Consider the following 141,357-nt stretch of genomic DNA (forward strand, 5'->3'; position numbering starts at 1 on the left):
TTTGGCGCACATATTTGTGGTCCTACAATACCTCTAGATTTCCAATTTCAGGTAAATTGAATAAAAACTGCGGTTTCTATAAGCCCAAGAAGTAAAATCGGGAGATCGGTCTATATGGGGGCTATACCAAAATATGGACCGATACTCACAATTTTTGGCACACGTATTTGTGGTCCTACAATACCTCTAGATTTCCAATTTCAGGTAAATTGAATAAAAACTGCGTTTTCTATAAGCCCAAGAAATAAAATCGGGAGATCGGTCTATATGGGGGCTATACCAAAATATGGACCGATACTCACAATTTTTGGCACACGTATTTGTGGTCCTACAATACCTCTAGATTTCAAATTTCAGGTAAATTGAATTAAAACTGCGCTTTCTATAAGCCCAAGAAATAAAATCGGGAGATCGGTCTATATGGGGGCTATACCAAAATATGGACCGATACTCACAATTTTTGGCACACGTATTTGTGGTCCTACAATACCTCTAGATTTCAAATTTCAGGTAAATTGAATTAAAACTGCGCTTTCTATAAGCCCAAGAAGTAAAATCGGGAGATCGGTCTATATGGGGGCTATACTAAAACGTGGACCGATACTCACCATTTTTGGCACATCTCTTTATGGTCATAAAATACCTCCAGATTTCAAATTTCAGGCAAATTGGATAAAAACTACGATTTCTATAAGCCCAAGACCCCAAATCGGGAGGTCGGTTTATATGGGGACTATATCAAAACCTGGACCGATATAGCCCATCTTCGAACTTGACCTGCCTGCAGACAAAAGACGAGCTTGTGCAAAATTTCAGCACGATTGCTTCATTATTGAAGTCTGTAGCGTGATTACAACAGACAGACAGAAAGACAGACAGACAGACAGACAGACAGACGGACAGACGGACATCGTTATATCGTCTTAGAATTTCTCCCTGATCAAGAATATATATACTTTATATAGTCGGAAATCGATATTTCGATGCGTTACAAACGGAATGACAAACTTATTATACCCCCGTCACCATTCTATGGTGGTGGGTATAAAAAATATATCATTACATGAAAAACACAGATAATTACATTTAAATTTAAGCATCGGAGATGTCTCGAAATATTGGAAAATTTCAAATATAAAAATACAACTCAAAAAACAACAACATCTGTTTTTATTCACATGACCTCAAGCCGAACTAAGCAAATATAATTAGAAATAAAATTTTGACAAAAGTTTCTATAGAAATAAAATGTTGACTAAATTTTCCATATAAATAAAATTTTGACAAAATTTTCCATAGAAATAAAATTTTGACAAAATTTTCCATAGAAATAAAATTTTGACAAAATTTTCCATAGAAATAAAATTTTGACAAAATTTTCCATAGAGATACAATTTTGACAAAATTTTCCATAGAAATAAAATTTTGACATATTTTGTTGTAGAAATAAAATTTTGACAAATTCTTCTATAGAAATAAAATTTTGACAAAATTTTGTATAGAAATAAAATTAAAAAAAATCTATAAAAAGAAAATTTTGACATAAGTTTCTATAGAAATAAAATGTTGACTAAATTTTCCATATAAATAAAATTTTGACAAAATTTTCCATAGAAATAAAATTTTGACAAAATTTCCCATAGAAATAAAATTTTGACAAAATTTTCCATAGAAATAAAATTTTGACAAAATTTTCCATAGAAATAAAATTTTGACAAAATTATACATAGAAATAAAATTTTGACAAAATTTTCTATAGAAATAAAATTGTGACAAAATCTATAAAAATAAAATTTTAACAAAAGTTTTTTGTAGAAATAAAATGTTGACTAAATTTTCCATAAAAATAAAATGTTGACTAAATTTTCCATAGAAATAAAATGTTGACTAAATTTTCCATAGAAATAAAATTTTGACAAAATTTTCCATAGAGATACAATTTTGACAAAATTTTCCATAGAAATAAAATTTTGACATATTTTGTTGTAGAAATAAAATTTTGACAAATTCTTCTATAGAAATAAAATTTTGACAAAATTTTCTATAGAAATAAAATTAAAAAAAAAAATTATTAAAATAAAATTTTGACAAAGGTTTCTATAGAAATAAAATGTTGACTAAATTTTCGATAGAAATAAAATTTTGACAAAATTTTCCATAGAAATAAAATTTTGAAAAAAAAAAAATTTTTATTGAAATAAAATTCTGACAAAATTTTCAAAAGAAATAAAATTTTCCATAGAAATAATATTTTGATAAAATTTTCCATAGAAATAAAAGTTTGATAAATTTTTCCATAGAAATTAAAGTTTGACAAAATTTTCTATAGAAATACAATTTTTAACAAAATTTTTTATAGAAATGAAATTTTGATAACATTTTTTATAGAAATAAAATGGTGACAAAATTTCCAATAGTAATAAAATGTTGACAAAATATTCTATAGAAGATTTGTTTTAGCGGTAGATTATTTTTGGCTCGATTGGTAACTGGAATTTGGAAGAAATCGGCTCAGATTTAGATATAACTCCCATATATTTTTCGATATGTACTTATATGGCTCCAGAAGCCAGAGGTTTACCCTGATTTGCTTTAAATTTTGCGCAAGGAGTATAACTGATTGTGTCATAAATGGTGTTAAATTTGGTTATAATCATGTTTGACATACTTTGACTAAAGAAAATTCCTTTAGTCAAAGTAAAAAATCTTAAAAAAAAAACAATTGTTTTGTTAAGTTTAGCTACAGTTTAACAATGGAATATTTTCACTTCGCCTAAAAATGTATCAGTTTTAATGATTAATTTTCTGACATTTCACTTTCATGTAAGCGAAACAAGTCCATGACTCTGATTTTGTTTGTGCATCGATGAGCTCTTGCACTTTTTTTCAATAGTTTTAGTCCAAGCTCAGCTTCTAATATGAGTAGCATTCGTTCTCACGAGCTCAGCTCACGAGCAAGTTTTCTATCACCACGGCGTGAATATTGATCAAATGGCGTCTTCACTTTTCATATAGCACGATTTCATTCAGGCTCACTTAGACTATTCACCATGCAGCGAAATTCCAAGTCATCCACTGGGTTGCTAACTTCAGGGCCCAGTGGACGGGTATCGACTGGAGTTATAAATCTGGGCAATGACCAAGAGTTAGGCCCAATTAGTCGACCTGTAGACGGGTCGACAGGTGGCGACACTCTGACAAGTCGAACTTTTTCTAAGGTAACGGCATCAAAAGGAGGTAATCCCTCACGAAAGAGATTCAAGGAACGCAGAAATGCTTTGTTTATCCTAAAGAAGTTAGGATCAGTCGACCCAAGCACGCTGTCGGCTAAACAAAGCGATTCCTTAAAATGGGCTCAAGGAATTCTTGAGACTGGAAAAAGGGAACGATCGCCGGATGAGCTGCCATCCTCCAAAAGGGATCAAAGATCGTTTGCCTCAGTTGCTAAAGATAGCCTTGTGATGGCTATCATTAATAAAGGAGCATTGGACGGTATGGTTCCAAAGCAAAAATGGGGGGAAATTGAGAATGCTCTTTCTGTCGTCTACTCACAGGTGCTGGAAAAGTTTCCCGGCCCAGATCCTCGACACCAAGAGGCTGGTTGGTATCAAGGACGATTTAAGCTAGTCGCATTTGAGGACCAGAGGTCTATAGAATGTTTTAAAGCTGCTCTGATACTAATTGGTGAAGTTTGGGAAGGAGCTGCTCTAGAGTTAGTCGAGAAGAAAGACATACCGGCTAGACCTAGAGCACATGCCTGGATACCTGCAAACCCTTCTGACCCTGAATCTATTTTAAATAGACTGAAACGATGCAATCCAGATCTTCCAACAGCTGATTGGAAGGTTGGCCGTTTGGATGAAGTGGATGGACCAAGACGGCATGCAGTGTTTATATTGAACACTCAGTCTTTGCCACACCTGGCAAAGTCCCAGGGCCGTGTATGTTATGGCTTTCATTATATCCAAATGAAGGTGTATAAAAACGATCAGCTAAAGGATTCAGAAATGGACAAGCCTCTGTCTGAATCAGAAGTAAGCGGATCCTCTTGCGAAGTCGAAGGAGATACCAAAGTTGAAGACATGGATAGATACCGTATGCGTGAGGAGGCTTCTATTGCCTCAGAACTCACCAAAGTCGAACCTATGGTTATTGCGAGAGTCACCGATATCTCTGAAGAGGACATTCTTGATGACTCGATTGAAGCGGCTGATGTGACGGTTGTTGAAAATCTCGATGGTCCTACGGATCCTCCAGATAAATCTTCATCATTGTAAGGCTGCATGTGCTGCCTTAAAAGTTCTCCTGATGAAAGGGGACATAGACATAGTTCTTATTCAAGAACCATATGTTTATAGAAACAAAATATGTGAATTAAGTACTCCGGGGTTCAAACTATTGCAGTATACTGGTAATGATGTAATTCGAGCCTGTATAATTGCTAAAAACGAGCTTAACTTGTTTCTGCTTCCTTCAATGTGCAATGCAGACACTGTCGTTGCCAATTTAGAAATAGCCAAATGCAAATATTGGGTATCTTCGGTCTATATGGGACATGACAGGGAGATGCCTCCATGTGCCGTTAAGACCTTAGTTGAGGAGTCACTGAAAACAAAGACGAAACTCATTATGGGATGCGATGCGAATGCGCATCATAGTATATGGGGAAGCAGTGATACTAATGCAAGGGGAGAGTCGCTAATAGAGTTTATTTTGCGTACTAATCTGGTAGTTTGCAACAAGGGAGATGCCCCAACCTTTGTCACTAAAAACAGGCAAGAGGTTTTGGACATCACCTTGGCCTCGCAAGAACTGAATGAAATGATATCTGAATGGCATGTTTTAAGTGAACACAGCTTCTCAGATCATCGCTACATCAGTTTCAAATTTGATGTTCATATCACCAAGACCATATTTTCGCCAAATGTTAGGAAAGCTGACTGGAATAGGTATAGGGAATCGTTCAATATGATGATACCGGAAATAACAGAGACAAATATGAGAAATGTGCAAGATATCGAACACGCAGTGGAGCGGATTACGAAGGCCTTCAACATCTCACTGAAAGCTGCATGCCCTAGAGAAAAGCCAAGGGGGAAACATCGACCACCATGGTGGTCTACGGAATTAAGTAATATGAGGAAATCCTGCAGGAAGCTCTTTAACAAGGCAAAGTCCACCAGAGCCCCTGAGGACTGGGACGCTTACAAGAGGAATCTGAGAGGATACAAGCGAGAACTGAGAAAGGCTCAGCATAACTCTTGGAATGACTACTGCAGCAGTATTGAGAATACGTCCGAGGCTTCCAGACTACGGAAGGTTCTAGCATCCACCAACTCCGCTCCAGGTTTCATTAAAACATCGGAGGGAAATTGGACAACGTCCAGTGAGGAGACGCTGGAGGTGCTATTGGACACACATTTTCCTGGGAATCAGACGGTTGAACCATGTACTGGCGGTGCCACAGTTGCTCAGCGGTCGTTTCCTGTCGAGGAAATTGTATCGGAAACTAGAATAAGATGGGCGCTAAATAGCTTTGGACCATTCAAATCCCCCGGACCTGATGGAATTACTCCGGCGGAGTTACAAGCTGTAACTGACAAAATTATCCCCTGGTTGTCAGTGATATATAAAGGATGTATCAACTTATCATATATCCCAGGAAAGTGGAGGGAAACAAAAGTCGTTTTCATACCTAAAGCGGGAAAAGCCTCTCACTCGAGGGCGAAGGATTTCCGACCAATCAGCTTATCCTCATTCCTACTTAAGACTCTGGAGAGGATGATAGATATTTATCTTAGAACTAGAATCGATTCAAGGTTGTTCTCGAAAGGACAGCATGCATACTCGAAGGGCAGGTCTACTGAGACCGCACTACATGAACTAGTCAGCTTTATTGAAAGCTCACTATCTGTCAAAGAATACACAATCGTGGCGTTTCTAGACATCGAAGGGGCGTTCAATAATGTCCATCCGAGCTCGATATTAAATGGACTGACAACTCTGAATGTTGATCCATGTATACTCAGGCTGTTAGACGAACTGCTAATGAAGAGACGTATTTCAGCCACACTAGGACAAGCAAACATACAAAGGTATGTGAACAGAGGCACTCCCCAAGGAGGAGTTCTATCACCTCTTCTTTGGAATGTTGCTATAAATAGCCTTCTGGTTACTCTAGAAAAAGAAAGGATAAAAGTGGTGGCATACGCAGATGATGTGGCTCTGGCAGTCAGGGGAAAATTCCCATCCACAATCAGAGATATTATTCAGAGGGCCCTCCGGATGACTGAGAAATGGGCGAAAGACAATGGTCTTGGGGTAAATCCTGCAAAGACAGAATTAGTCATGTACTGCAACGATCGCAAAACTCCCACGGTTAGGCCTATTTCCTTAGGGGGTATTGAAATTCCCTTTGGTGAATGTGCAAAATACCTTGGCGTTATTTTGGACAGGAAGCTGAACTTTAAGCTTAATATTGAAGAAAGGGCGAGAAAGGCAACTGTAGCTTTGTACTCGTGCAAAAAGGCAATAGGAAAAAAGTGGGGACTGAAACCAAAAATTGTGCATTGGCTATACACGGCAGTGGTTAGACCTATAATGCTATATGGTGTTGTAGTCTGGTGGCCGGCACTTCAGAAACCGACTTGTTTAGATAAAGTTCAGCGTATGGCGTGTTTGTGTATTTCAGGCGCATTCAGCAAGACAGGAACAAATTCCCTTAATGTCGTGCTGCATCTATTGCCTTTAGACATTTTGGCCAAACAGTCAGCTGCAACAACGGCTGTGCGGTTGCGCGAACTATCGCTGTGGTCGGAAAAAGGTTACGGTCACAGTTCTGTCCTCAAAATAATGCCAGATGTGCCTAACGTAGTGGATTACACTTTGGCGAGTCCACTTTTCGACAAAAAGTTTGAGACTCTAATCCCCAACAGTGAGGCGTGGTGCACACAGACCCCGGGGAATAAAGAATATATAGATTTCTACACTGATGGCTCCAAATTGGATGGACAAGTGGGGTTCGGAGTATATTCTAATGATCTGGAACTTCGAATGGCGAAAAGATTACCTAATCACTGTAGTGTTTTTCAGGCTGAAATATTAGCAATAAGAGAGGTGGCGAATTGGCTGAGAAGTAATGTTCCAAAAAATGTGGGCATTAATATATACTCAGACAGTCAACCTGCAATAAAATCCTTGGACTCTGTGTTCCTCAACTCGAAAACGGCCATCGACTGCCGCAAATCTCTCAATGAGATGGCTGAGCAGTACAATATTCACCTAATATGGGTGCCTGGCCATAGGAACATACCGGGGAACTGCGAAGCGGATGAGTTGGCAAGGCTAGGGACTACCTTACATATTCCAGGGGAACTAGAATTTGTTGGTATGCCCCTAGCTACCTGTAAGCTCATGCTGCGTGAGAAGGCTGTTATGATGGCAAATGTTCGATGGGAGAATTGCAAGGGTTGTAACGACACCAAGCAAATATGGCCCCATTTCAACTTAAACCGCACACTAGATATGCTAATGTTCTCGAGACGTCAGATATCACTCCTGATATCTGCTATAACGGGTCGCTGCCTGATAGGCGATTTTGCAAAAACTATTGGCGCGAAGTATAATGACTATTGTATGAGCTGTCATGATGCGGAGGAAAAAGAGTCAATTAAACACCTCTTATGTGAGTGTCCTGCATTTTGTGTAAAGCGCAAGCAACTTTTAGGAGCATATAGCTTCAGATTACTGGCGGATCTGGAAAACGTTAACTTAAGCAGTCTGCTAATATTTTTGGAACAATCTGGTTGGTTCAACAAAGAAAAATAATCAAGAAGGTTCAGCGGTTAAAACTAGAAGTGCCCATATGTAATAGGTACTTTTAGTTAATGTGGTATCACAATGGACTGAATAGTCTAAGTGAGCCTGAATCTTAATCGGGCTGCCACCTTAACCTAACCTAACCTAACCTAGACTATTCACTTTGAATGCTTTGGCTTTCTATGCCTTGACCTATTGCTGAGTCATTTCACACATTTCGTTATCTCGCGGACCTCCGCCTAAAGGATGGTGTGCTATACCACAGTTGTCCACACTGATCGCAGACCAACGATGTCGATGAGAAAACTTTCGTTTCGTTTTCATTCTCAGCATGAGTGTGACAGTAACAGGCTGTGGCAAGAGAATGGAAAATTCTTTGGATTTTCCCGAGTAGATTAGTGTTGAACGTTTAACGTGGCGGACGTGTTTTCTATAGGGAAAATCACAACCTATCGTCTGTTTATGCAGAAGCAACGCGGTGCGGTGCGGAGTGGATCGATCAATCATCATCGTTCGTATGGACTTCGAAGATTTCGTTCTGCTATCACAAGAAATCCAAAAGGAAAGCACATTAATAACTGGCAACAGTGACGGTTATGTCTCTGGAGTAATAAATTGTGAGATATCGTTTCAAAACCTTGGCTATTCATTCGTTTTTTTTTTCTTTGATCATAAATAGTCAAAATATTTTGTGTATATATATAGTAGGTGTGCTATATATGTCTAGTGTCTTAAAAAAAAAAAACAAAAAGTTATATAAAAAAATAAAAATCCTCTCACCCCTTTGCTCTAGCAAAAGAGAAATAAAAATGAAAATTCAATACAAAATAAATTGTAAAAATTGGAAAATTTTCTTCTTCACTTCATACAAAGAATGAAACAAAAAAATTGTGAAAAAAAGTGGCGATCATTAAAATTAAAAAAAATGTATATACATCTATGGGAACATTAGCAAGTGGCTTCATAGGAGAAAAAATTCTAAGTTTAAACAAAAAGAAAATATGTTATGGACTCACCCATTTAATAAAAGCTAAATTTTTTTTTGGTATAATACAAAAATTCGCACAAAAAAAAAAGAGTGAAAGTGTTTTCTCTTGTGAGAATTTAGGCTTTTACCCATCATTTCCCTGTCTGCCCCTCTCTATTGTATTCTAAACAGAACAATAAAAAAAAAATAATATATACCACGAATTGTTTGGTATTGTTGTTGTTCTTCATTGTATCTCTCTGATTCAGAATTTGTGTTAATTATAAAAATTTCGAATAAGTTTTTCTTTTCTTTTGTTTTGTATGGTTGTTTGGATTTGTGGAAATAACAATGCGTATCGATTGAAGGAGCATCTTTAATTTATTTAAACATAAAAAAATCAGTTTTTAGTGCAAATAAACAAACGCAAGAAAAAAGGCGGAAAATTGTGTGAAACAATCCTAATAAATCTTATGTTCGGTTTTTTTTCTAAATTTTATTGTGAGTATGTATTTGTTTTTTTTTAAGAAACATCAATGGTTTTTGATTAAAAAAAAATTGTTGACATTAAAAATGGAGCCATGTAAACCATGTTCAATTTATATTGTGGAATCGAGAAAATAATTCTCGATTCCAATTTCAAGAAAAAGTATAAAGAATAATGATACTGAAGCAACACACAAAAAAAATCATGGAAATAGAAAATTGTTCATTTATATAATGAAATTATTTCATTACGACTATGAAGATGTTCGCAAATAAACGGAAAGAGTTCTCTCCTTCATTAAATTAAATTTAAATTCTAATAAATACCGAAAATTTTTCATAAAAACTATGATAAATGTATAGAAAAGAATTTGACCCTTTCACTACCGAATTAAACCTAAAGATACCCAGCAAAAAAAGCGTCGCCAAAAAAAATGATGAAAATGTTCTTTTTGGATCCGGAAGTGGTGCAAAATTGACGCAGAAGCGATGAATTTCACATGGGCTTGTTATAGGAAGGAAGTCCTCCATTTCAACAGTCGTTGCACTGAATTTGCATCACTTCTTTAGGTGTGAACCGAATTCAATGTTTTGGATGTAAATAAAAAAATTCTGTGATATTTTGACAAATAAATAATTTTTATAATTTTTTATAATTTTTAATGGATTCTAACGCTTGTCGGAAACGTTTGACCACAAATATTTCCAATAATTCACAATTTTTCCAGATTGGATTTAGCATTTTTGTCAACAAAATTTAAATGATTTGTACCATTTTAAGAATTCTTACTCTGTTTTTAACCTATTTGAAACAAAAAAAGTTAAAATTATCCATTAAAAGTATTAAAAAACCAAGTTATAAAAAATTGAATTAAAAGAACTTCCTGGGTAGTTAAAATAAAGAACATCATTGGGAGTTCATCTTCTGGAAGTGCTTTTAAAGTTGTGCCTTTGGAAGAACTTCCAAATTTTTTTGCTGGGTAGGTATTAAGTTCGAGTTTAGCCGCTAAAATCACAAATTTTTCACGATTACTTTTCTTTAATAATTCATTTTATGGAATGCAAACTTTTAGAAAATTTGCTTTAGACTATTCGCCATCAAGTTATAATAAAATTTGCAACAAAGATGTAAAGGGTGGTTAAAATTTCAAGGGCCGATGTTGATTTTGAATAAAACACAAACTATTTAGTAAATTATTGTAATTTTATTTTATTATGATATATTGGTATTACTCAATTATGTATGGAACAAAATATCGACCAAATGGGCCTTCATCCGATGGTCCAAATTTTAGATGACGCTGAGGCATAATGGAGGTTCTATGCCGTTAATGTGCCGAATTATCTCATCCTTTAGCTCTTGAATTGTTGCTGGCTTATCGACGTACACCTTTTCTTTCAAATAAACCCAAAGAAAAAAGTCCAACGGTGTCAAATCACATGATCTTGACATCGCCATTACTTGAGATAACACGGCCGTTGAATTTGTTGCGCAAAAGAGCCATTGTTTCGTTAGCTGTGTTGCAAGTGGCACCGTCCTGCTGAAACCACATATCGTCCACATTCATATCTTCCAATTCGGCCCATAAAAAGTTCGTTATCATCTCACGATAGCGAACACCATTCACAGTAACTGCCTGACCGGCCTCATTTTGGAAAAAATACGGCCCGATGATGCCGCCAGCCCATAAACCGCACCAAACAGTCACTCTTTGTGGGTGCATTGGTTTTTCGACAATCACTCTTGGATTCTCATTCGCCCAAATGCGGCAATTCTGTTTATTGACGAATCCACTGAGGTGAAAATGTGCCTCATCACTAAAGATGATTTTCTTCGAAAATTGATCATCCACTGTTGCCATTTCTTGGAACCATTTATCACGTTGTTGGATTGTGTATCTCTCCATGGTTCAAATTGAGTAAGTCTGAAATAGAGAAATGTCAAATAAAATTCGGAAAAAAACTTGGCATTTAGGTGTGGTTCACATTCAACATCGGCCCTTACAATTTAACCACCCTTTATAATTTGATGCCTTCCTTAACTGATTTAGTTTTCACTTTAGCAGCTAAACTCGAACCTAATACTCACCTTAATGTGAAAAACTTCAATTTTTTTCTTTTATACTTTTAATAACAACATTTAGAAAAAATTGTAAATTTAAAAAGCTATATGAATTTGTTCTGAAAACTTGATTCTTGAATTGTGATCAAATGGTCTTGCGAAACTAATGGTGATTTCGTTTGGGAAAAAAGTGTTGCATAGAAATGGTACAACATTTAATGGTGTTACCGAAACCCCTTGCAATGAAAACACCGTTTGCGTGTGAAAACGAACAAAAAAGGTGCAACACTGATATAAAAAAAAAAAACAAGTATATACGGCCGTAATTTCGGCCAGGCCGAATCTTATGTACCCTCCACCATGGATTGCGTAGAAACTTCTACGAAAGACTGTCATCCACAATCGAATTAATTGGGTTTATATATGGGCTATATATGATTATGGACTGATATGGATCACTTTTGGCATGTTTGTTAAATATAATATACTACCACCACGTACCAAATTTCACCCAGATCGGATGAATTTTGCTTCTCCAAAAGGCACCGGAGGTCAAATCTGGGGATCGGTTTATATGGGGGCTATATATAATTATGGACTGATGTGGACCACTTTTTGCATGGTTGTTAGAGATCATATCCTGACACCATGTACAAAATTTCAACCGGATCGGATGAAATTTGCTTCTCTTAGAGACTCCGCAAGCCAAATCGGGGGATCGGTTTATATGGGGGCTATATATAATTATGGACTGATGTGGACCACTTTTTGCATGGTTGTTAGAGATCATATCCAGACACCATGTACCAAATTTCAACCGGTTCGGATGAAATTTGCTTCTCTTAGAGGCTGCGCAAGCCAAATCTGGGGATCGGTTTATATGGGGGCTATATATAATTATGGACCGATGTGGACCAATTTTTGTATAGTTGTTAGAGATCATATACCAACACCATGTACCAAATTTCAGCCGGATCGGATGAAATTTGCTTCTCTTAGAGACTCCGCAAGCCAAATCGGGGGATCGGTTACATGGGGGTATATATAATTATTGACCGATGTGGACCACTTTTTGCATGGTTGTTAGAGATCGTATCCTGACACCATGTACCAAATTTCAGCCGGATAGGATGAAATTTGCTTCTTAGAGATCGTATCCTGACACCATGTACCAAATTTCAGCCGGATCGGATGAAATTTGCTTCTCTTAGACGCTCCGCAAGCCAAATCGGGGGATCGGTCTATATGGGGACTATATATAATTATTGACCGATATGGACCAATTTTTGCCTAGTTGTTAGAGACCATATACCAACACCATGTACCAAATTTCAGCCGGATCGGATGAAATTTGCTTCTCGTAGACGCTCCGCAAGCCAAATCGGTGGATCGGTCTATATGGGGACTATATATAATTATTGACCGATATGGACCAATTTTTGCATAGTTGTTAGAGACCATATACCAACACCATGTACCAAATTTCAGCCGGATCGGATGAAATTTGCTTCTTTTAGAAGCTCTGCAAGCCAAATTTGGGGGTCCATTTATATGGGGGCTATACGAAAAAGAGGACCGATATGGCCCATTTGCAATACCATCCGACCAACATCAATAACAACTACTTATGCCAAGTTTCAAGTCGATAGCTTATTTCGTTCGATAGTTAGCGTGATTTCAACAGACGGACGGACGGGCGGACATGCTCAGATCGACTCAGAATTTCACCACGACCCAGAATATATATACTTTATGGGGTCTTAGAGCAATATTTCGATGTGTTACAAACGGAATGACAAAGTTAATATACCCCCATTCTATGGTGGAGGGTATAAAAACAGTTGGCGGAAATATTTTGATTATTATTAGCAACTATTATTGGAATCTCGACTAACACGCAAATTTTTCTTGAACTAAGGGAAATTGTTAAAACTTTTGATTTTATATAGTTTTAATTATCTTACCTCTACTTCAGAGTACAAATTAATTACATCCTCAACAAAGTTTTTAACTCGCCGTTGGTCATTACACTTATGCTCTTGGATTACACTTATGCTCTTGCGATGGGTAACACCCCGTCAATCGAACGTGCACATTTTGGGTATGCTGCACTGAATTTTCCAATCGAAATTTCGATTTATGGGGGTAAGGTGTAAAATATGCAACATATTTTTTTACCAATCGAAATCACCATAAGTTTTGTTGCCTATAATATCTGACGAAAGAATCTGAAATAATTTCTGCTATAGTTTTTTATGAATGTTCATTTGCAAAAAACGTACCGTACACTAAAAAAAGTTTACTTGGATCCAAAAATGTTGACCTTAATTTAAGGATTTTGGTATTGATTCCGAGCCAAAGATGTGGCTTCTTTAAAATAAAGAAATTTTTAGCGACCTGAATGCGTGGCATAAAAGTAGAAAAGAAATAAAAAGGCACTGGTTTAGAATTTGAACCAAAATGTATGGGCTTTATTTAATAAATTATTGTTCGTCAAACAATATTTACCTTCGTAGAAGCGAGAGAGTCTCAAAAGAGAATGACAAAAAGCTTGGATGCCGAAAGGCGGGGGTTGATGACATTTGACGTTAGAAAATGTCCTTATTTTCGTACCGAAAGGCAGAAAAAGGCATAGACAAATCCTAACGGAGGGATTACACTTGAAAATGATTATATGACTGAACAAAGCTAAAAAAACGGCATTTGAACTTAAACATTGCCGCCCGCCTTGCAACATCCAGCCATGTTGCAAAATTTAAAAATAAGTTAAATAATATTTACATGTTACATAATGAAAGTATACAGGATGTACATTTCAGTTTACAAAAAAGAGCATTTTATTTTAGTTCAATTCTTTTTTTTTCTCTTGTTATGGTGTCCAATTCATGTTTCATTTTTTCCAAAACATATTATTTACAAATGTGCTCGTTAAGCACGCGATCGTAAATGGACTCGTCAAGCCCGATCGTTGTTATTAAAATTTTTTTTAAAAAATTTGACTCGGAAGAGCCGGGTGTCGAGGACTCGTAAAGTCAGAAGGCAGTTGAAGACTACCTTACACCCAAGTGTGATATGGGGTGGCGAAGCCACAAACAATTCTCCTGGAGGAACCCCAGAAGCCGTCGTGAACGGTTTTTTATTGGTTGCTGTTGCAACATTGTCGGCCAGAATGGCAGAATCAGTAGTCGTACTGATGGTATGTTCATCGGCAAGGGGTGCGATGCTAGAATTAATCTCCCGTTCCTCATCCAACATGGGGACGTCGTCCTCAGACTCTGGAAGGGTAGCAGCCATCTTTGCTATGTTTTCTATCTATGAAAATATAGAAAGATTTCGGAACGGAAAACCAAATTAACATAATGGTCAGGGTGACCAGAAACCGTAGGTCGCCTTACAACTTGTAGTCCGATCTATTGCGATTCGAACGCGGCCATCAACCCAAAGATTTTTCACGTAACAAAAACTAGGGAGGACGCGAGCATAACGCGACAGATAGACCTATGTTAACTCCCTAAAAGACAAGGATGTAATCCATTTGAACAAACGACGACCGTTAGTACCCGGATGAACATCGCGAATACGACATAATTTCCACGTAGTGGGGAGTAATAGTTCTCGTCGAGAATGTCGTGGACAAATCAAAAGTAGCATGTAAAGTTACCGCTTTCGTAGAAAAGCAGACAGTTTTGTAAATATAACCGTGATAAATAGCGTACTATAGGACAAGCTCAAACTCATGGCGTGTATTGCCCCTTGACCCAGGCGCATTACCCAAATTATGGTACCCCGTCAATACGTCGTCAACGTACATGCACCTCCGTAGGACGTATGCATAAAGAGGAAACTCATTCTCCGTGCCGTCAGCCAATGGTAAAATATGTCAAAGTCACTGTTTAATTAAATAAAAAGTCCTGGATAGTATTTGCAGAGAATATCGTAGTTGTATTCAATGATGAAAAATCTAGAACGGGTCAACATATATATGTCTGTATACATCTGTGTGATATCGCAATTGTATACGAATTTATACAACCTCCACCTCAAAACGAGGAGAAACAAGTCTGATTGTTGAGTCGGACCGACGTGTAAAAATGTCATTCAAGGCAGTGAAAACCAATCGAAGTTAAATTGTCTTCTCCTCATTCGTAGGCGTAACCTAAACTGGCCCCATATGGTATAACCATATATACCCCCGGACAAAGTCGTGGTGAATCGTCTTAATTCATGGTTTTCACAAGAAGAATGCCTCATTTCGAAGAAAGTGTGTCAGGCAACCCGTCCTTGATTTCTGATTTGTCCGGAGAAATAAGTTTTGAGATGAAGAGTATCTTCACTCAGAATCCCGTCGGTTTGTCTTTTCATAATTTTACCCGCAAAGCTTATCTGAATCAGATAAGAGAGGACGTCGGGGAAGCTCTTCTAGTTCCCAAAGTGCGGAGACGTGTCTCGTCAAGACTAGTTCCCTCGGAGAGGTCCACAGTAGTCGTGTAGACTGAAATATTCGAAGAAGGGATAGGACCCGTGACAACCCAGCCGCAGACTGTGTTTTGCGCTAGTAATGATCCCAAAATATTCGTTCTCGTACCGTCCAACAAAATTTTCGGATAAAGATCCGCGCCTAACAGAAGGTCAACAGGACGACAAACAAATAAATTGGGGTCAGCCAAACGTAGATTTGGCATGCTAGACACAATGTCACGATTTAGAGAAAAAGATGGCAGGTTGCCGGAAATGTTCGGGAGAACGTACGCTGTAGTCTCCAGTAGGAGCGACTCGTCTAGTGGGGTACCAATGCAAAGTGAACAAAGTTCTCTCGACGTGATCGAAACACTTTGATTCACACCAGAAATTGTAGCCGAAGTCGAAGACGTACTCAGTCCAAGTCGGTTCCGCAATCCTTCCGTAATAAAGGATGATTCCGAAGCGGGATCTATTAAGGCCCTAGCAGAATACGTGATACCCTGGTGAACGATATTCACCATTGCAGTCCCTAATAATACATTTCCAGTACGTGAAGTATGGAATACCTGTCTACTCGACGACCCAGAAACAATGCCAGTCGACGTAGAAGGTTGATCGGCATCCGGTGATGCCACTTCGGTATTTCGCGTAGCCGGTGCGGAAACGACCGGAGTAGTCCTAGGGCTATTCGACATATCACTATGCAAAAGAGTGTGGTGTCTTCTACCACATCTACCGCAATCATATGCGCTGGGACAATCATTTGTCACATGTCTGCGTGACAGACAATTCATACAACACTGATGGCGCTTAATCACATTCATCCTCTCAGGAACTGAAAGATTATGAAACCTAGAGCATGTTCTGAGGTGATGCTGTCGTCGACAGAGAACGCATAATCTGTCAGGAGAGGACTGGGAGGAACGAGGCGTACTTGTTGGGGGACGAGGTGCTTTCGCATTCGTGAAATGCGAACGAACTCTTTTGTTGGCCGGAGGCCTGGCGTCAATGCCGCGGATATCCCGAAGACATGTCAATGTCTGGATTCTTTCCGTGAGAAAGAAGTCCAAATCTGACCAAGAAGACAAAGCAGACTTTTCCTTAATACTCTGTTCCCAAAGTGTGACAGTACATTTCGGCAATCTTTGAAGGCATAAAAAGACGAGGATGGGATCCCAATCGTCAGTAGCCACATCGTAGATGGACATTGTCGAAATGCATGTCGAGATACCACGTTGTAACTTCTTCAGTCCTGAACTGGTCTCAGACTCCAAGACTGGCAAATCAAATAATAATTTGAGTTGGTGGTTCACCAGGAGGCGGGTATTATCATAAGTACCCTTTAGCGCCTTCCACGCAAGAGCGAAGCTTCTATGCGTGAGCGGAAATTTCGAAACCACATCGCGAGCTTCACCACTGGTTTTCTTGAGTAAATGACACAATTTTTCAATATCGCTAAGTCGGCTATTGTTAATATATACCGCTGTGAAGAAATCTCTAAATGTTGGCCAATTGAGAAAATCGCCGTCAAAAACATCTATATCACAAGGCGGTAGATTGAGACTATGGGAGGAACTATTGTCTCCCCTAGAGCTAACGGAAGAACTGTGTGAGTCATCGGACCTATGAGAAACATTCAAAAGAGATGTTTGGTCCTCCAACCGAGGCGATTTAGCAGAATGCTTAGATGGTGCACGTAGTGCATCCAATTTACCTTGAATTGACTCCATGACATTCAAGTAACAATTATAAGCCACATCATATTTGCCGTCAGCAGCAGCGGCTGCCTCGGTGGCGTTGCTCTGTGTGGAAACAAAGTCAAGACATTCGTCGAATAAGCCCTTAACCTTTTCCCACAATGACTTAGCCTCGGAACCATGACATTCTAGTCTATAGGCGGTGAGATCATTGTCTCGCAAACTGTGAAACTTCGCTTCAAATCGGACTATTGCGTCAGTTGCTCTTGTGAAGGCGGTAAGTGGTGTAGTAGTCATTATGAAAAAGTACTGGAAAATTTAAAGGGCGAAAAAATTGACACGTGATGTCCAAAACTCTCGAAAAGAGTATAAATCGATCCAAACGCTACTTCGATTTGTCGTCGAACAAATGAAAATGCAGTTTTTTCTCCAGTGTATGCGAAATGTGTATCGTCAACACACAATATTTTTCGCAGTGTACCGAAAGTACCACAAATGTGAACAAGGTAACGTAATTACCACAAAAACACAAAAAATGAGATAAGAAAATTTCTCACAGTGTACGGAGTACAACCAATTTTTTACAGTGTATCGTCGATACACCAATTTCCTCACAGTGTATTGGAAATACCAGCTAAAATTAGCTCTGTAAGGTAAATTATAAGTATTTCAACTTTTTGTAAAAATTGGCGAAAAATTTCTCCAAGTGTATGAAAACACGTAAAGTTTCTTCCAGTGTATCGTAAATACAAGAAACCCTTTTTCGCGTGGCGAAATATATGCAAAATCTTTATTTGGAAAATATTACAATATTTTCCCAGTGTACCCTGTGTTCCAAAAGATTTTTGCAAGTGTATCGTGAATACAAAAAATATTTTCAGTGTATCGTAGAATACAAAGAATAATGTTTGCGTGGCGAATTATCGAAAAAATTGAAAACTTTATATATTACGAGAGAGTTTCTCTCAGTGTATATATTATCCAAAATTTCTCCCAGTGTACGTAGATACACCAAATTTGTGCAAGTGTATCGTGAATATCACTTGCCAAATGGAAAAATTACAAGACAATGAAAAGTCGTGAACTTTAAATTGTAAAATGTCAACTTGACCGATTGTAGGGTGCACGGACTGTAAGATGCACACTACGAAACAGTAAGGTCCAACAACAACAATAATATAAAAATAAAAAAGTTTCGTGGAAACTCAAATATGTCAGTATTACGATAATATAATATATAATAAATACTGTTATTTTATTGTTTGTATCGACCGACCGTAGGGTACACTACCACGTAACACGAACGATAATAGTAAACGACCGATATCCGTAGGAATCAACAATAAATACTTTTCTCAATTGAACCTGCAAAAAATTATTTTTATAATTTCGCGCCGTAAGCGACCCACGCTAATAAACCAACGTGTATGCAGTTCGAACGTATGTTGGATGTAACACCTGTGTGCGTACGTGTGTATAGCAAGTTGAACGGCAACTGTATAACACTTTACTATTGATGCCTATTGGCAAACCAATGCTTACAACCAATGCAATTGTTTTTGTTTTTTCTATGCAGATCGAAGATCAAAAAACCAAAAGAAAAACACAACAATGTATACGCAAACAAATGACAAAATACAGCGAAAATTAAATGCAACTTTGACGTTGAATATTTGGATGAAAACAAAGTGGAATTAAACGCACTTTTCAACACTTTAATTAGAATGTAACCGGGTATTAAAGACCGACGGATAATTTAATTTTTTCTCGTAGAGATTTAATGTACAACCGATATAAAATACGAGTTGTAAAGCGACCGTAGGCGAGTGTTTATTTCTGTTTTTATTTATATTCACACCGAAGGATATGCTCACTTTTTAATTATCACTGAAAGTACATACCTTGGTTGTTGATAATATAATTATATTTATGTGCAATAAATTGAAAATGCCTCGTAGAGGATGGTGATCGTCGATCGTTTGTTGTTGTTGTTGATTGGCGTAGCCTTTGCCTTCGAAGAAGAAATAAAAAACACCGAATTAATACTTTCCAATAATTATTCGGCTCGAATGGACCAATGAATGCGTGGCATAAAAGTAGAAAAGAAATAAAAAGGCACTGGTTTAGAATTTGAACCAAAATGTATGGGCTTTATTTAATAAATTATTGTTCGTCAAACAATATTTACCTTCGTAGAAGCGAGAGAGTCTCAAAAGAGAATGACAAAAAGCTTGGATGCCGAAAGGCGGGGGTTGATGACATTTGACGTTAGAAAATGTCCTTATTTTCGTACCGAAAGGCAGAAAAAGGCATAGACAAATCCTAACGGAGGGATTACACTTGAAAATGATTATATGACTGAACAAAGCTAAAAAAACGGCATTTGAACTTAAACACGACCTATCTGGCTTTAAATCTAGAACCAAGAAAATTAAAATTAGGATACAGATCTTATTTACGAAATTTTCGTTCTATTTTTGCGGTTTATTAATAAAGGTACTCATGTACAAACAAATGCCAGTTCAAAAATCCAAATTATAACGGATACTTCAAAATAAAATTTTTTTCTTAATTCAAAAAAAAAAAAAAAAGAACTTTAAACCAAATCCTTAAAATAAGTTTTAGCCTATATTTGAAGCTTTTTTATCTTAAATCTAAAGTTTCAATATTTCAGTTAATTTAAGGACAATTTCTTTAAATCAAAAATATGTTTCTTTATTTTAAGGAAAATTAGCATTAGCTCAAAAACATGCGACTTTTAAGAAGGGAGGCAAATTTACAAAATTTGTATCCTACATTTAATGAAAAAAATGTTTGAAGCAAAGATTATAAACTTTATTTTAATTAATATTTCATAATTTTAATGGAATTTGTCCTTAATATTTTGTAAATTTCCTTTCCTAAAATGTAGGTTGCGTAATCTTTAATATCACGTAAATAGTTTTTTCAGTGTAAAAAAATGGTCTCATATACTAAAAACAAATAATATGTAATTATAATATGTATAGCTTCTTAAGGATATACCTATGAGGAAAATAATGTCAAAAAAGTAAATTTTGTGAATAAGCTGTTTTATAACCTCCATCTAATATTGTCATCGTAAGATTGGTCTCAGATTCCATAAACTACGTATGTATTCTTGGTCGCGGTGAAATTCTGAGTCGATCTAGCGATGTCCGTCTGCCTGCTGAAGTAACGATAAATGGGTCATATCGGACCACATTTAGGTATAGCGCCCATATAAACCGAATCACAGATTTGACTAATTAAGTTATCAAAGAACTAGGACGTATGTTTAGAGAGAATGAGGAAAAAGATTTTAGGTTAAGTTAGGTATGGTGGCATGCCGTTATTTTTAGGCCCACTTATGGCGTTTTCTTTTCTTGAAAAATATGTTAATTTCTTTTTTGGCTTTTTCGGGAATATTACCTTTTAGGTTCTTTTGCAAAAAAAAACCGGCAGCACTTCGAAAAAATAATGCCTCGCACAGTTGCAAATTAAGGGCATTTTTATTACTGCCGACAAGCAAGAGTGTTGCGATTGAATTAATGAAAATTGAATATTTTTCAATGTTTCCAGATATAACCTTGTCAACATTTTTTGATATTGACGGGACTTCTGAGAATCCCCACCACGTCAAAAACAATCGTATACGATATCCAAAACCGCCGTTTTAGATAAAGTTAGAACGATATATATATATATATATATATATATATATATATATATATATATATATATATATATATATATATATATATATATATATATATATATATATATATATATATATATATATATATATATATATATATATATATATATATATATATATATATATATATATATATATATATATATATATATATATATATATATATATATATATATATATATATATATATATATTCTGGGTCGTGGTGAAATTCTGAGTCGATCTAGCTATGACCGTCCGTCCACAAGTAGTTGTTATTGATGTAGGTCGGATAGTATTGCAAATGGGCCATATCGGTCCGCTTTTACGTATAGCCCCCACATATACGGACCCCCAGATTTAGCTTGCTGATCCTCTTGGAGGAGTAAATTTCATCCGATGCTGTTGAAATTTGGTGTGTGGTCTTAGTTTATGACCTCTAATACCCATGCAAAAATTGGTCCATATCGGTCCATAATTATATATAGCCTCCTTATAAACCGATCCCCAGATTTTGATTGCGGATCCTCTTGGAAGAGCAAATTTCATCCGATGCTTTTGAAATTTGGTACTTGTTGTTAGTATATGGTCTCTAACATTCATGCTACAATTGATCCAAATAGGTCCATAATTATAAATAGACCCCTTATAAACTGATCCCCAGATTTGACGTCCGGAGCCTCTTGGAGGAACAAATTTGGTCAGATTCGGTTAAAATTTCGTACGTTGTATTAGTATATGGTCCGTAACAACCATGCAGAAATGTATCCATATCGGTCCATAATTATAGATATCTCCCATATAAGCCAATTCCCAGATTTGAACCCTGGAGCGTCATGGAAGAGCAAAATTCAACCGATCCGGTTGAAATTTGGTACGTGGTGTTAGTATATACCATAAAAAATTAGTCCATATCGGTTCATAATTATATATAGCCCCCATATAAACCGATCCCCAGATTTGACCTCCGCAGCCTCTTGGAGGAGCAAAATTCATCCGATCCGGTTAAAATGCTAGTATATGGTATATAATAACTATGCAAAAATTGGCCCATATCGGTCCATAATTATACATAGCCACCATATAAACCGATCCCCTGATTTGACTTCGAGAGCCTCTTAGAAGAGCAAATTTCTTGGAGGCGCAAATTTCATCCGAATCGGTTGAAGTTTGGTACGTTGTGTTAGTTTATGGTCGCTAACAACTATTCCAAACGTGGTCCATAGTTATGTATAGCGCCCAGATAAACCGATCCCCAGATTTTACTTCTTCCTAGATAAGCAAATTTCATTTGATCTTGCTAAAATCTGGTACATCAATCACACAAAAATTGGACCATATAGGTTCGTAATTGTATATAGCCCCCATATAAACTGATATTTCACTTCAGCCTCTCTCGACTGTGGATGACAGTCTTTAGTAGAAGTACCTACGCAATCCATGGGGGAGGGTACATACACTGTTAGAAAAATATGTTTTTCATATGTTCCGATATAAACAAAATGTGTTTCGGGCACAATTTTTAAACACAATATATTTAAGTGCAAACATGTAATGTTCCTAAACTAACACTAAATGTTTGGGACACATATGTTAATATGTTAGAATATATTATGTTTGGGGCATGAATGTTTCATAAAAATAATATGTGTGAATGTAAACATATATAAATTTACAAATTTCGAGTAAACATATATATGTTGTGATATTTTATTCAGAGAGCGACAGAGAGAGAGAGAGAGAGAGAGAGAGAGAGAGAGAGTATAGAGAAAGAAATAGAGATGGAAACCGGGAGGGTTGACGAAAGATATCAACATAACACAGCGAGAGAATCAAAAGAGAGCAATTTCTGTGAAACTGCTTGTATGTTGTTTCGGAAAGTCTAAATATTATTTAATTTGAATACACGTGTAAAGAGAATAGACATTCGGAAGCGGGCATTAAGTTCGAGTTTTGCTAAAAAATTGAAAAAGGTTATTTTCTTTAAAATGAATTATTAAAGAAAAGTAAAAGGCAAAACAGGGTCATTTTAGAACGATAATGTCAACTTAATACCGGCCTTAAGGGTAAAAATGAAATTAAGTACAAAACACGATAAGTTTTAAATGCATTTAAAATGGTGTTAAATGCTAGTAAAAAACTGTTCACGGCTAACTAAATTTATGTGTATATTATAAAATTATTTATGTATGTTTTTATCTTCTTTTTATGTATCTTCTTTTGCTAGAGTTTTTGAATTCCTTCCAACATTTCAAGCTTTTATACCAAAAACAGTTTTTTGCTACAAAATTGTTATTTTTGCAATAAAAAAAAATTATCCAAAAGCTCAGTCCATTTCGTTTATATCAAGCACAGTTCTTTTCTGACTGTAAATCTTTAATAACACACATTTCGAAGTTTCATTGTAAAAATTTCATTTAATAATATAAAAATATAAATACAAAAATTAAAAAAAAAACAAGTATACACAGCAGTAAGTTCGGCCGGGCCGAATCTTAAATACCCACCACCATGAAGCAAATATTAGGGTTTCCTTTGAAATTTCAGGAGGGCTTGAGGACTTGAGGACACTTCCCGAAGATAAATTTACAGATTTCACCTATGAGGACTATATCAGATGCTGAATTTATAAGAACAATTTTTGTTTGAGTTTTAGAGGAATCATTAACATCTCTTGTAAGTGTGCAAGAAAATAATAAAATAACGTCTTGATTTGAAATCTTAAATCTGTAGATTTTCACCCGGGAAGTAAAATCTGGAAATTTTACATTGAGTTTCAAGCAATTTTCATGATCAGTGCGCCTTCTACACCCTCAAGAAGTGAAGTTGGTCTATATGGAGGCATTAGCAAATGGACCGATAAAAACTTAATCCGATACACGTTTTTGTGAGCCTAAAATACCAGAATATTTACAATTTCAGGCAAATCAGATAAAAACTACGGTTTCTAGAAATCCAAGGAGTCAAATCGGGAGATCGTTCCTATGGGGGCTATACTAAAATATGGACCGATACTCACCATTTTCGGCACACCTTTTTATGGTCCTAAAATACCTCTAGATTTCCAATTTCAGACAAATTGGATAAAAACTACGGTTTCTATAAGCCCAAGACCCCAAATCGGGAGGCCGTTTTATATGGGGGCTATACCAAAACATGGACCGATACTCACAATTTTTGGCACGCGTATTTGTGGTCCTACAATACCTCTAGATTTCCAATTTCAGGTAAATTGAATAAAAACTGCGGTTTCTATATGCCCAAGAAGTAAAATCGGGAGATCGGTCTATATGGGGGCTATACCAAAATATGGACCGATACTCACTATTTTTGGCACATGTATTTGTGGTCCTACAATACCTCTAGATTTCCATTTTCAGGTAAATTTAATAAAAACTGCGGTTTCTATAAGCCCAAGAAGTAAAATCGGGAGATCGGTCTATATGGGGGCTATACCAAAACATGGACCGATACTCACCATTTTCGGCACACCTCTTTATGGTCCTAAAATACCTCAAGATTTCCAATTTCAGACAAATTGGATAAAAACTACGGTTTCTATAAGCCCAAGACCCCAAATCGGGAGGCCGTTTTATATGGGGGCTATACCAAAACATGGACCGATACTCACAATTTTTGGCACGCGTATTTGTGGTACTACAATACCTCTAGATTTCCAATTTCAGGCAAATTGGATAAAAACTACGATTTCTATAAGCCCAAGACCCCAAATCGGGAGGTCGGTTTATATGGGGACTATATCAAAACCTGGACCGATATAGCCCATCTTCGAACTTGACCTGCCTGCAGACAAAAGATGAGTTTGTGCAAAATTTCAGCACCATTGCTTCATTATTGAAGACTGTAGCGTGATTACAACAGACAGACAGACAGACGGACAGACGGACATCGTTATATCGTCTTAGAATTTCTCCCTGATCAAGAATATATATACTTTATATAGTCGGAAATCGATATTTCGATGTGTTACAAACGGAATGACAAACTTATTATACCCCCGTCACCATTCTATGGTGGTGGGTATAAAAATTGGTGTTCGGTCGGAGTAGGGATTGAACCCAGGACCTTTTGCATGCAAGGCGGACATTCTAACCACTGCTCCACGTGGCCAACAAATATATGTTTTTGTTGAATAATGTTTTGTTTGCATCGGCTCGTGGGCGCTGCAAACTATGCTATATAAATGTAACTTATAACGATATTTGTCTATTGGTAACTATAACAGCTACGTAGCCCAGTGGTAGTGTGTTGGCTTACAAATTGCATGGTTCCCGGTTCGATTCTCAGTCCAGGCGAAAGGTAAAATTATAAAATTGAATAATTTCTTCAACATTATTTGTATTACAGAAAAAGGTGCCAAGAACTAAAAAAAATCGTGGAAGTGAAAATTATGTGAGGGAATGAGCACAATCTTCTTTGGGGAAAATTCTTCCAAGCATATAATATTTTTGGGCTCAAAATGCTTCACAACATATATGTTCACATAAAACAAACATATTAATGTTTCGGCAGTATCCACAGGAAGCACATCTCCTGCAAAATATGTTTGGAACATATGTTAGAGAAGCGATTTTTTCTGAGGGTGTAAGATTCGGCCTGGCCGAACTTACAGCCGTATATTCCTCGTTCCTATTAGTGTAGTGAGTTTCAAATTACGACGGAGCAAACACCTACCTATGCCTCTGAAATATAGTGAACACTTTTTTACTTAATGTAATGACGTCAATTTTGACATTGTTTTGTTTATGTTAGATGGGTGTTACAATTCTATTAGACAATGGTATTATTCCGTTCTCACCGATTCTAAATGGATGGAAATATTTATATTATTGACTGTAATTTTTGACCATTTGGTCAGAGTTCTGCCTCATTTTTAATGTTTCCCTTAGCACATAGCACATGTATTTGAGAATTTTCCATTTTGGGAAATTGCTTCATATATTTTTCATTGGACGTAAAAAAACGCTAACATATAATATTTTGTAAGTTTACACATTCTTCAAAGTAAATATTTAAGTTTGAGGTGTCAATCTGAAGGTTGTTTATTTTTTGAGTTCAGAAAAAACAAGTACACATTGAGAATAGACATGATTGCGATGATTAAATATATCGGAGGGCATATTTACGAGTAGCATGAATGAAACGAAGATCCAAGTTTGCCAGGCCTTGATCTCACATTTCCAAATCAGAAAAGGATTAATCGGAAAGGAAGCCGTGAAATATATGTTTTTTTTTAACATTCCCAGCAAAACAGAGCTTCCAAAAGTCAAAAGTAGTGGAAACTTGGATCATCTCCAATAAATTTTACATGGTCCTGTCATAGGACGGAAGTACCCCATTTTTAGATCTTTAGCATTCTTTTAGAAGTTGTGCCTTGGTAGTTCATTTGGATGAAGAAATTAACAAAAAAAAAAACTAAAAAAAAAAACAATTTCCCTTTTTTTCGTTACACTTTTATTTTCTTATTATTTAATTTTTACAAATTGAAAAACTTCATTTGGATGAAGAAATTAAAAAAAAAAAACTAAAAAAATCCAATTTCCCTTTTTTTCGTTACACTTTTATTTTCTTATTATTTAATTTTTACAAATTGAAAAACTTCTTGGCTTCCACAGGGGGTTGAACCTGGGTCTGTTGGCACCATAACAGAACGCCTTAGCACACTCTGCCACAAACGCCATTGAACACGATGCATCAAAACGTCTATTCAAATGTTTGTGATATTAACCTAATATGACACCATGGCATGGTATTCTAACTACTTCCTGAGATGTTCTTTATTATTATGAATGAACAAATAAAGAACGCTGGTTCAAATCTCATCAGCGGCAATTTGTTTATTAAAAAATATAAAAAATATTTGTTAATGTTGTACATCGTTTTTATTTTATATTTTTTCGGCATATATTTTTGTAGAAATATATTTTTTCCATTAAAAATCAACAAACAATTAAAAATTATCGTAATTTACAAAACCTCAAATCCAAGCGTAGTTTTTATTGTTTTTTTATTGATTTCTTTTTTTGCGAAATTTAATTGTCCAAAACTTCAAATTTTCACTTAAAACTGTCTAATTCCATACTATCTAAGACTTGTCCAAAAGGACTGCATCGGAAGTGAAAAAAATCGATAGGGGATCCCGGTATGAGCTTTAAAACAAATGTTTTTGGACTTGTCCAAAAAAAAGAAATGTTTGTGTAACCACTTTCAATATTTTTTGCTGGGAATTATTTCTCCACCCATGGCCAGGGTTGCCAGCAATGGATATATTCTCCAAATTGTGGATTTTTCGTGTATAAGGAGTACAGGTGTGCATGTGGCTAACATTATATTCACGCACACTCATGAAATGAAAATTTTACTCATGCACGTAAATTTTTTAATTACTCATACTCAAGAGTCATACTCACGATCAGAAGAAGGTACTAACACATAGTAATGTTATGACTCATAAAAATCTGAAGACTCACATACATTCTCGTGAGCCACGAAATATATCGTGACTCAACATTGAGTCGTATCTTATATTTTGCGAGTGCGTAGATGCGAATAACAATTGGAAAACATTCCCAATTAAATGCAGTGAAACAACTTAAATTTGGAAACTTTGTCCGTGGGACGTTTGCTATATTATCACATTAAAATTAACATCTCATATGTGGACACCTTCTAAACTTGGATAACCGTGTGAGTCCACTGTTTCACTGTATATGATTAGTGAACCTGGTTGAAAAAGTGAAATTAATTAAATCGACGGCTATGCAATGGTTTGCATGGCCACCTTGTATAAAAAGGGTCATGGGTTCAATCCCAGTTTGGACCCAAAATCGAAAATTATTTTTCTTAATAAAAGTACACGCAAAAAGTTTGGAAAACGTGTACCGAAAACGTTTTTCTTTTGTTAGAGTTTTTAGAATCTCTTCGAAAAATTTGAACTTTTATCACCAAAAATTTCATTTGTTACAACAAATTTTATTTTTTCAATAAAAAAATAATTTTTGAACCAAAAATGCAGTCCATTTCGTTTATATCAAGCACTATTCTTTTGTGACTTTAAGTCTTTAATAAGACACGTCTTACAGTTTCATACTAAAAATTTTATATAATACAAAAATTTTATATAATATTGTTTGTATTGTTTAAACATATTATGTTTCACCTTAGGGCATACGCTGGTAGGAACAAATTTTAATGAAATTTTCTTTGTGTAGATACATTTTTAAGGCGCCAGGTTACTTCCATTATTTTACTTCCAGCATACCCTCTAGGTCTTTCTTTCTAAACACATATATGTTTATAGGTTATTTCTAAATTAATATATGTTTTCATCTAAGCATATTATACTTACAAACATTTTATGTCCCAAACATAATATGTTATAACATATTAACATATATGTCCCAAACATGTTATGGTACTCTAAAAATATTGTGTTAAACATTTCAGTTCCAAACATATAATTTTTACACCCAAACATATGAAAAACAGCATTTTTCGTCCGTGTAGTATGTAATGTTGAACATCTTTTCGGAATCTTCCGAACATATCTGGAATATATGTAAAACAAGTATATACGGCCATAAGTTCGGCCAGGCCGAATCTTATGTACCCTCCACCATGGATTGCGTAGAAACTTCTACGAAAGACTGTCATCCACATTCGAAATACTTGGGTTGTGGTATCTTAAAACTTTTTAACATCGTTTTCTAAATTGTGAGTTAGTCCATACGTGGTATATATTAGACAAAAAAATTATGTATAGTTAAGTCTACAAAAAATTACGAATCGATATGGACTTTTTGCACGGTACGTACACCCTCAAAAAAAATCGCTTCTCTAACATATGTTCCAAACATATTTTGCAGGAAGCACATATATTATTGGATACTGCCGAAACATTAATATGTTTGTTTTATGTGAGCATATTATATGTTTGGAAGCATTTTGAATCCACAAATAGTATATGCTTGGAAGAATTCCTCAAAGAAGATTGTGCCCATTTCCTCAGATAATTTTCACTTCCACGAAATTTTTGAGTTCTTCACATCTTTTTCTGTAATACAAATATGCTGTTTTTTTCAAATGTCTATTCTCTTGGTTCCGAATGTCTATTCTCTCTATTCCGAATACTCATTCTAATATTCAAATTAAATAATATTCAGACTTAAGCATATCAAAGTTTTATATTGATATCTTTTTATTCAACCCTCCCGGTTTCCATCTCTATTTCTTTCTCTATACTAATTCTCTCTCTCTGTCGCTCTCTGAATAAAGTATCACAACATATATATGTTTACTCGAAATTTGTAAATTTATATATGTATACATTCACACATATTATTTTTATGAAACATTCATGCCCCAAACATAATATATTCTAACATATTAACATATGTGTCCCAAACATTTTGTGTTAGTTTAGGAACATTACATGTTTGCACTTAAATATATTGTGTTTAAAAATTGTGCCGGAAACACATTTTGTTTATATCGGAACATATGAAAAACATATTTTTCTAACAGTGTAGAGATCCAGAATTGAAATATGGGTCTTATATGGGGGCTATATACAATTATGAACTGGATATGGACCAATTTTTGTGTGATTGGAAATCGATTTATCTGAGGGATATATATAACTATAGACCGATATGAACCTAGTTAGGCATGGTTGTTAATGACCATATACTAGCACAATGTACCAAATTTCAACTCACTCGGTGAAATTTGCTCCTCCAAGAGGCTCCAAAACCAAATCTCGGGATCGGTTTATATGGGGCTATATATGATTATGGACTGATATGGACCAATTTCAAGCAGATCGGATGAATTTTGCTTCTCCAAAAGGAGGTCAAATCTGGGGATCGGTTTATATGGGAGCTATATATAATTATGGGCTGATAAGAACCAATTCCTGCATGGTTGTTGGATACCATATACATCACGTACCAAATTTCAACCGAATGGGAAGAATTTTGCTCTTCCAAGGGGCTCTGGAGGTCATATATAATTATGGACCGATTTAAACCAATTTTTGCATGGGAGTTTGAGGCCATATATTAACACCACGTACAAAATTTCAACTGAATCAGATGAATTTTGGTCTTCCAAGAGGCTCCGGAGGTCAAATCTGGTGATCGGTTTATATGGGGGCTATATATAACTATGGGCCGATGTGGACCAATTTTTGCATGGTTGTTAGAGCCCATATACTATCACCATGTACCAAATTTCAGCCGGATCGGATGAAATTTGCTTCTCTTAGAGGCCTCGCAAGCCAAATTTGGGGGTCCGTTTATATGGGGGCTATACGTAAAAGTGGACCGATAAGGCCCATTAGCAATACCATCCGACCTACATCAATAACAACTACTTGTGCCAAGTTTCAAGTCGATAGCTTGTTTCGTTCGGAAGTTAGCGTGATTTCAACAGACAGACTGACGGACGGACGGACATGCTCAGATCGACTCAGAATTTCACCGCGACCCAGAATATATATACTTTATGGGGTCTTAGAGCAATATTTCGATGTGTTACAAACGGAATGACAAAGTTAATATACCCCCCAGCCTATGGTGGAGGGTATAAAAAACACTTTTTGGTATTAGCTCGAAGCAGGGATCGAACTCGCGACCCTTGGTATGCAAGGCGGACGTACGAAATCAACTTACTTTCTAAAAATTTTATTTCTATTGAAAATTTTCTCAAAATTTTATTTCTATAGAAAACATTCTCAAAATTTTATTTCTATCGAAAACATTCTCAAAATTTTATTTCTATAAAAAATTTTCGCAAAATTTTATTTTTATAGAAATTTTTCTCAAAATTGTAATTCTATTGGAAATTTTCTCAATATGTTATTTCTATAGAAAATTTTGTCGATTTTCTATAAAAATGAAATACTGAGAAAATTTTCTATAAAAATAAAACTTTTTTTAAATTTGGTAGATTTTTTGTAAAATTTCTTTTCATACCCACGGCCATAGAATGGTGACGGGAGTATAATAAGTTTGTCATTCCGTTTGTAACACATCAAAATATCGATTTCCGACTATATAAAGTATATATATTCTTGATCAGGGAGAAATTCTAAGACAATATAAGCATGTCCGTCTGTCTGTCTGTCTGTCTGTTGTAATCACGCTACAGTCTTCAATAATGAAGCAATCGTGCTGAAATTTTGCACAAACTCGTTTTTTGTCTGCAGGCAGGTCAAGTTCGAAGATGGGATATATCGGTCGAGGTTTTGATATAGTCCCCATATAAACGGACCTCCCGATTTGGGGTCTTGGGCTTATAGAAACCGTAGTTTTCATTCAATTTGCCTGAAATTTGAAATCTAAGAAGTGAATAATAAAGAGGTGTGCCAAAAATGGTGAGTATCGGCCCATGTTTTGGTATAGCCCTCATATAGACCGATCTCCCAATTTTAATTCTTGGGCTTGTAGAAACCGTAGTTTTTATCCAATTTGCCAGAAATTGGAAATCTATAGGTATTTTAATGTTTGTTCATGTCAATGTTTTAGTATAGCCCCCATATAGACCGATCTCCCGATTTTACTTTTTTGGCTTGTAGAAACCATAGTTGTTGTCCAATTTGCCTGAAATTAAAAATTAGGACTTTTTTAGGACTATAAATAGGTGTGCAAGAGATGGTTTTAATGCTTGACATACTAAAAACCGTATTTATTATCCAATTTGTCTGAAATATGAAATCTAGAAGTATTTTAGGACCATAAAGAGGTGTGACGAAAATGGTGAGTGTCGATCCAGGTTTTAGTATAGCCCCCTTAAGACCGATCGCCCGATTTAACTTCTGGGGTTTATAGAAGTTTTTATCCGATTTGCCTGAAATTGTAAATATACTGGTATTTTAGACTCACAAAACGTGTACAAGATTTAGTTTTTATCGGTCCATTTGATAAGGCCTCCATATAGACCGATTTCACTTTTTGGGGGTATAGAAGGCGAACTGATCTTCAAAATTACTTGAAACTGAATGTAAAATTTGCAGATTTTACTTCTCGCAATCATTTAAATAATGGTGTTGAAAATCAACAGATTTAAGATTTCAAATCAAGGCGTTATTTCATCATTTTCTTGAACACTTACAAGAGATGTTAATGATTCCCCTAGAACTCAAACAAAAATTGTTCTTATAAATCCAGAATCTGATATAGTCGTCATAGGTAAAATCTTTAAATTTATCTTGGGGAAGTGTAAAGATTGAACTGCTCTGCTTGGGAGAATATCTGTCATCAAACCCACCTGAAATTTTAAAAGAAACTATAACATTTGATTCATGGTGGTGGGTATTTAAGATTCGGCCCGGTCGAACTTACTGCTGTATATACTTGTTCTTTCTAAAATATTTCTATAGAAGAGTTTTCTCAAAATTTTATTTATATAGAAAATTTTCTCAAGAAATCTATAAAGAATTTTCTCAAATTTTTACTTCTATAGAAAATTGATAAAATGTTCAAAAATAAATAAAATTTTAAGAAATTAGAAATAAAATATTTCTATAGAATATTTTTTCAAAATTTTATTTATATAGAACATTTTCTCAAAATTTTACTTATATAGAAAAATTTTCTCAAAATTTTACTTATATAGAAAATATTTTGAAAATTTTATTTCTATAGAACATTTTCTCAAAACTTTACTTATATAGAACATTTTCTCAAAATTTTACTTATATGGAAAATTTTCTGAAAATTTTATTTCTATAGAAAATTTTCTCAAAATTTTATTTCTATATTTATTTCTATAAATTTAAGTACTTCTTAGTTTGAAAGGAATATTTTGCAAAATCTATAAAAACATCAAAAATTATACTAATCTACCAAACAGTAAAAAATCTACAATTTTTGGTAGAATTCCGCCAACTGTGGCAACCGTGGTTAGTTAGAATGCATTACAAATCATAAACAATTATAAAAATTATTTATCACATAATTTTTTAATTCACATGCAAAACACTGAATTCGAATCACACCTTAAGAAGTGATGCAAATTCAATGCAACATCTGTTGATATGGTGGACATCCGTCGTATGACAAGTCCATGTTAAATTCATCGTTTCCGCGTCAATTTGGCACCACTTCCGGATTCAAGAAAGAACATTTTCACCACTTTTTTTGGCGGAGCTTTTTTGCTGGAAAAAATAATAAAAGCGTTTTATAACATAAACAAGTAAGGAAAGGCGGGGCCGACTATATTATACCATGCACCACCTTGTAGATCTATATTTTCGATACCATATCACATCCGTCAAATGTGTTGGGTGCTATATATAAAGGTTTGTCCCAAATACATACATTTAAATATCACTCGATCTGGACAGAATTTGATAGACTTCTACAAAATCTATAGACTCAAAATTTAAGTCGGCTAATGCACTAGGGTGGAACACAATGTTAGTAAAAACAAGTGTATACGGCCGCAAGTTCGGCCAGGCCGAATCTTATGTACCCACCACCATGGAATGCGTAGAAACTTCTACGAAAGACTGTCATCCACAATCGAATTACTTGGGTTGTGGTATCTTAAAACTTCTTAACATCGTTTTCTAAATTGTGATTTAGTCCATACATGGTATATATTAGAAAAAAAAGTTATGTATAGTTAAGTCTACAAATAATTACGAATCGATATGGACTTTTTGTACGTACACTGTTAGAAAAATATGTTTTTCATATGTTCCGATATAAACAAAAAGTGTTTCGGGCACAATTTTTAAACACAATATATTTAAGTGCAAACATGTAATGTTCCTTAACTAACTCTAAATGTTTGGGACACATATGTTGTATGTTAGAACATATTATGTTTGGGGCATGAATGTTTCATAAAAATAATATGTGTGAATGTAAACATATATACATTTACAAATTTCGAGTAAACATATATATGTTGTGATATTTTATTCAGAGAGCGACAGAGAGAGAGAGAGAGAGAGAGTATAGAGAAAGAAATAGAGATGGAAACCGGGAGGGTTGACGAAAGATATCAACATAACACAGCGAGAGACTCAAAAGAGAGCAACTTCTGTGAAACCGCTTGTATGTTGTTTCGGAAAACTGTTTTATGATAAGGCAAAATATTTGATATGCTTAGGTCTAAATATTATTTAATTTGAATATTAGTTGATTAGAGTAAAGAGAATAAACATTCGGAACCAAGGGAATAGACATTTGGAAAAAAAACAACACGTGTTTTCGCCTTGAGAACAGCATTTTATGTATGTGTGGACATGTGTTTTGTTTATCATTTTGGCATTATGGGCAAAATTTTTTTCTTGGTTCCAAGAACTAAAAATTTCATGGAAATGCAAATTATGTGAGGGAATGAGCACAATCTTCTTTGAGGAAAATTCTTCCAATCATATACTATATTTGGGCTCAAAATGCTTCCAAACATACAATATGTTCACATAACACAAACATATTAATTTTTCGGCAGTATCCAATAATATATATGCTTCCTGCAAAATATGTTTGGGACATATGTTAGAGAAGCGATTTTTTTTGAGGGTGTAGAGAGCCAGAACTGAAATATGGGGGTCGCTTATATGGGGGCTATATACAATTATGAACTTGAAATGGACCAATTTTTGTGTGATTGGGGATCGATTTATCTTAGAGCCATATATAACTATAGACCGATATGGACCTAGTTAGGCATGGTTGTTAACGACCATATACTAGCACAATGTACCAAATTTCAACTCACTCGGATGAAATATACCATATACTAACATCACGTACCAGATACCATATACTAACATCACGTACCAAATTCCAACCGAATGGGAAGAATTTTGCTCTTCCAAGGGGCTCTGGAGGTCAAGTCTGGGGATCGGTTTATATGGGGCCTATATATAATTATGGACCGATATCGACCAATTTTTGCATGGGAGTTTGAGGTCATATATTAACACCACGTACCAAATTTCAACTGAATCAGATGAATTTTGGTCTTCCAAGAGGTTCCGGAGGTCAAATCTGGTGATCAGTTTATATGGGGGCTATATATAATTATGAACCGATGTGGACCAATTTTTGCATGGTTGTTAGAGACCATATACTAACATCACGTACCAAATTTCAGCCGGATCGGATGAAATTTGCTTCTCTTAGAGGCCTCGCAAGCCAAATCGGGGGATCGGTTTATATGGGGGCTATATATAATTATGGACCGATGTGGACCAATTTTTGCATGGTTGGTAGAGACCATATACTAACACCATGTACCAAATTTCAGCCGGATCGGATGAAATTTGCTTCTCTTAGAGGCCTCGCATGCCAAATCGGGGGATCGGTTTATGTGGGGGCTATATATAATTATGGACCGATGTCGACCAATTTTTGCATGGTTGTTAAAGACCATATACTAACACCATGTACCAAATTTCAGCCGGATCGGATGAAATTTGCTTCTCTTAGAGGCCTCGCACCAAATCGGGGGATCGGTTTATATGGGGGCTATATATAATTATGGACCGATGTGGACCACTTTTTGCATGGTTGTTAGAGACCATATACTGACACCATGTACCAAATTTCAGCCGGATCGGATGAAATTTTCTTCTCTTAGGGGCCTCGCAAGCCAAATCGGGGGATCGGTTTATATGGGGGCTATATATAATTATGGACCGATGTGGACCAATTTTTGCATGGTTGTTAGAGACCATACGCCAACACCATGTACCAAATTTCAGCCGGATCGGATGAAATTTGCTTCTCTTAGAGGCCTCGCAAGCCAAATTTTGGGGTCCATTATATGGGGGCTATACGTAAAAGTGGACCGATATGGCCCATTTGCAATACCATCCGACCTACATCAATAACAACTACTTGTGCCAAGTTTCAAGTCGATAGCTGGTTTCGTTCGGAAGTTAGCGTGATTTCAACAGACGGACGGACGGACGGACGGACATGCTCAGATCGACTCAGAATATCACCACGACCCAGAATATATATACTTTATGGAGTCTTAGAGCAATATTTCGATGTGTTACAAACGGAATGACAAAGTTAATATACCCCCCATCCATGGGTATAAAAATATGGGAAACATTTAAATCTGAAGCAATTTTAAGGAAACTTCGCAAAAGTTTATTTATGGTTTATCGCTCGATATATATGTATTAGAAGTTTAGGAAAATTAGAGTCATTTTTACAACTTTTCGACTAAGCAGTGGCGATTTTACAAGGAAAATGTTGGTATTTTGACAATTTTTGTCGAAATCAGAAAAACATATATATGGGAGCTATATCTAAATCTGAACCGATTTCAACCAAATTTGGAACGCATAGCTACAATGCTAATTCTACTCCCTGTTCAAACTTTCAACTAAATCGGAGTTAAAAATTGGCCTCTGTGGTCATATGAGTATAAATCGGGCGAAAGTTATATATGGGAGCTATATTTAAATCTGAACCGATTTCAATAAAATTTGGCACACTTGACTACACTACTAACTGTACTCCTAGTGCAAAATTTCAAACATATTGGGGTAAAACTCTGGCTTCTGGGACCGTATTAGTCCATATCGGGCGAGAGATATATATGGGAGCTATATCTAAATCTGAACCGATTTCAATAAAATTTGGCACACTTAACTATAGTACTAATTGTTCTTCCTGTGCAAAATTTTAAGCAAATTGGGGTAAAACTATTGCTTCTGGGGCCATATATCGGGCGAAATATATGTATGGAAGCTATATCTAAATCTGAACCGATTTCTTCCAAAATCAGTAGGTAAGGTTCTATTTTGATCCAAAACATATACTTGTGCCAAATTTGAAGTTGATTGGACTAAAACTGCGACCTAGACTTTGATTACAAAAATGTGTTCACGGACAGACGGACATGGCTATATCGACTCAGGAGCCCACCCTGAGCACTTTTGCCAAAGACACCACGTGTCTATCTCGTCTCCTTCTGGGTGTTGCAGGGTATAAAAATATTTTATAAAAATAAAAAATAGCCGTTTGTTAGATTTTTAATTCCGTTCTTTTTTTTTTGTTTATTCGCAATAATATAGAACGTCGCGAAAAGAAGATAGCATGTTATTTTAAATTTTTTCAAAAAATTTTCTCCCCAAACATGAGAAGTATGGACATGGAAAAGTTTTGTCGCAAAAACATTGTTTGTTTTTTAGAGACATGATTTCCCATAAAAATAATATGGCTTTGACAAGCATGTTACATGTTCCCCGTGAAAAAGTAAGACTGTGCTTTTGAGACAGGTTTTGTATTGTTATAAAAATTGGTATCGCTACCTCCATACGCATAAAACGGCAATGTTTAGCAATAAACAAAGAATAATTTGCCTTTAAAGAATCATCGTGGAACAACAACAAACTTTCGTTACAGAGGAAAGAATTATTTTTGTGTGTGTTTTTTTTTTATAAATATACCCCTTATTGGAGATTTCCGACAGCTTCGTCTTGACGTGGCATTCTTTTTTTTCGCCCCATTTTAATGATGCGTCAAGTTTTTCAAATTTGGAATGTTTTCACATTGGCCGGAAAATTATGACTATTTTCTCCTAAATTTGGATTTGTGTGTGCGTGTGTATGTGTGTTGGTTCGTGTGTGGGAAAACGTGCTTTTTCCATGAATTTTTGATAATTGTATGGATGTCGTCTGCATGTGTTTCAGTCCATGGTGGATGTACTGAGTTTTGGTGGTGCTGGTGCTGGTGCTTTTGATTCGCTCTATTGGCCTAAGTTGGACGTAATATTTATTTACGTTAGTTTTGCGAGGAGCCGTGAGCCATTTTATATGGACCATATTGTTTTTTTGTTTTTCCCGCGGAACGATCACATTCTTCAGTTAAGTGTTCTTCTCACTATAGTGTGTATGCCATGGAACATGTATGTAGAACATTCAGATGGGTCATCGAGTTGTATTCGAAAAAAAAGAAAAAATAATTACATTCAGATTTTTAGTTTTTTCTTTTGGTAAGAAATATGTTAATGTAGAAAATTTTGAAAGTTTCGAAGACAAAACTGATGGATTTACATTTATAAATAATTCGATGCTTTCATAATTCAGAATTAGTTTTTTTCCAATTTCCGCAAATATGACCATATTACTCTGTACTAATAGTCCATCTTATTAATATGTTCATCCCAACAAAAAAAAATTTGGAAGTTGGCAGTGCCAACTTGGCACAATATTCAAAGCACTTCCAAAATTTTTCTCCCAAAGATGTTCTTAATTTGAGCTACACAGGAAGTTATTTTAATTAAATTTTTTAGGTTAAAACAGTATAAAAATTAATAAAATCGTACAAATTATTTATATTTTGTCGAAAGAAAAATGCTAAATACATTCTAGAAAAATTGCCAATTTTTGAAAATATTTTGAGTCGAACGTTTCAGACAAGCGTTAGAATACATTAAGAGAGAAGTTCACCAATGTGGTATCACAATGGACTGAATAGTCTAAGTGAGCCTGATACATCGGGCTGCCACCTAACCTAACCTAGAATACATTAAAAATTATAAAAATTATTTATTTGGCAAAATATCATAAAATTTTTTAATTCACATCCAAAACACTGAATTCGGATAACACCTTAAGAAGTGATGCAAATTCAGCACAGGAAAAAATATTACCAAAAATTTTCCAATTAAAAATTAAATAAAATTTTAAAAAATATTCAATTAAACATGTAATTGGTGCAATAATTTTTTTTAAATGAAACAGAAATCAATCACAAAAATTGATTGGATCAATTAATTTTTTAATTGATTTTGGTGATTGATACTATCATTTCTGTGATTGAAGACATTTCAATTAAAAATTAATTGGATCAAAACAAAAAATATTTTTTTCTGTGAGTGCTATGACTAGCCCACGTTAAATTCATCGCTTCTGCGGTAATTTTGCACTACTTCCCGATACAAAAAGAACATTTTCGCTACTTTTTTTGCGATGCTTTTTTTTTGACGACTTGAAGACGATTTTGAATTTTTAATTTTACATGGCAGAAAGTATTTTATAAAATCAATACTAAAATTAAGACAAAATCCTTGGAACTGGGTAAGATGTTTTTAATGTAACCCATATACATAAAACAAGTATATACGGCCGTAAGTTCGGCCAGGCCGAATCTTATGTACCCTCCACCATGGATTGTATAGAAACTTGTACTAAAGAACAGGGCTGTGGAGTCGAGCCAATTTTGCTCGACACCGACTCCGACTCCAGCATTTTTCATTAGCTCGACTCCGACTCCGGAGTCGACTCCTGGTAATATAACTAAATCTCATTTTAATACCACTAATTTGTGGTTCTATTGTGGGGGTACCGTAAGTGGATCGATATAAAGTATCGTATTTATTTATGTGTGCAAAAAAAGGTCTTAATTTCACATTAGATGCCAATTGAACTCTATATTTCAAATTTAGGGCAATGTTTAATAAATAAAATAATGATATAAATACCCATCATAATATGAGAAGATACCAACAGTATATGTTATGTATTTGTGGACCAAAATTATTGATACTATCTCAAATCCTTTAAATTTGTTGCGAGCTATATAAAGGTTTATATTCCCATATGCATGAATTTGAATCTGAATCGATTTAGACAAAATTGTATATACATCTACAAAATCTATGTACTTAAAATTTAAATCTAATGTTATGGGACGTAACACAATTTTAACAAAAAATAAAAATGCAAGGAAAGTCTAAAGACGGGCGGGCCGATTATAATATACTCTGCACAACTTTGTATTTAGATCTACATTTTGATAAAATCTCTTCTACAAAATCTCGGGCAATATTTGGGAAATATTTATAATTGTTTGGACAATTTCACAAAAATGCATTTATGATTCATTCATTGAAAAATTTGAAAATTTGAGTAATTTCTACAAGTTTTCGACTTAGCAGTGAGTATCAGTGAGCATACAATTTTGGAAAAATTTTTGTCTAGTAAATAAAATTTTCTACAGAAACAAAATCTTGACTAAATTTTCTATAGAAATAAAATGTTGGCAAAATTTTCTATAGAAATCAAATTTCGTCCAAATATATAGAAATAAAATTTTGAATAAAATTTTTATAGAAATAAAATTTGGCGAAATTATTTACAGAAATTAAAGTTTGAAAAAATTATCAATAGAAATACAATTTAAAAAAATTGTGTAGCAAACAAAATTTGGCAAAATTTTGTATACAAATAAAATTTTGCAAAATATTCTATAGAAACAAAATTTTGACTAAATTTTCTATAGAAATAAAATTTTGACTAAATTTTATATAGAAAAAAAAATTTTTCTATAGTAATAAAATTTTGAATACATTTTTTATAGCAGTGAGTATCAGTGAGCATCAGTAAGAAAAACAATTTTGAGAAAATTTGCTATAGAAATAAAATTTGACAATTTTTTCTTATAGAAATAAAATTTTGAAAAAATTATCAGTAAAAATACAATTTTAGAAAAAATTTTGTGTAGTAAATATAATTCTGCAAAATATTCTACAGAAACAAAATTTTGACTAAATTTTCTATAGGAATAAAATTTTGACAAAATTTTCTATAGAAATAAAATTTTGACCCAATTTTTTAATAAAAAATCTATTACTATAAAATTTTGGCAAAATTTTCTGTAGAAATAAAATTTTGACCAAATTTTCTAATCAAAAAAAAATCTATTACTATAAAATTTTGGCAAAATTTTCTATAGAAATAAAATTTTGGCTTAAATTTTTATAGACATAAAATTATCAATAGAAATAAAATTTTGAAAAAATTTTTGTGTAACAAACAAAATTTTGCAAAATTTTCTATAGAAATAAAATTTTGCAAAATATTCTATAGAAACAAAATTTTGACTCAATTTTCTATAGAAATAAAATTTTGACTAAATTTTCTATAGAAAAAAATATTTCTATAGTAATAAAATGTTGAATAAATTTTTTATAGAAATAAAATTTTGTCAAAATTTGCTATAGAAATAAAATTTTGACAAAACTTTTTATAGATATAACATTTTGACAAATTTTTCTATAAAAAACAACCTTGAAAAAATTTTCTGCCAATATTGCACATATGTATATGGCCTTAAAATAAAATAAAAAAATAAAAATAATTTCGATTGTTCGAAATATTTCAAATAAATTGATATGGGCATTAAAATGGATCGATCCAGCCCATCTGCTAATCTAACATTCTAGGAAACATAAAAAGATTTTCATTTGCAATCATGCTGTACATTGATCGAATGAATAACGCAATGGAAACTAATTTGCGTAAAAACTTGCTTAATTACAAAAATGTGAAGTGTTTTAAAAAATTTGGTTTAGCCGGAGTCGGAGTCGAGCAAAATATTTACGACTCCGACTCCAGCAAAATCTTCAGACTCCGACTCCAAGACTCCGACTAAGACTCCGGCTCCACAGCCCTGCTAAAGACTGTCATCCACAATCGAATTACACTTGCCGATGGCAAGGTATGTTAAAACTTTTTAACACCGTGTTCTCAATTGTAAGTTAGTCCATACGGGGTATATAAATATTAAAAAAAGGCCGTTTAAATACGGAAATAATTCTGTTTGACAAAATTTTCTATAAAAATAAATCTTTGACAGAATTGTCTATAGAAATAAAATCTTGACAAAATTTTGTATAGTAATAAAATTTTGACAAAAATTTTTATAGAAATGAAATTTTGACAAAATTTTCTATAGATATAAAATCTTGACAAAATTTTGTATAGTAATAAAGTTTTGATAAATTTTTGTATAGTAATAAAATTTTGACAAAATTTTCTATAGTAATAAAATTTTGGTAGATTATTTTTGGGCATGGTTTCACCACGTACCAAATTTCAACCGGGTCAGATGAATTTTGCTCCTCCAATAGCTCTGGAGTTCAAATCTGGGGATCGGTTTATATGGGGTCTATATATAATTGGGGCCGGTATGAACAAATTTTTGCATGGTTGTTAGATACCATATACTTACAGCTCGTACCAAATTTCAACCGAATCGGATGAATTTTGCTTCTCTAAGAGGCTCCGCAAATCAAATCTGGGGATCGGTTTATATGGGGGATATATATAATTATGGACCGATTTGGACCAATTTTTTATGGTTTTGAAAGATCATATAAAACACCATGTACCAAATTTCAACCGGATCGGATGAAGTTTGCTTCTGTAAGAGGCTCCGCAAGTCAAATCTGGGGATCGGTTTATATGGGAGTTATACGTATGTTAAAAGTGGTCCGATATGGCCCATTTTCAATAACATTCGACCTACATCAATAACAACTACTTGTGCCAAGTTTCAAGTCGATAGCTTGTTTCGGACATGCTTAGATCGACTCTGAATTTCACAACGACCCAGAATATATACACTTTATTGGGTCTTAGAACAATATTTCGATGTGTTACAAACGGAATGACAAAGTTAATATACCCCCATTCTATGGTGGAGGGTATAGAAAAAAAAAAAAAAAAACAAAACACAATAAAATAGAATAAAATTTGCTTTGCAGATTTGCTTTTTTTACTATTTTCATATTATATATTTTTTCGGAGTCGGTGGTCTTGTGCATTTAAGGTTTAAGTCTATAATAAGGCCCATTTTGAAGTTTCATAGTAAAAAGTTGTATTTTTAAGAAAGTTGCCCATCAAAGGTATGTTTCTCTAAAATAAAGTTTCTTTACAAAGTCATGTAGGCGCCCAAAACTATGCTCCATAAATGTAACTGCTTGACGGTACCAGCTGCGAAGCCCAGTGGATAGTGTGTTGGCTTACAGACTATATGGTCCTACGTTCGATTCTCTGTCCAGGCGAAATTTAAAAGAATTTTTAAAATCAAATAATTTCTTCTACACTGAAAAAAAATATTCTCGTGAAGCTAAAGATTTCATGTCCTTCGGAGGAATCGGTGGTCTTGTGCATTTAAGGTTTAAGTCTATAATAAAACACATTTTGAAGTTTCATAGTAAAGTAGTATTTTTAAGAAAGTGGCCCACTAAAGATAAGTGTGGCCCACTAAAGATAAGTGGCCCAGGAAAGATAAGAGGGAAGATGAAATTATTTGAAATTGTTTTTATATCCTCAAAAAATCAACGTTTATTACGAGTGAAGTATTACGATTTGCCAAATTCCCACAGTATAACTGAGAATTATTTAAAATTTGTACATTTTACCACAAATTTGTAATACAGTTTAGTTGAAACTTTGTAAAATTAACCAAAGTTTTCGTTCCTGGTGTATTGGATTTTTTGGGGTCTAGTATAAAAGAAAAATATTCCTACGATGTAGTGTAAAAATCGTAAAATTTAGGATATTTATTTTTGGTAATTACTTTGGTAAATTTACTCATTTAACATTCCCGTATTATACACATCGAATTTTTAGATCAATTATATATTTTTTTTAGAATTTCAAACATCTATGTCTATTTAAAAAAATTGAATTATTTTTGTCCATTTTCAGTTCTAATGTTTTGACGATCAGCGGCAACACAACTCACACATCACAATGGAAAAACTACAAATTGACAAATCTCAACTAAGTACTCCAACTTCGACAGCAACCACACCCACATCACGTCCATCTTCAAGACGTACCTCAACAATCATTCCGCGCGATTCTCTGCCAACACCACCGCCTGATCCCCGGTGTGGCACTCAAAGCGAAAATTTTTTCATATATCCTCCAACTGAAAAAGATTTACCCGTCGAATTACATGGCCTTTTACGATATGCCGAACGTCAGGAAGAATTCCAACAGATTTTAAATAAAAAGATTATCAATGACTGCCGAAATTTACATCGTACACCAGGAGAGGAATCATCAAATTCTGGACATGATGATAAACATAGCAAATGTAGTTACTGTGAGAAATTGCGCAAAGAGTGTTCAGAATTTATGGAACCATTACAATATCGTCTAAATGGAGCGGTGACAGCAGCATTAGCCGCCTATGGAGCCATCGAGCAATTGAATAGTTTGTACAACATGTGGGAGCAATACATTGCCAAAGAAAGAGAAATGCGTGAACGCAAAGAATGTTTACGTTACGTAAAGCTGTTGGAAAGAAAAGTAAGTTATGTACCATAGATATGCACACCTCGTACATTCATTCGAAAATCGATTTTTACTACTAGATTATTGTTATCGTAATCGTGTTTTTTATATATATATAACATTTTTACGAGGGTGGAGCGATAAGTACATTTTGTCAACATTTTATTTCTATAGAAAATTTTGTCAAAATTTTATTTCTATAGAAAATCTTGCCAAAATGTATTTCTATAGAAAATTTTGTCAAAATTTTATTTTTATAGAACATTTTGTCAAAATTTTATTTCTATGGAAAATTTTGTCAAAATTTTATTTCTATGGAAAAATTTGTCAAAATTTTTTTTGTATAGAAAATTTTGTCAACATTTTTTTCTATAGAAAATTTCGTCAAAATTTTATTACTATAGCAAATTTTGTCAAAATTTTATTACTATAGAAAATTTTGTCATAATTTTATTCCTTTAGAAAATTTCGTCAAAATTTTATTTCTATAAAAAATTTCGTCAAAATTTTATTTCTATAAAAAATTTTGTCAATATTTTATTTCTATAAAAAATTTTGTCAAAATTTTATTTCTATATAAAATTTTGTCAAAATTTTATTTCTATATAAAATTTTGTCAAAATTTTATTTCTATAGAAAATTTTTTCATAATTTTATTTCTATAAAAAATTTTGTCAAAATTTTATTTCTATAGAACATTTTGTCAATATTGGTGCGATAAGTACATTTTGTCAACATTTTATTTCTATAGAAAATTTTGGCAAAATGTATTTCTATAGAAAATTTTGTCAAAATTTTATTTCTATAGAAAATTTTATCAAAATTTTATTTGTATAGAAAATTTTGTCAAAATTTTATTTGTATTGAAAATTTTGTAAACATTTTATTTGTATAGAAAATTTTGTCAAAATTTTATTTCTATAGAAAATTTTGTCAAAATTTTATTTCTATAGAAAATTTTATCAAAATTTTATTTCTATGGAAAATTTTGCCAAAATTTTATTTCTATAGAAAATTTTATCAAAATTTTATTTCTATGGAAAATTTTGTCAAAATTTTATTTCTATAGAAAATTTTGTCATAATTTTATTTCTATAGAAAATTTTGTCATAATTTTATTCCTTTAGAAAATTTCGTCAAAATTTTATTTCTATAGAACATTTGTCAAAATTTTATTTCAATGGAACATTTTGTCAAAATTGCATTTCTTTAGAAAATTTTGTCAAAATTGTATTTCTATGGAAAATTTTGTCAAAATTTTATTTCTATAGAAAATTTTGTAAAAATTTTATTTCTATAGAAAATTTTGTCAAAATTTTATTTCTATAGAACATTTGTCAAAATTTTATTTCAATATAACATTTTGTCAAAATTCTATTTCTATAGGAAATTTTGTCAAAATTTTGTGAAAAATATATTTCTATATAAAATTTTGTCAAAATTTTGTTTCTATAGAAAACTAGCAAAGCCGGTGGACGAAGTTCAACTCTAAAACGAGCGCAACTAGAAAATTCTGTAAAAAAATTATTTCTAAAGAAAATTTCGTCAAAATTTTATTTCTATGGAAAATTTTGTCAACATTTTATTTCTATAGAAAATTTTGTTAAAATTTTATTTCTATAGAAAATTTTGTCAAAATTTTATTTCTATAGGAAATTTTGTCAAAATTGTATTTCTATGGAAAATTTTGTCAAAATTTTATATCTATATAAAATTTTGTCAACATTTTTTTTCTATATAAAATTTTGTCAAAATTTTATTTCTATAGAAAACTAGCAAAGCCGGCGGACAAAGTTCAACTCTAAAACGAGCGCAACTAGAAAATTCTGTAAAAATTGTATTTCTATAGAAAATTTCGTCAAAATTTTATTTATATAGAAAATTTTGTCAAAATTTTATTTTTATAGAACTTTTTGTCAAAATTTTATTTGTATAGAGAATTTTGTCAAAATTTTATTTCTATAGAAAATTTTGTCAACATTTTATTTCTATAGAAAATTTTGTCAAAATTTTATTTCTATAGAAAATTTTATCAAAATTTTATTTCTATGGAAAATTTTGTCAAAATTTTATTTCTATAGAAAATTTTGTCAACATTTTTTTTCTATAGAAAATTTCGTCAAAATTTTATTTCTATGGAACATTTGTCAAAATTTTATTTCAATAGGTCATTTTGTCAAAATTTTATTTCTATAGAAAATTTTGTCAAAATTGTATTTCTATAGAAAATTTGTCAAAATTTTATTTCAATGGAACATTTTGTCAAAATTTTATTTCTATAGAAAATTTTGTCAAAATTTTATTTCTATAGAAAATTTTGTCAAAATTTTATTTCTATAGAACATTTTGTCAAAATTTTATTTCTATAGAACATTTTGTCAAAATTGTATTTCTATGGAAAATTTTGTCAAAATTTTGTGAAAAATTTATTTCTATATAAAATTTTGTCAAAATTTTATTTCTATAGAAAACTAGCAAAGCCGGCGGACGACGTTCAACTCTAAAACGGGCGCTACTAGAAAATTCTGTAAAAATTTTATTTCGAAAGAAAATTTCGTCAAAATTTTATTTCTATGGAAAATTTTGTCAAAATTTTATTTCTATAGAAAATTTTGTCAAAATTTTATTTCTATAGAAAATTTTGTCAAAATTTTATTTCTATAGGAAATTTTGTCAAAATTTTATTTCTATAGAAAACTAACAAAGCCGGCGGACGAAGTTCAACTCTAAAACGAGCGCAACTAGAAAATTCGGTAAAAATTTTATTTCTATAGAAAATTTCGTCAAAATTTTATTTATGTAGAAAATTTTGTCAAAATTTTATTTATATAGAACATTTTGTCAAAATTTTATTTCTATAGACAAATTTGTCAAAATTTTATTTCTATAGAAATTTTTTTTCAATATTTTATTTCCAATTTCGTTGTAGTTTCCAAAATTTCGTTAAAATTTTATTTCTATAGAAAATTTTGTCATAATTTTATGCCTTTAGAAAATTTCGTCAAAATTTTGTCAAAATTTTATTTCTATGGAATATTTTGTCAAAATTTTATTTCTATAGAAAATTTTGTCAAAATTTTATTTCTATAGAAAATTTTGCCAAATTTTTATTTATATGGACATTTTTGTCAAAATTTTATTTGCATAGAAAATTCTGTAAAAAATTTATTTCTATAGAAAATTTTGTCTAAATTTTATTCCTTTAGAAAATTTCGTCAACATTTTATTTCTATAGAAATTTTTTTCACAATTTTATTACTATAGAAAATTCTGTAAAAATTTTATTTCTATAGAAAATTCTGTAAAAATTTTATTTCTATAGAAAATTCTGTAAAAATTTTATTTCTATATAAAATTTTAGCTAAGTCGGCGGACGAAGTTCAACTCTAAAACCTTTCCAGAGTTGTGACGCCATGTAAGCTAAAATAGAGGGGTTTCTGTTGTTGTTTCTTATTGTTCCACGATAGTCGACAAAACATCGGTCGACTGGTCCTAAACAGTAGACCAGAGAATGAAGCCGACGCATTTTTATCGGCAGCGTCGAACATTAAAATTTTTCCGCTGGTGGCGGCAACTTGACGACTAAGCCGATACAATTTTTTCTATTCGGCGGGCGGCAATTATCGACTATAAAATTAAATTGATCGTATCCGAACCGATCTAAGATAAATTGTACAACCATTTAATTGGCGTCTACATTTCAGCCGAGATAGGTCGACATGATCGACAATGGATTCGACTGGCAAAAACGAGTCAGCGGCGCGAACCGTTCTTCATTGTCTGTATTGGACGGCTCCCAGGCGAGCGCGATGCGAAGGGGAAGACTACACCTCTCTGATTAAGAATTGGAGGAAAAGGTCCATGTTTGGCAAAGTCGATACAAATTTTTCTATTCGGCGGGCTGCAATTAACATATAGACTAAAAAAAAACATTTTCACCGTATCCGAACCGATCTAAGATAAATTGTACAACCAAACTTATATACAATTAAATGCTGGATAACATTTCAGTGGAGATAGGTCGACATGATCGACAGTGGCTTCGACTGACCAAACGAGTTTGCGACGCGACCCGATTGTGACATTCTCTGTAGTGGACGGTCCCCGCAAGCACGATGCGAAGAGGAAGACTAGGCCTCCCTGATTAAGAATTGAAGGAAAAAGGCCATATTTGGCATTGAAAAAAGTCGGTCTTACATAATGACAACTCACATCCCATATTGGGGCTAAAAATTTAGTCGAGATGAGCCGACATAATCGGTGGCGGGTAAATTCGGCGGCTTCATTCTCTAAACTCAATTCGTTGTTTAATTAACAATTGTCCGCCACTGAAATTTGTATGTCATTGCCACTGCAGAGGCCTTTATTTAGGCCTCGAGAAACCCTATTCTCCAAATGGGTTAGACAATTTTGAGTATTACTACGTCACGAGTACCGAGTTACTCGAAGACTATATTGGGAATTATGTCATCACTTTTTGAAAATATTTGCTCTTTTTTTGTAGGCTTGGTACTTATCTAACCATCCTCGTACAATTTTCCTTTATAAAATTAACTATATTTTCTTTCTTCAAAAGACAGCTGAAGCTGCCAAAGGATCAGATAAAAGTCAAGAATTGACCAGTACTCCATTAACCGACAATGAAATTGACCATCAGGATATGGAACAATCAATTGCTTTACTCGAAACCATACTCAGTCCCGAACGTTTGGCTCGCTACAAATTGAATGATGCCAAATTGTAAGATATTTCTTTTTCCGAATCTCGTATTTCGATTTGATACTGAAGCTTTAATTTTTTGTTTCTTTATATCAGGCAGCGTGAACGTAGTAAATCTTTCATAATTGAAGATATGCCCAGTTTAAGAGCTGATCGTGAATCGTCGAAAAGTCATGGTGGTATTCCACAGCTATTGCGACGTCAGAGCACATATTGTGATAGCAAATCGAAAGTATCGAAATGGACTAAAGTAAAAGCTGCCTTCAAATGGGAAAAGGCCAATGTCCCAATTATGTATGAACAACACAAAGATGGTAATATCATAGGTCTGCAACCGAATAACACCGAAGTGGCCAGGTAAGTAAGTTGTGTGAGAAAATTCTGTTTCCGATATGCTAAGTAAAGTAGAAAAGTTTTCAAAAAAAATTATTTCTATAGAGAATGTCTCAACATTATGTTTCTATGGATAATATTGTAAAAATTTTATCTCTATAGACAATTAGGTCCAAACTTTATTTCTATAAAAAATTTGGTCAACATTTTATTTCTATAGAAAATTATGTCCAAATTTTATTTCTATAGAAAATTTGGTGAAAAGTTTATTTCTATAGAAAATTTGGTAAAAAATTTATTTCTATAGAAAATTTGGTCTAAATTTTGTTTCTGTAGAGAATTTTGTCAAAATTTTATTTCTATAGAAAATTATGTTGCTAAAATTTTATTTCTATAGAAAATTTTGTCAAAATTTTATTTCTATAAAAAATGTTGTCAAAATTTTGTTTCTATAGAACATTTTGTCAGAATTTTATTTCTATAGAAAATTTTGTCAAAACTTTATTTCTATAGAAAATTTCGTCAAAATTGTATGTCTATAGAAATTTTTTTCAAAATTTTGCTTCTATAGAAAATTTTGTCAAAATATTATTTCTATAGAAAATTTTGTCAAAATTTTATTTCTATAGAAAATTTTGTCAAAATTGTATTTCTATAGAAAATTTTGTCAAAATTGTATTTCTATAGAAAATTTTGTCAAAATTTTATTTCTATAGAAAATTTTGTCAAAATTGTATTTCTATAAAAAATTTTGTCAAAATTTTATTTCTATAGAAAATGTTGGCAAAATTTTGTTTCTATAGAACATTTTGTCAAAATTTTATTTCTATAGAAAATTTTGTCAAAATTTTATTTCTATAGAAAATTTTGTAAAAATTTTATTTCTATAGAGAATTTTGTCAAAATTTTATTTCTATAGAGAATTTTGTCAAAATTTTATTTCTATAGAGAATGTTGTGAAAATTGTATTTCTAAAATTTATTTTTTCAAAATTTTATTTCTAACAATTTTTTTCAAAATATTATTTCTATAGAAAATTTTGTCAAAAGTTTGTAAAAATTTTATTTTTATACAAGTTTTTTTCAAAATTTTATTTCTATAGCAAATTTTGTCAAAATTTTATTCCTATAGCAAATTTTGTCAAAATTTTACTTCTACAGAAAATTTTGTCAAAATTTTATTTATATGGAAAATTTTGTCAAAATTTTATTCCTATAGAAAATTTTGTCAAAATTTTGTTTCTATAGAAAATTTTGTCAAAATTTTATTTCTATGGAAAATTTTGTCAAAATTTTATTTTTATAGAAGATTTTTGACAAAATTTTATTTCTACAGAAATTTTTTTGTCAAAACTTTATTTCTATCGAAAATTTTGGCAAAGTTTTGTTTCTATAGAACATTTTGTCAAAATTTTATTTCTATAGAGAATTTTGTCAAAATTTTATATCTGTAGAAAATTTTGTGAAAATTGTATTTCTAAAATTTATTTTTTCAAAATTTTATTTCTAACAATTTTTTTTTTCAATATTTTATTTCTATAGAAAATTTCGTCAAAATTTTATTTTTACAGAAAATTGTGTCAAAATTATATATCTACAGAAAATTTTGCCAAATTTTATTTCCATAGAAAATTTGGTCAAAACTTTGTTTATATTGAAAATTTTGTCAAATTGTTATTTCCATTGAAAATTTTGTCAAAATTTTATTTCTATAGAAAATTTTGTCAAAATTTTATTTCTATAGAAAATTGTGTCAAAATTTTATTTCTATAGAAAATTTTGTCAAAACTTTGTTTCTATAGAAAATGTTGTCAAAAATTTATTTCTATAGAAAATGTTGTCCAAATTTTATTTCTATTGAAAATTTTGCCAAAATGTTATTTGTATAGAAAATTGTGACAAAATTTTATGTCTATAGAAAATTTTGTTAACATTTTATTTCTATAGAAAATTGTGGCAAAATTTTATTTCTACAGAAAATTTTGTTAAAATTTTCTATAGAAATAACAAAGAAAAAATTTTGTCAAAATTATGTTTTTATATAAACTTTCGTCGACATTTTTGTTTTATAGAAAAATTTTCCAAAATGAAAATGTTTACCATAACATGATTGTAGGTTCCATTCACCTCATATTCAAATGGGATCATATTTGCATCACTAAAGTATGTTTAAACAATTTTAAATTTTAATGAGGCATCGAACAATTTTGAGGTGATGCAGATTACAAAAAAATAATAAAATTATTCTTTGTTTATTCGCCAGACATGCATTTCTTTTATGCGTGGTGTGGTCCTCTATTTATTGATTGTTCGCATTGATTTCATTGCAGATATTTACGAGTACCCTCCGCACCGTGCGGCAACAGTTCCGCCGATAGCATCTTAAGTTCATCGTCCGGTCATTTGCTTAGTGAAACTGGCACTCCCGGTACCATCAGTTCGGCCAGTTCAATAGACGATATTGATAACACTAGTGGTGGTGGTGGTTGTGGTGCAGGAGATGGTGGCAGTCGTGGTCTCAGTAGCATGAGTATTTATTTTGTTTAAATTCCAATACTTCAACACTTAAGCGCATTTGTTAATCGATTGTTGCAGATTTTAATGGGAATTTTATATATTTCAATTTCTTAGGACGCGACTCATCGAAAAGTGAAACATTGGAAACCCAGACGGAAAGGTCGATGTCCCAACCCATGGTGCAAGAATCAAAATCGGCCGATACTCTAATTGTGGATGACATCAAATATACTATGCCGCCGAAATCATCATCCAATAAATCAATAAGGCGTAGCAAATTGGTATCGGATTTTGAGGTGGTACCCGAGGATGTTGAGGCTGTTATCAAGACCCAGACGAAACGTAAAAATCCCCCAAGGCCCTTAGATCTAAATCTTAGACAGGTAAAGGGGCGAAAGTTTTCCGTTACAAAAATTTTGTAATTTTCTGAATTATTTTACTTTAGGATCTAAATGACTCGGATAACTATTATATGTCAACGCATTTGCTAAAGGCTAGCCCCCAAGAAGGAACTCAATCCTTGAATAGAGCTCTGAAAAAAGTTAGTTCTCCGGTTAACTCATCTGTTCCTTCTAGTCCCTCACGGCATTCCGATTTCTTTGCAGAATTTGGTGAGTATCTTCTTCAAGTCACCTTTTATTGATTCATCTTTTAATCAGGAACGTTTTGCTTTCTTAACAGAGAGTGAAGAATTATCCAGTGGGGATTTCTCTGAGCCCAATTCCCCAAATCATTTGACATCAAGGCATAGTTTCGAAATACAGCAAGAAGAAATCAATCGTCGCTATCAAATTCTGAGAGCCAAATTAGATCAAGAATTCGAATCGAAGCGCAAGGAATGGGAAAAATTAAAATCCAAAAGAGGTATGAACTATTGAAATAAAAATATTTTTTATCGCATTTGTGTGTTGGTTGGTTTATTCGGTTTGAAATCACGTGAAAAACACCATCGCAAATGAGTTCCTTTGGGCAAAGGTTCTCCTTGGGTAGTTTAGGTACCGCTTGTTTTAGTACCAATTTTGATGTTCTGTGGTCGTGGTGTAGCATTTTGGGGATGTTTATCTCCTCAGTTAAATTGTTTCTGAGGGAATGATCTAAATTATTTCAGAGGAAATCCATAATTCAAAGTTTATTGTCGCAAATTTCTCCGCTAGACCTGTGTGGCACTTGGTCCACACTTTGACTTTTAAGAATGTTGTGGAGTATTCGGAAAAGGAACGAGAAAGGGGCGATCAATAGAACACCCATTCACGTCGAGATGTTTATATAAGTGGAGGAGAGTGACGAGGAGAGTGGCGATGTTTATCTCCTCAGCTAAACTGTTTCTGAGGGAATGATCTAAATTATTTCAGAGGAAATCCACAATTCAAAGTTTATTGTCGCAGTTTTCTCTGCTAGACCTGTGTGGCACTTGGTCCACACTTTGACTTTTAAGAATGTTGTGGAGTATTCGGAAAAGGAACGAGAAAGGGGCGATCAATAGAACACCGATTAACGTCGAGATGTTTATATAAGTGGAGGAGAGTGAAATATCAGCAGTTTTCATCGTACGAGGATGAGTACTTATACCATCCTCGTAGCCTCCTCATAATAGAAAAGTATCGTGTAGTACATTCTCGTAAATGTCTATTGTTCAAATTTCAGCTAAACCGGGAGTGTCTGCGGGTTAAAAAATAAAATTAAATAATTTTGGGGCACGGTGACCTTTCTTTTTCGTTTGGGTCATAACCTACATGTAATTTTTCTCATGATAGAAATGTCGGCAACACAAAACCGCGACACCATCTTCCTTCTGGACTGAACGGAACGCAGCGCTTGTTTTGCAATATTAATGTCATCACGGCGAAGAATATGACCACTTCACTGCGACGATTGTACAATCATTGCATCCGGGCCCATTGTTGATGACATATGCGATGATGAGATGTTCAATCGAGCGTCTACTTCGCTGATCTTATCAGTTATTTCACTGCAAGAAATTTGAGAATATCTCCCACCAAATCCTCAGCCACACTATTCACTGCATGGTCGGCGGAAGTACGCAGACAGTTGAATGTCAGAGTCGACGGCGAAATAATTCCGATCACAAATTACACCAAGATTCTCGGGGTCACATTCGGCAGCCTTTTTAATTGTCCGCCCATGCCACTGCAATTTGTGATAAACTCCGCGGTAGAAACAAGGTGCCCAAGTCGCTTGCCGGACAAAGAAACCTTGTTGCAATTGGCCGGTCAGTGGTAAACTATGCAGCGCCAGTGTGGACACCTCAAACGAGCGACACGCAGTGGAATAACATACAGACCTGTCAGAACGCTGTCTTTAGAACTGCAACAGAATGTCTCCGCAGTACACCTCTGCATCACCCTTATGCGGGGACCAAGACCATCCCAGTGCGTCTACACAATTACGTGTTGTCAAAGCAGTACCTCTATCGTTGCTATCGTTGTCATCCAAATCACCATATTGTGGATAGACAACCTCCATCCAGGAATGTAAGGGTTGATCTTCACCTTCTAGAGCGCGAGATCCAGCGTTATAAAAGAGAGCATCTAGATCAGGCAGCATACCAGACAGGTCTGAACAGGATTCATGAGGATACTGTAGCTGAAGCGGTGAGAATTAATCCTGTTCTCGTAGTCCGACCACTGCCCATAGCACCGGAGGAGAGAGACCTCCCACGGTAGACCAGGGTAGGTGTGGCCCAACTAAGATCAGGCAAGTGCAGCCGCCTCAACTCCTACTTATCAGTGATTGTTTGCAGCGTAGCGGAAGTGTGTCCCATCTGTACTCAAGGGCCACATGACACTCGTCATCTTTTCGCTTGCCCAGCTAAGCCTACCCGTCTCACCACAAGATCACTCTGGACACACCCCATCCTTGTCTCAGAGTTCCTTGATCTGGCTACTGGTTGAACTACACAAGCATAGAACAAAATGGATGAAACTACATTAAAAACTGTAAAACCGCAATATCATCAGTCACACGTTTCACTACATGGACGGAAGAAGTACACAGGGAGTTGAATATCGGTGTCGATGGCGAAACGATTTCGACCATAAATAAATAACAATATATACTCGAGCACATTCGACAGTCTATTCAAGTCGTCTACCAATGCCACTGCAAATTGTTATAAGCTCCGCCCTAGAAACAAGGTCCTGAAGTCGCTTGCCGGCAGAACTTGGGGTGCGAGCAAGAAACTATTGCCTATTAAAATAGATTCTGGGGATCGTATTCGCCAGCCTTTTCAAGTCGTCTGCCAATGCCACTGCAATTTGTGATAAGCTTCGCCGTAGGTCCTCATGTCGCTTGCCGGCAGCACTTGGAGTGCGGACAAGAAACCAGTGTCGATAGCGAAACGATTCCGACCATAAATTACAATAGATTCTCGGAATCACATTCGACAGTCTTTTCAACTCGCCTGCCACTGCAATTTGCTCCGTCGTAGAAACAAGCCAGCACATGGGGTGCGGGCAAGATACCTTGTTAACTACTTATAAGGCAATTGGCCGTCCAGTGATAAACTATGCAACGCCAGTGTGGACACCTCAGACCAGTGATGCGCAATGGAATAACATCCAGACGCTACCCTTAAAAAAAAACAATGTCTCCGCAGCACTCCCCTGGATCACCTTTATGTTGTCAAAGCAGTACTTCCTGGGTAGTTATCGCAGTATTCATCTGAACCACCATCTTATGGATAAACAACCACCTCCCAGTAATATAAGGGCTGATCTACATCGTCTAGAGCGAGAGATCCAGCTCTACAAAAGAGAGCCTCTAGATCGGCAGCACCAGGCAGGTCTGAATAGAATACATGAGGATAGTAGCCGAAGCGGTGAGAAGCCGCAGGGTCAATCCTTTTCTCGGAGTCCCACCACTGCACATAGCGCCGGAGGAAAAAGACCTCCCACGGGTTGGTTTGGCCTAACTAAGATTAGGCAAGTACATCCTACCTATTAGTACATAGCTGACGCGTGTCCCATCTGCAAACAATAGCCACATGGCAGGCGTCACCTTTTCGCTTAACCAGCTAAACCTACCCGGGTCACCACCAGATCAATCTGGACACATCCCATCTTAGTCGCAGATTTCCTTGATATGGATACAAGCTGAAGTACCAAAGCTCATAACAAAACAATAGATGAAATCACAATAAACTGTTACAACAACAACAAATCCATTTTCGCTTTCGGATTTCAAAACCAACATCCATCTAGTTTGCTTGGTATAGGAGTTATGCGTTCGTTATTACGCGTGACTAAAAAAAATACGTAGAATTCAACGGAGAAAGCGATTAATGAAATATTCCAATCGTTTCCCGACGCCGCTGGTAACTTTCCACATCGTACCCGCATCTAGAAGGACAGATTTCCTCCTAGGTATCCCATAAATTTTGAAACGATGAAGAGAAGTAACTTTAAGATTCGGAAAGATCTCCATTTTCTTCCAAATATCTCTTTCAGAGTACGGAATATCTGTTGCGTGTCACACTTTCTGGAATTTTCCAATAAGTCGAGATTAAATTGTTTATTCAAATCTAAGGCAACGGCGAGGTTCCACTTTCCGACCTGATATTGTATATTAATTTTTCGCCAAACATAACATGCTTGCCGACACCCGAGAAATATATTTGTTTCGATATTATGGCGTTGTGGCGGCTTCAATCGCTTGATTTTATATTAAAGCTTCTCTGGTTGGCTACCGTGCCCCCAAACATTTGTCAAGAGCAGTTATTTATTTCCTAAATAAATTATGATTTTCGAACTTTGGTAATATACTGCCTGGTCTAGAGGTTCTCTGGCTTTCCTCTATATACAAGATGATGATTGGTACTACCTTATCCACGCGTAAGCGGATATAAACAAGAGGCTTTCGATGTGACGCCAGGGCATGCCCGCCTTGCATACACAAGGTCGTGGGTTCGATTCCTGCCTCGACCGAGCACAAAAAAAAAGTTTTTCAGCGGTGGATTATCCCACCTCAGTAATGCTGGTGACATTTCTGAAGGTTTCAAAGCTTCTCTAAGTGGTTTCACTGCAATGTGGAACGCCGTTCGGACTCGGCTATAAAAAGGAGGTTCCTTGTCATTGAACTTAACATGGAATCGGGCACCACTCAGTGATAAGAGAGAAGTTCACCAATGTGGTATCACAATGGACTGAATAGTCTAAATGAGCCTGAAACAACGGGCTGCCACCTAACCTATCCTAACCTTGTTGGAGTTTTGACGCGATCGATACATAGAGTTGTTGGTTCTGTCTTCGAGGAGAGTGGCATGACTAGCCGTATCAGAATTTTGTGATAGGATAGATTTTTTGCGGAATGGAAAATAATCGAAAATGTCCATGTTTACACTGTCTTATGCGCTTTACAGACTATTAGTTATTCCGGACGGAATGTCGGTGTTTGTAAAGAACAGTGTGTAGGATCGATACGACTTGTCGGCGATGACTAAATAATCGGTAAATGTGTTATCGATCCCATAAACATGCAGCAGTATCGATTATGCCTTCGGACTTAACCTATAATGTGCACAATATATGGGATATGTTCGACACGAGCACTGTCGTCCGGAATAACTGATAGTCTGTAAAGCGCATTAGCACCAGGTATGAACCTTTGTCCGGCTTCAGCGCCGGAGTATAGCTTCCGCTGGCACATAGCAAATCTATCACTGCCTGATCCGTGATTTCGTGGACCTATTCTAAATCCATTATCTCTTATATTATTGTCACTAATCTCTCACATATCTTACATGTATCCTTCTTTTGATGTCATTCAGCTTTAGCATTAGTTTCGGCACCGAAACCTCCAGAGCCTTTGTCACCCAGTCATTCTGCCGGTATGGCTAGTAATTTTTCAGCCAAACTTTTAGAGGAAAATCTTACACCAGATTTTAAGAAAAAACTACAGAAATGGCGTGTGAAGAAACAAGCATCTATAGGGGGAATACATGGAGCACCGGTATCACCACTCTCACCAAAGGATACAAATGTCTCATGTTCGAATGTACCTAAAGATGCGAAAATCGATTGGAATTTGTGGAAGACAGGGCAATTGAAATTAGAAGGTCAAGGATTGAAACCATTGCCAGATCAAAAGGATTTACCAGAGGAATTTCAAAAGAAATTGGGTAAGCCGATAATAATGTTTTCATAGTAGTTGGTTTCGGGACTTTCTTTTTTTATCGTCTAATGCAGAGGAATGGAATAAAATTAAAAAGGGAGGTTCAGCTACCAATTGTACAGATTCTTTGAAACGTCACAAGCATGGTGGTTCCGGTAGAAAAGGTGAATCGGATGATGATCGTGGAGGTGGTGGCGGAGGCAGTAGTGATAAAGATAAACGTTTGGATAAGCATAAACATCATGACAAAGAGAAATCGGAAAGGTAACAGTTGTGGCTAGATGTTTTATTTTGAAGAACTATGAACTTTATTTTCATCTTCATTAGATTGGCCAAATTGAAAGCCATAGTCAGTGATCATCCAGCCAAAGAAATCGAAGTGAAAACATCAGCGGGTGTCATGAAGTTTGAGGGTATTTCCCGCAAGTTTACACGTAAACTTTATGAATGGGAAAAAGCCCGTGGCATAGGACCTGAATCATCAACATTTGCTCTTTTACATCCTGGCTATTGCCCCATAGATGTGAAACGTATATCCAAAGAGACCCATAATCGTAAGTGGGCCAAAAATTTCTTTCTAGAGGATCTTTGCGATGACCTTCTGTTTCTTTAGATGAAAATTCTCCCACCCTTAGCCGATCTCTGTCCTTGGATAGTATATCCCCAAGCATTGCCTTGCCAGTGATTTCACAACAAGCTTCCAGTCTCTCATTGAATGATGTCAATGATCTGAAGGAAATGGAAGGTGTCGTCAGCAGCACAGATGCTTTGGCCATGGATAGTGATTATAAGAGATGTGATGAACCCGAAGCGGTTATGGTCGAAGTTGAAGATCACATAGTGGAAACTGCCTCGCCCCTAGTAATGTCCAATGCCTTGGTAAAGAAACAAACACCAGTTTATAAATATGAGGAGAAAGCTTGTAAAGATTTTTGGTAAGTTTTAAGATTTCATCGAACTTAGATTTATTTTAATGATTACTCTTTCGATCGTTTCCAGCAATACAAGGAGAATACAAAGTTTTGAATCCCATACAAATTTGGCTCCACTCTTAAATGTTTTGAAAAATTCCGAAGAACTTTTGAAATTATTGAAGAGGAAATCTCCCGATATTGGCGAAAATACAGCTTTGCGTTTCTGTGAAAGTACTTTGGCCTTAATACGTAGCAGTTATTCGTATTATTCAGCGAATTTAATGAAACCGAATGTTTTGAATGCCATATCCGATGTTCAGAATGAATTAAGCCGTTTGAGAAGTTTGGTGAGTACAGCTGCGTTGACACTTTATGTTGGGTTTGGGAATTCTTTATAAGAATTTGAAGACATCATGGTACAATGGTTAAGCTGTTCGCTTTACAAACATGAGATAATAGGTTCTATCATTGTACTGTGCTATCCGTCCAATGTAGTTTAACGCGATAAGGGCATTAATACATTGAAATATCGAAGAGCCACTGGACAACGTCGTGTGACCAGGCATTGGAGATATTGTTTAACACAGTCTTTTCTAGAACAACAGTTGTCGAATTCCAGGGAAGACTTAATCCATTTAAATCTGCCGGTCTTAATTCAAGAACCCCCGCGGAATTGTAGGAAAAGCAAAGGATGTGCCAACTTATTGTATGTCTGAGAAAATTGGAGATGAAATGTTGCTAAAGCGGGAAGATTTTTACCCGTGGGCGAAAGATTTCTTACGTTTATCCCTTCTGTCCGTTATATATCTTAGAATTAGTATTGATTTAAAGACAACATCCTTACTAGAAGGGAAGATCTATTGCGACCGCTTCCAACTCCTATCGAAGAGAAGAGCTCTCTCTCTCTTTCTCTAGCTCCCTCGTACAATGATGATATCATAAAGAGAGCTCACCGAATGACTGACCGAGGAAAAATATTCTAGAGGCCAATCCTACAAAGCCAATTTGGGAGCCACCGTGGTGCAATGGTTAGCATGCCCGCCTTGCATACACAAGGTCGTGGGTTCGATTCCTGCTACGACCGAACACCAAAAAGTTTTTCAGCGGTGGATTATCCCACCTCAGTAATGCTGGTGACATTTCTGAGGGTTTCAAAGCTTCTCTAAGTGGTTTCATTGGAATGTGGAACGCCGTTCGGACTCGGCTATAAAAAGGAGGTCCCTTGTCATTGAGCTTAACATGGAATCGGGCAGCACTCAGTGATAAGAGAGAAGTTCACCAGTGTGGTATCACAATGGACTGAATAGTCTAAGTGAGCCTGATACATCGGGCTGCCACATAACCTAACCTAACCTACAAAGCCAATATCCTCCTCAGGGAGACACTTTGGTGAAATGGTTCGCATGCCCGCCTTGCACACAAAGGGTCATGGGTTCAATCCCAATTTCGACCAAACAGTTTTTCAGCGTTGGATTATTCCCTGTCAGTAATGCTGGTGATATTTTTGGTATATCGGCAAAAAAGGAGGTCCCTTGTCATTGAGCTAAACATAGAAACGGACAGCACTCATTGATAACAGAGAAGTTCGCCACTTGTGGTATCACAATCCAAAATAATGGGCTGCCAGAATACCTAACCTCAGTTGGCATTGGTGGTTTGGAAAATATCCCGAGAAGTTCACCAATGTGGTATCGCAATGGACTGAATAGTCTAAGTGAGCCTGATACATCAGGCTGCCACCTAACCTAACCTAAAATATCCCGGAGGTATATTGGATATTTTTCGGGATGAGAACGGGAAAATGCTTTATGCGCATGACGTTCGTTCACTAGACGTATTCCGGACTGCATCCCAATCGATGACACTGGCTAAAACCTCTTTCCATTTTCCTATGAGTATGATTTCCACTTTGAAAGCACTTTCGCATTACTTCAAGATGGACATCTGCGAGATTCGAGGCCATATCCTGTAAGTCTGTATCGAGACTTCAGTTATTATTTGTCATGTCGAGGCGTCCATGTCGACTTTTTCTTGCGAAGAACATGTTCAACAAATCATCTTGGATCCACCAAGTTTCTATTTCTTAGGATCATCTTGTCGACAATTTCATTTTCGAGCCCTATCCGCCGTTCTCCATCCGTTACATTTCAAGATATATTTACTTTCGTCAGCGATTTCTACTTCGTAGATTCAAATGCCTGATGTGCTTTTCCCCATGGGGTACAGATACTTCTGAAAGTAATCATGGCAGATATAATCTGGGTTGTTTACTTCGCCGTGTTTTCTATCCCGCCGTATTTGAATATTATTTATAATCCAGTGTGTCAACCTACCCTTCTATCGTTTCTCATTTTTCTATTGACTTGGTGGATGTTGGCTGACTAGAAAATTCTTTCTCCGTTGAGTTGCCTGAAGGTCTGCTGGGATCATTTTGTTATTGGTTTCTCCCGTTATTCTGCGGTACGCTGATGTGACTCTCAGGGCTGGTAATCTTTGCACAGACGGCGATATATTAGCTTGTGCCTGTCGTTGAAAAGTGGGTGCATTGATTTTGGATCCATAAAGGAGTAACATATGCTGTTGGTAGTTTCCATAAGTACTGGGGATATTTGACTTTAGAAGACTCAATCGACAAGAAAAAAAAACACGATAAGAAGGCGTTGAGGCGGCTGCAATTGTATGATAGACGGACTCCCAAAGCAGGATTAAGATAGTTGCTCAACGCTTCACCGCTGTAGTGTCCTCATGAATCCTGTTTGGGCCTGTATGGTATGCTGCCTGATCTAGAGGCTTTTTTCACCACTGAGCCTGAAATATCGGGCTGCCACTATACCTAACCTAACCTAGAGGCTTTTTTGTAACGAACCTGACTACCCTTGGAGGTGGCTGCCTATGTAATAGATGGTCAGTTTTATTGTGATAAAACGCTGGAGGCAAGGCTTTGAATGTTTCGCCCTGGAAGTATCTGGGTTTCCACATAAAGGGAAAGTGCTGCGGCGATACCGTTCTGAGGGCAGCGTTCTGATAGGTCTGTACTTTATTCACTTGGTCTAAATATTTCTTCGCGCACACATAACACATACAAGGGTTATGTGTTTTATATATCCTCGAATAGGATCATGGTTGAACGTATCAAATGTCTTAGATTTGTCAAGAGCTACAAGGACCGTTCTGTGGGGCATGACTGAAGTTGTATTGTGCAGTTTATGAAATCCATCTTGATTAGCAGCTGGAAACTTTCCCACGAAGGTTGAGGAGGTCTAATGAGCCTTAGTTACTGAGAAGAGAACGAAGATCGGTCCATATGCTTCACCTTCATTCGAGTCTTTATGGTCTTTAAGAGTGGTATCACCTTACACATTTCCTACACATCGAGGATAAAGAGAAGTTTCGAAGATAAATCGAGAAGTCTGGTCAGATACTCTGCTTCCGGTATGTCCATCTGCTTCAACGACTGCATCGAAATTCCATGTAAACGTTTCTAGAGCTCGGAGATGATGCGACTGATGGCTATTATAGTTGCTTAATCACTCTCAGGGATGTTCAATAATACTTTGGTTGAGAAAATCTTCAGACTTTACTGTAATCCCACATCTTTTGCTTCCGGGATTCATGTGGTCATCCTCATCCTACGTGTAAAAGTAGCTGATCCTCTGCTTGGATATTAAGTTTGTACCAAACTCTGAGAAGAAAATCAGCAGCTCTAAATGGGGAACGAAATTGAAATTACAGAACGGAACTAAAAGGAGCGATCACTTAAAGGAACTACAATTCCCAACTCTAGTTGTTTCGTTAGAAGAACTCTGAGACATACCAAATATTAGTTCATGTGGGATCTCAATGGTTTAAATAGACACCAGCTTGGACATGTTGTGGTTTAAGTATATTATAGCATTTAAGAGAATTCTAGACCTTCAGTTGAGTGATTCCCAGAGCTTCTGTTGAGGGATTTCTAGCATGTTGTCTATCCATGTGATCGAAATTTTTGCCTAAAACCGTTGGTTTTTGTCATTCCTTATAACTTCAGAAGTATTGCGTTCATGGAGTCCTAAATTTGAAAGGCTAGTATTTGACTTTGGGTTGCTTTATTTGCGTTTTTTTTCGCAGTTCCATATTTCCTAATCCCAGTTCTTCAACGGATATCATTGTCGTAAATCCTAAATGGAATAATATATTTAATTTCTTTTAGTGCGAGAGAAGCCCTCTAGATGAGGCCTGCTGTCAAGAAGTCATGGAAGAACGTAATATAGAGTACAACGAGGAATTCGAAGGATTACACGAAACTCTGGATATACTAAAACAAAACATACGTAAGATATCCTCGATTATTCAAATCAGCTTTTGCATTAACCCATTATGGTTTTTGTTGTGCAGAAGGTGGAATGCCACGCTACTCCAGGGATATTGTACCAGATATTAATATCATCACAGATGAAGGTTTCAACTCGTCCTTTGTACAATCTAGCGATAATAATCGCAATGACAATTTGTCCACAACATTGGAGGCGACAGATGAATTGAGTACATCCATGGTGGAAAATGATACCGAAGGGCCTGAAGGACCTGCTCCGATGGCTAGTAATCCTATTGTCGATCCAACTACTGGGGGAGGAGCTATACGTTTTGTTGCCACAAACGCGAATGGTAATAGCAATGGTGGTAGCAACAGTGGTTGCGGCACCAAAAAGAAAGTTCGCTTGCGTAAAATGGGATCGAGACAGAATAGCAAGACCGAAAGCGATAGCAGTGATGAAGATAATCTGAATGTTTTGGAAACTCCTAGACGTTTGAAACGTAAAAATTATCGTCTTAAACAAAGGTCCTTCGATGAAGATCCCAGTTCTGCTACAATTGCCGAAGAGGTTGGTGAATATGCTCTAAAGAATGCTGAGACCAAAATGACCAGACCCATGAGCCTACCATTGGCCACATCGACATCATTGCCAAGTGTATTTGTAAAGACTAAGAGAAAAGTCTTTACCACAGTTAAAAAGCCCTCAGCTATAGATGGATTGGCTGTGATCGAGCAGGAAATTATCCATTCACCCACGGAAACTGAGGCTAAGAGTACGAAAAGTGTAGAAGAAGATACTTGTAAAGGGCCCGATGTTCAGTGCAGTAGCAGCCCTCGTAGGGGAATGCTTCAGCGTGAAGATACTCTAAAAGCTTCCGATTCCGAGAATTTAATAAACAATTTGATAAATGATATAAAACCACGACTCTTGCTGGTCCACAAATCCATAAGCCTCGAGGATGTTCGCCCAGAATTAGATTTTGAGGATAAAAGAAAATCTCATAGTATGGAAAGTCTCAAGCAGGCGGATAAAAAACGTAATTCCAAAGAACCTCGAGCTCCCCTGGCCTCTGATAGTTTTTGCAAGATTCCTGGAAATTCTGAAAGCTCTACAAGACTCACAAACATATCCAAAATACAAGCTCTATTGGGCAGCTCCAAGAAAAAAGATCACCTCTTTAAGAAACATCCCGAAAAGCCATTCATACCTCATGGCCTTATCAATAAGGGGGCCACAGTGAAGAAAATCGAAAACCGTATTGCCAAAACCCATTCAAGTTCCTATGTCAGCGATTCGGATAGTGTGTCGAAATTTTTATCTCCAGATAAGCACCTCGATAATACCATGCCGCGTATAGCTCGCAAATTGGAACGTAAATCTTTGACACCCACAACCCAGCATATTAAATTTGACTTTCCTCCTTCCAATATATCCGAACCCACTACCCCAGTATTTGAACAATATAACCGACCTTTGACCCCACTAACGCAACGCGCTTTACGTTTGCAAAAGGCCAAAGAAGAATTCCTGCGCTCCAAACCCTGCCCCAAGGCTGTAGTGCAATTGAGAGAGAACGTTCCCAAAGTTGATCGATGGTTCGAGAACCGCCAAAGTGATTTGAGTTTAAGTTCAACAACAGCCGATGAAAGTTCCATCAGAGGTATGCATTTGGATCCCTTGGATTCGGACGTTCAGAAGAGTCTGAGTGCCGATACCATACGTGCTGAATCTCCGCCCACTCAATCGGATACGGGGACCGATCAAGATTTTGGTGGCATATATGATTCTTTGCCAAGGCAAGTGACAAGATCTGGTAAAATCTCTAGTAAACTGGGTTTTGCCACCTTGGCTTCCAAATTACGAAGAGTAAAGGGTAAAAAATCCAAAGATCCCAAAAGATCTGTACCATCTGCCATGGGAGTTGGTGGTGCATCGAGTGGAGGTAGTGCTCTATCGGCACTTTGTCGACAAAGTCTATTGGCTGATATCATAGCAGTACCTCAAACTATGGCTACAGCAGAGTTGGGTAAACCTCCACATGGCAGACCCTCACCCTGCCCGGATAACGTTATGAAGTCCCAATCATCACCACATGCCATTTATAGGGGTGCCTCGAATGATATGACTCGTATGCAAGCCAATGCCAGTGAACGTCTGAATAAATCCCAGAGTGAGCAGTATGTGAAACGTCACAAAGAGAGTTATGTCTAAAATCAGGAGCCCCCTCGCCCAAGAGAGTACTGTCTAGTCAAGAGTTTTAAAAATCAATCCATTTATTTTATTACGCATACACAACGCATACATGTGCATTACCTATGAAACCAAAAAAAAAACTATGTTATTCTCACACACATGCATAAATATAAATTATTGATATTGATATAAATTTTATGTAGTTTTTAAACTATTGTTTTTTTTTAATGACATATATTGTTCACACAAAAAGCCCAATATTCAAACGATTTTCTAATTCTGTAAATTTTGTAATCTGTTGTTTATTTATTGAATATTTTTTTATAGTAAACTTTCAATAAAAAAAAAACGATAAGAAAGTTAAATTTAATGTGTGCATAAATTAGAAGGATCTACCCATGGTGTAATAAGAAATTTTTCCCACTCAGCTACCTCGATCCCATTATGGATATGATGTAATAACAAATATTTCCCACTCAGATACATCGATTCCATTATGGATATGTAAAATAAAATGCTGAAGCATCTGGGAATACTGGAACTTGATATTTGCCCAGACTCCTCAATTTGTCCTTGGAATCGCTCTCTGGAAAATGAGTAAGGTGATTCCACTATTTAATCCAGGCAAAGATTCAAGCAAGGCCGAATCATACCGATTTCTCTTCTCCCGCCAGTAGACAAGACACTTGAGGCACTACTCCTCTCCAGCCTTGTGGAGAATTTTCGAGCTGACAATCATCAACAACGATTCCGCAAAGAACAAATCATAACATGCCATTTCAGCATACATAAATGGGGGACTCAATCAGCCCAAGCCGTGTCCTTGTGGCGTTTGACGTATCGAAGGCCTTCGAAGGCATCGAAGCGAGAACTTCGAGAACACATCCCTACCGGCAGGAACAAACGCTTTGAGTTACTAATTAACTGTGCGGGCGACAGTTGTATGTGGAATTTAGGGAAGTCAAGACCCCCACCTTGGGGAACTGTTTAACCTCTACATATCCTCTATTCCACCCTTCATGACGGCATCGAGATTGTACCATGTATCATACGAAGACGAGTGTGCAATCATGACATCCGGTAGCCACTGTGGAGCAATGGTTAGCATGCCTGCCTTGCATAGAAAGGTTCGTGGGTTCAATCCCTGCTTCAACCGAACACCAAAAGGTTTTTCAGCGTTGAGTTATCCCCTCTCAGTAATGTTGGCGAGATTTCTGAGTGTTTCACAGCTTCTCTAAATGGTTTCACTGAAATGTGAAAAGTCATTCGGACTTGGCTATAAAAAGGATGTCCTTTGTCATTGAGCTAAATATGGAATCGGGCAGCACTCAGTGAAAAGTTCACCACTGTGGTATCACTGCCACTATATGTAACCTAACCTAACCGGGCCCATCATTGATGACATATACGATCGATTAAATGTCTACCCTGATGATCTTACCAGCTACTTCAATGCTAGAAACATGAGGATATCCGTTATCAAATCCTCAGTCGCACTATTCACTACATGGACGGCAGAAGTAGGCAGTTGAGTATCAGTGTCGATCACTCGATCCAAAAATAATCTACCAAAATTTGGTGATAGTACCAAAAACTACCAAAAAATTATGTCAACATGTTTTTTCTATAGAAAATTTTGTCAAAATTGTATTTCTATAGGAAATTTTGTCAATATTTCATTCCTATTGAAAATTTTGTCAAAATTTTATTTCTATAGAAAATGTTGTGAAAATGTTATTTCTATAGAAAATTTTGTCAAAATTTTATTTCTATAGAAAATTTTGTCAATAATTCATTCCTATTGAAAATTTTGTTATAGAAAATTTTGTCAAAATTTTATTTCTATAGAAAATTTTGTCAATAATTCATTCCTATTGAAAATTTTGTCCAAATTTTAATTCTACAGAAAATTTTGTCAAAATTTTATTTCTATGGAACATTTTGTCAAAACTTTATATTTGTATTCACAATTTTGTTAAAACTTTATATTTGCATAGAAAATTTTGTCAAAATTTTATTTCTAAAAAAAATTTTGTCAAAATTTTATTTCTATAGAAAATTCTGTCGAAATTTTGTCAAAATTTTATTTCTATAGAAAAATTTGTCAACATTTTATTTCTATAGAAAATTTTGTCATCATTTCATTCCTATTAAAAATTTTGCCCAAATTTTAATTCTACAGAAAATTTTGTCAAAATTTTATTTCTATGGAACATTTTGTCAAAACTTTATATTTGTATTCACAATTTTGTTAAAACTTTATATTTGCATAGACAATTTTGTCAAAATATTATTTCTAAAGAAAATTTTGTCAAAATTTTATTTCTATAGAAAATTCTGTCGAAATTTTGTCAAAATTTTATTTCTATAGAAAAATTTGTCAACATTTTATTTCTATAGAAAATTTTGTCATCATTTCATTCCTATTAAAAATTTTGCCCAAATTTTAATTCTACAGAAAATTTTGTCAAAATTTTATTTCTATGGAACATTTTGTCAAAATTTTATTTCTATAGAACATTTTGTCAAAACTTTATATTTGTATACACAATTTTGGTAAAACTTTATATTTGCATAGACAATTTTGTCAAAATTTTATTTCTATAGAAAATGTTGTCAAAATTTTATTTCTATAGAATTTTAATTCGACAGAAAATTTTGTCCAAATTGTATTTCTGTAGAAAATTTTGTCAAAATTTTATTTCTATAGAACATTTTGTCAAAACTTTATATTTGTATTCACAATTTTGTTAAAACTTTATATTTTCATAGACAATTTTGTCAAAATATTATTTCTAAAGAAAATTTTGTCAAAATTTTATTTCTATAGAAAAATTTGTCAACATTTTATTTCTATAGAAAATTTTGTCAACATTTCATTCCTATTAAAAAATTTGCCCAAATTTTAATTCTACAGAAAATTTTGTCAAAATTTTATTTCTATGGAACATTTTGTCAAAACTTTGTATTTGTATTCACAATTTTGTTAAAACTTTATATTTGCATAGACAATTTTGTCAAAATATTATTTCTAAAGAAAATTTTGTCAAAATTTTATTTCTATAGAAAATTCTGTCGAAATTTTGTCAAAATTTTATTTCTATAGAAAAATTTGTCAACATTTTATTTCTATAGAAAATTTTGTCAACATTTCATTCCTATTAAAAATTTTGCCCAAATTTTAATTCTACAGAAAATTTTGTCCAAATTTTATTTCTTTAGAAAATTTTGTCAACATTTTATTTCTATAGAAAATTTTGTCAAAATTTTATTTCTATAGAAAATTTTGTCAAAATTTTATTTCTATAGAAAATGTTGTCAAGATTTTATTTCTATATTAAATTTTTGTCAAAATTTTGTTAAAATTTTATGTCTACAGAAATTTTTGCCAAATTTTATTTCCATAGACAATTTTGTCAAAATTTTATTTCTATATTAAATTTTGTCAAAACTTTGTTTTTTTGAAAAATTTTGTCAAAATTTTATTTCTATAGAAAATTTTGTTAAAATTTTATTTCTATAGAAAAAATGCCAAAATTTTATTTATATAGAAAATTTTGTCAAAATTATATTTCTAAAGAAAATTTTGTCAAATTTTTTTCTATAGAAAAATTTGTCAAAATTTTTCTTTCTATAGAAAATTTTGTCAAAACTTCATATTTGTATACACAATTTTGTCAAAACTTTATATTCGCATAGACAATTTTGTCAAAATTTTATTTCTAAAGAAAATTTTGTCAAAACTTTATTTCTATAGAAAATTCTGTCGAAATTTTATTTCTATAGAAAATTTTATCAAAATTTTACTTCTTTAGAACATATTGTCAAAATTTTATTTCTATCGAAAATTTTGTCAAAATTTTATTTCTATAGAAAATGTCAAAATTTTATTTCTATAGAAAATTTTGTCAAAATTTTATTTCTATAGAATTTTAATTCTACAGAAAATTTTGTCCAAATTTTATTTCTGTAGAAAATTTTGTCAAAATTTTATTTCTATAGAACATTTTGTCAAAACTTTATATTTGTATACACAATTTTGTTAAAACTTTATATTTGCATAGACAATTTTGTCAAAATTTTATTTCTAAAAAAAATTTTGTCAAAATTTTATTTCTAAAAAAATTTTTGTCAAAATTTTATTTCTATAGAAAATTCTGTCGAAATTTTGTCTAAATTTTATTTCTATAGAAAATTTTGTCAACATTTCATTCCTATTAAAAATTTTGTCCAAATTTTAATTCTACAGAAAATTTTGTCCAAATTTTATTTCTATAGAAAATTTTGTGAAAATTTTATTTCTATAGAAATTTTTATGAAAATTTTATTTCTATAGAAAATTTTGTCAAAATTTTATTTCTATAGAAAATTTTGTTAAAATTTTATGTCTACAGAAAATTTTGCCAAATTTTATTTCCATAGATAATTTTGTCAAAAATTTATTTCTATAGAAAATTTTGTTAAAATTTTATTTCTATAGAAAAAAATGTCAACATTTTATTTCTATAGAAAATTTTGTCAAAATTTTATTTCTAAAGAAAATTTTGTCAAATTTTTTTTCTATAGAAAAATTTTTAAATTTAATAAAAATAAAATAAATTCCACAAAAATAAAATTTTGTAAATTTTCGAAATTAACGGAGTTTGTTGACTTTTTTTTTTAATTTTAACACATTTGCCTTTTTGGCCATCGTATGGTATTTGGAAGATTGGTAATAAAAAAACTATAACTCCATTCCATTTTCCATACAAAAAATAAAATTTGCTAATTTTGAAAAAAAGACCTTTTTCAGAATTTTGTAAAATATATTAAATTTGAATTCTTTTCTCTTTTTGGCAATATTAGTGGCAGTTTGAGGACTTGTAACAAAAATTTATATCTCCGAATTTCATTTCCTTTTTTGATTTTGTTTTGTATTTGTTGTTAGTTTTCCATCCAAAAAATAAAAATTTGCTAAATTTATTTCCACATAAACCCAAAGAATTAAATAACTTCCGAACGGAAGTATATCTGAGTACTTGTTCTATAAGACATCATCATATAACATATTTCCTCTATCGATTGCTATTTTAAAATTGATATAAAGATTGGGGTAAATAAACATTGAAAAAAAAAAAACTTTGTGTTAAATAAAAAACAGCAGCAACAACACTTTTTGCGATTAACCATATTAAGGTAATCTAGGTAGATAACCAGTAGCGATATTATTTTATGGAACCCCAATCATATATGCAGCGATAGTGAGTTCCTATACAATCTATAAATTGACAAAATAGTTGGCAAAAACCTTTGAAAGTATTTGGATTATAGAGTGAAGAAATCAAAAATGGAAATTTTAAAGAATATTTTGTTTCTCTTCACATTGATTTGTGTAAGTAATTATAATGGGAAGAAAGTGGAAATTGGGGGAAAAACGTGAAAGAAAATTTAATATTATTTTCAATTATTGAAAAGCGGATTTGAAATCACCAAATAAAACATTAATTATATTAATTCAAGCATGTGGAATCGTTACTATTATTAAAATTTTATCGGCATGGATTTCCTGCAAAAGGGTAAAACAACTTCCGATCTATACTTTGGCGAACTGATGAACCGATTCGATATTGAGAAGAAAAATGGCCTCCTCTTCACCCCAGCTTCAAATTGGTCGGTTGGTTGTATATGAACTACTGCCTCATCCACAGTAATCCCCTATGATTTGTTTCTGTGCGTCTTGCTTTTGTTCCCACAAAATTTGAGCGGAAGATGTGAATCGCAAATGTATACGGATTTAGAAATCGGCTACACACAAAAAAATATTTTCTACTCCGAAAGGAAGTTTTAGACCATAGAAGATTTAAAATATCCTCATTGGAAAGGGGATCGGTTGAGACCGTAAGACCATTATATCATGTGCTTTTTTAAGAACATAGCCGATAATACCGTTTATCATATGTTCCTTATGTCCGATATGCAAGTCTTGCGAAAGATTTCTATTGTATGGCGATAAGACTCAGCTCACAATAGTTTCTTATGGGACAAAATAAAACAGTCGATAACGTCGTTATCAACATAATTTTCCTATTTCTTACACTCAAAAAAAGTGAACTCTCTATTTCACTAAAGCCAATTTAACATTATTTTAGTTCACGGAATTATTACGTTTGGAGAAAGTTTTCCTTACTCTTATAATTTTTTGCGTACGTTAGTTAAATGGACTAAAATACGGGAAAAAATTATACACAATTTAACCATAAAGATTTACTAAATTCGTATTTCTCACCAAATAGTTCATTATTTCCTCAAATTTGTAAATTTTACTAAAAATGCGTCCATCATGAACTTCATATGTCACTAAAGATATTCTTGCAATTTTGAACTCCAATTTTTTCCTTCAAAAAAACAAAATTTTCGTCCACAAGTGAAAAGTGAAAAAAATTATTTATGTCTAAAAATTTTTCTTGAATTTATCGAAAAATATTTATTTATTTTTGTGATATCGGCGTGATGCCAGCGTTTGTAATACTGTTTAGTTAAAATTTTCTAAAGATATATTCAAAATTTTCTAAAATTAACCCATTCCTGGCATTAGCGTAGCTAGACAATTTTTCTAGGATTTACATTATTCTGTCCTGAAAACATACATGGAAACCTATATGTTATTGGCAGGTACATGTAATTTTAAACAAAAAAGAAAATGTTTGCTACAATTGGATGCCGAGTATTTGCTTCCTATTGGAACAAACGACTGTTTTATCGGCATTACTACCCTGTTTCTGTGTGTCGAACCAAAACCTAAAGGGTGATACGGTCAAAATTTGGTCAAGGGTCACGCGTTTTCGTGTAAATCGGTGAAATCGTTTATTTAAAAAATCAAATTAAATTTCTTTTTCAAGTTCAATTAGTATAAAATTCAGGAAAAATATTCAGTTAGGCTTTTGCCGGGCCTCACGCTTGACACCTGCCATCAGATTTTGTACAGCCACCTTGTCCACCTTCTTCGCCGCAGAAAGCCAGTTTGATTTGAACTGCTGCTCGTCCTTAGCAGTTTTTTGGTCTTCTTTAGGTTCCGCTTGACAATAGCCCAGTATTTCTCAATTGGGCGGAGCTCTGACGTGTAGGGAGGGTTCTTGTCCTTGGGAACCACCTGCACGTTGTTGGCGGCGTACCACTCCATGGCCTTTTTACCGTAATGGCAAGATGCCAAATCCGGCCAAAACAGTATGGAACAACCGTGTTTCTTCAGGAAAAGCAGCAGACGTTTATTCAAACACTCTTTCACCAAAATTTCTTGGTTGCTTTTCAAGCCACAGGTACAGATGGCTTGCCAAACCAGATATTTCTTTGCGAACTTTGACAGTTTTATGTGCTTGAAAATATCTGCTACCTTTCCCCTTCCTTTTGCCGTATAAAACTCCTGTCACGGAAGCAGATTGTAGTCGGCTTTGACGTAGGTTTCGTCGTCCATTACCACGCAGTCAAACTTCGTCAGCATCGTCGTGTACAGCCTCCGGGATCGCGCTTTGGTCGTCGTATTTTGTTTATCATCGCGATTTGGAGTCACTACCTTCTTGTAAGTCGATAGTCCCGCTCGTTTTTTGGCTCGATGCACGGTTGTAGACGATACACCCAGCTTATTTGCGGCATCTCGGAGAGAGAGGTTAGGGTTTCGCTTGAAACTACCGGCAACTCTCTTTGTCGTCTCAGCGGCTTCCAGTTTTCAATTTCCCCCCGATCCAGACTTCCTGGCTGGACCGAAGTGGTCCACATCGGTCCATAATTATATATAGCCCCCATATAAACCGATCCCCAGATTTGGCTTGCGGAGCCTCTAAAAGAAGAAAGTTTCGACCGATCCGGCTGAAATTTGGTACATGGTGTTACTATATGGTCTCTAACAATTATGCAAAAATTGGTCTACATCGGTCCATAATTATATACAGCCCCCATATAAACCGATCGCTCGATTTGGCTTGCGGAGCCTCTAAGAGAAGCAAATTTCATCCGATCCGGCTGAAATTTGGTACATGGTGTTAGTATATGGTCTCTAATGGCCATGCAAAAATTGATCGAAATTGGTCCATAATTATATATAGCCCCCATATAAACCGATCCCCCGATTTGACCACCGGAGCCCATTGGAAGAGCAAAATTCATCCGACCCGGCTGAAATTTGGTACATGGTGTTAGTATATGGTCTCTAATGGCCATGCAAAACTTGGTCGAAATTAGTCCATAATTATATATAGCCCCCATATAAACCGATCCCCAGATTTGAACTCCGGAGCCCCTAGGAAGAGCAAAATTCATCCGATTCGGTTGAAATTTGGTACTTGATGTTAGTACATGGTATCCAACAACCATGCAGGAATTGGTTCATATCAGTCCATAGTTATATATAGCACCCATATAAACCGATCCCCAGATTTGATCTCCGGTGCCTTTTGGAGAAGCAAAATTCATCCGATCTGGTTGAAATTTTGTACGTGGTGGTAGTATATGATATTTAACAACCATGCCAAAAGTGGTCCATATAAGTCCATAATCATATATAGCCCCCATATAAACCGATCCGGAGATTTGGTTTTGTAGCCTCTTGGAGGAGCAAATTTCATCCGAGTCAGTTGAAATTTGGTACATTGTGCTAGTATATGGCCGTTAACAACCATGCCTAACTAGGTCCATATCGGTCTATAGTTATATATAGCCCTCAGATAAATCGATCCCCAATCACACAAAAATTGGTCCATATCAATAATTGTATATAGCCCCCATATAAGCGACCCCCATATTTCAAATCTGGCTCCCTACGTAAAAGTCCATATCGATTCGTAATTATTGGTAGACTTACATACCTTTTTGTCTAATATGTACCACGTATGGACTAACTCACAATTTAGAAAACGATTTAAGATTCCACAGCCCAAGTAATTCGATTGTGGATAACAGTCTTTCGTAGAAGTTTCTTTGCAATCCATGGTGGAGGGCAGGGCTGTGGAGTCGAGTCAATTTTGCTCGACTCCGACTCCAGCATTTCTTATTAGCCTCGACTCCGACTCCGGAGTCGACTCCAGGTGGTGTACCTAAATTTCATTTTAACAGTATTCCAATTGTAATTTTAAGGTGTAGTGTTCCAAAAATAGACCGATATAAGTATTTTATTTTGTCATATGTGTTTAAATGTCCAAAAGAACTCTAATTTTAGTTTTTGATAGAACTCGACGACAAATCTCAGCATTTTAGGAATGTAAACAACTCTACATTTTAATTTCAGACCAATAAATTAAAATACGACACAATACTATATAGCGACACATGTAATAACACATGTAATTTTGCATTTCAACAACAAAAGCATAATGAATTTAGTTTTGAATAAAAATAAAATAAAAAACATTTTTATGCAATGCTATGCTATGCAATTCAAAAAATTATATAAACATTAATTTTTAATATGTAGTTACTAATTCAGTAAGATTTTTATTTAAAAATAAAACAGCTCTTTAATATTTACGTGTATCAATATTAAAGATCCAAAATTTTACCATAAAACTCTCCACTTAAGGGATACAATTTTTTATAGAAATAAAATTTTAATAAAATCTTCTATAGAAATAAAATTTTCTAAAGAACAAAAATTTTGACAAAATTTTCTATAGAAATAAAATTTTGATAAAAATTGACAAATTTTTCTATAGAAATAAAATTTGACAAAACTTTCTACAGAAATACAATTTTGATAATATTTTCTATAGATATAAAATGTTGACAAAATTTTCTTTAGAAATAAAATTTTCACAAAATTTTCCTTAGAAATAAATTTTTTACAAAAATTTCTATAGAAATAAAATTTTGACAAAATAATCTATAGATATAAATTTTTGACAAAATTTTTTATAGAAATAAAATTTTAATAAAATTTTCTATAAATTCGATATAAATCAATTTTTGGTGGATTATTTTTGGCACGAGTGGCAACCATGATACTAATACTGCACGCAGCGAAGGAATATGATCACCTCAAACATGTTTCAAGAGCAAAATGTTATTTTTGTACGGTGACCATGTAACATGTTTGTCACTAAAATGTTATTTTCTCGTCAAATATAACCTGCTTACCGAAATCAGATACATGATTTCCGAGAAAAGAACATGGTTGCGAAAACCATGTTAAATGGTCACCACCCAAAAATAACATTTTGCTCTTAAAATATGTTTGAGGTGATCATATTCCTTTTCTGGGTGTGTAGATGTAAAATGAGGTATAGCTCTTACATGTATGAAATCTCTAGAAAAAAACTTGCAATTTCTCCATCTGAGAACTGTCAAATGCATTCTCTATTTTGCTGTCTCTAATCATGTAAACAAACGTCATTTTTGGGGAAAAACGGAAAATCGGCATTTGCTATTTATTGAGTAAAAAATCGCCAAAATGCCGATAAATCGGCAAAATTGGCAGCCCTGGGTATGACCCATCTTCGAACTCGACATGCCTGCCAAAAATTAAGAACGTTAGGTTCTACTGCTATATTGCCTTAAAATTTTACCTTTATCAGGAGCATAGGGTTAAAAATCGATAGTTTAATATGTTACAAATGGACTATACAATTGATCAATTCAGCCCATTTTCTAGTAAAACCTACTTTTTATATCACCGTGAAATTTCACCCATATAAATTCACTTTGAATAGCCTGAAATCCAATACTTAGTTTTTCGTTGTTTGATTAGAAACCCCAATCGAATCTAATTTGTCGAAATATTACTTTAGTTACAAAGATATGAAGTGTTTTTCAAATTTTGTTTCGCCGGAGTCGGAGTCGAGCAAAACTTATACGACTCCGGCTCCGACCCCGACTCCCGCAAAATCTTCAGACTCCGACTCCAAGACTTCGACTCCCGCTCCGACTCCACAGCCCTGGTGAAGATTCGACCTGGCCGAATTTACAGCCGTTTATAATTGTTTCATTTGAAATACTCTCGTTCGACATACAGAAACAGGGTATAAAACAATATTTTAACAAGAGATACATATCGTGTTGTAAAAATCCAGAGAAACTGTTGTATCGGCTTACAGAAGAAATACTCGTTTGAAGTAGAAGCAGTAGAAAAGAAATATAACAAAATAGCAGCAAAGAGTAGCAAACCATGGACGACGTTCGATAGATACATGTTATTTACTATGTTTTGTTCCACAAATTAAACTGAAAAGAAGAAATTAATGCCAGCAAATTCCATAGAAAAATCGGACAAATCATAAATTGTGATATTTTCATGAAAAAAATTGAAAATAAAAATGGAAGAAATGACGTTGCCCAATTTTTCATCTTCCTCTTGCCTTGTTTTTAATCAGGTATGTACTTCTAGTGGAAATTTCCGCTACCCATAAGAAATGCATTCCCAGCAAAAAAAGCGTCGCCAAAAAGTAGTGAAAATGTTCTTTTTGGATCCGGAAGTGGTGCAAAATTGACGCAGAAGCGATGAATTTAACATGGGCTTGTCATAAGATGGATGTCCACCATTTCAACAGCCGTTGCATCACTTTTTAAGGTGTGATGCCAATCCAGTGTTTTGGATGTGAATTAAGAATTTTTTTGATATTTTGACAAAAAAAAAAAATATAATTAAAAATTTTTTTATAATTTTTAATGCATTAGAACGCTTGTCCGGAACGTTCAACATCAAATATTTTCAAAAATTCGCAATTTTTCTAGAAAGGATTTAAAATTTTTTTCAGCAATAATTATAAATATATATAAATAATTTGCATTATTTTATTAATTCGTAATCTGTTTTTAACCTATTAGAAGCAATAAAATTTTAAATTTCCCATTAAAAATATGAAAAATGGGAGTTATAAAAAAAAAATTGACTCAAATGAACTTCCTGTGCAGTTAAAATAAAGAACATCTTTGGGAGGACATTTTTGGAAGTGCTTTTAAAGTCGTGCCGTTAGAAGAACTTACAAATTTTTTTGTTGGGTTCCTATATCTGATAACGATGGGCCGTCATTATCGATTGTTTACATCTTGCTCTCATAAGAAATACATGACAAAACTTTCTAGTAGACATGCAAACGAAATTTCCGGGCTTTTAACCAAAAATAACATGACACTGCCTTATCGACATATTACACTAACAAGAATACTGCGTTACCGGCCATATAGACAAAATTTTCTCTAAGATGACCCCATTTTTTTTTATCGGTTATTAAGGTTTTCACATGAACTTTCTCGTTTTCTTCCCTTACAGATCAGTCACTCATCTTTCGCGGCTAATGAAATGCTGGACATATTGGATTCGAATACCGACTTAACATCTGAAGAAATTAAAGCTTTGCGTCCATTATTCAATCAATTACAAATGCAATATGATGAAATCATGAAACAAGCACAAAAGGAAGATGACAAAATCGAAGGAGAATTTGCCAAAATCTATCAGGCAACTGTGAAGGAATTCCATGAACAATTTGCCACACTTATGAATGAAGATCCTGTCACAGTCTACGATACCACATTGCCCAGTATTGAAGAATTGATAGGAACGCCGGATTTCGAAAAAATGACACCGCAACAAATGAATGATTTTCTGGACATGCAAAGTATTCTGCAAGATACTCTGGATGAAACACAGGAGAGTTTAAACGATTTAGTGGCCAGAGCTTTAAAGATCGAAGCAAGTCTAATTAAAATTAATAAACCGAAAATCATTACGACCGTTTTAAAAGGCTTGGCTGTCATTTACGGTGTGGCCGGTCGTGTGGGTCGTGCTTCCTATTGCACTTATTCCCATGTACCACAATTGAATGCTTCCCTTCACCACATCTACGATGGTGTGGATTGTTATCTGTTCACAACATCGTTGATAGTGAAGATCCAAAATGAAATCTATGACACAACTAAGGCAGTGAAAAAGACCATCTTCGATTTGGCTGATGTTTACAAGAAGGTGGCCAATAAGAATTCCCTGATGGGTAAAATTGTCTCTATGCTTATGAGTTTGAAGAAAATAACATGGAGTGTATTTGGATTGTTGCGTCATGCAAACCATGTTATTGACGAAGTCATCACACAATTGCCTGATGCCACATTGCATGTCTACAATTGTGGTACGACTTTACTCGATAGGGTTCCATTCGTTGTGGAATCGGTGACTAATGTCACGGAGTGTATTATGTTTGTTGATGATAGTACCAATGATTATGGTTTCTTGGATCCCGAGAATTCTACACGCGTCCCTGAATGGTATCCAGATCCTGAGAGTGGTGAAATCGAAAGCGGCGAAAGTTTGGAATTGTTTTAGTTAAAATATTAGAAAATATCGATATTTAAAGAATTTGCAAAAATGCTTGGATTTTATTGTATTCTAGGAACAATAACAATAATATAGTAACAATGATAATAAAATGTGTTTAACTGTGTAACGACAACGAATTTAATTTGAAAATGCAATAAATATAAATGTGTCAAACTTCCCGCGTAGTTGTTGCAGAATGAAAATAATAATTTCAGCAATTTTCAATTTTTCCAAAAAATTTTGTATATAATATTTCGTTTTTTGAGTTGTTAGGAATATTATGGGGAAAATGGAAAATTTGAGAGTGGTCTACAGTGAAAAGAAAAATTAAAAAGAAATATATACTTTTAATAAAACATTTGTATTTTAAATATAGAACACCGGCAATCATAATGGACACCTCCCAAATGTGGACAAAATATAAGCGTCCACTTCTGAAATGTTTCACTGTATATTAAAACATTTTTAGGACATTTTATATGGGAGTTATAACCAAATCTGACCCAATTGCAACCAAAGATGGGATCTATAGCTAGAATGTCAATTCTGCATCCTATGCGAAGTTTCAAGTAAATGATAGTAAAACTTTGGCCTCTGCATCACGGTTGCCACTCGAACCAAAAGTTCTCTACCAATATTTGGAGAAAACCTTAAAAAAAAGTATCAAAAAAATATAATGTCAAAATTTTATTTTTATACAAAACTTTATTATATAGACGGTCTTATCGAAATTTTATTTCTATAGAAAATTTTATCAAATTTTTTCTATAGAAAATATTATCAACATTTTATTTCTATAGAAAATTTTGTCACAATTTTATTTCTATAGAAAATTTTGTCAAAATTTTATTTCTACAGAAAATTTTGTTAAAATTTTATTTCTATAGAAAATTTTCTCAAAATTTTATTTCTATAGACAATTTTATCAAAATTTTATTTCCATAGAAAAATTTGTCAATATTTTATTTCCGTAGAAAAATTTATCAAAATTTTATTTCTATTGAAAATATTGTCAAAATTTTATTTCTATAAAAATTTTTGTCAAAATTGTATTTCTGCGAAACGAACAGCAGCGAACGAACTCAAATACAAAATCCCAGAAGATGATTAGTGGCACTAACCGAAATATTGAAAATAAATATTAAAACAAATCAATAATCGATTTGTTTCTATGACCTCAAGCCGAAAAAAATTAATAATCAGAATAATCATAAAATAGAAATAAAATTGCAACAAGATTTTCTAAAAAAATAAAATTTTGACAAAATTTTCTATAGAAATAAAATTTTGACAAAATTTTTCTATAGAAATAAAATTTTGACAAAATTTTCTATAGAAATAAAATTTTGACAAAATTTTCTATAGAAATAAAATTTTGACAAAATTTTCTATAGAAATAAAATTTCGGCAAAAGTAAATTTGGCTGTTTATTTTCAATTGATTAAGTTTTCAGTGTCAATCCTATTTTTTGTTATATTTTTATACCCTGCTCCACACTGTGGAACAGGGTATTAACTATAATCCTACGGGAATTTGGTGCAAATTGCCACTGACGGACCTATTACAGGACTGTACCGGTGATCCAGTTTGTCGCAGTTTTTAAATAGTCATAATTTAAAGGGTGATACGGTCAAAATTTGGTCAATATAAACTTGACGTATTTCTTTCAATTTTGCATTTAAAAAACCTGAACACCCCTCGTTTTGAAGGTGTGTGTGTGTAGAATGTTGCTCCTATTTTGATTTTGGAATTCACTCTTCAGTTGTCAAAATGCCGTCCAAGCAAGAAGAGCAACGTATCAAAATTTTGCTCGCGCATCGCGAAAATCCGAGCTACTCGCACGCAAAGCTGGCAAAATCGCTAAAAGTTACCAAATCATCCGTTACAAATGTAATTAAAGTGTTTGGGGAACGTTTGTCGACAGCCAGGAAGTCTGGATCGGGGGGAAATCGAAAACCGGAAGCCGCTGAGACGACAAAGAGAGTTGCCGGTAGTTTCAAGCGAAACCCTAACCTCTCTCTCCGAGATGCCGCAAATAAGCTGGGTGTATCGTCTACAACCGTGCATCGAGCCAAAAAACTAGCCGGACTATCGAAGGTAGTGACTCCAAATCGCGATGATAAACAAAATACGACGGCCAAAGCGCGATCCCGGAGGCTGTACACGACGATGCTGACGAAGTTTGACTGCGTGGTAATGGACGACGAAACCTACGTCAAAGCCGACTACAAGCAGCTTCCGGGACATGAGTTTTATACCGCAAAAGGAAGGGGAAAGGTAGCAAATATTTTCAAGCACATAAAACTGTTAAAGTTCGCAAAGAAATATCTGGTTTGGCAAGCCATCTGTACCTGGGGCTCCAACCAAGAAATTTACGTGAAAGAGTGTTTGAATAAACGTCTGCAGCCTTTCCTGAAGAAACACGGTTGTTCCGTACTGTTTTGGCCGGATTTGGCATCTTGCCATTACGTTAAAAAGGCCATGGAGTGGTACGCCGCCAACAACGTGCAGGTGGTTCCCAAGGACAAGAACCCTCCCAACACTCCAGAGCTCCGCCCAATTGAGAAATACTGGGCTATTGTCAAGCGGAACCTAAAGAAGACCAAAAAACTGCTAAGGACGAGCAGCAGTTCAAGGCAAACTGGCTTCTGCGGCGAAGAAGGTGGACAAGGTGGCTGTACAAAATCTGATGGCAGGTGTCAAGCGTGAGGCCCGGCAATTCGGATTTGGAAAAGCGAAAGCCTAACTGAATATTTTTCCTGAATTTTATACTAATTGAACTTGAAAAAGAAATTTAATTTGATTTTTTAAATAAACGATTTCACCGATTTACACGCGTTTTCCCTTGACCAAATTTTGACCGTATCACCCTTTAGATCTAAATTTTCGATACCATATCACATCCGTCAAATGTGTTGGGTGCTATTTATAAAGGTTTGTCCCAAACACATACATTTAAATAGCACTCGATCTGGACAGAATTTGATAGACTTCTACAAAATCTATAGACTCAAAATTTAAGTCGGCTAATGCACTAGGGTGGAACACAATGTTAGTCAAAAAATATGGGAAACATTTATATCTGAAGCAATTTTGAGGAAACTTCGCAAAAGTTTATTTATGGTTTATCGCTCGATTGATATGTATTGGAAGTATAGGAAAATTTGAGTAATTTTTACAAGTTTTCGATTTAGCAGTGGCGATTTTATAGGGAAAATGTGGGTATTTTGACCATTTTTTCCCTAATCGGAAAGACATATATATTGAAGCTATATCGAAATCTAAACCGATTTCAACCAAATTTGGCACGCATAGCTACAATGCTAATTCTACTCCCTGTGCAAAATTTCAACTAAATCGGAGTAAAAAATTGGTCTCTGTGGTCATATGAGTGTAAATCAGGCAAAAGCTATATATGGGAGTTATATTTAAATCTGAACCGATTTCAACCAAACTTGGTAGAAACAGTTGGAATGTTAATTCTATTTCCTGTGCAAAATTTCAAGTAAATCGGTGTAAGAGATTGGCCACTGTGGTCATATGAGTGTAAATCGGGCGAACGATATATATGGGAGCTATATCTAAATCTGAACCGATTTCAATAAAATTTGGCACATTTGACTACACTACTAATTGTACTCCTAGTGCAAAATTTCAACCAAATTTGGGGTAAAACTCTGGCTTCTGGGACTATATTAGTCTAGATTGGTCGAAAGATATATATGGGAGCTATATCTAAATCTGAACCGATTTCAATAAAATTTGGCACACTTGACTATAGTACTAATTGTCCTTCTTGTGCAAAATTTTAAGTAAATTAGGGTAAAACTCTGGCTTCTGGGGCCATATAAGTCCATATCGGGCGAAATATATATATGGGAGCTATATCTAAATCTGAACCGATTTCTTCCAAAATCAATAGGGTTCTATTCTGATCCAAAACAGAAACTTGTGCCAAATTTGAAGTCGAATGGACTAAAACTGCGACGTAGACTTTGATCACAAAAATGTGTTCAAAGAAAGACGTACAGACAGACAGACTGGCTAGATCTACTCAGGGACCCATCCTGAGCATTATTGCCAAAGACGCTATGTACCTATCTCGTCTCCTTCTGGGTGTTGCAAACATATGCACTAACTTCCCTACGGGAAATGGATCAACCACACGACCGGTACAGGACTAGTTCCTGGTGTTTATGGACCAGTCCTAGTTCTGGTCAAGACGTATGGAAGAGACCGGTCACTTTAACATTGTCATTGTCATTGACTGGGTAAATTCACACTTTAGGACACGTCTTGGTCTCGTTTCTAAGGACACGTCCTGGGACATTTTAGTAGTAGCACTCCATAGACAGGTCCTCATGAACCAGTCTCGGACAAACTCTTTGGAATATGTTTAATTTTGGTTATCCGAATCGCACCAGAAATAAAAAACTTTTGAAATTTGTTGAACGATAGGTTGTTCTGGTAATTCTACTTTACTAAATGTGTAGATCCAATAAGATTATTATACCAAGCGAGTTACACACTCATTGAATTATGAATATTTAAAAACTGCGACAAACTGGATCATCGGTACAGTCCTGTGATAGGGCCATCAGTTGCAATTTGCACAAAATTCCCGTAGGGTTATAGTTAATACCCTGTTCCACAGTGTGGCGCAGGGTATAAAAATATAAAAAACACGTAAGGAAAGTCTAAAGTCGGGCGGGGCCGAATATATTATACACTGCACCCTTTTGTAGATCTAAATTTTCGATACCATCACAATTTTCAACCCCCACCACATTTGACGGATGTGATGTCAAATGTGTTGGGGGCTATATATAAAGGTTTGTCCCAAATACATACATTTAAATATCACTCGATCTGGATAGAATTTGATAGACTTCTACAAAATCTATAGACTCAAAATTGAAGTCGGCTAATGCACTAGGGTGGAACACAATGTTAGTAAAAAAATATGGGAAACATTTAAATCTGATGCAATTTTGAGGAAACTTCGCAAAAGTTTATTTATGATTTATCGCTCGATATATATGTATTATAAGTTTAGGAAAATTAGAGTCATTTTTAGAACTTTTCGACTAAGCAGTGGCGATTTTACAAGGAAAATGTTGGTATTTTGACCATTTTTGTCGAAATCAGAAACACATATATATGGGAGCTATATCTAAATCTGAACCGATTTCAACCAAATTTGGAACGCATGGCAACAATACTAATTCTACTCCCTGTGCAAAATTTCAACAAAATCGGAGTTAAAAATTGGCCTCTGTGGTCATATGAGTGTAAATCAGGCGAAAGCTATATATGGGAGATATATCTAAATCTGAAGGGTTTTTTTCCAAAATCAATAGGGATCTATTCCGAGCCAAAACACTTACTTGTGCCAAATTTGAAGTCGATTGGACTAAAACTGTGACCTAGACTTTGATTACAAAAATGTGTTCACGGACAGACGGACATGGCTATATCGACTCAGGAGCCCACCCTGAGCATTTTTGCCAAAGACACCATGTGTCTATCTCGTCTCCTTCTGGGTGTTGCAAACATATGCACTAACTTATAATACCCTGTTCCACAGTGTGGAGCAGGGTATAATTATAAAAATTATTTATTTGTCAAAATATGACAAAATTTTTTAATTCACACCCAAAACATATGAATTCGAATCACAGAGTATGAAGTGATGTAAATTCACTGCAACGGCTATTGAAATGGTGGACATCCGTCCTATGGCCAGAGATGGTCTGTTTCAAACATTTTTAGGTTCGCGACTGTCGCAAAGTTGTAAACGTCGTAAACGTCACATACGTGTCGTAAATGTAGAAACAGTAACATAATAAAAGTAGCAAACTCAAAATACTATAGTCGCGTCAGCTAGGCAGCAAATTCGATGATATCCAAAACGATGGTATGTGCGAAGAGAAGGTTTTAGTCTCCACATTTTCCCTATTGCCTTTAGCACGAGTACAGGGTAACAGTGGATTTTCTCGTCCTTTCTTAGCTTTAAGTTAATGGCCTGTTCCTGTATATCGAACGAAAGCTTTCTTTCGTATTCCAAACGAAAGAAAATTGATTTTTGTTCTTTTATTTCGAAAGGCAAGTCACTTCATATTTTGTTGTCGAGTAATAAACGAACATATACAATAAGTGTCAAGAAAAAAATAAAAGTATTGTTAACATTTGAATGAATTCTCAGGCCAAAAATTTAAAATTACTCATTTTTAATAATCAATGTATTTTCATACAAACGAATCGAACTTTCAAAAATAGAAAAAAGCAAATTCATTCGAATTCGAGTGACTGCCTTTCTTTCGAACTGGTTTTCGTTCGATATACAGGAACAGGGCATAAGTCTCCAGTCCAATATAACCCCAAGGTATTTTGCACACTCACCAACGGGAATTTCGATAACACCTAAGAAAATGGGCTTGACCGTGGGAAAACTTTCACAAATTTCTGCAGAAACTCACGGCGAATGCTGTCAAACCCAAACCCAATATAATCCCAAGGTATTTTGCACACTCACCAACGGGAATTTCGAAAATAGGCTTGACCGTGGGAAAAGTTTCACAAATTTCTGCAGAAACTCACAGCGAATGCTGTCAAACTAAATTAAAAAAATGTTCAGGATTTCTTCTATTCAAAATTAGGTTTTCTACAGCAGGTTTACGACTTTTGCGACATACGTATTATACCGTCGCAAATGTATGTCGCAAAAGTCACAGTTTGTGACACGCCAATCCTGCCTATGACAAGCTCATGTTAAATTCATCGCTTCTGCGCCAATTTTGCACTACTTGCGGATTCAAAAAGAACATTTTCACTACTTTTTTGGTGACGCTTTTTTACTGGGTAATTAATGAACAAAATTTCTTTAATTTTTCATTTTTTTATTAATTCATAAAAATATTACTACATCTCTTTTCGGTTTATATAAATTATGCTTAAATTATCTATAATAATAATAATAATAAAATATCTTATGCAAATAAATAATGATTAATAGTAGAGTGATATAAAAAATTTTTTGTGGAATATATTTTACATATTTACATATCCAAAAGATTTTGAACAAAATCAAAATCCATATCAAAATCCAAAGAACTAAAGCTGGAAGAGGCTGAATTCGATAAGGAAGATGGATTGGAAAATGAATTGGAAGCAGATGAGTCTATAGTGGATTGGTGGTGGTGATGACTGTTAGTCGAGGTGATGGAGGAGTTATTAATGTATGACCCCTCATCGGACATAAGAAACTTTAGAACGTCCTTTTCATCTTGAAATGTGGGCAGGTTTTGTAAGTCATCAAACAATGAGGAATCGGCTGAAGAATAAAATGCCGAATCCAGATATTCCATTGAAGTGGGTGGAGAATCCATAGGTGATTGATATGCCATAGCTTCAGTATTCACATATATGGAATCGTTTAGATCATGGGGTGAAGCCATAGGAATATTAGCATTGAAATGAGGTAGCATTTCCGTAGGTTCAGATTTGGTCATAAAATGGGAAATTTCTGGGTTCTCTTGTTTGATCATTAATTGGGGCAGGTAGCTGTTGCTGGTCGATGATGGTTCATTCAATTGCTCCGATAATATCAACATTTCTTTATTATCACTAAGGAATGTGGGCAAATGATGATCACCACCATCATCATCGCCATGCGATGAATTGCCTTGGGCCGCAGAGCGTAATTTGTGAGAATTCTTGGAACCACGGCAGGCATCCTTTTTACTTTTCATACGACGATTTTGAAACCAGATTTTCACTTGACGCTCACTCAATTCCAAACGATCGGCTATTTCAATACGCCGGGGACGGCAGAGATATTTATTGAGATGGAATTCCCTTTCCAATTCAATTAATTGTTTACTGGTGAAGGCTGTACGTATACGCTTGGCTTTGGTACATGTTCCCTTGGAATCGATCGAGGATGTTGGTGAAAGGGGTGTTGGTATTGTGCCACAGCTATAGGTGGGTGAAGGCGGTGATATTTGAGATGTCATGGGTGAATTCATCATATTGCCAATTATCTGAAAATTTCATGAAAAAATTGTTTGTTAGTGATATTCTATAAATTAATTAAGTACGAAAAATATTGTTTTTATTGCAATACTTACATTAATATTTTGATAGTGTAGTGTTTGAGCCAAATACTCTTCAAAGCTCATATTATTCAAAAATTCCATTTTGATTTTGCTTTGGTAATAAGAAAAATTTTGTTTATTCCAATTGTGTTTTGTGTGTTTTTTTTTGGTTGTTCTCTCTTTGAGTTGCAGCTGATGAGTGTGATGACTCTTCTCCAACTCCATAGTATTTATATCACCCTAAGTACCCATTGCTTACCTGCTTGCCACAATGCGTTGTCTATGCGCGCATGCGTACAAGGCTTTTTGGATTTATTGCCAAGGACTTGATTTGCAAATCGGAATTGGTTTAGTGCCAAGTGGATAGATAGGATCACAGGTAGTCTTCTGGCGAGGGGATTGCTTACTTGGTTGGCAATAAGTCTCAACGTTGTCTAAGCAGCCAGACCGGCATTTCACTAGAGCGGCGTACGTGAAATATACGTAATAGCATTTCGACTAGTCTCCCGCTCACTACACTGCCACTAGACTATGGTATATTTAGTTAAGATTTTCCCTTTACGTCTTGTCTAAATTCTTTATGGGTTTCAAATGCTTGTCACCAAAGATTGTGTCTGTGATAGGTGTAATCACACTCGCACAGGATATAGGATTTTTTCGGAAATAATTTCAACATTCCACAAGTATGAGTCATTGCTATAAAAAAAGATGTCAACTTATGGTGTCGAGAAAAACATTCTAGGAGGAAAAATTTTTGTTTGTTGTTTGAAGAAGGAGATTTGTAGCACTTCTTTAAGCAAGATGTTAGAAATGTGAGATTTTCAGTTCATCTCCACAGGTATATAAAACATATTTGTGGAATCCTATAAATTAAATTAATATATTTAATTATACGAAATTAATTGAATTTAATGGCAATAAATTTATTTTTATGTAACTTAATTGCATCTAATTTCGTTTAGTTTAGTTAAATTCAATTGTTTCGGTAAAGTAAAGCAAAGTAAAGAAATATAAATGAAATTAAATATGTTAAATTAAAATAAATTGAATAATCCCTAAGTAAATTATTACAAATTATATTATATTAATAATTTAATTTAGATTTTTTAATGTACTTTTATTTTATTTTATTTAATTTAACACCTTTTACTTTATTTAGCCCAATTTAATGGAGTGTAACTAAACTGATTTTGGTTTTTTATTGTCTTGTTATATTGTTATATTATATTAGGTCTATATTTTTTTTTTAAGTGGAAACTAAATAAAAATAAATAATCATTCGCTATAGTTTGATAACAAATCCTAAACTTTTGTGCTGAGTATTGCTCAGAGTAGGCCAAAAACGAGTTTCACAATGAACTCTGGTCACACAGATAATTTTTTTTTCTACTATATAAGAATAATGGCCTGTTCCTGTATATCGAACGAAAACTCATTCGAAAGAAAGGCAGTCACTCGAATTCGAATGAATTTGGGCTTTTCTATTTTTGAAAGTTCGTTTCGTTTGTAGGAGAATACATTGATTATCCAAAATGAGTATTTTCAAATTTTTGGCCTGAGAATTCAGTCAAATGTTAACACTGTTTTTACTTTTTTCTTGCCACTTATTGTGTATGTTCGTTTATTACTCGACAACAAAATATGAAGTGACTTGCCTTTCGAAATAGAAGAACAAAAATCAATTTTCTTTCGTTTGGAATACGAAAGAAACCTTTCGTTCGATATACAGGAACAGGGGCCAAATCACCGCATTCGCCATCGAGTTCTGTTTCGTATAGAGAAACATTTCGATCGCATTAAATTTTTGGATCACCGCATTCGATCGTAATTTATTTTGTCTACTACTTTTTTTTACATTGCTGTAAACATATGGTAATAAGAAATTGAAAGAGAGAAGAATTTCAAAATAATGTTTTGTTATCAAATTATGTTATTTCTGAGATATTTATATTGTTTTTGTGTGTTAAAATATATGTGTAAAAATATATTATGAATCCAAGTGTTTTTTTTCCTCGTTTTCGGATTCAGACGATGAGTACAAAGTGGCAATTATAAGGAAAAATATTCGTGACAAAAGCAGTCCTTTAGCATTGCCTGAAGTAGAGTAATAGTAAATTGTGTTTTTAACATCCATAGATTTAAAAGACGTTTTCATATGTCAAAAGAAGCTTTTAAATATGTTCTTGAAAAAATAGGTTTTTTTTGAAGCGGCTACTGAGCATTCCTTTCTTTGATCCGATTCCCTAAATGCAAGTAATATTATATTTTCTTAAATGTATTTTGCCAAAATGGAATAATAATTACATTTTCACCAACTTTTTTCTTTTTGTTTACCTTTTTTCTGCTCAAAAATCACTACATACTTCGTTTTCGATAGCATGCTACCTATCGTGCTCAACTTCGAGTAGAAACAATTCGATAACGACTGCGGTGATCCGCGTAAACTACATTACGAAGACGAAGTACTCGATTTCGACTGCGGTGATTTGGCCCCAGGCCGTAAGTCGGGGTTTCCTTCCTGACGCAATAACTCCAGAACGCACGAACCGATTTCCATGGTTTTGCATTCGTTGGAAAGGTCTCGGGAAAAAGCGGGAAAATCTTTTTTATCTAGAGTGCCATCTCTGATTTTTTACGGAGAACTTGGGGGAGATTATGAAATATTTATGAGGTATATGATTTTTATAACCTCCATCATAGGATGGGGGTATATTAACTTTGTCATTCCGTTTATAACACATCGAAATATTGCTCTAAGACCCCATAAAGTATATATATTCTGGGTCGTGGTGAAATTGTGAGTCGATCCGTCCGTCCGTCCATCTGTTGAAATCATGCTAACTTCCGAACGAAAAAAGCTATCTACTTGAAACTTGGCACAAGTAGTTGTTATTGATGTAGGTCGGATGGTATTGTAAATGGGCCATTTCGGCCCACTTTTACGTATAGCCCCCATATAAAAGGACCCATAAATTTGGCTTGCAGACCCTCTAAGAGAAGCAAATTTTATCCGATCCGGCTGAAATTTGGTACATCGTGTTAGTATATGGTCTCTAACAACCATGCAAAAATTGGTCCACATCGCTCCATAATTATATATAGCCCCCATATAAACCGATCCCCCGATTTGGCTTTCGGAGCCTCTAAGAGAAGCAAATTTCATCCGATCTGGTTGAAATTTGGTACATGGTGTTAGTATATAGTCTCTAACAACTATGCAAAAATTGGCCCACATCGGCCAATAATTATATATAGCCCCCATATAAACCGATCCCCCGATTTGGTTTGCGGAGCCTCTAAGAGAAACAAATTTCATCCGATCCGGCTGAAATTTGGTACATGATGTTAGTATATGGTCTTTAACAACTATGCAAAAATTGGTCCACATCAGTCTATAATTATATATAGCCCCCATATAAACCGATCCCCCGATTTGGCTTGCGGAGCCTCTAAGAGAAGAAAGTTTCGTCCGATACGGTTGAAATTTGGTACATGGTGTTAGTATGTGGTCTCTAACAACTATGCAAAAATTGGTCCACATCGGTCAATAATTATATATAGCCCCCATATAAACCGATCCCCCGTTTTGGTATGCGGAGCCTCTAAGAGAAGCAAATTTCATCCGATCCGGCTGAAATTTGGTACATGGTGTTACTATATGGTCTCTAACAACTATGAAAAAATTGGTCCACATCAGTCCATAATTATATACAACCCCCATTAAACCGATACCCAGATGTGGCTTGTGGAGCCTCTAACAGAAGCAAATTTCATCCGATCCGGCTGAAATTTGGTACATGGTGTTAGTATCTGGTAAAAATTGGTCGAAATCGGTCCATAATTATATATAGCCCCAATATAAAACGATCCCCAGATTTGACCTCCGGAGCCCCTTGGAAGAGCAAAATTCATCCGATTCGGTTGAAATTTGGTACGTGATATTAGTATATGGTATCCAACAACCATGCAGAAATTGGTTCATATCAGTCCATAATTATATATAGCACCCATTTAAACCGATCCCCAGATTTGACCTCCGGTGCCTTTTGGAGAAGCAAAATTCATCCGATCTGGTTAAAATTTTGTACGTTGTGGTAGTATGTATATGCTATTTAACAACCATGCCAAAAGTGGTCCATATCAGTCCATAATCATATATAGCCCCTATATAAACCGATCCCGAGATTTGGTTTTGTAGCCTCTTGGAGGAGCAAATTTCATCCAAGTCAGTTGAAATTTAGTACATTGTGCTAGTATATGACCGTTAACAACCATGCTTAACTAGGTCCATATCGGTCTATATTTAGTTGTATATAGCCCTCAGATAGATCGATCCCCAATCACACAAAAATTGGTCCATATCAATAATTGTATATAGCCCCCATATAAGCGACCCCCATATTTCAATTCTGGCTCCCTACGTACCGTGCAAAAGTCCATATCGATTCGTAATTATTTGTAGACTTACATACCTTTTTGTCTAATATATACCACGTATTGACTATCTCACAATTTAGAAAACGATTTAAGATACTACAACCCAAGTAATTCAATTGTGGATGACAGCCTTTCGTAGAAGTTTCTACGCAATCCATGGTGGAGGGTACATAAGATTCGGCTTGCCGATCTTACGGCCGTTTATACTTGTTTAATATTTGGTCGGGGTAAAACTAAAAGGGCACAGGGAGACTTAATTTCTCCTCAAGTACATACCGTGAAACAATTAAACTTGTCCAATTTACTTGAAATTTACAGAGGATGTGGGGTAGGTTATATTATTATAATGAATATCTGATTTTGTGATATTCGGTAGGGAAGAGGGCGTCTACACAATATACGCTATATCATTTTTCGATATTGGGACGGGGAGGAAGACCTCCCCTAAAACTGAAAAAAAACTAGAATTCTCAAGTTTACTTATAATTTACAAAGACTTTAGGGAAAGGTTACGAAATGAATAAGGTTACGAAATGATTTTTGGGTATTTGGACGGGAACCTTCTCCTTGCCCCACACTATGAAACTTGAAGGTAAGTTCACAGATTTAAATAAGTTTGGAATTTGCAGAGAAAGAGACGTTCCTTTTTTATGATTTTATGATTATTCCACAGGCTTCTGCCAGACTTTTTTAAGTAAATAAGAAACTTAAATTTACATGAAGTTGCCAGGCAATGTAGAGGGTGCTTCATTTTCCGGTATATGTTTGGAAAAGGCATGTTCTCCGTACTCAACCCTTTAACAAATATTAATATGGTCAATTTTTAAGTACTTTTACTTTTTCTTATTTATTGGAAGGTATGTTGAGAAGAAGTATACCTCCCCTTAACAAACCACGCTTGAAATTCACAGGAAATAAAGAATATGGCCAAACGATTTGAATACAGAACAATTAAAAAACAAAACAACTATAAACGGCCGTAAGTTCGGCCAGGCCGAATCTTATGTACCCTCCACCATGGATTGCGTAGAAACTTCTACGAAAGACTGTCATCCACAATCGAATTACTTGGGTTGCGGTATCTTAAATCGTTTTCTAAATTGTGAGTTAGTCAATATGTGGTATATATTAGACAAAAAGGTATGTAAGTCTACAAATAATTACGAATCGATATGGACTTTTGCACGGTATGTAGGGAGCCAGAATTCAAATATGGGAGTCGCTTATATGGGGGCTATATATAATTATTGATATGGATCAATTTTTGTGTGATTGGAGATCGATTTATCTGAGGGATATATACAACTAAATATAGACCGATATGGACCTAGTTAGGCGTGGTTGTTAACGGCCATATACTAGCACAATGTACCAAATTTCAACTGACTCGGATGAAATGTGCTCCTCCAAGAGGCTACAAAACCAAATCTCGGGATCGGTTTATATAGGGGCTATATATGATTAGGGACTGATATGGACCACTTTTGGCATGGTTGTTAAATATCATATACATACTACCACCACGTACCAAATTTCAACCAGATCGGATGAATTTTGCTTCTCCAAAAGGCACCGGAGATCAAATCTGGGGATCGGTTTATATGGGGGCTATATATAATTATGGACCGATTTCGACCAATTTTTGCATGACCATTAGAGACCATATACTAACACCCTGTACCAATTTTCAGCCGGATCGGATGATATTTGGTTCTCTTAGAGGCTCCGCAAGCCAAATCGGGGGATCGGTTTATATGGGGGCTATATATAATTATTGACCGATGTTGGCCAATTTTTGCATAGTTGTTAGAGACCATATACTAACACCATGTACCAAATTTCAGCCGGATCGGATGAAATTTGCTTCTCTTAGAGGCTCCGCAAGCCAAATCGGGGGATCGGTTTATATGGGGGCTATATATAATTATTGACCGATGTGGGCCAATTTTTGCATAGTTGTTAGAGACCATATACTAACACCATGTACCAAATTTCAGCCGGATCGGACGATACTTTCTGCTCTCAGAGGCTCCGCAAGCCAAACCGGGGGAACGGTTAATATGGGGGCTATATATAATTATGGACTGATGTGGATCAATTTTTGCATAGTTGTTAGAGACCATATATTAACATTATGTACCAAATTTCAGCCGGATCGGATGAAATTTGCTTCTCTTAGAGGCTCCGAAAGCCAAATCGGGAGATCGGTTTATATGGGGGCTATATATAATTATGGACAGATGCGGACCAATTTTTGCATGGTTGTTAGATACCATATACTAACACCATGTACCAAATTTCAGCCGGAACGGATGAAATTAGCTTCTCTTAGAGGGTCTGCAAGCCAAATTTGGGGGTCCGTTTATATGGGGGCTATACGTAAAAGTGGACCGATATGGCCCATTTGCAATACCATCCGACCTACATCAATAGCAACTACTTGTGCCAAGTTTCAAGTCTATAGCTTGTTTCGTTCGGAAGTTAGCGTGATTTCAACAGACGGACGGACATGCTCAGATCGACTCAGAATTTCTCCACGACCCAGTATATATATATACTTTATGGGGTCTTAGAGCAATATTTCGATGTGTTACAAACGGAATGACAAAGTTAATATACCCCCATCCTATGGTGGAGGGTATAAAAATGGTTGAAAGGGAACACCCCCTACCCGACGTTTGTTAAGCCGGTGCGTTTTACATCTGCATAAACGCCCTATCTCTGTATATAAACGAAAAAGCAAGTAGTCCGATTTTTTTTTGAAATGTACGGGACACGTGTTTGGAAACCATGGAGTGATTAAGCAGTACTTCAGTTTTTGCACGAGACTTCCCCTGTCCCTACTCTTTAAAAGTGTTCAAATCTTTTCGAATATGTTTTCGGATGGTTGACTAAGTTAAATATACTTCAGGAGGCATAACTACATAACATAACAATTGAATTTGAATTCCTCCGGGGGGTTAATACCGGGCACAATTTAAACATAATCATCATGGATAGTCTTAGTGACAGCCTCTCGGCATGTTAGTCCTTTAAAAGACGGCTTCTGTAATTTGTGGTTATCTGGACGAAGATACATTGAAAATGTCATCATCAGACACAACAATGACACGAATTAGAAGAACAATACAGTGTTGAAGCCAAAAACCAGTAGGTGGACTCTAGTCTACCAAAGTCTACCCAAGCAAACAAAAGACTCAGCGAAGACAAGACAAGACAAACATTGTTGCAATGATCTTTGTGAACAATTGAGCATGGTCGACGATCACTGTCGTCGTGAATATGTCACCCAAGTCAAATTTGTGTATTTGTGTCAGCGTAGGAGAAAATAGAATGAATGCCACGAAGGATAGACTCACTTTTTTCACACTTGCATTGTGATTTGCTTAAACTGGCACATTATGTCCTTCGAAACATCCGCCCACAATTACCAACGGCCAGTAATCGAAACGAGAAAGTTGCAAACCTTAGTGAAGTTCGTATACAAGACTAAATACAATTTGGTGGCATAGACTCGCCATGATATCGCGACACTGCCAATTGTCTGTTGTCCTGTTTTGGGCCGACCATGTCCTTTCACAAAGATTGACTTTGTCATGATGATGTATGATGGGCGATGGATGGATGAACACGCGACAGGCGACTAGTCTTATTGGTATGTAGACCAATCATCCTTAGAATTCCTTTTGGCCATAATTTCTATTGCTTTTTCTTATTGGTTTTGAATACGCATGCGTTCTATTGTAGAAGAGTAGAAAAGTCGCGACATATGGTCGGCTACGATAGTTTTGGTTATGACATTTTGCCATTCATTCATATATTTTGACCATGGATATGGATTTTAGTATTTGCCTCGGTGTTAATGACTCTTAAATTTGCTAAAATACCCATTCCCCTTGTCCATTTAATGCCAATATACATACACCCAGAAAAAAGTGACCTCTTCTTTAAGTTAAAATGAACTCATTGTGAAGAAAGTTGAACTTCGTATAGCGCCAAAGACATTTTTATTTGTTTGAACGATGTGATTTTCGTAGAAATTAGGAATAATGCATTCCATATATTAGTTAACATTTTCCTATATTTATATACCACTATACTACAAAATGAAAAAATTTAACTAATTTGAATTCATATATGGAATGATTTTATTGAAATTTTTTCATTCATTTCGACAAATCTTACACATTTGTGGTAAAACTTTTACTTCATAATTAGAACTGCTTACCTTCGTTTTTAAATACAATTTTATTTATTTCTATAAGAAATTTTATCTTCAATAAAAGACATGTTTTATTAATATATTGAATATATTTATTAAGAAACAACAGCATCGAATCTATTTGAAATATTAGTTTATTATTCCACTATTTCCAATTTCCGTGTGATATTATCAACTGTAAAACGCACTTTTTCTTCTTCTTGTACTTTTCACTTTTAATAAGTTGCTGCCTAACGATTTTGTCCTCCTTTTACAATTTCAATACCTACAAATATAAAAAATCATAAAACATTTTTGTTGTAAAAGGTTAGCGTCACTGAATATTACCTGATAATTGAACATTCCAAAATGAAGACAAATGAAAGGGTTGTTATTCTGCTGGTGTTTTCTTTCTTTATACACTATCACGAACATTGATAGATTTATTTAAAAAAACGAAATTTTTTCTCACTAATTTAAAATAACAAATATTTTATATATTTTATTTGTTATTTATTATATTATTTTACCATATTATTTTTTAACAATCTCTCCGAAACAACGCGATTCCAACTAAAAAACAACCGACGCGCAAATATATCGATTACACCCACGCGCAAACACATCGATTACGATGACAGGTATCGATTACAGGTAGACAATAGAAATTTAGGAAAATTTCCTATATTCTAACAAGTGTGTTTCCTTAAGTTTTGAAAGGATTGCATACTTCTTAGTACGAATGAACTAAAATATTTTTCTATGCCAAGCGTTGTTCGTATGTATGAAAAACTTTCTATTATAAAGGAAGTCGCAATTATCATTTTATAAGAAATTTTACTAATTTTGAGGAAACTTGGTTTTAGTTCGGTTTTTGTTTATTTTTACGAATGCTTTGTTATCGGTGAATAAAATTTTCTTTTTCAGTAGTAAATTCTTATACCCAGCGAAGAAAATAGTATGAGTAAAATTCCATGCCTTATTCTAGTTAATGAACTATTCCTAACTGCTTACAGTTTAGGAGTTTTTTACTGAAACGAGTAAATTTTATTATTTTTCACAAAAATTTACCTTAATGGAAATAAAATGGATAAACTATATTGATGAAAATTTTTTCCTTTAGTTTCAAAGGCACTTTTTTCTGGGTGTAGTAGTAATTACCATTGAAAAATTACACAAAATTGTCAAATGCCTTGTAGAAATTCGTTGAACTCAGTCAAAATAAAATTAACTTTTTATTAACTGACTAGCGTGACCCGGCCAGCTTCGCTACGCCTCCCCAAGCATATTTTCGTTAACTTAGTCAACCATATCCTTCGATCTGAAAACAAATTCGAAATGATGTGAACTCTTTCAAAGAGTAGGGACAGGGGAAATCTGGCACAAAAACTGAAGTACTGATTAATCACTCCATGGTTTCCACACACGTGTCCCGTACATTTCAAAAAAAAAAAAAATTGGACTACTTGCTTTTTCGTTTATATACAGTAGAGTGACCGCAACTTATATGGGGCAAAAAAATTTCGGAATCTTGTTCGCCTTAACCCCACAAAACGAATCCCCTATCCAGATATTGGGATAGCCAAAATTTGAGCCCGATTAAACGACGTTAACACGTGCCGCTCGTCGCTGAGTCAAACCGAGTTACGCCAGCCTTTAGCATCGAAAACGCGACTAGGAGCATTCGCCTTAACCGAACAAGATTCCGACATTGTTTTTGCCCCATATAAGTTGCGGTCACTCTAATATACAGAGATAGGGCGGTTATGCAGATGTAAAACGGACCGGCTTAACAAACGCCGGGTAGGGGATGTTCACTTGTAACCAATTTTTTAAAATAGTTCTGTATTCAAATCGTTGGGCAATCTTCTTTATTTCCTGTGAATTTCAAGCGCGATTTATGATGGGGTGGTATACTTCTCCTCAACATACCCTCTAATTAATAGAAAAAATTAAAAGTACTTAAAAATTGACCATATTAACATTTGTTAAAAAGTTGGGCACGGAGTTTATGCCTTTTCCAAACATACATAGCGGAAAATGAAGCCCTCTACGTTGCCTGTCAACTTCATGTAAATTTAAATTTTTTACTTAAAAAAGTCTGGCAGAAGCCTGTGGAAAAATCATAAAATTTTGTACCGAATACCCATATATCGACAATCCTCTACTTTCTATTTGCAAAAAATCGGGCAAAAGGGAACCCTGCTCCTTCGCTCCTCCCCGACCAGATATCGTAAATTCACGTACCCTATATTCATTTCAAAAACTACCCAACTTCACTATTCCCCTCCCCCAACCAGACATCGAAAAATAATGTACCCTGTATAAATTTAATCATCTTCTCCCAATTTCAAGTAAATTGGAGAAGGTTAGCTTTTGCTCTATTTTTTGTAAAGTGACGTCACTTTCTCCGCAAATTCCCAGAAAATTTGTAAACTTTCCTTCAAGTTTCGTAGTATGGGGCAAGGAGAAGGTCCCCGTCCAAATACCCAAAAATTATGGTGTTGATTTCATAACCTTCCCTTACGGCCTTCGTAAATTTCAAGTAAACTTGAGAATTCTAGTTTTTATTTTTCAGTTTTAGAGGAGGTCTCCCTCCCCGTCCCAATATCGAAAAATGATATAGCGTATATTGTGTAGAGGTCTCAGAAAATCTCAAGCAATTTATAAGACCAATTTTTAAACAGCAGGGCAAGGGGAGGCTCCTCCTCCCATCCGAATATCACAAAATCAAATATCCATTATAATAATATAACCTACCCCACATCCTCTGTAAATTTCAAGTAAATTGGAAAAGTTGAATTGTTTCACGGTATGTACTTGAGGAGAAATGAAGTCTCCCTGTGTCATTTTATTTTTCCCCGACCAAATATTAAAAAATCATATATACCTCATATAAATTTCATAATCTCACCCAAGTTATCCTTAAAAAATCAGAGATGGCTTTGTATATAAAAAAGATTTTCCCGCTTTTCCGTTGAAATTTTTCTTGAATTTTCTTTGCTCACGGAGCATGAGACCTTTCCAACGAATGCAAAACCGTGGACATCGGTTCATGCTTTCTGGAGTTTTTGTGTCAGGAAGGAAAACACGACTTATTTTTATATAGTAGATTTATTTACAAGAGACTTCCAGCCAGCGTTGACACAATGAATTTTTATTTTGGACCAACATTTTTCCAAAATTGGACCAAAATTCATACCAGCGGACCATTTTTCCAAATTAAGTTAATACCATTTATAAATTAAAATTTTTTCTCGATAGAAAATTGTGTGAACTTTTTATTTCTATTTCTATAGAAAATTTTGTCAAAATTTTATTTCTATAGAAAATTTTGTCAAAATTTTATTTCTACGGAAAATTTTGTAAAAATTTTATTTCTATGGAAAATTTTGAAAACTTACCGATTTGACGAAAATGGACCAAACTCAAACAAATTCCATTTGGTCCGACCATCGGACCTAATTTAAAAATGTGTAATTTTTTTTTTACTAATTTTGGTCCGATCGGGCCAAAATGGCAACCCTGCTTCCAGCTAAACAAAATTTGTTTTAGGTTTGGGGGCGCAACGAAATTGATAAATTTTTTGGGGGCGCAAAGCAAATTGGGTTGGGAAGCTCTGGTATATAGTCTGTAACAACCAGGGCTGTGGAGTCGGAGTCGGAGTCTTGGAGTCGGAGTCTGAAGATTTGGCTGGAGTCGGAGTCGGAGTCGGAGTCGTAAAAATTTTGCTCGACTCCGACTCCGGCTAAACCAAATTTTTTAAAACACTTCACATTTTTGTAACTAAAAAAGTTTTTACGCAAATTAGTTTCCAATGCGTTATGCATTCGATCAATGTACACCACGATTGGAAATAAAAATCAACTTCCAATTACGGCTATCATTTTATGTTTCCTAGAATGTTAGACTAGCAAATGGGCTGGATCGATCCATTTTAATCCCCATATCAATTTATTTGAAATAATTCGAACAATAATTCGAATTTATTGTTTTTAATTTTATTTTAAGGCTATATACCTACACACATATGACAGAAAAAATTGTCAAAGCTGTTTTTTATAGAAAATTTTGTCACTATTGTATTTATATGGAATGTTTTGTCAAAATTTAATTTCTATAAAAAAATTATTCGAAATATTATTACTATAGAAAATTTTTTTCCTATAGAAAATTAAGTCAACATTTATTTCTATAGAAAATAAAAAATAAAACAAGTATATACAGCAGTATGTTCGTCCGGGCCAAATCATAAATACCCACCACCATGAATCAAATATACTAATTTCCTTAGAAAATTTCATGGGGGTTTGATGACAGATCAGTTTAACCAGTTCGCATCCCGAAAATAAATGCAAAGATTTTACCTATCAGATTCCGGATTTATAAGAACTATTTTTGTTTGAGTTTTAAAGGAATCATAAACATATCCTGTAAATGTGCAAGAAAATTAAGAAAAAATACCTTGATTTGAAATCTAAAATCTATAGTACACCAACTGTTTTATGATTACGAGAAGTAATATCTGGCAAATTTACATTTATGGTAAATGCACCTTCTGTATCCTCAATATCTGAAATCGGTCTATATGGAGGCCTTACTAGCGTTGCAACAACGAATTTTTATTTTGGACCAAATTTTTCCAAAATTCGTACCAGGGGACCAGTTTTCTAATTTAAATTAAAATAATTTAAAAGTTACAATTTTTCTAAAATTTTTCTTCGAAAGAAAATTTTTTCAAAATTTTATTTCTATATAAAATGTTGACCTCATTCTATCTCTATCGAAAATTTTGTCCATGTTTTATTTCTATAGAAAACTTGGTCCAAATTTTATTTCAATAGATTTCATTTTAGCCAAAATTTCAATTTGGCCAAAATTTAATTTCTATAGAAAATGTAGCCAAAGTTTAATTCTATTGAAAATTTAGCCAAAATTTAATTTCTGTAAAAAATTTAGCCAAAATTTTATTTCTATTACATATTTAACAGAAATTTGTACAAAATTTTTGCATAATATTGTATCCCAAAATTTTTTAAGAAGCTTATTTCTATACAAAATTTTGTTAAAATTTTATTTCTATGAAAAATTTGTTAAAATTTTATTTCTATGAAAATTTTGTTAAAATTTTATTTCTATAGAAATTTTTGTCCAAATGTTATTTCTGCAGAAAAATTCCATTTGGTGTGACCATCGGACCAACTTCAATAATTTTTGGGGTCTATTTTGATCAATCGGACTAATGGGGCTAAGCCAAAAACATGGAAGGATACGTACAGTATTCAGCACATCTATTGTAGTTCTAGAATATAGACTCCAAAACGGAGGGCCGGTTTATAAGGGGACTATATCAAAAACTGGACCGATACACAATATATTCGGCACACCTCTTAATGGTCCTAGAATACCTCCAGATTTCAAATTTCAGGTAAATTTGATAAAAACTACGGATTGTAGAAGTCCAAGAAGTAAACTCGTAACATCGGTCTAAAAGGGGGCTATATCAAAACTTCGTCCGATAGTGACCATCTTCGGCACGCCTTGTAATGGTCCTATAATACCTCCAGATTTCCAACTTCAGACAAATTGGATAAAAACTACGGATTCTAGAAGCTCAAGAAATAAAATCGGGAGTTCTGTCTATATGGGAGCTATATTAAAACATGGTCCGATAATCACCATTTTCAGCACTCCTCCTTATAGCCCTAGAATACCTCTAGGTTTCCAATTTCTGGCAAATTGGATAAAAACTACGGTTTTTGTAAGCCCAAGACCCCAAATCGGGCGATCGGTTGATATGGGAGCTATATCAAAACCTGGACCGATCTAGCTCATCTTCGACATGACAAACTTATTATACCCCTGTCACCATTCTATGGTGTTGGGTATAAAAATATTTTTATGTAGAATATTTTGTCAAAAATTTATTTCTATAGAAAATTTAGCCAAAATTTTGCTTCTATAGAAAATTGTGCAAAATTTTATTTACACAAAAAATTTTCCAAAATTTCTATTAATAATTTTTTCAAATTTTTTTCTATAGAAAATTGTGCCAAAATTTTGTTACTTTCTATAGAAAATTTTGTCAAAATTTGTTTAATATAGTCTTTTTATAGAAAATTTGGTAAAAATTTATTTATATAGAAAATTTTCTCAAACATTTATTTATATAGAGAATTTAGTTCAAATTTTGTTTCTATAGAAAATTTTGCAAACTTTTATTTACTACACAAAAATTTTTCCAAAATTTCTATTTATATTTTTTTTCAAAATTTTATTTCTATAAAACAATTTGTCAAAATTTTATTTATGTAGCAAATTTTCTCAAATTTTTTTCTTACTGATACTCACTGCTAAGTCGAAAACAGGTAAAAGTGACTCAAAGTTTGCTATATAAAAAATTATGAATGTTTCCCAAATATTGCACGAGATTTTGTAGAAGTCTGATTTCAGATTTTATCAAAATGTTGATCTAAATACAAAGTTGTGCAGAGTATGTTACAATCGGCCCGCCCGACTTTAGACTTTCTTTGCATTTTTATTTTTTGCTATAATTGTGTTACGTCCCATAACGTTAGATTTAAATTTTAGGTACAGAGATTTTCTAGAAGTATATACAATTTTGTCTAAATCGATTCAGATTCAAATTCATGCATATGGGAATATAACCCTTTATAATAATTTTCGTCCACAAATACATATACTGTCGGTATCTTCTCATATTATGATGGGTACTTATATCATTATTTTATTTATTAAACATTGCCCTAAATTTGAAATAAAGAGTTTAATTGGTATAAATGCGAAATTAAGACCTTTCTTGCACACATAAATAAATACGATACTTTATATCGATCCATATATATACCCCATATATATCCCCTCAATAGAACTACAAATTAGTGGTACTAAAATGAGATTTAGTTATATTACCCGGAGTCGACTCCGGAGTCGGAGTCGAGCTGATGAAAAATGCTGGAGTCGGAGTCGGAGTCGAGCAAAATTGGCTCGACTCCACAGCCCTGGTAACAACCATGCAAAAATTGGTCCAAATCGGTCCAAATCGGTCCATAATTATATATAGGCCCTATAAAAACCGATCCCAAGATTTGGCTTGAGGGCCCTATAAGAGAAGCAAATTTCATCCGATTCGGTTGAAATTTGGTACGTGGTGTTGGTATATGGTCTCTAACAATCATGCAAAAATTGGTTCACATCGGTCCATAATTATATATAGCCCCCATATAAACCGATCCCCCGATTTGGCTTTCGGAGCCTCTAAGAGAAGCAAATTTCATCCGATCCGGCTGAAATTTGGTACATTGTGTTAGTATGTGGTCTCTAACAACCATGCAAAAATTGGTCCATATCGGTCCTTAATTATATATAGCCCCCGTATAAACCGATCCCCAGATTTGGCTTGTGGAGCCTCTAAGAGAAGCATATTTCATCCGATCCGGCTGAAATTTGGTACATGGTGTTAGTATATGGTCTCTAATAATCATGCAAAAATTGGTCAATATCGGTTCATAATTATATATAGCCCCCATATAAACCGATCCCCAGATTTGACCTCTTGAACGAGCAAAATTCATTCATTGGTACTAGAGGTTAGAGGTGTGCATGTGACACGAAATTGTTGTGACTCATGAAAATTGTCTTGATTCGTGCGTGAGTCACGCTCATGACAACAGCGTGAGTGTGCGTGAGCGTGAGTCACGAAAATAATATCTTCGTGAGTGTGCGTGAGTAACGAATTACACTCACGAAAATATTCCTGCTCACCAACATAAAACACTTAAGAGTTAAATTCAATTACAATTTTAGTGACACCTGGGATGTTAAGAGTTTAATAACACTCTCGACTTTAATAATGATCATGTTTTCTGACACTTCGGTAAGGTAAATTAATCATAAAATTATTCGTGAGTCACGGTATTTTTCGTGAGTCACGGTATTCTTTGTGAGTCACGGTATTCTTTGTGAGTCAACGTTTTCGTGCGTGAGTGTTCGTGAGTACAAATTTTCTTTCGTGAGTGTGCGTGAACGTGAGTCCTACCAAAAACTATCGTGCGTGAGTGTTCATGAGTATGATTTTTCAGTCGTGAGTGTGCGTGAGTAATTTATTACACGAAATTGTCGTGACTCACGAAAATTTTCGTGATTCACGCTGAGTCACGCTGATGGTAACGGCGTGATTGTGCGTGAGCGTGATTAACCAAACAAATGTCGTGCGTGAGTCACGAAAATAGTATCTTCGTGAGCGTGCGTGAGTAACGAATTTCGAAAAAAACACGCTCACGAAAATAATCCCGCTTACGAACATAAAATGGTTATGAATTCAATTCATATATAATTTTAGTGACATCCTAAGTGTTAAGTTTTATAACGCTCTCAATTTTAATCATACTCATATTTTCAGTCAGGTTCTATAGGTAAATTACTTATAAAATTATGCGTGAGTCACGACATTTTTCGTGGGTCACGATATTTTTCGTGAGTCACATTTAAAAGATTTTTTTGCGTGATCGTGCGTGAGTGTGCGTGGATAAGATTTCTTCGTCGTGAATGTGCGTGAGCGTGAGTAAAATATTATTCACGTGCACAGCTCTAATTGGTACATTGCGCTAGTGTATGGCCGATAACAACCATGCCAAAATTGGTTCGTACTATACCCAAAGAAATTTGTTAGTAGTCCTTGCAGAAAATAACTACGAAAACAGCAAAAAGTCTACTGAACAAGGGAATACACTAAATAGGGAATAAAAAAGGAATAGAAAAAAATAAACCCGATTTACTTAAAACATGTTTAAAAATCTAGATTTTTCTCAAATTAATGCTAACAAGAAACAAAACATTTGCTGATAGCATTTAGGAGCTTTAAATTGTTGATCGCTAGACCATGTATGGCAAAAAAATAACACCAGACACCGACTATAGGTTTTTTTTTGCAGTGTAGGGAAATATAATAAGAATATCACAATGTTGCCTAGTGGTCTAGAAAATCTTTCATATCAATTGAATTTTTTTGTTTGTTTTGTTCTTCTATTTTCTTTTTGTCCCTAAAAGAAATTAACTTAGCTAATGGCTCTGTTTCGTCTAACCAAGAAGAGCAGTCACAATTGAATGAAAAAAAAAAATTGTGCCACAAAAACAAATTTTCCTTCTTTATTGCCAAGATAAGATTACACCTTTCGAAGGGTAGATGCAATTTTCATGTTTATGCATTAGTAGTAAAAAACAACACATTGGCAGAGAAAATTTCTGTAAACCATTGGAGTTTGTATCTTGAAAGCCGGAAATGAAATAAAATTAAGATTCATGCGTAATAATGACTTTAAAGGAAGTATGAACACATTTAACGAATCCTCGCTTGTAGCAGCTCTTAACCTTGGTTCAATTGGAATACAGATAGTATATACTAAGTAATAGGTGGCTAACGCAAATCAAATTAATGTAAGTAAGCACGGAATAAAGAAAATGTATATAAAGGGTGATTCTTTTGAGGTTAGGATTTTCATGCATTAGTATTTGACAGATCACGTGGGATTTCAGACATGGTGTCAAAGAGAAAGATGCTCAGTATGCTTTGACATTTCATCATGAATAGACTTACTAACGAGCCACAACGTCGAATTTTCAGTGAATGGGCCCTAGAAAAGTTGGCAGAAAATCCGCTTTTTTATCGACAAATTTTGTTCAGCGATGAGGCTCATTTCTGGTTGAATGGCTACGTAAATAAGCAAAATTGCCGCATTTGGAGTGAAGAGCAACCAGAAGCCGTTCAAGAACTGCCCATGCATCCCGAAAAATGCACTGTTTGGTGTGGTTTGTACGCTGGTGGAATCATTGGACCGTATTTTTTCAAAGATGCTGTTGGACGCAACGTTACGGTGAATGGCGATCGCTATCGTTCGATGCTAACAAACTTTTTGTTGCCAAAAATGGAAGAACTGAACTTGGTTGACATGTGGTTTCAACAAGATGGCGCTACATGCCACACAGCTCGCGATTCTATGGCCATTTTGAGGGAAAACTTCGGAGAACAATTCATCTCAAGAAATGGACCGGTAAGTTGGCCACCAAGATCATGCGATTTGACGCCTTTAGACTATTTTTTGTGGGGCTACGTCAAGTCTAAAGTCTACAGAAATAAGCCAGCAACTATTCCAGCTTTGGAAGACAACATTTCCGAAGAAATTCGGGCTATTCCGGCCGAAATGCTCGAAAAAGTTGCCCAAAATTGGACTTTCCGAATGGACCACCTAAGACGCAGCCGCGGTCAACATTTAAATGAAATTATCTTCAAAAAGTAAATGTCATGGACCAATCTAACGTTTCAAATAAAGAACCGATGAGATTTTGCAAATTTTATGCGTTTTTTTTTTAAAAAAAGTTATCAAGCTCTTAACAAATCACCCTTTATATAGCCCCCAAAACATTTGACGGATGTGATATGGTATCGAAAATTTAGATCTATAAAGTGGTGCAGGGTATAATATAGTCGGCCCCGCCCGAATTCAGACTTTCCTTACTTGTATTTTTTTTTTGAGCATTGAGCCAAAAATGTGTCGCTACAATAACAACTGATTTCAAAATGGAAAGAAATTTCTCAACAAAGCACGTATTTTGATAATAAAATTCAATAATTTGCAAGCGTTGTTTCTTTTGTAAGACGATTCATGGTTAAATTATAGGCCAAACTGAGGCTGTAGGCCAAAAAATCACCCTTTATATTAAATCCCACCAAAAAAATTTGGAAGTTCTTCCAAAGGCACAACTTTAAAAGCACTTCCAGAAGATGCACTCCCAATGATGTTCTTTATTTTAACTACCCAGGAAGTTCTTTTAATTAAATTTTTTATAACTTGGTTTTTTCATACTTTTAATGGATAATTTAATTTAATTCTTTTTTTTGTTTCAAATTGGTTAAAAACAGAGTAAGAATTCGTAAAATGGCAAAAATCATTTAAATTTTGTCGAAAAAAGTGCTAAATCCAATCTGAAAAAATTGTGAATTTTTGAAAAAATTTGAGGTCAAACGTTTCCGACAAGCGTTAGAATCCATTAAAATTTATAAAAAATTATAAAAATTATTTATTTGACAAAATATCACAGAATTTTTTAATTTACATCCAAAACATTGAATTCGGATCACACCTAAAGAGTGATGCAAATTCAGTGCAACGGCTGTTGAAATGGAGGACTGCCGTCCTATGACAAGCCCATGTTAAATTCGTCGCTTCTGCGTCAATTTTGCACCACTTCCGCATCCAAAGAGAACATTTTCAATACTTTTTGGCGACGCTTTTTTTGCTGGGATGTAATGACTTATGAAAAACATCCACATTTTAATGATGTGAAATAGCTACTGTAAATCAAGCAAATCAGGACAGGCTTTTTATATAAAATAATTATTTTGCTGATATCTCCTAAACAATGCGTCCTAAAATGTAACTTTGTATAGTGCTAAAGATATTCATAAAAATTCTAATTTATTTATGTTTTTTTTTTTTCAATATAAGAAATTTTCTCCCACAAGAAGAAAAATTAAAATTTTTCGAGAATTTGTGGACAACTATTTTCTTATTTATTATCATATCGGCGTTTTTACAACAATTTAATTTCCTGCATTTTTCTTTTCTGGTGGATTCACAATTTACGAATGTAGATGTTTGGGATTTGTACATACATACGGCTAATTGGAATGGAAAATAAAATGCATATCCTTTATTTTCAATAATTAATTTTATTATGTATTTGTTCAAAATAATTGTATATTTCTTATGAAGTTTTGAGGATGCATCATCTGAATTCTTGCTAAAATCACATGAAATTTTATATAGTAAACAAATTTTCGCTACCTTTGATCACACAGAGTAAATGTGTATACCTGCTGATTTGCATTGGTTGCTCATATATACAAGAATCCCTTCCCTTTTGCAATCTCATCGTAAAATAGTATAGAAATGTACCGCGGATTTATTTTATATGACGGAGAGTTATAAAATTTTCATTTTCGCTGGTAGCACAAGCGATTGAAAGAGAATTTTTCTGGTTTTCCCTGGGGTTTTCCAAAAGAATTATGAATACTTTTGAGTGTCGTGTAATCAGGTAACATTATTCCATTATCCTTTAGCCTTCGACACTCACAGGCAACACATAAATAAAAATCCCTAGAATGATCGTATACCTGCGATTAGTTAAGTTCGTCGAAGTAATCACACCCAATAAACCAAAAGTCCTTAAGATTATGTTTTTGCTTTATTTGGATGCTGCTGTAAAATTTAATCTGCACACTTACACACACACACACTAACTAGAGGACTAATGTGTCCTCTTTTGGAGTGTCAGTTTTTAGTCTATGAGTTTTCATCTGGATTTTCCCAGTTGTTCAATCGTTCACTAAAATTTTTCTGCCTATCCAGGTGAGAGAGAGATTCTAAAGCAACATTTGCTTAGTCTCAATTTCTAAGGTTTGTTAAACCAAAAGCCTTTGATTAATCAAATCTCTATAGACAATTTTATAGGTAATATAGCGTAGTTGACCACAATTTCATGCGATTAAAAAAAACCAAAAAAATTGTTATTTCCTTTTCGCAAATCTAGATGAGATTAAAAAAAAACGCCAAAGACATCTACTGTACTAGATCGAAAAAAGTCGGATATTTTCATCAGATGCATTTACGTGCTATTTATTAAGAGCAGAGGGTGAAGAAACTGCTCAAACCGATTAAAACACACCAATGGTTCATATAGAGTGATGTGTGAAAATTTGGATTTATATCAGATTTTTTTTTTTAGTTTAAGATTACATTTAAAGACAAAAGAATAAAACCAATTCCATTGAAAATAATTATATTTTTTGAATATTTTAAGAAATCGAATAAAAAAATATTAAAAATATTTAAGATAATATACAAGATTAATAACCAAGTATATAGGGTCAAAAGTTTTGGCCAGGTCGAATATTTCTTTGAAGATATTTCCTTGCAATGGATTATTATAAATAGTACATATGACGACTTTTGCAAGGTGTGAATTCGGTCTAGAGAGAAGCCTATACAAAAAAAAAAAAAAAAAATATTACCAAAATATTTCCAATTAAAAAGTTGATGGAAGTTGAAAATGTTTTCAATTAATAATTTAATAGATACAATTAACTTTTTAATCAAGAAACATCGAGTTTATTAAGTCAATTATGGAAAAATTTTAAAATAATTAATTAAAAAATTTATTGATACAATTAACTTTTTATTCATCATTTTTTTAATTCAAAATTTATTTCAAATAATCAATTGTTAAACAAACTAAATATATATATATATAAAAAATAATTATATTTTTTGAATATTTTAAGAAATCGAATAAAAAAATATTAAAAATATTTAAGATAATATACAAGATTAATAACCAAGTATATAGGGTCAAAAGTTTTGGCCAGGTCGAATATTTCTTTGAAGATATTTCCTTGCAATGGATTATTATAAATAGTACATATGACGACTTTTGCAAGGTGTGAATTCGGTCTAGAGAGAAGCCTATACAAAAAAAAAAAAAAATATTACCAAAATATTTCCAATTAAAAAGTTGATGGAAGTTGAAAATGTTTTCAATTAATAATTTAATAGATACAATTAACTTTTTAATCAAGAAACATCGAGTTTATTAAGTCAATTATGGAAAAATTTTAAAATAATTAATTAAAAAATTTATTGATACAATTAACTTTTTATTCATCATTTTTTTAATTCAAAATTTATTTCAAATAATCAATTGTTAAACAAACTAAAAACACTAAGTCAATTCAGAAAGTAAATGAAAATAGTTACCTTTTTTATACCCTACGCCACACTGTGGAACAGGGTATTATAAGTTAGTGCATATGTTTGTAACGCCCAGAAGGAGACGAGATAGACACATGGTGTCTTTGGCAATAATGCTCAGGGTGGGTCCCTGAGTCGATATAACCATGTCCGTCTGTCTGTGAACACATTTTTGTGATCAAAGTCTAGGTCGCAATTTAAGTCCAATCGCCTTCAAATTTAGCAGATGTTCCTAATTTGGGTCAGAATAGAACCCTATTGATTTTGGAAGAAATCGGTCCAGATTTAGATATAGCTCCCATATATATCTTTCGCCCGATATGCCCTAATATGGACCCAGCAGCCAAAGTTTTATACCGATTTTGTACAAACATAACACTTAGTCGTATAGTCAAGTGTGCAAAATTTGATTGAAATCGGTTCAGATTTAGATATAGCTCCCATATATATCTTTCGCCCGATATGGACTTATATGGCCCCAGAAGCCAGATTTTTGGTCGAATTTGGTTGCAATTTTGCACCCGAAGTACAATTAGTAGTATAGTCAAGTGTGCAAAATTTGATTGAAATCGGTTCAGATTTAGATATAGCTCCCATATATATCTTTCGCCCGATATCGATTAATATGGTCCTAAAAGCCAGAGTTTTGGCCCAATTTGGTTGAAATTTTGCACAGGGAGTAGATTTAGCATTGTAGCTGTGCGTGCCAAATTTGATTGAAATCGGTTCAGATGTGGATATAGCTTCCATATATATTTTTCGCCTGATATGGACTTATATGGGCCCAGAAGCCAGAGTTTTGGCCCAATTTGGTTGAAATTTTGCACTAGGAGTACAATTAGTAATATAGTCATATGTCCCAAATTTCATTGAAATCGGTTCAGATTTAGATATAGCTCCCATATATATGTTTTTCTGATTTCGACAAAAATGGTCAAAATACCAACATTTTCCTTGTTAAATCGCCACTGCTTAGTCGAAAAGTTGTAAAAATGACTCTAATTTTCCTAAACTTCTAATACATATATATCGAGCGATAAATCATAAATAAACTTTTGCGAAGTTTCCTTAAAATTGCTTAAGATTTAAATGTTTCCCATATTTTTATACCCACCACCATAGAATGGTGACGGGGGTATAATAAGTTTGTCATTCCGTTTGTAACACATCGAAATATCGATTTCTGACTATATAGAGTATATATATTCTTGATCAGGGAGAAATTCTAAGACGATATGACCATGTCCGTCTGTCCGTCTGGCTGTCTGTTCTAATCACGCTACAGTCTTCAATAATGAAGCAATCGTCCTGAAATTTTGCACAAACTCGTCTTTTGTCTGCAGGCAGGTCAAGTTCGAAGATGGGCTATATCGGTAAAGGTTTTGATATAGTCCCCATATAAACCGACCTCCCGATTTGGGGTCTTGGGCTTATAGAAATCGTAGTTTTTATCCAATTTGCCTGAAATTGGAAATCTAGAGGTATTTTCGGACCATAAAGAGGTGTGCTAAAAATGGTGAGTATCGGTCCATGTTTTGGTATAGCCCCCATATAGATCGACCCCCCGATTTTACTTCTTGGGCTTATAGAAACCGTAGTTTTTATCCAATTTGCCTGAAATTGGAAATCTAGAGGTATTTTAGGACCATAAAGAGGTGTGCCGAAAATGGTGAGTATCGGTCCATGTTTTGGTATAGCCCCCATATAGACCGATATCCCGATTTTACTTCTTGGGCTTATAGAAACCGTAGTTTTTATCCAATTTGCCTGAAACTGGAAATCTAGAGGTATTTTCGGGCCATAAAGAGGTGTGCCGAAAACGGTGAGTATCGGTCCGTAGTTTAGTATAGCCCCCATAAGAACGATTTCCCGATTTAACTCCTTAGGTTTCTAGAAACCGTAGTTTTTATCCGATTTGCCTGAAATTGTAAATATTCTGGTATTTAAGGCTCACAAAAACGTGTATCGGATTTAGATTTTATCTGTCCAGTTGGTAATGCCTCCATATAGACCGATTTCACATCTTTAGAGTTAGAAAGCGCACTGATCATGAAAATTGCTTGAAACTCAATGTAAAATTTCCAGATTTTATTTCTCGGATGAAAATCTACAGATTTAAGATTTCAAGTCAATACGTTATTTTATAATTTTCTTGCACACTTACAAGAGATGTTAATGATTCCTCTAAAACTCGAACAAAAATGGTTCTTATAAATCCAGAATCTGATATAAAATCTTTAAATTTATCTTCGTGAATTGTGCTGGTTGAACTGCTCTGCTTGATCTGTCCTCAAACCCTCTGAAATTTCAAAGGAAACGCTAATATTTGATTCATGGTGGTGGGTGTTTAAGATTCGGCCCGGCCGAACTTACTGCTGTATATACTTGTTTTAGCTCAAACGGTGAGCATACCCCTCAATAAATCCACAATACCTCAAAATTGTAATACCCGTCTTTTACTTTCTAATCTTCCCTGTTGCTCGACTTGGTGTTATAATTTCTCATACACTGGGATATTATTCCATCTACTGACCTTCCACAATTCTCCTAGGGCCTTGGTATCTCAAAGTGTTATACAGTCCACACACTACTCCAGGAATTGGTGTCCACTTCGCTCTCACTCCAAACAGTCACCGTCACCAATCCCCCTATAATCCCAACTTTAAACAATATTCTTGATAAGGGGGAAATTCTAAGACGATATAACCACTAGAGTGACCGCAACTTATATGGGGCAAAAAAAAAATGTCGGAATCTTGTTCGCCTTAACCCCACAAAACGAATCCCCTTTCCAGTTATTGGGATAGCCAAAAGTTGAGCCCGATTAAACGACGTTAACACGTGCCGCTCGTCGCTCAAAATTTGAAAAAAAAAACGAATTTTTTGGCTTGTCCGAAACGTTTGAATTAAAATATTTTGAAAAATTCGCAATATTTCTTGAATAGATTTTGAATTCTTTTCGATAAAATTTCAATAATTTGTACCATTTTATTAAAGCTTTCTCTGTTTTTAATATTTTTGAAACAAAAAAATTAAATTTACCCATTAAAGATAAGAAACAAAGCGAGTTATAAATAAAGGGTGATTTGTTAAGAGCTTGATAACTTTTTTTAAAAAAAAACGCATAAAATTTGCAAAATCTCATCGGTTCTTTATTTGAAACGTTAGATTGGTCCATGACATTTACTTTTTGAAGCTAATTTCATCTAAATGTTGACCGCGGCTGCGTCTTAGGTGGTCCATTCGGAAAGTCCAATTTTGGGCAACTTTTTCGAGCATTTCGGCCGGAATAGCCCGAATTTCTTCGGAAATGTTGTCTTCCAAAGCTGGAATAGTTGCTGGCTTATTTCTGTAGACTTTAGACTTGACGTAGCCCCACAAAAATAGTCTAAAGGCGTCAAATCGCATGATCTTGGTGGCCAACTTACCGGTCCATTTCTTGAGATGAATTGTTCTCCGAAGTTTTCCCTCAAAATGGCCATAGAATCGCGAGCTGTGTGGCATGTAGCGCCATCTTGTTGAAACCACATGTCAACCAAGTTCAGTTCTTCCATTTTTGGCAACAAAAAGTTTGTTAGCATCGAACGATAGCGATCGCCATTCACCGTAACGTTGCGTCCAACAGCATCTTTGAAAAAATACGGTCCAATGATTCCACCAGCGTACAAACCACACCAAACAGTGCATTTTTCGGGATGCATGGGCAGTTCTTGAACGGCTTCTGGTTGCTCTTCACTCCAAATGCGGCAATTTTGCTTATTTACGTAGCCATTCAACCAGAAATGAGCCTCATCGCTGAACAAAATTTGTCGATAAAAAAGCGGATTTTCTGCCAACTTTTCTAGGGCCCATTCACTGAAAATTCGACGTTGTGGCAGATCGTTCGGCTTCAGTTCTTGCACGAGCTGTATTTTATACGGTTTTACACCAAGATCTTTGCGTAAAATCTTCCATGTGGTCGAATAACACAAACCCAATTGCTGCGAACGGCGACGAATCGACATTTCACGGTCTTCAGCAACACTCTCAGAAACAGACGCAATATTCTCTTCTGTACGCACTGTACGCATTCGTGTGGTTGGTTTAATGTCCAATAAAGTAAACTGAGTGCGAAACTTGGTCACAATCGCATTAATTGTTTGCTCACTTGGTCGATTATGTAGACCATAAATCGGACGTAAAGCGCGAAACACATTTCGAACCGAACACTGATTTTGGTAATAAAATTCAATGATTTGCAAGCGTTGCTCGTTAGTAAGTCTATTCATGATGAAATGTCAAAGCATACTGAGCATCTTTCTCTTTGACACCATGTCTGAAATCCCACGTGATCTGTCAAATACTAATGCATGAAAATCCTAACCTCAAAAGAATCACCCTTTAATTGAATTAAAAGAACCTCATGTGTGGTTGAAATTAAAAACATCTTTGGGAGTACATCTTTTAGAAGTGCTTTTAAAGTTGTGCCTTTGAAAGAGCTTCCAAATTTGTTTGCTGGACAGGTCCGTCTGTCTGTCTGTTGTAATCACGATACAGTCTTCAATAATGATGCTATAGTGCTGAAATTTTGCACAAACTCGTCTTTTGTATGCAGGCAGGTCGAGTTCGAAGATGGGCTATATCGGTCCAAGTTTTTATATAGTCCACATATAAACCGACCTCCCGATTTGGGGTCTTGTGTTTATAGAAACCGTAGTTTTTATCCAATTTGCCTGAAGGTATTTTAGAGCCATAAAGATGTGTGCCGAAAATGGTGATTACCGGTCCATGGTTTGGTATAGCCCCCATATAGACCGATCTACCGATTTTACTTCATGGGCTTCTAGAATCCGTAGTTTTTATCCAATTTGCCCAAAATTGTAAATCAAAAGGTATTTTGACCACCACATAGATGGCGTCGCTAGTATTAAATACATATTATTTTTATACAGTACCAACCTTCAAATGATTCGTGTCAAAATTTGACGTCTGTAAGTCAATTAGTTTGTGAGATAGAGCGTCTTTTGTGAAGCAAGTTTTGTTATTGTGAAAAAAATGAAAAAAAGGAATTTCGTGTTTTGATAAAATACTGTTTTCTGAAGGGAAAAAATACGGTGGAAGCAAAAACTTGGCTTGATAATGAGTTTCCGGACTCTGCCACAGGGAAATCAACAATAATTGATTGGTATGCAAAATTCAAGCGTGGTGAAATGAGCACGGAGGACGGTGAACGCCCGAAGGAGGTGGTTACCGACGAAAACATCAAAAAAATCCATAAAATGATTTTGAAGGACCGTAAAATGAAGTTGATCGAGATAGCAGAGGCCTTAAAGATATCAAAGGCACGTGTTGGTCATATCATTCATCAATATTTCGATATGCGGAAGCTCTGTGCAAAATGGGTGCCGCGCGAGCTCACATTTGTCCAAAAACAACAACGTGTTGATGATTCTGAGCGATGTTTGCAGCTGTTAACTCGTAATACACCCGAGTTTTCCCTCGATATGTGACAATGGATGAAACATGGCTCCATCACTACACTCCTGAATCCAAACGACAGTCGGCTGAGTGGACAGCGACCGGTGAACCGTCTCCGAAGCGTGGATAGTCTCAAAAGTCCGCTGGCAAAGTAATGGCCTCTGTTTTTTGGGATGCGCATGGAAAATTTCTATCGATTATCTTGAGAAGGGAAAAACCATCAACAGTGACTATTATATGGCGTTATTGGAGCGTTTGAAGGTCGAAATCGACAACGCACCGTGCCACAAATCATTGAGAACGATGGCAAAAATTCATGAATTGGGCTTCGAATTGCTTCTCCACCCACCGTATTCTCCAGATCTGGCCCCAGACCTCAAAAAGGTGCTCGCAGGGAAAAAGTTTGGCTGCAATGAAGAGGTGATCGCCGAAACGGAGGCCTATTTTGAGGCAAAACCGAAGGAGTACTACCAAAATGGTATCAAATAATTAGAAGGTCGTTACAATCGTTGTATCGCTCTTGAAGGGAACTATGTTGAATAATAAAAAACGAATTTTGACAAAAAAATATGTTTTTCTTTGTTAGACCAGGGACTTATCAGCCAATCTGTTAATGGGGGTAAAAATCTACAGATTTTAGATCAAGGAGTTATTGAATAATTTTCATGCACACTTACACGAGATGATTATGATTCCTCAAAACTCAAACGAAAAGTGTTCTTAAAAATCCAGAATCTGATCTAGTCTTCATAGGTAGAATTTTTAGATGTATCTTCGGGAAGCGTGCTGGTTGAACTGATCTGCTTGGGAGAATATTTTTCATAAAACCCCCTGACACTATATATATGATATCCAGTAACCCGCTACGACGAAGAATGTTCTAAGGAAACTATTATACGAGGGCAGTTCGGAAACTTCTTAGCCTAGAACAAAAAGCGCGGTATAAACAGAAAAGAGTTAAGTGTTTTGGAAACTTCCATTTCTGTTATGAACACATGTTAAATTTTGTTTCGATCTGGCAACTCCTTCATATAGAAACAGGTGTTCAAAAAAGACGCATCCGCAATTTTTTTACATTGGAAAAATTAGAAATGCGTGCTGTCATTAAATATTTACATAAAAAAGGTTTATCGGGACAAGAAATTCATAATGATATGGTGAAAGTGCTCCTTCATATGCAACAGTAAAAAATTGGGTTGCTGAATTTAAACGTGGACGTACAAGCATTGAAGATGAACCACGTAGTGGACGTCCAAAAACACCAACAGCAACAGAAATTGTAGCCAAAGTGCATGATATACCATATAAATGATCGACGAATAAAAGTGCGTGAAATTGCATATAATCGAGTCCATTTAATTTTGCATGAAGAAACACAGATGAAAAAGCTTTCTGCAAGATGGGTGCCGCATTTGTTAACAGTCGATAAAAAACGCATGCACGAATGAACATTTCTCAAGCTTGTTTGGATCGTTTTAAGCGAAATAAAATGGATTTTAAGCATCGTTTCATAACTGTTGATGAGACATGGATCCACCACAATACTCCAGAGACAAAAGAACAATCCAAACAATGGACTGAAGCTGGAGGAAGTGCCCCAAAGAAGGCAAAAAGAATTCAATCGGCTGGTAAGGTTATGACTACGGTGTTTTGGGACTTCAAAAGTATTTTTTTGATTGGCTATCTGCAAAAGGGTAAAACAATTAACTCAGCGTTTTATTGCAACCTCTTGGATCAATTAAATATACAAATTCGAGAAAAACGTCCTGGCTTACAACACAAAAAAATAATTTTCATCAAGACAACGCACCAGCGCACAAGAGTGTTTTAACAATGGCTAAAATCAACGAATTAAAGTAAGAGTTGCTTGACCACCCACCTTATTCTCCTGATTTAGCTCCCAGTGACTTTTACTTGTTCCCAAATCTAAAAAAATCCTTGCTGACAAGCGTTTTACCTCAAATGAAGTTGCAATTACAGTTGTAAACCACTATTTTGAAGACCTTGAGGAAAACTATTTTAATCAAGGGATAGGATTGCTAGAAAAGCGTTGGACTAAGTGTATTTAAGTTTCAGGAGATTATATTGAAAAATAAAAATATTTTTGAAAAACTAACTATTCTCTTTCATTAATAGGCTAAGAAGTTTCCGAACCGCCCTCGTACATTTCGTATTAGTCCTTTATAGTTTGGTTATACAGTACTAAAAGAAATTACCCTTAAATTTGTTTCAATGTATGGTAATCAAATTTATTATATGTGGAAATGGATCAATTCTACTACTCCTATAACTACTTTAGATATAATTACATTTAATACTATATAAGGTACATGCATAACATATTTGTTTTTTTTTTTAGAAAATTATCTCTATAATATAATTTATAATTATATTAGCTTAACATCAACTTAAAACTAAATGCAAATATAAGTTTAATATTTAAAAAAAAGATGCTTTCAAAGACGTATTCACAAGCAAAGTGATGGTGATTAACGTCAATTAAAGTGACGATTACTTAAATTTATGATATCGATAATAAAATATAATAAAATGTACAAATATATTATAAAGCAATTTAATGATGGCCATTGTTGCTATGAGGATTCTGGAAGTTATAGTAGACCGTTGATGAGGCACTCATGTGAGAACGATTTATTTTCATTGCCTTGGCCGCCGGTTCACCCCAACTGACATTCAAAGAGGGGGTGGGAGTAACATTTGGTGGAGCATTAGACCATTGACCATGTTGCGTATTTCTAGACCAGGCCTGGGCAGACATTTCCAAATCTTGTTTAATGGATTGCAAAACCATATCAAGATTATAGGACGAAGTGGAATTGGTGGAATATGAGGAGGATGTGTTCAATGAAGAGGATGAAGAATTCTGACTACTAGTTGGTGAATTTTCCGATAAATGATCAAGGATTTCATTAAGGTCCGGTGTAAAGGAGGGCTGGGGTTGTATTACAGATGGTTGCATTATTTTACTATGGGCAATAGGTGTTGCCATCTCCTTGGCTTTAACAATTGACTGCGTTTTACTATTGACCGCGTTGGCGGGAAAGGCTTTACTGTATGTTCGTTTTTCAGCCTGTTGTAGATTGGGATCCTGTGAATAGGACATCAAACGTTGTACAATGCCTTTGTGTTCATTTTGTTCAGTCATGGGTTGGGTGGCTTTTGCCGTTTGCTTAGTTTCCTGGGGTCCCTGTATATCCTTCTTGTATTTCATACGACGATTTTGAAACCAAATTTTTACTTGTCTCTCACACAACGATAGTCTCTGGGCAATTTCGATACGTCGAGTGCGATACAAGTACATGTTACGTTTGAATTCACTTTCCAACTGTACCAATTGGGAACTGGTAAAAGCTGTACGTGAACGTTTCAATTTTGTACGTGGTGGTTCTGATTGTGGAATGCTCTCATCGGAGGATACCCTTTGCATTTCCACATCTGTCGATAGGCTATTGTTACAAGGAGCATATGTCTGATCCATAGGTGTGGGATAGATTTGTGGATTATGTTGATACATCATCTGAAACCCAAAAAAATTTCAATTAATTGATATCCTTTTTATGAGACAATTTTTTTTTTAATAATTCCAACTTACATTATTGTATCCAACCATGGGCGCTGCTTGATAGACTCCTGTAACTTTCGATGTTTGATGCATGGGATAGTAATGCATTACTGACGACATGTCTTTTTATAATCTATTTAAAATTATTAGAGACTTCCTTTATATTTTGCTCCCTCTTCTCTATGTTAACTCTGGGAATGTTAAGCTGTGACTGTCTATTTTCCAAGAGATTTCAAGGCATTTATATACAACCAACCAACTATGGACCAATTAGCTACCTGTCTTCTGTTTTGGTGAGTTATTATTTGCAAAATTTGCCTAAACTCGCGTTCACTGTCATAAATCCTTTTTGGTGACGTTCTGTCCATGCCATGGCCATTTAACCATCAAAGTAATGCAAGCATTTCTTCCACATTTACAGGTAGTTTCTTCAGCTAATGTCATTGTTTTTGGCCGAAGAATATTTTTGTTTTCCTATAGAATTGAATTTTTAAAAATATTAATTTCAACGAAATTTTAAATGTTATTGGGATAGCTGCAATTAGTTTCTATTCCATTTGTTAAGAGTTTTCTTTGTTGATAATGCAAGAGATTTTTTTATCGATGATAGTCAAATCTTTCCTATCCATATTGGAAATCGAATGACCACAGATGGTATTCAAGATATTGATAGAATACTAGAATTATGAATAGATATTGAGGTTATTATCTGCTAATGCAAAGTTGGCTTACGACTATTATGCGCAGATATTGATGATGATTTGAGTTTTTTTCCTAATATTGGTAAAAAAGTGAAAGGTATAAAAAAATCAGATTCAAAGGTACAAAAAAACATCAGATTCAATCACGAAATTATTTGATCCAATTATTTTTTTTAATCAACCACGAAAATGATAAGTATCAATCACGGTTTTAATTGGGCATAAAAAATACTTGATTAAAAAATTTCAATTAAATTTTAATTGGTTCGAATAAACATTTAATTGATTATTAATTAATTATATTTAATTAATTATACGAAAAGATGGTGAACAGTGGTGGTGAAAAATTGTGCAATTTGGGAAGAATAATTGTCGTGTGTAATTTTCATAAGAAATTAACAGGTTGGCTGATAAGTCCCCGGTCTAACAAAGAAAAACACATTTTTTTTGTCAAAATTCGTTTTTATTATTCAACATGGTTCCCTTCAAGAGAGATACAACGATTATAACGACCTTCCAATTTTTTGATACCATTTTGGTAGTACTCCTTCGGTTTTGCCTCAAAATAGGCCTCAGTTTCGGCGATCACATCTTCATTGCAGCCAATTTTTTCCATGCGAACATCCTTTTGAGGTCTGAGAACAAGAAAAAGTCGCTGGGGACCAGATCTGGAGAATACGGTGGGTGGGGAAGCAATTCGAAGCCCAATTCATGAATTTTTGCCATCGTTCTCAATGACTTGTGGCACGGTGCGTTGTCTTGGTGGAACAACACTTTTTTCTTCTTCATATGGGGCCGTTTTGCCGCGATTTCGACCTTCAAACGCTCCAATAACGCCATATAATAGTCACTGTTGATGGTTTTTCCCTTCTCAAGATAATCGATAAACATTATTCCATGGGCATCCCAAAAAACAGAGGCCATTACTTTGCCAGCGGACTTTTGAGTCTTTCACGCTTCGGAGACGGTTCACCGGTCACTGTCCACTCAGCCGACTGTCGATTGGACTCAGGAGTGTAGTGATGGAGCCATGCTTCATCCATTGTCACATATCGACGGAAAAACTCGGGTGTATTACGAGTTTACAGCTGCAAACAACGCTCAGAATCATCAACACGTTGTTGTTTTTGGTCAAATGTGAGCTCGCGCGGCACCCATTTTGCACAGAGCTTCGCATATCTAAATATTGATGAATGATATGACCAACACGTTCCTTTGATATATTTAAGACCTCTGCTATCTCGATCAACTTCATTTTACGGTCATTCAAAATCATTTTGTGGATTTTTTGATGTTTTCGTCGGTAACCACCTCTTTCGGGCGTCCACTGCGTTCACCGTCCTCCGTGCTCATTTCACCACTCTTGAATTTTGCATATCAATCAATTATTGTTGATTTCCCTGGGGCAGAGTCCGGAATCTCATTATCAAGCCAAGTTTTTGCTTCCACCATATTTTGGCACAAGTAGTTGTTATTGATGTAGGTCGGATGGTATTGCAAATGGGCCATATCGGACCACTTTTACATATATCCCCCATATAAACCAACGCTCAGATTTGGCTTGCGGAGCCTCTTGGAGGAGCAAAATTCCGATCCGATCCGGTTGAAATTTGGTACATTGTGTTAGTATATGGTCTCTAACAACCATGCAAAAATTGGTCCACATCGGTCCATATTTATATATAGCCCTCTAAGAGAAGCAAATTTCATCCGATTCGGCTCAAATTTGATACATGGTGTTAGTATATGGTCTCTAATAACCATGCAAAAATTCGATATTCATTTGTATGCGGAAATTAAGAATTAAAAACATTTTTTTCGCCAATTTCATTTTTTTCTATTACACTTTTATTATACCGATCACCATTATTGTGGTAAAGAGTATAATAAGTTTGTGCATTTGTATGTAACGCCGAGTAGGTATAGTCATAGACCCTTCTTTTAGTATACCGATCGGCTTAGAATTAAATTCAGAGACGATTTAGCGACGTCCGTCTGTCTGTAGATGTATTTTTGTGTACAAAAGCTCGAAGTTTAAATCCGATCGTTTTCAAATTCGGCATTGGATCATTTTTCGGCTCAAAGACTATTCATATTGATGTTTGAAAAAAAACCGTTCAGATTTAGATATAGCTGCCATATATATTTATAACCGATGTGGTCATAAATGATGTATTTATCAACCGATCTTCTTCCAATTTCGTATAATCGAGTATTTTGTGAGTCTACACTGAAAAAAATATTGACCTAATATGGAAGATTATGCAACTTAAATTTTAGGACTTGAAATTTACGCAATGCTAAGGACAAAATTTTTTAAAATAATGATATTTTAATTAAAAGAAAGTTTAGAATCCTTGCTTCAAATTTTTTTTCATTAAATTTAGGACACAAATCTTGACATTTTGCGTCCCTCTGTTGAAGTAGTAGATCTTTGAAGTAAGGTAAATGTTCCTTAAAATAAAGAAAAACATTTTTAATTTAAAGAAATCATCTTTAACTCAACTGACATATTGAACTTTTAAATTAAAGATAAAATGCTTCAAATATAGGCTAAGACTTATTTTAAGGATTTGCATCTTTGGTTTAAAGTTTTTTTTAGCATTAAGAAAACAGGTTTTACTTTGAAGTACATGGCATAATTTGGATTTTGAAACTGGAATTTGTTTGTACAAGAATACCTTTATTAATATATCGCAAACAGAGAATAAAAAATCGATGAATGAGATCTGTATCCAATTTTAATTTTATCGATCTTAGATTTAAAGCCAGGGAGGTCCCCAAAAAATTTCTTCATTTTAATGAAGCCGCATCTTTGGCTCGGAATCAATCAATACCAAAATCCTTAAAGGAAGGTCAAAATCTTTGGATCCAAGTAAACTCTTTGTTGAGTGTAGTCAATTTTTGCAGAATATCAGTCAAACTGGTTCAGATTCAGATATAGCTCACATATATAGTTTTCGCCCGATTTACGCTCCTATGGCCCCAGAGGCCAATCTTTTGTTCCGATTTACGAATTTGATTGAAATCGGTACAGATTTAGATATATCACCCATATATATCTTTCACCCGATTTACACTCCTATGGCCCCAGAGGCCAAAGGTTTACTCCGAGTTACGTGAAATTTGGTACGGGGAGTAGAATTAACATTATATATGCGTACCAAATTTGGTTGAAATCGGTTCAGATTTAAATACAGCTCCCATATATATCTTTCGCCCGATTTACACTCCTATGGCCCCAGAGGCCAAAGGTTTACCCCGAGTTAGGCCAAAGTTTTACCCCGAGTTAATTACACAAGGAGTAGAACTAACATTATAAATATCCATACCGAATTTGGTTGAAATCGGTTCAGATTTAGATATAGCTCCCATATATATATCTTTCGCCCGATTTACACACCTATGGCCACAGAGGCCAAAGTTTTACCCCGAGTTACTTAAAATTTTGCACAGGGAGTAGAACTAACATTATAAATATGCATACCGAATATGGTTGAAATCGCTTCAGATTTAGATATAGCTCCCATATATATCTGTCGTCCGATTTACGGTCATATGACAACCGTAGATCAAAACGTTCCTGCTATGCATGTCAAAATTGGTTAAAATCGGTAAAAGGTATAACTCCTATATATATATCTGTTAAATATATATTCATATGATCACAGAGGCCAAAGTCTCATTTCGAAAATTTTGAAGTTTCGCACAGAGAGTGCAATTAATATTTTAGCATCGTGTGCCAAATTTAATCAAAATAGGATCAGCTTTAGACAAAGCCCCCATACATGGGTATGTTCTTCCGATTTTAGCAAATATGGCCAAAATGCCCACATGTTCCTTGTAAAATCATCACTGTTAAGTCAAAAACTGGCAAAAATGATTCAAATTTACCTACACGCAAAAAAATAATTCTTTCCTCCCAAACGAAATTTTAGACAAACAAAGTTCGTTTCTCATTTGCTTTTCGTTGAAAGGAAGTGTATTTGGAAGAAAAGTATATTTTTTTTTGTGATAAACGTTTATTCTTTTCCAGGATGTAAAAACAATTTCATAAAGACTAACTCAAAAAAATTTTTTTCTGGCTAATTGCATTTTCCCTCACATCTTTCCCACTTCCACGAAGTTTTTTAGTTCTTTGCACCTTTTTCTGTAACACAAACAATGTAGAAGAAATTATACGATTTTATAAATTTTTAATTTTTTTTTTACCTTTCGCCTGGACGGAGAATCGAACCGCGGACCATGCAATTTGTAAGCCAATACACTATCCACTGAGCCATGTAGCCGTTATTGTCATCAATAGACAATTACCCATATAACTAGGTTATATTTATATAGCATAGCTTGCGGCGCCCACGAGCCGATTAAACAAAGTTTATTTAACAGAAAAATACATTTAGTTGGGCACCGTGGAGCAGTGGTTGCTACGTCTGACTTGCATGCCAAGGGTCGTGGGTTCGATCCCTGCTTCGACCAAAGTTTTTTTTTTTACATATATTCCAGATATGATCGGAAGATTCCGAAAAAATTTTCAACATTACATTCTACTATATTAAATTTTTACTATGAACTGTAAAATGTGTCTTATTAAAGACCTAAATTTAGAAAAGAACAGTGTTTGACATAAACGAAATGGACTGTGTTGTTGGTTCAAAAATAACTTTTTTTACTGAAAAAATAAAAATTTTGTAACAAACGAATTTTTTTTGGTGATAAAAGAGTATACTTTTCGAAGCAATTCAAAAAACTCTAACAAAAGAAAAACGTTTTCAGTACACGTTTTCCAAACGTTTTTTTCTTTGCGTGTATACTCTAATTCGTATATATCGACATATAAATCATAAATGCAGTTCTTAGAACCGCGGGCCATACATTTTCTAAGCCAACACACTATCCACTGGGCTATGTAGCTGTTATTGACATCCACAGTCAAACAATTATATTTATATAGCATCGTTTTCGGCGCCCACGAGCCGATTAAACAAACTTTATTTGGCAGAAACATACATACATGCAATGGTTAGTACGTCCTCCTTGCATACCAAGAGTCGTGGGTTCGATCCCTGCTTCGACCGAACACTAAAAGATTTTTTTACATATATTCCAGATTTGTTCGGAAGATTTCGAAAAGACATTAACATTAACTTTTTAAACTTTTACTATGAAACTTTAAAATGTGTCTTATTAAAGACTTAAAATCAGAAAAGAACAGTGCTTGATATAAAAGAAATGGGCTCTGTTGTTGGTTCAAAACTAATTTCTTTTATTGAAAAAATAAAAATTTTGCAACAGACGATTACTGAAAATTGGATCGAAATTAGGATTGTATCCATAACCCTTTGTATGCAAAGCGGGCATGATAACCACAGCTCCCAGGTGGTTTCCGTAAATGTTGTACGTTCTTTAATAAGGAGTACGGTATTTTCTTTTAATCCCTCCTTGCATGAATATCCACTACTAAAAGAAAACAAGCAACATAAACTGTGAATCATCTCAATAGAAGACACCCACGGTTGCCTAAATTTTGTCCACATTTGGGAGGTGTCAAATTATGTGAGGTTAATTTTAATATGTTAATATAGCAATGTCTCCCGACAATTGTCCACTTTAGAGAGGTATCCGATTTGTCCAACCGGAGAGCCACCGTGGTGCAATGGTTAGCATGCCCGCCTTGCATACACAAGGTCGTGGGTTCGATTCCTGCTTCGACCGAACACCAAAAAGTTTTTCAGCGGTGGATTATCCCACCTCAGTAATGCTGGTGACATTTCTGAGAGTTTCAAAGATTCTCTATGTGGTTTCACTGCAATGTGGAACACCGTTCGGACTCGGCTATAAAAAGGAGGTCCCTTGTCATTGAGTTTAACATGGAATCGGGCGGCACTCAGTGATAAGAGAGAAGTTCACCAATGTGGTATCACAATGGACTGAATAGTTTATGTGAGCCTGATACATCGGGCTGCCACCTAACCTAACCTAAACGGAGTGCTCAACTTTGAGAGATTTCAGTATACTAGAATTTCATACAATTAATCTATTTGATGCAAAAATATCGCAAGAAAACAAAATACGTCTAGTCATAGCTCACGATGAATGAGAAAAAAATATTGCAAAGAATCACTAAAATTGGCACCGTCTCCAGGACTGACTCCCTAACAAATACGAAGTTTCTAAATTTGATTCCGTCATGGAGATTCTCAATACAATAGATTCTGATTTCTAAAAAAAAAAATGTTGACGACATGATCTTTTGCAAATGAAATGAAGCGTAAAGCGACTGGACGGCAGCAATACGGAGCATTGGCGCAGTCAACGTCTAGCCAATGGCATACGGCGGCAAAGAAAGGTATCGCCAACAATTTATAGCACTTCCACATCAGAGCCCATGGATATCGAGTCTCCGTCGTCGTCAGCCTTCTCAAAAATATGAACGCAATAGCAGCTTCTACAAAAACTTCGTTGTTGTCTAGCCAGCCAGCCCATTCTATTCAATTTCGTCAAATTGGATTTGTTTTTATTTTTCATCGCCTCGGTATATCCTCGTTTGCAGACATCTCCTTTTGCTTGCCACAAATATTTGTCCATAATCCTCGCCCGTGGCATTGTTCGGCGATCATGGTTATTGCAAAAGTTTTAGCACCTGTTTTCCATAGGACACAATGATAGACGCCACAAGATCTCAAGCAATAACAAAAAACCAAAAAACGCGAAGATATGAGAGATCTCGTCTCAAGGCAAAGAAAATTGAAAGTGCAATACATGTTTGGGTAAAATTTGTTAGGTGTCAATGTCCTTGTCGCCAGCATGAATATTAAGTTGGGTCATTTTGTTTTCGTAATGGAGGGATTTGTAGTAAATTTGTGTGTATGGAATAAAATGTAGACTTGGCTGGAAACTGTTTTTAAATATGAAATATGATCGAATGGCAGTATATGAAAAATATCTTCAGAGGTGTATTATCCTCCTCGTAATACCGGTTTTTAGCTATTCCAAAAATTACCAAAAGGTGTCAAAAATAAAAATTAATTAAAATTTTATCCAAGTCTTGGACTCTGTGTTCTTCCATACGAAATGTCAATTGACAGATCCCTCAACGGGTGTACTTCTCTCTTATCACTGAGTGCTGCCCGATTCTATGCTTGGCTCAATGACAAGGGACCTTCTTTTTATAGCCAAGTCCAAACGGCGCTCCACATTGCGGTGACACCACTCAGAGGAGCTTTGAGATACTCAGAAATGTTATTCGCATTACTGAGGGGATAATCCACCGCTGAAAAACTTTTCGGTTTTTGGTCAAAACTGGGACCAGGCGGGGATGCTAACCATTGGACCATGGTGGCTCCCCACCAATAAAAAGAAGATTTCATTCAAAATGGCCCAATGAAGTTTTTCATTGATGTGTCATCAGCCATCGAAATCTTGGACTTTGCGTTCTTCCGGTAATTGACAGTCACAAATCTCTCAACGAGATTATTGAGAAGTCTTGTCCACAAACACATACCAGAAATCATATGGCAAGAAACATACAAACTGATCATCCCAAATCTGTTTTACGTCTCTGGCAACCTCTAAATCGTGTGAGAATGTCATTAACGTGGTAACTACTCGATGGAATTCCAGCTATGTTTGAGGGGAATAAGGTACCAATGAAGACTCTATTGTGTGAGTGTCCGGCGTTTGGAACTTTGAGGCGTAGCGAACCGCCTTAGAACACTTAGACTATATTTTATTATGGCCTCAAGTTCCAGGATATCATCCTCAAGAAGCTCCGTTGATCCCGCAACAGAGAATTGTTAAATCTGGGAAGGCCACAAATATTGGGCACCAAGCGAAAGAATGAGAACTGAACCCAAAGGCGACACACTAGCCAAATGAGAGCATAACATACGTGTCCAGGGAGCCACAGTGTGGTGCAATGGTTAGCATGCCCGCCTTGCATACACAAGGTCGTGGGTTCGATTCTTGCTTCGAGCGATTCCTGATTCCCGCCTCAGTAATGCTGGTGACATTTCTGAGGGTTTCAAAGCTTCTCTGAGTGTTTTCACTACAATGTGGAACGCCGTTCGGACTCGGCTATAAAAAGGAGGTCCCTTGTCATTGAGCTTAACATGGAATCGGGCAGCACTCAGTGATAAGAGAGAAGTTCACCAATGTGGTATCACAATGGATTGAATAGTCTAAGTGAGCCTGATACATCGGGCTGCCACCTAATCTACGTGTCCACATACGTGAAGATTAACATCGATGGAGGGGAAGTGTATGGGGTCCAGCCGAAATTTGTGAATGCATATCTGAGACAATTAATACCAGATCAACCAGAACTTTGGAAACGATACTGGACTTTAGTGATCATGACCGCGGATTGTGACATTCGGATACCTGAAAGGCAGTGGTAGGAAAATGGGATCCTCGATAGATAACAGAGGGAAATAACTGAGGTGAACGACACCTGAATGACGGTACTGGGAGAATGGGACCCAAGAACATATAACAGAGTTAAATAACAGTTAAGCCAATGTATTGAAGATAGATGAGATGAGAGCACTGGTAGAGTATGTGGTTTATCCAGACGCCGTGATTCTATTCTGATCGCTGACACACAGCATAGTCCTACAGGCAAAAGTGCGGACCATAGCGGAATGTGTGGCCCACCGAAGGGAAATGAATATGGGGCGTGTTTTGACGAGAAGGATAGCCGGTACGCCCTTGGATCGAATATAGGTGAGAGGACAGGACTGGTAGCATATGTAGTGCATCCAGATGCCGTGAACAGGACTGCAGAACTACTAATAGATATTAGGACGAAAGTAAGAATGACCGTGGAAATCAGAACATCGCACCTAGAGTTCTGCTGAAAAGGTGTAGCGGATAATGGTGTATGTAGGGCGTGTTTTGAGGAGGAGGAGTCCTTGGAGACCCACGAACAGACAACGGAAATAGCAGGTACGCCCTTGGATCGAATATATGTAGGTGAGAGGACAGGATTGGTAGCATATGTAGTGCATCCAGACTCCGTGAACAGGACTGCAGAACTACTGAAAGATATTAGGACGATAGTCAGAAAGACCGTGGGAATCAGACCACCGCACCTAGAGTTCTGCTGAAAAGGAGTAGCGGATTGCATCCAGACACTTCAGAACTACTAAAAAATTTTGAACGACAGTGAGAAGACCGCGGAAATCAGAACAACGCAGCTAGAGTTCTGCCGAATAGGAGTAGCAGATAATGGTGTATGTAAGGCGTATTTTGAGGAGGACTTTTACAAGATATAGAAACCTCCATACCGGGAGAAAGAGAAGCCAAAGAGGCTATGTAGCTCGAGTTGGATGAAAGGACAAGGGAGACGCACAAGCCGATGTAGAACAGTGAAATGGTTTGAAGGTTGACGAAAACTCTATAGCATAACCCAAACTAGAAAAAAATAGCAGAACTACTGGAAGATACTAGGACAACCGTCAGATGGGCCGTGGGAACTAGAACAGTGCAGCGGATAATGGTGTATATACGTCGTGTTTCGACGAGGAGGAGGAGACCTTGAAAAATTGACAAGATATAGAGCTTGACATACCGGGAGAAAGACAATACGTTAACGACACCGAGTTTCTGGAATAAAATAAGGTATTACGGAATGAAGGAGTTGGTGCCAACAACAAACCGGTTCCACCCTCAAATATGACATGATCCATATCATATACAGAATATGCCAGAATAAGAAGACACGTAAAGGCAAATGAACTGGCGATAAGAGCCACAACACAAACCGAAATAAATTTAGAGAACACAAAGGACATAGAGGCTACGTGGGTCGAATTGGATTAATGGGCTAATGTGGAAAAGTGAAATGGTCGGAAGGAAAAAAATACTACAGCATAACCCAAATAAGAAAAAGAAAGGCCTAAACAGAACTATTGGAGATTTTGAGACGACAGTCAGAAGGAAGTTGTACCGAAATAGAAGCAGCGGATGATGGTGTATATAGAGCGTGTTTGTGGAAGAGGAGGCCTTGGAACAATATATCGATTTCTCTCGAAAACTTCGATAGCGTCATTATTGCACGATTAGAAGTATAGAACGAACGGCATATTAGATGTATGTCAGCTGACTTGGAAACCTGGATCCAAGTTTCAATCTAATAGAATCCTATGGATCCACATCATATATCGTGTTTCCACTACTAAAGAAGAAAGCTTAATTTCTAATTCTTTTAGTACCTTCCTGACCTGTAGAAGTAATATTATGCTTTTCTGACTCAGGATTGTTTATATCATTCACCCGGGGAACTTTTTCGATGTGTGTTAAAAGTAAGTTTTTAATATAAACCCAGGTATCTTAGGGCCCACCGACTGACACTTGAATATGACAGCCTTATGGGGCAGTAATGCAAGCAGCGTTGCCACAATGAATTTTTAGTTTGGACTAACATTTTTCCAAAATTCCTACCAGCGGACCATTTTTCCAAATTAAATTAATATCATTTAAAGGTTGAAAATTTTCCAAAATTTTACTTCGATAGAAAATTTGGTAAATTTTTTATTTCTATTCACAATTTTTATTTCTAATTATTTCTATAGAAAATTTTGTCAAAATTTTATTTCTATAGAAAATTTTGTCAAAATTTTATTTCTATAGAAATTTTTGTCAAAATTTTATTTCTATAGAAAATTTTGTCAAAATTTTATTTCTATAGAAAATTTTGTCAAAATTTTATTTCTATAGAAAAATTTTGTCAACATTTTATTTCTATAGAAAATTATGACAAAATTTTATTTCTATAGAAAATTTTGTTTCAATAGAAAATTATTTAAAAATTTTATTTCTATAGAAAATTTGCCAAAATTTTATTTCTATAGAAAATTTTGCCAAAATTTTTTTTCTATAGAAAATTTTGTCAAAATTTTATTTCTATTAAAAATATTGTCAAAATTTTGTTTCTATAGAAAATTTTGTGAAAATTTTATTTATATAAAAAATTTGTCAATATTTTATTTCTATAGAAAATTTGTCAAATTTTTTTTTCTACAGAAAATTTTGTCAAAATTTTATTTCTATAGAAATTTTTGTCAAAATTTTATTTCTATAGAAAATTTTGTCAAAATTTTATTTCTATCAAAAATATTGTAAAAATTTTATTTCTATAGAAAATTTTGTGAAACTTTTATTTCTATAGAAAATTTTGTGAAACTTTTATTTCTTTTGAAAATTTTGTCACAATTTTACTTCTATAAAAATGTCGCCAAAATTTTATTTCTGTAGAAAAATTTGTCAAAATTTTATTTCTATAGAAAATTTTGTCACAATTTTACTTCTATAGAAAATTTTGTCACAATTTTACTTCTATCGAAAATGTCGTCAAAATTTTATTTCTGCAGAAAATTTTGTCAAAATTTTATTTCTATAGAAAATTTTGTCAAAATTTTGTTTCAATAGAAAATTATGTAAAAATTTTATTTCTATAAAGATTTTGTCAATATTTTATTTCTATAGAAAATTTGCCAAAATTTTATTTCTATAGAAAATTTTGTCAAAATTTTATTTCTATCAAAAATATTGTCAAAATTTTATTTCTATAGAAAATTTTCTCACAATTTTACTTCTATAGAAAATGTCGTCAAACTTTTATTTCTGTAGAAAATTTTGTCAACATTTTATTTCTATAGAAAATTTTGTCAAAATTTTGTTTCAATAGAAATTTATGTAAACATTTTATTTCTATAAAAATGTTGTCAATATTTTATTTCTATAGAAAATTTTGTCAAAATTTTATTTCTATAGAAAATTTTGTGAAACTTTTATTTCTTTATAAAATTTTGTGAAACTTTTATTTCTTTATAAAATTTTGTCACAATTTTACTTCTATAGAAAATGTCATCAAAATTTTATTTATGTAGAAAATTTTGTCAAAATTTCGTTTCAATAGAAAATTATGTAAAAATTTTATTTCTATAAAAATTTTGTCAATATTTTATTTCTATAGAAAATTTGCCAAAATTTTATTTCTATAGAAAATTTTGTCAAAATATTATTTCTATAGAAATTTTTGTCAAAATTTTATTTCTATAGAAAATTTTGTCAACATTTTATTTCTATCAAAAATATTATCAAAATTTCATTTCTATAGAAAATTTTGTGAGAAATTTATTTCTATAGAAAATTTTGTGAAAAATTTATTTCTATAGAAAGCTTTGTGAAACTTTTAATTCTTTAGAAAATTTTGTCACAATTTTATTTCTGTAGAAAATTTTGTCAAAATTTTGTTTCAATTATGTAAAAATTTTATTTCTGTGAAAATTTTGTCAATATTTTATTTCTATAGAACATTTTGTCAAAATTTTATTTCTATAGAAAATTTTGTCAATATTTTATTTCTATAGAAAATTTTGTGAAAATTTTATTTCTAAAGAAAATTTTGTGAATCTTTTATTTCTTTAGAAAATATTGTCACAATTTTACATCTACAGAAAATGTCGTCAAACTTTTATTTGTGTAGAAAAACTTGTCAAAATTTTGTTTCAATAGAAAATTATGTACAAATTTTATTTCTATAGAAAATTTGTCAAAATTTTATTTCTATAGAAATTTTTGTCAAAATTTTATTTCTATCGAAAATTTTGTCAACATTTATTTCTATAGAAAATTTTGTGAAACTTTTATTTCTTTATAGAATTTTGTCACAATTTTACTTCTATAGAAAATGTCGTCAAAATTTTATTTATTTAGAAAATTTTGTCAAAATTTTATTTCTATAGAAAATTTTGTAAAAATTTTGTTTTTGTTATGTAAAAATTTTATTTATATAAAAATTTTGTCAATATTTTATTTCTATAGAAAATGTCGTCAAAATTTTATTTCTGTAGAAAATTTTGTCAAAATTTTATTTCTATAGAAATTTTTGTCAAAATTTTATTTCTATAGAAAATTTTCTCAAAATTTTATTTCTATAGAAAATTTTGTGAAAATTTTATTTCTATAGAAAATTGTGTCACAATTTTACTTCTATAGAAAATGTCGTCAAAATTTTATTTCTATAGAAAATTATGACAAAATTATATTTCTGTAGAAAATGTTGTTTCTATAGAAATCTTTGTTAAAATTTTAGTTCATTAGAAAATGTTGTGAAAATTTTATTTCTATAGAAAAATTAGGTAAACTTTTATTTCTTTATAAAATTTTGTGAAAATTTTACTTCTATAGAAAAATTTGTCATAATTTCTATAGAAAACTTTGTTAAAATTTTAGTTCATTAGAAAATTCTGAAAAATTACCGATTTGACGAAAATGGGCCAAAATTAATCAAATTCCATTTGGTCCGACCATCAGACCAAATTTAAAAATTAATAACTTTATGGATCAATTTTGGACCAAAGTGTCAACCCTAAATACAAGAACGTTTGTTCAGTCCAATGTTTAAGCGTTCTTATCGACGTTATTAATTTCTCTTCCCATGATTGATATGATCCCGCTGAATTTTGCAATAAACTTGAATATCAACTCAAATTCAAAACTCTCATTTCGAATGGAGTTTTCATCAAGAAATATTCTAGTGACCCACTCTAATATGCATTTGGGTGAACATATTCCATCTCATATATTCACACAGCATTTTTATTTGTGTAGTTACTAGCAAAGCTGCGAAAAATGATATTTTCTTAGGCCTATTCTAGACATAATTTCACAGTTTAGAGAATTGTGTAAATTTTCCATACAGAGCGAATTTCGTATAAAATTTTGCTACAAAGTCCTTCGCAGGCGCCGTCAACTACTTCGTTCGGTGTCCTTTTGTTGAAGCGATGCCAATATTCATATGAATTTTTGCTATGACTATGATCTTTGTTTCTTTTCTCATAATTCTCGCTACGTCCTTTTTTCCTTTTTGAGATTTTTATGACTGGCGCTAACGTGGATTTTCGTTGTTCTAAGAATTTTCATTTGTGTTCCCTTGTCCCTTAGTTTGCTTTCTAGTATGAATGCCATAATCGTAAAGTCAAATGCTAAGGACAATAGCAACAAAGGCCTCAAGATCTTTAGGACAGCGAACAATTGTGTTCATTTGTTATGGTAGATTTTAATACAAACGCCTAATTGTGTTTATTTGTGAAAAGGGTTAAGTGAATATATGAGGATTAGGATTCGATTGTTCGATTTTGTCATCATTTGGGTTGAGCTTAGATATTGAGGGATTGAATTGAAAATTAGACCCAAAATGTCCATCGATTTGTCACCAATAAAAAGAGAACAAATATTGTAATCAAATTTTTGTGATGTATTAGCTTTAGCTTATTATCCTTTTAATTGGTTATCCTTGTTTCATAACTATGTGAGAAAAGTAGATTTAAGCAAGTATTGAGAGTCATTAAATTTGATAATACTGGACAGATTAGTTGGATATGAATCCGAGAGTATCAAGTTATGCACACAAAGAAAATTTCTTTAAAATGTATATAATTAATTTTTTATTAACATAACTAGCGTAATCTGGCCCGCTTCGCTGTGCCTCCCGAAGCATATTTTCGTTAACTTAGTCAAACATATTCTTCGATCTGAAAACAAATTCGAACAGATTTGAACTTAAAGATTAGGGTCAGGAGAAATCTGGCACAAAAACTGAAGTACTGATTAATCACTCCATGGTTTCCACACACGTGTCCCGTACATTTCGAAAAAAAAATCGGACTACTTGCTTTTTCGTTTCTATACAGAGATAGGGCGGTTATGTAGATGTAAAACGGACCGACTTAACAAACCTCGGGTAGAGGGTGTTCTCCTTCAACCATTTTTTTTTTTATTGTTCAGGGGGCTAATCACGGCATTCGATATCGAATTCATAATCGTATCGAAAAAATTGTCGATACGATTAAAAGTGTGGATCACGTCATTCGATCGAAATTTGATGCATTTTCTCAAGCGTTGCCAACAGCAAAAAAACGAAGCAGAGCAAAATGAAATGACAAAACTAAGTTAGCGTCACAAAATAGAATGTAGGAAAAAAAACATGTTTTTGGAGGTTTCAAAGTAAAAAGTAAATTGTATTGCATTATATCTTATGGACCCATATCTCTTTTTACATTCCTCCAAATTCCTTCCTAATTGGAGGATGAGATGAATATAAAATAATTCGGCGACAAATAAGGAATAAAAGTGCACATTGTTATTGGTGTAAGTAAAGGGTGATTTGTTAAGAGCTTGATAACTTTTTTTTAAAAAAAACGTATAAAATTTGCAAAATCTCATCGGTTCTTTATTTGAAACGTTAGATTGGTCCATGACGTTTACTTTTTGAAGATAATTTCATTTAAATGTTGACCGCGGCTGCGTCTTAGGTGGTCCATTCGGAAAGTCCAATTTTGGGCAACTTTTTCGAGCATTTCGGCCGGAATAGCCCGAATTTCTTCGGAAATGTTGTCTTCCAAAGCTGGAATAGTTGCTGGCTTATTTCTGTAGACTTTAGACTTGACGTAGCCCCACAAAAAATAGTCTAAAGGCGTCAAATCGCATGATCTTGGTGGCCAACTTACCGGTCCATTTCTTGAGATGAATTGTTCTCCGAAGTTTTCCCTCAAAATGGCCATAGAATCGCGAGCTGTGTGGCATGTAGCGCCATCTTGTTGAAACCACATGTCAACCAAGTTCAGTTCTTCCATTTTTGGCAACAAAAAGTTTGTTAGCATCGAACGATAGCGATCGCCATTCACCGTAACGTTGCGTCCAACAGCATCTTTGAAAAAATACGGTCCAATGATTCCACCAGCGTACAAACCACACCAAACAGTGCATTTTTCGGGATGCATGGGCAGTTCTTGAACGGCTTCTGGTTGCTCTTCACTCCAAATGCGGCAATTTTGCTTATTTACGTAGCCATTCAACCAGAAATGAGCCTCATCGCTGAACAAAATTTGTCGATAAAAAAGCGAATTTTCTGCCACTGATTTTGGTAATAAAATTCAATGATTTGCAAGCGTTGCTCGTTAGTAAGTCTATTCATGATGAAATGTCAAAGCATACTGAGCATCTTTCTCTTTGACACCATGTCTGAAATCCCACGTGATCTGTCAAATACTAATGCATGAAAATCCTAACCTCAAAAGAATCACCCTTTACATGGGTTTGAAAAGGTGTGCACTGTTAGAAAGTCACCGTTTGTATGCTCAATGGACGATTTCGGCTGACGAAGGAGGCGTTCAAATGGAAAATAATTTTTGGTGGCATGTCAACGTCAATTTTATCACTTTACAATTGTCTGCCGTCTTAAAACTTTTTGCGAGTGGGAGCCTTCATAATTCACTATTCTTACAAGGTGGTCCAGAAGCGTTATGTTGTCACGGAATGGTACGGTATTTGGTCGATCACAATCTCTTGAATATCGATCTAGCATGTGCGCTTTATATATGGTTCTTTGCCAAGCTAGAATGCTCGCTGCGAACACTACTATGACCAATTTTTGTTTAACTTTTATTGGAATTGCATTGGTCCCAAATATTAAAAATATGTTCATTATATGTAAATTTACTACAAACTAGCAACAATTCGAACTAAAACTAATATATTTACTATTCCTATATGGCGAAAACAATGTAAAAAACATGTGAAAAATGTTTTACGATTGCAATTTACCAAACGAAAAAATTGTCGATCAAAAAAACTCGATATCGACTCCCGTGATCCGAAAAATTTAGATTTCGATCAAAAGTTCTCGATATCGAATGCCGTGATTAGCCCCCTGTATTCAAATCGTTGGGCAATCTTCTTTATTTCCTGTGAATTTCAAGCGTATCAAGGTTTCTCCTCAACATACCGTCCAATAAATCTGAAAAACTAAAAGTACTTAAAAATTTACCATATTAACATTTGTTAAAGGGTTGGGCACGGAGAACATGCCTTTTCAAAATATATACCGGAAAATGAAGCACCTCTACATTGCCTGTCAACTTCATGTAAATTTATGCCTGTGGAAAAATCATAAAATTTTGTACCGACCAAAAGGGAACCACACTCCTTCGCTCCTCCCCGACCAGATATCGTAAATTCACTACCCTATATTCATTTCACAAACTACCCAACTTCACTATTCCCCTTTCCGAACCAGACATCGAAAAATCATGTACCCTGTATAAATTTAATCATCTTCTCCCAATTTCAAGTAATTCGGAGAAGGTTAGATTTTGCTCTATTTTTTTGTAAAAGGACGTCCAAGAAAATCTGTAAACATTCCTTCAAGTTTCATAGTGTGGGGCAAGGAGAAGGTTCCCGTCCAAATACCCAAAAATCAAGTACACGGGCCTTTTCGGAAACGTAGTGTTGCGCTGCAACTGCTGCGCATTCATAATTGCAAAATCCGGCAACACTGTAAGCGTCATATGTTCTAAAATGCAACAATGTAGCATATGTTGCGCAAACGTAATAAAAAAAAACGCAGTATAAAAATGGCTGATGCAGAGAACGAGTAAGTATTAAAATTTTCAATTCAGTTTTTTTTATTATTATATTATATGTTTATAATATTTTTATTATATTTTCATAATTTTTTAGGGTAGAGGTTGATTCCAAGACAACTAAATTAATAGTAAAAGCACGTTTGGATATGGAGGGCGACTTTGCGTCAGGCCGAAAAAAAAAACTTTTGGAATTCTTCGTATTGTCTTGCAAACTTGCTGCAGTATTAAATTTCGCTTTTTATACTTTAGATATCTTTTTTTCTGTAAATAACATAGATTTGACCCATTTGAAGAGTCATCTAATTCACAAATAAAATGTATTATATACTTCTCCATTTGTGGTGTTTTTGCGTTCTAAATTGCAAACAAAATATACAACAAAAAAGCAGCTGCAACAGCTGATCGGCAACAGCTGAGCAACAAAATCAATGTTGCGCAGCAGTTGCAGCGCAACACTGCGTTTCCGAAAAGGCCCCACCATATTGATTTCATAACCTTCCCCTACGGCCTTTGTAAATTTCAAGTAAACTTGCGAATTCTAGTTTTTTTCAGTTTTAGAGGAGGTCTCCCTCCCCGTCCCAATTTCGAAAAATGATATAGCGTATATTGTGTAGACATACCAGAAAATCTCAAGCAAATTATAAGCCCACTTTTTAAACAGCAGACCTTCCGAATATCACAAAATCAAATATCCATTATGTTAATATAACCTACCCCATATACTCTGTAAATTTCAAGTAAATTGGAAAAGTTTAATTATGTACTTGAGGAGAAATGAAGTCTCCCTGTGCCCTTTTATTTTTCCCCGACCAGATATTAAAGAATCATATATACCTCATATAAATTTCATAATCTCCCCCAAGTTCTCCGTAAAAAATCAGAGATGGCGCTGTATATAATATATATAATATAATTTTCCCGCTTTTCCGTTGAAACTTTTCTTGAATTTTCTTTGCTATAAACCTCTCGTAGTACGAGAACCAACAAATGCAAAACCGTGGAAATCGGTTCGTGCGTTCTGGAGTTATTGCGTCAGGAAGGAAAGCACGACTTATTTTTATATAGTAGATTTTATTTTTTCACATGAAAAATGTTCGGAGAACGTAGAGGGTAATCAAGTTGTGAAAATAGGGTACCTCATTTTTTGATATGTGGTGGGAGACATCCACCTTGCCCGACTTTTTTAAAATTGGGCCAAAATTCTCCGATTTGGGTGAAATTTCCAAGGAAGGTTATGTCTAGACAAGGAGCCGCTACATTGTTTTTCGATATTCGGTCGCGGAGGTGGACCAACCCTTCATACGACTTTTGTTTAAAGTACAGTAAAAAAAATCTCTGATTTAACAGGTTGGCTGATAAGTCCCCGGTCTGACACATAGATGGCTTCGGTAGTATTAAATGCATATTATTTTTATATAGTACCAACCTTCAAATGATTCGTGTCAAAATTTGACGTCTGTAAGTCAATTAGTTTGTGAGATAGAGCGTCTTTTGTGAAGTAACTTTTGTTATTGTGAAAAAAAATGGAAAAAAAGGTATTTCGTGTTTTGATAAAATACTGTTTCCTGAAGGAAAAAAATACGGTGGAAGCAAAAGCTTGGCTTGATAATGAGTTTCTGGACTCTGCCCCAGGGAATCAACAATAATTGATTGGTATGCAAAATTCAAGCGTGTTGAAATGAGGACGGTGAACGCAGTGGACGCCCGAAAGAGGTGGTTACCGACGAAAACATCAAAAAAATCCACAAAATGATTTTGAATGACCGTAAAATGAAGTTGATCGAGATAGCAGAGGCCTTAAAGATATCAAAGGAATGTGTTCGTCATATCATTCATCAATATTTGGATATGCGGAAGCTCTGTGCAAAATGGGTGCCGCGCGAGCTCACATTTGACAAAAAACAACAACGTGTTGATGATTCTGAGCGGTGTTTGCAGCTCTTAACTCGTAATACACCCTAGTTTTTCCGTCGATATGTGACAATGGATGAAACATGGCTCCATCACTACACTCCTGAGTCCAATCGACAGTCGGCTGAGTGGACTGGGACCGGTGAACCGTCTCCGAAGCGTGGAAAGCCTCAAAAGTCCGCTGGCAAAGTAATGGCCTCTGTTTTTTTGGGACGCGCATGGAATAATTTTTATCGATTATCTTGAGGAGGGAAAAACCATCAACAGTGACTATTATATGGCGTTATTGGAGCGTTTGAATGTCGAAATCGCGGCAAAACGGCCCCATATGAAGAAGAAAAAAGTGTTGTTCCACCAAGACAACGCACCGTGCCACAAGTCATTGAGAACGATGGCAAAAATTCATGAATTGGGATTCGAATTGCTTCCCCACCCACCGTATTCTCCAGATCTGGCCCCCAGCGATTTTTTTTTTTTTGTTCTCAGACCTCAAAAGGGTGCTCGCAGGGAAAAAATTGGCTGCAATGAAGAGGTGATCGCCGAAACTGAGGCCTATTTTGAGGCAAAACCGAAGGAGTACTACCAAAATGGTATCAAAAAATTGGGAGGTCGTTATAATCGTTGTATCGCTCTTGAAGGGAACAATGTTGAATATAAAAACGAATTTGGACAAAAAAAATGTGTTTTTCTTTCTTAGACCGGGGACTTATCATCCAACCTGTTACTTGAGATTTACAGAGAACACGCCGTGAGGTTATGAATTTAATATGAGGTACCTGATTTTGTAATATTTGCACGGGAAAGGGGACCTTCTCCTTGCCCGACTTTTTGAAAATTGGAACAAAATTATCCGATTTGCTTGAAATTTTCAGGGAAGGTTCAATGGGGCGTCTAGGCAAAGAACGGATACTTTATTTTTCGATATTTGGTCGTGGACGGGGGGCCTCCCCTTTGTCCGACTTTTTTTAAGTACAATGAAAAAACTAAAATTTGTCGACTTAATGAAATTTGGGAGAGATTATGAAATTTATGAGAATTTGGGAGAGATTATGAAATTTATATGAGGTATATGGTTTTTTAATATTTGTTTGGGGAAAAATAAAGGGCAAAAGGGGGATCTCATTTCTCCTCAAGTAGATACCGTGAAACAATTAAACATTTCCAATTTACTTGAAATTTACAGAGGATGTGGGGTACACTGAAAAAAAGATGCCCGGTTCCAAAGATTTTGTCTTTACTTTAAAATTTTTGGTATTGATTCCGAGCCAAAGAAGCGGAGAATAAAAGTAAGGATACTTTTAAGACACAATTCTCTTTTAAATTTGGGTTTTGTTTATCGACTTTTGGACAAGGAAAACAACTTTATATTAGAGAAATTCGTCTTTTATGCTAAGCAAAATTTGCATTCGTATTTTAAGGACATGAAATCTTTGACCTCACGACAATATTTTTTTCAGTGTAGGTTATATTATTATAATGGATATTTGATTTTGTGATATTCGGTTTATAGGGTATATTCGGTATATAGGTAATATAGGGTAGTGAATTTACGATATCTGGTCGGAAGGAGCGAAGGAGGGTGGTTCCCTTTGCCCAATTTTTTGAAAATAGAAAGTAGAGGATTGTCGATAGATGGGAACTCGGAACAAAATTTTATGATTTTTTCAAAAAACTTAAATTTACATGAAGTTGACAGGCAACGTAGAGGGTGCTTCATTTTCCGGAATGTATGTTTGGAAAAGGCATGTTCTCGGTTTCTAACACTTTAACACAGGAAATGTAATATATTGTCCAATGATTTGAATACAGAATAATTAAAAAACAAAAAAATTATTGAAAGGGAACACCCCCTACCCGACGTTTGTTAAGTCGGTCCGTTTTACATCTACATAACCGCCCTATTTCTGTATATAAAGGAAAAAGCAAGTAGTCCGATTTTTTTTTGAAATGTACGGGACACGTGTGTGGAAACCATGGAGTGATTAATCAGTACTTCAGTTTTTGTGCCAAACTTCCCCTGACCCTACTCTTTAAAAGAGTTCAAATCTTTTCGAATTTGTTTTCAGATCGAAGGATATGGTTGACTAAGTTAACGAAACGTTCACAAAAAATCGAAACGGAATGTTCACGATTTCGTCCACGGGCGTTCACGATTTCATGAACGGCATTCATTTTTCTTTGGTCATGAGAAGTCTTAAAATAATCGTTAGACGTTGTTATGGCAACTCCGCCGTTGGTGCCATGTGCTAAGGTGACTGTTAACGCTTATCGTGCAGGCAACTCAGGTTCGAGTCACGGTAGCGGAAATCTTTTTTAATTTAGTTTATAAATTCGTAACCATTACGTTCTCAGATCATGAACGCTGGTTGTTGTTTTGACAACGTATGGTGTCATTTTTACGTTGTCTGATTGACCCCATCTATTCTCAGTTTGACAACATATGTGTGTTGATTCACTTTCATGAACGGATCGTTTCGAAATGACCACGCCGTTCATGATTTTTTCTATGGGTGTAATAATTTCTTCTACATTGTGTAAGTAAAGCATATATTTTTCTTCCAAATGAAAATTCTTACAGCGAAAAGCAAATGGCAAACGATATTTTTGTTTTCTAAAATTTCGTTTTTATGTTTGTACAAATTATAAAATTATAATAATAAAATGTATTCTTGATTTTCAAAAAAAATCAATTTAAACCAAAGATTCCAAATCCCCAACATAAGCCTTATGGTGTTTTCTTTTCTGAAAAAAAGTGATGTGCCTTCATTTTGTCTGTACAGGATGCGCATTTACAAAAAAAATGCTATAATTTCAGAGGGTAATCGCAGCACTCTCGTTTGTCGGCAGTGCTGAAAATGCCCGCAATTTGCCTCTATGCGTGCCTATTTTCTATTTTCACAACAGAATTCGAAGCGTTTTCACACTTTTGCCTGTTTTTTAGAAAAGGACCTAAAAAGTACATTTTCCCGGCAAAATGAAAAAAACTGCGTATTTTTTACAAGAAAAGAAAACAGTATTAGGTTATAATTGTAGTATTTTTATCTTTAATCTAAAACTGCAA

General features: G+C 34.6%; 4 protein-coding genes across 4 annotated transcripts; 2 read left to right on the top strand and 2 right to left on the bottom strand.

The window, feature by feature from the left end:
• The first annotated feature begins 8,214 nt into the window (after window positions 1-8,214).
• Window positions 8,215-65,741, top strand: LOC142222202 (uncharacterized). Its single transcript, XM_075292217.1, has 15 exons — window positions 8,215-8,435; window positions 43,684-44,292; window positions 48,854-49,017; window positions 49,093-49,353; window positions 51,659-51,858; window positions 51,960-52,228; window positions 52,291-52,456; window positions 52,527-52,709; window positions 57,631-57,981; window positions 58,049-58,238; window positions 58,302-58,528; window positions 58,588-58,909; window positions 58,974-59,235; window positions 63,078-63,198; window positions 63,263-65,741. Exons 2-15 carry the CDS (start codon window positions 43,729-43,731, stop codon window positions 65,392-65,394), a joined length of 5,412 nt encoding a protein of 1,803 aa, XP_075148332.1. The 5' UTR covers window positions 8,215-8,435; window positions 43,684-43,728; the 3' UTR covers window positions 65,395-65,741.
• On the bottom strand, window positions 14,289-19,878 carry LOC142233374 (uncharacterized). Its single transcript, XM_075304273.1, has 3 exons — window positions 19,680-19,878; window positions 19,393-19,502; window positions 14,289-14,645 (listed from the first exon to the last, which is right to left on the bottom strand). The coding sequence occupies exon 3, from the start codon at window positions 14,625-14,627 to the stop codon at window positions 14,289-14,291; it is 339 nt and encodes a 112-aa protein (XP_075160388.1). The 5' UTR covers window positions 14,628-14,645; window positions 19,393-19,502; window positions 19,680-19,878.
• Window positions 65,742-70,616: 4,875 nt separating the features above from the next.
• LOC142222203 (uncharacterized) lies at window positions 70,617-78,779 on the top strand. Its single transcript, XM_075292218.1, has 2 exons — window positions 70,617-70,747; window positions 77,609-78,779. Exons 1-2 carry the CDS (start codon window positions 70,703-70,705, stop codon window positions 78,656-78,658), a joined length of 1,095 nt encoding a protein of 364 aa, XP_075148333.1. The 5' UTR covers window positions 70,617-70,702; the 3' UTR covers window positions 78,659-78,779.
• Window positions 78,780-85,710: 6,931 nt separating this feature from the next.
• On the bottom strand, window positions 85,711-118,416 carry zen (zerknullt). The gene is made up of 6 exons (XM_075304283.1): window positions 118,283-118,416; window positions 117,256-118,207; window positions 111,790-111,860; window positions 109,545-109,589; window positions 86,782-86,988; window positions 85,711-86,694 (listed from the first exon to the last, which is right to left on the bottom strand). Exons 1-6 carry the CDS (start codon window positions 118,370-118,372, stop codon window positions 85,711-85,713), a joined length of 2,349 nt encoding a protein of 782 aa, XP_075160398.1. The 5' UTR covers window positions 118,373-118,416.
• Between the last annotated feature and the right edge of the window lie 22,941 nt (window positions 118,417-141,357).

This window comes from Haematobia irritans, chromosome 1 (assembly GCF_050003625.1).
Source record: "Haematobia irritans isolate KBUSLIRL chromosome 1, ASM5000362v1, whole genome shotgun sequence".
Lineage (NCBI taxonomy): Eukaryota > Metazoa > Arthropoda > Insecta > Diptera > Muscidae > Haematobia > Haematobia irritans.

Excerpts from the sequence above, each read along its gene's own strand:
- LOC142233374 (XM_075304273.1), bottom strand. The coding sequence starts at position 14,627 with ATGGCTGCTACCCTTCCAGAGTCTGAGGACGACGTCCCCATGTTGGAT.
- LOC142222202 (XM_075292217.1), top strand. The coding sequence starts at position 43,729 with ATGGAAAAACTACAAATTGACAAATCTCAACTAAGTACTCCAACTTCG. Across the intron at positions 52,710-57,630 it reads AAAATTAAAATCCAAAAGAG|CTTTAGCATTAGTTTCGGCA; the intron begins GTATGAACTATT and ends GATGTCATTCAG. Across the intron at positions 58,910-58,973 it reads AAAGCTTGTAAAGATTTTTG|CAATACAAGGAGAATACAAA; the intron begins GTAAGTTTTAAG and ends GATCGTTTCCAG.
- LOC142222203 (XM_075292218.1), top strand. The coding sequence starts at position 70,703 with ATGGAAATTTTAAAGAATATTTTGTTTCTCTTCACATTGATTTGT. Across the intron at positions 70,748-77,608 it reads TTCTCTTCACATTGATTTGT|ATCAGTCACTCATCTTTCGC; the intron begins GTAAGTAATTAT and ends CTTCCCTTACAG.
- zen (XM_075304283.1), bottom strand. The coding sequence starts at position 118,372 with ATGTCGTCAGTAATGCATTACTATCCCATGCATCAAACATCGAAAGTT. Across the intron at positions 118,208-118,282 it reads CCATGGTTGGATACAATAAT|ATGATGTATCAACATAATCC; the intron begins GTAAGTTGGAAT and ends TTTGGGTTTCAG. Across the intron at positions 111,861-117,255 it reads GAATCCTCATAGCAACAATG|GGGGATTGGTGACGGTGACT; the intron begins GCCATCATTAAA and ends TTGGGATTATAG.